General features: G+C 46.9%; 1 protein-coding gene across 1 annotated transcript; it reads left to right on the top strand.

Moving 5' to 3' along the window:
- Positions 1-28,367: 28,367 nt before the first annotated feature.
- On the top strand, positions 28,368-143,662 carry SH3PXD2A (SH3 and PX domains 2A). Its single transcript, XM_061556481.1, is given in 15 exon segments — positions 28,368-29,709; positions 46,074-46,154; positions 56,941-57,016; positions 78,143-78,219; positions 84,264-84,355; positions 91,051-91,079; positions 102,103-102,228; positions 118,795-118,911; positions 120,655-120,738; positions 124,548-124,665; positions 125,584-125,891; positions 127,260-127,327; positions 136,229-136,354; positions 138,873-140,270; positions 140,272-143,662. Coding segments are annotated over 15 exon segments (3,579 nt in total). The 5' UTR covers positions 28,368-29,634; the 3' UTR covers positions 141,076-143,662.
- Positions 143,663-144,179: the final 517 nt, after the last annotated feature.

The raw sequence follows: 144,179 nt of genomic DNA, 5'->3' as shown, positions 1-144,179 counted from the left end.
AGCGGTACAGTTGGGTGCGCTGCGCGGGTTGCTCATTGAATTTTCGGATGTCTTCAGTAAACATAAGTATGACATTGGGTGCACGGACCTGCTACGCCACCACATTGAAACGGGCGATGCGGCACCGGTCAGGCAAAATCCCTTCCGACTGAGTCCTGCTGAGAAGGAACATGTTCAGTCGGCAGTTAACGATATGCTAGAAGCCGACATTATTTCGCCTTCCTCCAGTCCTTGGGGAGCACCTATTGTGCTCGTTAAAAAGCAGGACGGGTCCCTGCGATTTTGCGTCGATTTCCGTCGCCTGAATAAGATCTCTGTGGCCGACGCGTATCCGCTCCCCAGGATGGACGAGTCTCTCGACGCATTGTCTGGTGCGCGATACTTTTCGACTCTTGATTTATTATCCGGATTCTGGCAGTTGCCACTCGACGAAGAGTCTAAGCCTAAGACCGCATTTCGGACTCCAGGGGGCCTGTTTCAGTTTAACCGGTTACCCATGGGACTTCACTCCTCTCCGGCGACGTTTCAGCGTCTTATGGAATTGGTTTTGTCGGGCTTGCAGTGGGATACGTGCCTCATTTACCTTGACGATGTCATTGTTTTCGGTAAAACGTTTGAAGAACACCTCCAGCGATTGAGGGGGGTGTTCTTGCGAATGCGATCGGCTAAATTAAAGTTTAAACCGGCCAAATGCCACCTTTTTCGTAAATCCGTGAGGTACTTGGGTCACATTGTCGACTCTTCGGGGATTTCTACCGATCCTGCGAAGACGGACTGTGTCAGTTCGTGGCCAACGCCCACGTCAGTGTCAGACGTACGCAGTTTCATCGGTTTTGCTTCGTATTATCGCCGATTCGTTGAGCACTTTGCCACCATTGCAAAACCCTTGCACGCTCTAACGGCGAAAGGAGTGAAGTTCCGATGGGGACCGGAGGAGGAGGCTGCATTCTGCTCCCTCCGGGACGCCTTGGTTAGGGCCCCACCCTTGCGCTATCCGGACTTCGCGAGTCCCTTCTTGCTAGACACGGACGCTAGCAACACGGGCATTGGGGGAGTGCTGTCCCAAGTCGTTGGAGGGGTCGAACGAGTGGTCGCCTATGGTAGCAGGGTGTTGTCGCCGGCAGAGCAGCGCTACTGCGTCACCCGTCGCGAACTGCTTGCCATTGTTTTTTTTGTACAACAATTCAGGCCATATCTCTATGGTCGTCATTTCACGGTCCGGACGGACCACGCGGCGCTCCAGTATTCATTGCGGGTCGCCCAGCCCTCGGGCCAATTGTCGCGGTGGTTGGAAGTCCTCCAGGACTATCAGTTCACGACTACGTACCGTAAAGGCTTGCGACACACAAATGCCGATGCCCTGTCGCGGTTGTTGCCTTGTCACAAATGTGCGTGCTTATCGGGATCGGCGCGCTGTAAACCGCCGGTTACGGAAGGTAGGGAGGCGTTGGTTGCGGCCGCGAGCACACCAATTGGGGATGGTCCCGCTACCCCTGGGGGTCAGGACTCGCTGCTCTCAATGTCATTGATTGAGTGGGGCCGTCTCCAAATGGCGGACAGCTCCCTGCTGGCATTGCGCCGCAAGACGGGCGGTTCCGAAGGTAACCACGACCGAACTGGCTCCTACGAGCTTAAGCAAGGCCTATTGATGAGATGGGACAGTTTGTCCCGGCGGCATGCGATTGTGGTGCCTGCTGCTGTGAGGGGGAAGGTTGTCTTGGCCGCACACGAACGCCTCTTGCATTTGGGAGTTAACAAAACGCTTGCCCTGCTTCAGCGTGACTATTATTGGCCGGGAATGGGGGGTGACGTGGTGAACATTCTGAAGGGTTGTGTTGAGTGCGCCAGACGGAAACCACCGCCTGTGCCAGCTAATCCACCGCTGCAATCCATCCAGGTCTCGCGCACTAACGAGCTCGTTGCACTCGACATTCTGGGGCCTTTTCCGGTCACGCCTAGGGGTAATAAGTACCTGTTGGTGGGGGTCGAATATTTTACCCGGTGGCCTATGGCGTGGCCACTCGCCAACCAGTCGGCGGCGGCTGTGACGGACGCCTTTGTCCAGGGCTACGTCCTGGACAAGGGGGCTCCCGAACGCTTGCTGACTGACCAAGGGAAGAATTTTTCGAGTAAATTACTGCAAGAGGTGTGCGACCTGTTGGGTACCAAGAAGGTGCGTACCTCCCCGTACCACCCGCAGACGGACGGGATGGTGGAGAGGCTTAACAGGACATTGACTTCTATGTTGTGTCAGCAGGTGTGTGAGGCGCATGTTGATTGGGACCTGCAGGTCCCTGGGGTCCTCGCCGCGTATAGAATGGCCCCCCATGCAGCTACGGGATTTTCCCCGTTTTATCTGATGTACGGTCGGGAAGCCGACCCGCCCATGGAAACGCAGCTGGGTCTGTCCGCACCACGAGCAAATTCGAAATTGGCAGAGCATATTAAATTTAATATTCATAAGCTGACAGAGGCAAGGGAGGCCGCACGGCTTAATTCACGGGCTCGCCAATTGCAAACGAGCGGTTGCGGGCACGGAAGGTGTCCGTGCACAATTGGGAACCAGGTGACAGGGCCTGGCTGCATTGCCCGCAGGCACCTTTGGCTACGTCGCCTAAATTGTTGAAGCCGTGGCGGGGACCCGTGGAGGTCGTGCGGGTTGCACGCCCCCAGTGCGTTCAGATAAAATGGGGAAAACGCCGTTGGTACGTCCACCCCTCCCGACTGAAACCGTTCTCGCCTCCGTATGGCCTCCCCTTGTGTCATGAGGGCCGAGCATGTGACGTGACCAGCGATCCTGAGGGGGAATTGTCTTTGCCTGCTCCTCACATGTCTCCGCCTGATCCGCTCCCAGGTGTCTCGGAACTGACAGCTGCCGACCACCGGCGGCCGGATCTTGAGCAGCCGGAGCCACCGGACGGTCGCCAACGTCCCGTCCCATACGACGGACCGGCCAGACGGACTCGCGCTAGGTCGCGCTACTTTGTGTGACCTGCCACGTGAGGAGTCGAGGCAGCCGGAGCGCCTCGGCACTGCGTTTAGTCACAGAGACACTTGGCGTGTTCGGTTTCCGGTGTTCGCTTTTATTGTGTTCGTTTTCCGGTGTTCGCTTTTATTGTGTTGTTCGTCGGGCTGTATATTGCTTCATATTTAAGTGTTGTGTTGTTGTTGTTGTGTTACGGGGCACACTGAGAGGTTGAGTTTCTTTGTTACTGCATTGACGTTAGGTTGTGTTGTTGGTTAACAGCCGGGCCGGCTGCAAGCTATGTGGGAGGGGGTGATGTAGAGGTGATACGCGCTGGGATTAGAGATCGTATGCCAGCGCGTAATGATTGGCTGTGTAGGTGGTGACGTGCGCTGACGGTGGAGGATCAGGGGTCAGCGCGGGGTCGTGGGTTACGGGGTACTGATTGGCTGTGGACGGGTGACGTGCTGAGAGGGAGTGATCGGGTGGCAGCGCGGTGTGATTGGTGGAGGAGTGTTAACACGCGCTGGGGAAAACGGATCGTAGAGAGAGTGCGTCGTGATTGGTTCATTAAGGAGCGATGCTCACGTTGAAGTACGCATCAGCTCCGCCTCTCGTGAGCAGGGGCTATAAAAGGGGATGCACACAGGCGTGAGGGCAGTGTGTAACCAGCGAAGAATGAAGACGGGGATGAAGACCTAGGGCCCTGCGGTACCTAGTCCCGCTGTCCTAACGGGACCGGGACTCTGTGTAACCCAGAGGCGAGTGTAGTGTGTGTAGCCATAGGCGTAAGGTCTACACGAGCCGAATGCAGTGTATTGTGTAGCCAGGGACATAGGGTCTACACGAGTCGAGTGTATTGTGTAGCCAGGGACATAGGGTCTACACGAGTCGAGTGTATTGTGTAGCCAGGGACATAGGGTCTACACGAGTCGAGTGTATTGTGTAGCCAGAGGCGTAGGGTCTACACGAGTGAAGGGTATCGTGTGTAGCCAGAGGCCTAGAGTTTACACGAGAGTAGTGGAGTGTGAAGTCGGAAGAAAGGAGACTACACGTTGTATTTTGATACGCAAAGATTTAATAAAAGTGTGTTCCCGTCAAGAAGTTCCTGCCGTCAATTCCCATACTTCATCTGTACACCTGATGAACAAGTCGAGTATTCGACGACTGACGTCTACATTTTGAACAATGGAACGGTAGTACAATGTAGTAATAGGTTTTTACCCTTTCAACTGGTACACAACTGACACCTTTATACAAGGCATCATGTTTGCAATAACCACAACACAAGCAGTCAAAATGCAAACAAAAAGAAACAAAACAATAAAAATCACGAAGTTTCGGAGGCAACACAAGTCTCCGTCATCAGGTGGGACCGTCACAGTCGTGATTTTTATTGTTTTATTTTTATTAATTTCGATTTTTACCTACGTGACTTTACCGAAAGAACTAAGATTATGAATCCTTGCGGTCACGAAAGCTTCAAATCTAGAAAAAAAACAACAACTCTGATGATGATAATGATATGCACTGTCCTTGAAGTTGATTTGTCCACACCCGAGACAGCTTTTCTTAGAGCCTAGTCTCCATTGGTGTTGCATTTTGACTGCTTGTGTTGTGGTTATTGCAAACATGATGCCTTGTATAAAGGTGTCAGTTGTGTACCAGTTGAAAGGGTTAAAACCTATTACTATATTTTGCCACTGGTAAAGGAGATGTCTAATAGGGTAGTACAATGGTTCCTGGCTATGGGTAACATCGGCGCCGAGTGATACCTGAACCGGTCCATCCCCGCTCCCCCACCTCCGTGGTGAAGTATGACCAAAGAACTCCAATACTAAGGCTTACGTTTTTAAGTACTACGAAAGACTCACTTTGCAATTGCAAATCGTACTTTACACTGCAAGGCCCTGAAAACAACTCAAAAAATTATTCATTGACAAATGAACCACGTTTTTTATTAACCCACAAAATGTTTTATTTTAGCACATATTGAGAGCATATGTTGCTACGCAGAAAAAAACACTAAATAATCCACCTCGACTCCATAATAAAGCCACCATCCTGCCCATATTTCATTATTTTGAGACCATCTACCACCTAGCTTCTGAATATACCTTAAAACGTCTCATTTCGTTATACCGCTCTGCTCTCCATTGTCTTCTTGACACTCCCTATAGAACTCACACTTGCAACCTGTACATGAAGTAAAGTAACTCAACCCGTAACGTTAACTCAACACGTACATTAACTCAACCCGTAGATTAACTCAACCCGTACATTAACTCACCCTGTACATTAACTCAAATATGTCCCCCCACCCCCTGGATATCTTAAGAGACCACCACTACGACGTCTTCATCCTTAAGGTCCTCTTTAACAAATCCGCCAATTAACCAATAGGGCCACTCTGTTCAAATAGCCTCAGAAATGCCTCCTTATTACTACTAAATATTCCGTTTGCTAAAACTGTGTTCACAAAAAGTCGTTACGAATTGCTGCTCCACGTTTCTGGAATATCCTTCACCCCCCCCCCCAAGTTATGTCCTTATTACATCAAAACACAGCGCTTACTTACACATGTACCTAAGGTTTTTCTGGCCCATCTTGCTCCCACAGGTTTGCACTGACTGTTTCGATTTGCGTGCGTTTATGTCGTTGTTAGACTAAAATATGGAGCGTTACTTGCACTAGTACCTAACCTTTTTCCGGAATCTCTTGCTCTCGTATTACTTTTTTTTACCGTGTTCTGAGTCACATGTGTTTCGTTTAAGACCTTTAAATACCTCATTTGTTACGGACCCTGTACTCGTACTCTGCATTATTGAGGTATTTTATTTTTCTACCAAAAAAAATGTGGTGTTAGATCGCATAAATTTAGACGTGTCATTAAACCCGCCGCCACCCGACACAGCCAAATGGTAAGGTTCGTCACGTAAACAAAACGTGCCAATTAGTTACAATTTCAGCACACCGGTGTGTTGGAGAGTACACCCAAAACATTTACAATTTGAGTACGATGTTTCACTGGTGATTGCAACCAGCTTCATCAGACGATAACCAGAATCTTTTTTTGTTGTTGCTGAACCCACGGCACCACCGATCTCCCAAGCAATGTGGCCGGGCAATTGGCTAAACGGGATCATCATATAAACGTATTTATATTAAAATAATGTCATTAAATTGAGCGTATAACTGCAATGAGAAGAATATAAATTAATGACAGTATCGAGGCAAGGACCCATTATCTTAAATGAGCTGTTTTGTGTGTGAATCCAAAACTTTACTGCAAATCATTAGCATGTGACTGGGTGCGAAACGAACCTGTTTTTTCACCGGCAATTGTGTTAGATTTACCGGTTGGCCAATTTGCTCTGCTTTTAGCTGCTCCCCGTGGTATTGGTGCCGTCTCTTGCCTGAAATGCTGTATTTGTGTGTGCAGTTTGGCGGTGGTGTCAGCCCGGCTTTGTGGCTTCGTGCTCAAGTGCCAAGCTCCACAAAGATCTGGTAGAGTGGAATATTGGTCGTAAAGGCCTTTAAGCTAAGAGTGTGTTTTTTTTCTCCCATTAGTGACCAAGCAAACACCGAGGCTAAAACAAGTATCACCACTTCATCATTAATAATACTGTCTCGTCACAGGCTACTGTGTCAGGTCAGTTTCCATATTCATAGTGGACAAAGAGCAGAAAAGGTAACTTCAACTATAAGTCTAAGCACGCCTACGACCAAATCACCCCTAAACCTCCCTGATCTTAGTCAGATATCGGACGCTAAGCAGCGTTTAAACCTGGTTAATACTAGAATGGGAGACCACCACACGGCTTTCCATGTGTTGTCGGCATGGGGCTGCAAGATGCGTACTTATTTATGTCTGTTGAACTTTCGAACTGTACGTAGCCCATCGTGCTGATTGGAGGTGCGATCCGTACGCTTGGCCAGGCGATGGTAGTTGCTGAGTGTCACCCCCTCGTATAACGTGTCGTGGGATTTCTCCTGCTTCTCTGTTTTACTCCCGAATGACGCTAATTGGAAATGGCCAAACCCTTTATGACAAATAGACTTGAGACTCGGCGAGGATTATTTTGGCACCATTCTTATTATTGCGCATAAGTCAATCCACCTGTGTGACTTCTTTCTCTTTCTGAAGATGGACCATTTTCTAAAACATCAGCCAAATAAATGTTTTTTTTTCTATTCCTTCATAATTCACGAGGCAGTTTTCATGGCGAACAAAGCGTTGCCATTTGCACCTTTGCACTATTGCCGATGGCAGCTCCTTATGCTGTTGCTCATTAACCATAGACTCACTTAATTTGAAATGCAGTAATAAGAGTGTGGTATTAATGTGGGTCAAGTGCCTTTTTAATGGGCCATGTTAAAAAAAATATATACATCTTTACGTTTAATAATTTTCATATTTATTTTCGGTCTCCGAAAAAAAACTCAAAAGCGCAGATTAGACTCAAGTTTCCACTTTTCCGTGCCTTGTTACACGAGCCCATTTCACTTCGGAATGCTGTGGGCAAGTGGGCCCTCTGTGATAATGTTTAGGGAAAATGGTATCGGGGATAACGCTGCCTCATCGAGCTTGATTGTGTGGCGATCCATCTCGTGTAGTACACACGCGGCGGCGGTAAACCCTTTTTAATGACAGCTGCTGCCTAATAGCCCCTTCTCATGTCCAGGATTTTCCAAGATAACCTTACTCTGTTTTACCACTTAATTAAGCGTGTTATTATTATTATATCAGGCTGTCTTTTAATTTGCACCGGTAACATAATGCGGGCACTTTAAGCGTTCGGCCCTTTGTGCTAATGAGCCAGATGTTTCTGGGCCGCAATCAATACTCCACTGCCCCGAGTGTTGGTCTCGTTCGTATTATTGTACAAAAAGTATGATGGTATGAGGGGGCGAACGAGATATTCCTATGCTGACGTCGACTGCCGTGCTCTGGACGAGTTCCAGGTGAAATTTGTCAACCCCGGGGCTGTTGATTGGAAATCCCGTACAGCAATGCCCTCTACCGAGAACAAATGAGCATTGCATACAAATGTCAACGGTGCCTCTTGAGGAATTGGGAGGTGTCTGTGTGTGTTAGACGTTGCTATTTATATAAAATGTCGTCATTTGTGAAATGGGTACTCTCATCATTTTGATCGGTGATATACATGTACAGCCAATTTTTTTTCAATCCGCTGCTGGATGAGGACTTTCACCACGCCATACGTGAGGGCCATTTGGCCATACTTCACCACGCTGGTCAGTGCAGATGCTTATAAGCACAGTAAATTAATTAGTTTTGCTGAACTGCCCTCTGATGTCCACTACGTCATCTTGCGACACAAGCCGTTTTGGCAACCTGTTTGTACTTGGTGGTTAACCCATCCAAGCACTCTCCAGGCTCAAGCCTGCTTAGCTTCTGAGATCTGGCTAGGTAGAGCGCTCTCCGATTGATTTCATCATAGGCTGGATCAGTAAAATTAATTATAATCGTTATCGAGTGAACATGCTGGAGCTCCCGAGCTCAGAGGTTAAATGTGAGCTCGTGCTTACGGCATTATATATCTCTATGCAGAGTTACACACCAGCCAACAATATTACATTTAGGGATGTAATGATTCGTACACTGCTCGACTTTGGACCGGTGTTTCTACGAATTGTCACGATTCATGGTCGCAGTAACAATTGAATGATTTATGTTTTTCAACATTGCGGTGAATGTAGTGACCTCTAGTGGTGCAGAGGTCACATACACCCATGGCATAATACAAGTATAGTTCTGTATATATAAATAACAAAATAATGTACAGACCTTTCAATCCAATACTGGATGAAAGTCTGCAAGTGGCGTGTCAATCATAGAGGGTGTTTGACCATACTTCACCCAGATAGTCAGTGCGGATTTGTTAAGAGTGGGAGGGGACAGGACCGGGTCACATTTCTCACCACTGATGCTTTTCCAAGGCCAAGAATAAAACTCCAGTCACTGGGTTCATTACGCAATGAACTAACAACTCGAATGCGGATGTAAAACATTGATTCTTAGTACACGTGGTTCAAAGCGTGCAAATGAGCTTAAAATGGATTGTACATCTATGCATTTTTAGATCATTAATGAAAACGCAGCTTGTAGACAGGGATTCAATGATATACCATGTTGCAATGGCCTATTATCTTGTCTTATTTGGGTGCCATGGTTTGGCTAATTGGCATTGACACACAGCATCATATATCCTTTGCAAGGGACACTTAGAATACAATTTGTGTTTATATGACATCCAAAGTGCACCCTTTATCCCAAGACTCTACAAAGCAGTGGGGGAATCATGGACGTCCAAGGGAAAGGTGATGGCGAAATAAATGTGTTTAATAGACAGAAAGAGACAGTCATAGAAAAAAAGAAGGGGGGGGGGGGATGATCGTGCCCTTGGACTTGATCAGCGGCAGGGAGCTGACGGCACTTTTGTCAGGAAAAAGGGCATTCCACACCATGGTGGCAACAGATGGAAAACGGAAACTAAAATAATCGCTCAACTGCAACTATGGTTAGGCCGAAAACCATAAAACGCATCATCGACGAGTGCGCCATCCACGCATACCCTGACGGCGGTATCGCTGCAATCCATACAGCGCCTCGTGCCACATTGAATTGGTCGGAGGACCTTAACATTCAACTATGACATCATCGATACAAACTGTTGCTTCCCCACCCGCCCCATCCTATGGAAAGAAGATGCAGACAAGGAAAAGCCACGGAATCCAGTTTGACTGGAACATCAAGGCAACCTTCATGTGGGAATATTATGATTATCATCATCAGAATCACACGTGAAATGTTGTCCTTGGTATGTGTGACTTACGTAGATATATAAAGAACAAATCCTGGTTTACAGATTGCATTTAATAAGCCCTCACCCGTTCCAATACGCGCAGTATAATATTGATAATAATTTACATTGCTTTTTTCTTCTTGGTTCTTTCGGTAAAGTCAAGTAGAAGGAAAATAATAAAATAATAAAAATAAAACATAATCAAATAATTCTCACTGACGTTTCGGCCACAACGAGAAGGCAGAGTTCTGCCTTCTCGACATACCTGTTCTCCACCTGAAGACGGCTGCTTGCGTTGTGGCCGAAACGTCGTGAGAATTATTTTATCATGTTTTATTTTTATTATTTTATTATTTTCCTTCTACGTGACTATACCGAAAGAACCAAGAAGATGAATCCGTGCAGTCACGAAAGCTTTAAATCGAAATTACATTGCTGTGTCAATTCACTGCGAGATGAAGGCCACCCGGTGCAACGTCAGTCATGGGGGCTGTTCAGCCACACATACTTCACCATTCTGGTCAGTGCAGGATTGTGAAGAGTGGGCTAAACTACTTTTGCCACGAAGGAGAATAAAACTCAGGTCACCACGATCACAGTGCAGTCTGTCAACCAACGCACTGACCCTTAACACACATATATTAAATGTACCGCTAATGAAAGCGATTTAAGACAAGCTATTCCTTAATTGTGAGAGGGGTGAAACTTGCAATGTCACTATGGGTCTACGTATCAATACAGATTTAGTTCAAAGAACAAATTAAAACAGATGTGCTTTAACACGGGCTTTTGGAGCTTAAACGTATACCGGCTCTCATTCCACCTCCCACCTCTCGTAAGCTTCTTACCTGACTGAAGCATGTGGCAGACAATCTGCCCTCTGTGTTTAGCCCTATGAGCTCACTGATGGCCAATTGAGCATGCGAACTTGGTGAGAGGGTGTTTGTTAGCCAAGCCAAGGATTTTCTGATGATGAAAGGGCTCCAATTTCACGTGAACCACTAACCCGAATTTTTCACACAGTATTCTTCAAGTCTCATTTATTTCCATAAATGTGGGTTTCTTAAAAAAAAAAAGTGGGTTTCTTGACAAAAAATGTGGGTTTCTTAAAAAAGATTCCTACACGTGTGCAAACCATTTACTCTATAGCCGTAACTTGCTCTTTTCAGATAAAAAAAATATTTTCACTTGGTCAATTAACTATTTCCTACATATTTGTTGGACGTTACCAGCTGAGCGGGACTAGGACTTATTTAGATGGAGGGAGAGAGGAAAAATAAGTAGCACCTGTAATGTGTACATACATTTTTGTCAGTCTACTGCTGGATGAGGGCCTCCCCACGACGGACGAGTCATGAGGTTATTTGACCATACCTTGACCCTGCTTGGCAGAGCGGGTTTATGAAGGACACGGGCGATGGTGTGGGAGTCGCATAGATGTTGGAACATTGTAAAGTACGGCAATGTCGTTTTCTGCACTTCCGTCTGCTGACAACTTAACACAACAGCAGCAGGAGCCTACAGCACCTGATTTAATAATAATTCAATTGTATATAGCGTCATTCATGCGAATTGCATCCCACAACGCCGTACATTCATTATATATGGGGGCAAATCCTATTTATAGCAAATACCAAGCAAAGGAAAACCCTCGGAAGATAAAAATGAATGAACAAATGAAGAATTGGGACGAAAATAAAAAAGGGCACAAACAACAACAAAAAGTGATCACAACGGAGAAAGTAATTCATTTAAATTTCGATGTAAAGCTTTCGTGACTGCAGAGATTCATCTTCTTGGTTCTTTCGGTAAAGTCACGGAGAAGGGAAAGAATAAAATAATAAAAAATAAACATAATAAAATAATTCTCACGATGTTTCGGCCACAACGCAAGCAGCCGTCCTCAGGTGAAGAACAGGTCTGTCTTGAGACGCTGTCTTTCCGACAGACCTGTTCTTCACCTGAGGACGGCTGCTTGCGTTGTGGCCGAAACGTCGTGAGAATTATTTTATTATGTTTTATTTTTATTATTTTATTATTTCCCTTCTCCGTGACTTCACCGAAAGAGCCAAGAAGATAATTCATTTAAGTGGCGGCTCAACCCCACCTATCTTCTGAGAACTGACGAGACCGTGCACATTCCGGGTGATTTGGTAACAGGAAAGGAGCACAACGTGGCATTAAACAACAGCAAACATTCCCCACCCCACACCCCACAATGCCTATTATGCACATCACGATGGTACGGAATTCTTGCTTATTAAGAGTCAGGTAGGCAGTGTTACTGGCTGTAAAACGCCACAAAAAGCCCCTTTCTTCACACTGGCCCCTCGGTGAAGGAAATGCTGAGATTGCGCAACAACAAAAAAGTGCGTAACATTGTCCTGTGTCAGATGTGTTTTCCATTCGCCGGGTTTAATTTATACTGGAAAAATATTTATACCGTGAAGCAGCCTTTAAGAAATCCCTGGTCACCTAGGTTCTGGCGCGGAACACAATCGGAACGTCTCGCACGAAAGAGGGTAATACTATACGCCACGTGTGAGCAATTGTTCAGTGTAGAGCTTGGCAAAATTACCTTTCGAAATAATTATTCTGCGCACGGAAATTAAAATTTTTTATTTATTGTACATTGCTCATTACATTGAACATGCGACAGACGTGTACGAATATAATAGGCAATTGTGAAATTGCAGGGACAGAGTTTTCCTAAAACAAGGTTCTTGAAATTCAATGAACCTTTCCTGGCGATTCAAACGTGGCATGAGAAACTCTTTGGTTCTTTCGGTAAAGTCACGTCGATATAAAAAATAAAATAAATGTAATCACGACGTTGCGGGCGCAACACAAGCGTCTGTCATCAAGTGGGACAACCACAGCAAGAAAACAATTGCTGAAGTGGGCACAAGGGCTGCTGTAACAAGAGGCTATGAGAGGTTGTCCCACGTGATGACGGACGCTTGTGTTGCGCCCGAAACGTCGTGATTAAATTAATTGTATTTTTCTACCCACGTGACTTTACCGACCGCGGCTGCTGCGCAGTCGACACGTGACCTCCGTGAATGACAGACGACAACTCTTATGTACGTGCGATTGGAGGCCAATGGACCAAGCCTATTTAACAACAAATACTTAAAATGCTCTTCAATAATAATTGATTAACAGAAAGATAATACTATGAGACCTCCTTTACCAGTGGCAAAATATAGTATTAGGTTTTTACCCTTTAAACTGGTACAAAACTGACTTTGCAAACATGATGCCTTGTATAAAGGTGTCAGTTTTGTACCAGTTTAAAGGGAAAAAACCTAATACTATATTTTGCCACTGGTAAAGGAGGTCTCATGGTGTAAATGCTTACCCCGAGCTCTCAATACTCTGATAGTGCGCTGTTTTTGAGTTGTACGCCTTTTGGCGTCATCTGGTCCAACACCAATGGAGACTAGGCTCTAAGAAAAGCTGTCTCGGGTGTGGACCAATCAACTTCAAGGACAGTGCATATCATTACCATTATAGAGTTATTTCTTTTTGTTTGCATTTTGACTGCTTGTGTTGTAGTTATTGCAAACATGATGCCTTGTATAAAGGTGTCAGTTTTGTACCAGCTTAAAGGGTAAAAACCTAATACTAGAAAGAGAATATATATAATTGGCGATGTTTTGTTCAATGGCCCTTCTTCATAGCGCATGATTCTTCAAGTCAGACTTGTCTCCATTTGTTTACTAGGTTAATGATTGAGAAATCCTCTCTGATTGTGCTGTAGTATTTCACGTCGGTGATGGTAAACAAAAATATAGGGCGCCTTATTTGGTTCCACCGTTGTCGACGGTTATTCCCTTCCGTCCAAGAGAGTTCCCATCTCACTCACAGAGCAAAAGGGCTGCTTGTTTCCTTCGTCAAGTGTGACATCTGGAAGCTTCTCTGATTAGGGTTTGAACCGCTTTAACGATGGGGCATATATAATGTGTTGCTATGGAGATCTGCTTCAAATTACGTCGCAAAATGATAAAATCCCGTCTCGCAAACGTGAGATGGTGATGGGACCACCACGGAGATGGAGCAAAGAGATCGGCTCAAGGATTAGTGCATCGTAAGATCATTAAGGTTGGCGACAAGTTGGGGGAGGCCTTCATCCAGCAGTGGAAAGAACATGTCTGACGATGATGATGATGATGTATCCACAGATGTCCATCTCATTGAAGCTTTTCTTCGTAAACAAACGATTACAGCCCCGTCGCCTCTGTTCTCCCACGTTCTCCACGTAATGGCTCCGCGTCTGTAACAGTTCTATTAGTTAGGCCTCGATTATCAAATGTTTCGCTTTGCACAGTAATCTCGTAGAGAATGTACATATCTAGGCGCAATCAATGAGGGTTGCCCCCCCCCCCCTAAGAATCTAGATACATCCAGCCAACAGCGCTTCACATTTGCATTTGGCACGAGCAGCGCTAATGATTTGTAATGAAGGGGATGAGCGACCATTACTCACTCACGGAGTGCAAGGAAATATATCCAACTGGCACCGTGCCTGTAAAAAGAGCCCGCAAGGTGCGTGCCCATGTGCCTTTGGGTATTATTTTTAATTTGTCTACTCATTTCAAAGGATGAAAATAGAGCGTTTGCCCTTCGGCGCAAGGAGTGTTGTTTTTTTTTTGCGTTAAAATATGCTTTATTCTTGCAGACATTCTATTTGGGGGTTGACGTCAGCTCGTGCGACCGAAATATATGATGTATTAATGTTTGAGCGGTGCCAAGATGGGGAAGAATAAATTACTCTGAGCAAGACGTCAAGCAACTTTTCTCTCTTGTTCTCATTGCGATTCAGAAAAGCGAAACAATGTCATGATATACTTCAGACTCTCGTAAAGAAGAAAAATAGAAAGGCCAATGAAACAGCTACCCCAATGTTCAATTGATCATTAATAGCACGCTCATTTCAGGCCGGGTTGACCTCGGGTAGGTCCTCGAGAGGGCATTCCCTTCATGCCAAGCATTGCGGTGCACAGGAGGTGTGCTGGACTCACTCTCTCTCTGATAACTGTGGACTTTCATAGCTACTCATGACAAGTAAGGAAGGCATCGGCGGGTGTTCATCCCGGGGTCACATTGTTTTTATAATTGTAGGTGATCTGTTCAATGCCCTAATTACCGCGTTGATTTGGTGCACGTGCAGCATTTGCTGTTGAAGTCTGGCACCAAACCTGACGTGCAGAAACCTATCTGCTCAGTTTCAACGTCTCAACGTGATTTTACCTCCTGCCTATATATGTGTGTGTTTTGTGAAAATGGAAATATTTCCATATGCTTTCAGTGTGCGAGTGCAAGAGTCTGTTTCCATTCTGATAATATCATTTTCTGCTACTTGTGCAAAAAATATCAATATGTTGACAAATTGCTTTGAATGATGGTCACGAGGATAGGTTAAATGGGCTGCAGAGGTGGGGCTGTGGAGATTATTTTTCCACTCGATTCCAGCAGAGGGCCCTGCGATGAGGCCCTGGGGCAGAGGTCGCAACCGGGTACCCGATACCCGTACCCTACCCGATACCCGGCTACCCGTACCCGGCCGGGTACGGGTAGCCGTTTGCGACCCTGGTGCGGCTGGGTACGGGTACGGGTAGGCCGTGAGTTACTGGTGAGTAGCCGTTTGTCACTCATTTCGGGTAGGGTACGGGTACGGGTAGGGAACGGCTACCCGTACCCGGGTACGGGTACCCATTTGCGACCCTGGTGCGGTCGGGTACGGGTAAGGAATCAAAACCCGTTTGCGACCTCTGCCCTGGGGTTAAAAGACCTTGTCATCTAATCCTCATGACGGTTGAGCGTCAAGGAGCGGGTAAGGCGGGTTATGAAAGATAACTTTGGATACCAAACCGGGCTTCTTTAGTCTACGTAATCGTGGCAAGAATAGTGTGAATCCAATTCAACAATGCAAAGAGTGTGTGTGGACATTTTTATTTGAGTAGGAGTGTTGTGCTGGCCAAGTAACTTCAAGTTGCTGGTGTATGTAAAAAAAGAATGAAGATGAATTACACCGTTAAATCCTGTAAAGTATAGAAAATCACGTTAGATTACTTTTTGTGTCATCGCTAAAACCTCCCATGAAATCCCAGCGTCCAAGAGAAATCCGCAGAGATTTTTTTTTGAGCCAGCATTACGAAAGATGATGATTCTATAGACCGTATTGCTTGGCGCACAAACAATGTTGTCCACTCTAACCTGAGTGATTAGTGTGATTACAATCGGTATCGCCACAGTCCCAGTACGATCAGTGAAATGACCACGAACACCTCTAGACAATTTGCATTGAGAGTTAGGGAAAATAGCTCAGCTGAGAATCGCACCCTTTTGCAAATCGTTTGTCTGCAACAGCCACTACTGGTGTCGTACAATGTTATTTGTGTTGTGTTTCATAGTACCGTCCTGATTATACTCTATCTGTAATTTGATAGAATCCATGACGCGTGGCTTACTCTTCACATAAAATGTATTCACTGAGACACAAATACATTTATTCGGCCAAATATAAAGGTCACGTTTCATTTATAATGCGTTTGGTATTAAACATAACTGTTTTGGAAGTGCACTAAAAGGTGAGCTGGAATATTGTACTGTATAAAGTATTGGTACAACAAGTCCACGCGTCTCTGTTCTGTATCAACAATATAGAATAAAACAAACTCAATAAAAAAATATACTGCTCCCTGCAGAACCGTAGCAGCTTTGGGACTTAATTCAGAAAAAAAAACAGATCTCGCACACAAAGAATAACAATCCTCTTTCCACCATCATACAGTGCAAATGTTTTCTAGATTTTTGTTCTGCTTTAGAGTTCTGGTCATTGTGGAGCAACTATTAATTATATATGTCGTGCAGGCAGTGCAATTGCACCAGGGCTCACGGGCCATAGGGGCCAAGGCGCTGGGGTCACTTTCCCCCTCCACATTTAGAATCAACATCACGCGTTGAGAGTATTTTGGCTGCTATACATTTCCACGCGATGATAAGCCACTTCGTTGAGCTATCATTTGTGGCAGCCAGGCCGTCTCTGACAAGGAGCTATGTGGCTCAGTGGGCCTTAGCTGGTTAAATAAAATAAAAATGCGTAAAAATAGAACATGGGGCCTCAAAGCATCCCTTCTACCAGGGCCCATGCTAATCACGCTGTGCCCACCGATCTATAGGCAATGTACATTCACATGAAAGTAGAGTTTGCATTGAGAGTGGAGAGCGAGAGGGAAGGGTGGAGGGAGCTTAAAGAGTGGAGAGGGACATTTGGGTGGCGCTGTTGGAACACGCTTTGCTGTTACAGTATTGTAATGGAACTCTTCACTTGCGTGCGTGCGTGTTTGTATTGTCTCTCTTGCGGTGCACTACTGCCAGAGCTTCAATAAATTAATTAAAACCGTATATGGAAGGGCGCGTGTCTGTGTTGGATTGAGATGCTCCCACACGTAGAGGCATGGCAGCCCTCCCGTGTTTATGAGAACGAGAGTAACTCTGTACTCAAGTTGTATGGAAATTCAATTCTGTGAGCACTTTGACGAAAGTTGGTTGTACTTTTCAGGCAGCCCGTCCACCACCCTGATGGCTAGAACTACCTTCCTCTCTTACCTATATAACCTCTTACCACGGCATTTCTCTCCCACTTCAGCAAAAAAAAAATTTTGCTGTGATTTTCCCACCTGATGATGATTGCTTGTGTTGCAATCGAAACGTCGTGATTGAATTTATTTTATACCTACGTGACTTGACCGAAAGAACCAAAGAGTATGCAAAGCTCGTGTAGTGATTGTAAAATTATCACTTAATAATGCCCTTTCTCAATAATGTACAATGATGTATGTTGAACTTCATTACCACCGTACGTTGCCAACCGTGTGCTAATCGGAGGTGTTTGGAAGGGCAACAAACTAAAGACAAGACGCGGTTCTAGAGTAAAGAGTTTTCAATCTAGATTTTAAAGTGCAATAGCTCCCAGTGTCTTCCTCATGTCGGATTAGCGTGATTAGCACGCGCTGCTGTTGCAGGCCTTCCGATGTCGCGTGGGTCATGGGGGGTCGTTTCCCCATACTTCACCACGCTGGTCAGTGTGGGGTGGTGAAGTTTGATGGGATGGTGGGCAAACCTGGACCCGTTCAAGCAGAGCAGGCCCAGCCACTAAGCGACCCTTGCAATTGCAAAGGGCCCCGTGGCCAGCAGAGGGCCCCCTAGAGTCACTGCTAGCTCGTGGGTGAAAACAATCAAACATCAAAGGGGCCTCCAACCAAATTTTGCTTAGGGCCCCCAAAGGTCTAGGGCCGGTTCTGCGTTCAACTATTACCCCGCCACCGATGCTATGACGAAAGTTGCGCATCGAAGGAACCACCGAAGTTCCAGCCGCGGTTGCGAATCGAACTCTGCGCGCTGCGTTTGACAACGCGGTCCGCTTAGGGGCCGTCCATAAATGACGTCACGCACCTAGGGGAAGGGGGGGGGTCAGACATTTGTGACGATGTGTGACGAGGAGGGGGGGGGGGGTTTGAGAAATGTGACGTCACATCAAAATGCTCAACTTTAAATAAATATAGACAGCACGTTCTACTTAATTAAATAGGCGTTTTTATAAATGTTTTCTACGACAACATCAGAGTGCAGCGGCACATTAAATACGCACTATAATGGCAATAGTTTAAAGCGATTTGAAGCATGTTTTATTTTCAAAATGATTTTTTTTTTTGGGGGGGGGTGCAGAGCTTTGTGACGTCATATTTGAGGGGGGGTCTGACTTTTTGTGACGAAGGGGGGGGGGGGCGTCAAAAATCGTCCAAAATCGCGTGACGTCATTTATGGACGGCCCCTCATAACCACTGGGGTCCACCTCTCCACGCTTAAGCAAGCGAGAAACGTCCACAAAGTAAACGTTGCTTCAACCGGCACTGAAACAACAAAAAACAATCCCTTCGTCCAGGAAAGCTTCAGCGAGTCTCAAGTCTCGTTTCACAGGAGTGTCCTGCATTTAAAAGGCTTGGCCGACGCGATTACTTTGCAACCCACAGTGAAGTTGGGCGCGGGGTGGGGGGGCTGATCAACATAAGTTCCTCAGGCGCATGGCAACAGTGGACAATGGTGCCTGGACTGTACTGCGATGTGCTGATGAGTTCTAATAACAAGAGAACTACTATACAGTTTCCTCGTCCTGCTGCTGGTCGGTGGCCATCACAGGGCTGTGTGGAGAATGTGTGCGTGCAAGAGCGATGTCATCTTGACGTGCAAAGGATGGCAGGATTCCTGTTAGGTTTTTAAATCCTTTATATTAAGTTCACTTGCTTGCTTGCTTGTGCGCTTACGACCGTGCAAATCTTTCGGTCGTTTTTTAACCCACTTCCCGTGATCCAATCGAGCTGACATTTTGCACACAGACTCGTTGTGCGTGACAATTTATTTTCGTGAAATTTTTTCCCCAAAATTTTACACTTTTTAGGAAAAAAAAATTATATTTAATTACCAATTGCTTAATGGTGGCAGGCAATCATCTAACCCATAGGTGGCAGCCATCTCAAGCCAGAGGACGAGAGGACTCTAGCCGCCACACATATAAAGGATTTATAGTGAAAAACTTTGTTTTTACGGGTTATTTTTTTGCTAATTAAGACACCTTTTTGAGTATGTATTGTCCGTTAATGTGTGGCATGTGGGAGGAAAGCGGGGTGTCTGAAGAAACCCCACAATGCATTGCTAGATTTTCCTCCCCTGGCTACAGCCCAAGTCTCCTTATTCAGTAGTAGTAGGTTTTTACCCTTTAAACTGGTACAAAACTGACACCTTTATACAAGGCATCATGTTTGCAATAACCACAACACAAGCAGTCAAATGCAAACAAAAAGAAACAACTCTGATAATGATATGCACTGTCCTTGAAGTTGATTGGTCCACACCCGAGACAGCTTTCCTTAGAGCCTAGTCTCCATTGGTGTTCGACCAGATGGCGCCAAAAGGCATAACACTCAAAAACAGCGCACTATCAGAGTATTGAGAGCTCGGGGTAAGCATTTACACTATGAGACCTCCTTTACCAGTGGCAAAATATAGTAGTTGGTTTTTACCCTTTAAACTGGTACAAAACTGCCACCTTTATACAAGGCATCATGTTTGCCTCCTTATTCCTTATTATCTCCTTATTCAATTACTCGCCAGGCCCTAGCCTGCTTAGCTTTGGAGAACCAACAACATTAGGACCATTCTTGTGTATTTGTTCACAAGGCGATGAGCTGAATGGTGTTTTATAAGTACATTACCGTATAACGAGAACGCGGAAGGAGTTCCCAGAGCTACATTTACCGTGGTAAATGTCTCATCCGTAATTGTCAGAAGGAACTAAAGTATGTGTCCGTGACTCATTCTTGTACCACCGTGTTTTGATATTCCGCTGGCTGTCGGCGGAGGAGAAAATATGCGCTGTTGTTAAATTTAATTACGCGGTCTTGTTCATTAGTGACAAAGGCGTGATTGAGCAAGAAGGCGGGAGTGAAGCCCGGTATTCAATTACTGCCGTACTTTCAAAAGGCACAAATACATGAGAAAGGTAAACCCGGCGTGCCTTTCACACTTCGCACGGCCTCACGAGGGCACCCAGTGTGGCCTGACAAGTCAGGCGTTCGAGTGATCTCTGACCCGGCACAGGTCACATCCTTCACCAACACGCACAGACCAACGTGGTGAAGTATGATGCAAATAAACAATCCCCGTGACTGATGAGGCACAGGGAAGCCTTCCTCCATTCACCCAGCAGTAGATTGGCTGTACATTATTATAATCTAGCAAGGTGATGTATGGTAAAAAAAAACAATGACCGACACAGTATTAGCAGGCTTTAGTCCAGCGATGGATTGGCTAAATGGCTGAAATTTTACAATTTAAATCACTTCTTATCTTCAAATATATTAAGGAACCAAGGCGCATATCTCTCAGTGACAAACGAAGGGGCTGGTTGCCTGGGCTACTAGGTGGACTATATTCTCAGAGCTCCTAAGAATAGCGATATGTAAATGCATGCTCCAATAAGCAAGGGCTCTGGGAATGCAGTGGAGTGATGACTGGCATCCGTAGTGCACGGTGTTGGGTGACTGGACCGGCCAGTGGCCACATTGGTCCCAGATGCACAAAAATAGCCGCGTGATTAGAATGCAGGGCATTCTGCAGAGCCTAATAAAACTAGACATCCGCCAGGAATGGACATAAACATAATAATGCAATAAAGTGTCGAAAATGACGTATGCCTGTGTAAAAACACCCAGTTATATGGGGGGGGGGGGGGGTCGGGGGGTGTAGCGTGGAGTCAAGAGAGGGCAATGATTAGCACACGAGGCTTGAAATCCCAAAGTCTCCGGTTCGAACTCTTTGGTTTTTTCGGTAAAGTCACGTAGGTAAAACATTAAAATATATTAAATCACGACGTTTCGAGTGCTTTCGCTAAGTTGTCCCCACTTGAAGAAGGACGCTTGTGTCGCGCCCGAAACGTCGTGATTTAATTTATTTAAATTTTTTTACCTACGTGACTTTACCGAAAAATAGAAAGAGTATGTTTTCCTTGCAGCCACAAAAACTTCAAATCTAGAATCGCCGGTTCGACTCCATCTTTCTAAATGGAAGTTGAAACAATGGGGGCAAGTTTCACAACCACGAGTGGTGGGGTAAAGTGTGGGTTGCGGCCACCTCTAGCAACACGTCTGGTCAACTTGCAAGGGGACAACAAAACATATATTCATCTTCTTGGTTCTTTCAGTAAAGTCACGTAGAAGGGAAGTAATAAAATAATAAAAATAAAACATAAAGCGTGGTCAGACGCTGTCTCCCCGACAGACCTGGTTTTCACCTGAGGACGGCTGCTTGCGTTGTGGCCGAAACGTCGTGAGAATTATTTTATTATGTTTTATTTTTATTATTTTATTACTTCCCTTCTACGTGACTTTACCGAAAGAACCAAGAAGATGAATCCCTGCAGTCACGAAAGCTTTAAATCGAAAAATATATATATATTCTCGAGTTCGCCGTCTTACGGTCTTAGTCGAAGTGATTTCCGCCAGGAATGGCGCGAGCGAGCAATTACACGGGATCGTATGATTCATGCCCGTGGGCGTGTTTTGTTTGCCTCTGATGAGCAACACTTCTGTTCCTAGAACAAACTAAACAATCTCCCATCGCGAAACATCGGGACATCATGTCGCGAACAAGACGCGGTGCAACTGGAATGAAACACATCGGAGAGCTGTGCATCCACCGTGGCTTGCTTAACAGCAGAGGGCAGTGGTGCCAAAACGATGGCTTGTGCGCAAACTTTCAAAGATATATGTATCCATGCGCAGCTCAATTCTCATTGGTCGACTTGGTGCTGGGAGTTACACGATAACCTTTCAAAAGCAACGTCAATTATATTAAATGCCAACTTTGTGAAAGCTTTTCCTGCCAAAACAATTAAGTCCCGCGAGAATTACTTGTATTATACGGGCTTCCATCCTGGCTTTATATGAGAAACCACAACGAGAGGTTGCATTAATGTGCATAACAACACGAGCCCGTGGCTTTTTATGTCAATCATAAGTGAGCCTTACAAGCAAGCTTGCACCCACCGCAACACACGTAACACATAAACAGTCCTGTAGTGTAGGACACTCCACACCACCCTCCTTGTGCTCAAGGATCAGATAGTTATCCCTTCTAAATTCGTAGGCTAAAGTAACAAAACAAATCGAGGCTTTTTATTTAACCATTTGATAACTCAAAATGCCAGGATGGTCTCGTTTATGGAGTGATGCGTGTTGCCATGTTTGATTTTTTTTTGTACTGTTTCTGTTTATTTGGAAACGTGACTTTGACCCCTTGGTTGGTCTCCAAAATGACGATGGGAAAAAAACCCCACAAAGAAATTGGAACAATGAAGCAAAATTAAAATAAAGTGCAATAAAGCCCAAATAGAAATCACAACAAAGACGCACACATCCGCCTCGCGGGAGAAATGTAAAATAATCTACATACTGCACACACGTAAATCAATATTAAACGCATACATAAAACATGCTGCTTACACTTTTTAACACTGGTAGCAATTTAACGATGGGCGTCACAGGATGTCCTGATGCAGGGAGTGGGAAGAGGTCAGAGCTGCAGACAATGCAAGATAAGACAAACCAGATCGTGCTGTTACTCGTGTTCAGCGTTTAACATTCGGTTGAAGTTTGTTTAGCATTACAACCGTATCGTGCCCCACAACTCCCCTCCTTTAGAGAACCTCACTCTACAGGGTGGCAAATAGATGTGGACGAAGGAGCTCGGAGCGGCTAAATGAAAAGGGCTGACAGAAGACAGAGGTGGAGATGGAAGGATGCGCTACTGACGCGCGGACTGTTTCCCAAGGCCGGCGAACGTTATTATAATGAGCGGCCCGAGCAGATACATCCTCCAAGTAACTTCTATATTAAGATGAAGCCTACTCTCAGTGTCCCAGTGCAAATTGTGCTGGCAGAAATGTGCCAGCTTTGAACATTTTCTGTTGATAGGGACACCCAAAAATACCAGCCCCCTTTGCACCTAACCACAATAAGTGTCCTGCGTGTGGCGTTGCCAGCAGATTTCTGCAGATCTTGGTGTTTCAGCTGTCGTGAGTTCTTAGTTGTCATCCAAGTGTCACCCAGTTAAGTCAACTGTTGATTATCTGGGGTAATAGTAGGGAGGAATGATCCGGATTAAACAAAAAAAACCACGCGGATAATCCAAAACGTGAAAATGAGGATGTAAAAAACATTTTGTTTACCGACGTAAGATGGGAGTGAAGACGTTGAATGTTCCATCGTTTGTGTTGCTCCTTAAAGTAAATTGGCATTCTTGCCGACATTTGTGGCCACGTGGGTACTTAGTGATTGACCGTCGACGAGTGAGAGGCAGCTCAGGACAGAACAAGCCTGCGCGTTCAAGGCGCAAATTAACACGGTTATGATCGCACAAATCTGCCCGTGGATATTCGAGTATTAACTGTATTGCAGTTCAGCAATAGCGTGTAGCACAAACTGTGATTAAGAAATACAGAAATGTCAAGCTTTTCCCTAATGTTTGTACAGCAAATGGATTGATACGTGCCTTGGTTGACCAGCGGTAATTCCCATCTTGTGTTTGGCACATAGCGCGAGAGCCAGCATCTCCTCTCACCAACAGCCGACATGGTGAAGTGTGTTCGACGAAGTGCTATGGGTCACGTTGTAACAATGAGAATGTGGTCAATAATCGTGGCTTAATTTCAGCCGGAGCCGTCCAGGGTTGATCTCCGGGGGAATAAAAAAAAAATTCCTCGCCCGAAAAAATATTCCACGAGAAATGAAGTCCCCACCCCACCCCACAAGAAATACAGTTCATGTGCATGGGACAACAGTGCCACATATACGGACTAGAATTGAAATATAGCACGGCGTATGATGTAATACCCCATATATTATATTTCATGGTATCATGTGTATGACGGTGGTGAAGCCAGCGCTGTTGCATGGGGCCGAGTGCTGGGGCACAAGAAAGAGGTAGGACCGAGCTATGGCAGTCACAGAGGTGAGGATGTTGCTGTTTGATGTTTGGGGTTTAACAAGGAAGGACAGGGGGGTGAGAAATGAACAAGTGAGAGGAAGACTCAAGGTGGTAGATATCACGGAGAAGATGAGAGAGAGAAAAAAAGGCTGTGGGTGTGGTTCGGTCATGTGGAGAGACAGCAGGAAAATTATGTGGGTTCATTAGGTGCAAGTGATGCAAGTGGAAGGAAAGAGATCAAGATGAAGGCAGAAGAAGAGGTGTGGGGGGGGGAGGCGATGTGGTGCGATCGGACACGGTGGCCCGAGGAGAGGAAAGAGAGATGGCACAGGGCAGGGCAGCGTGGAGAAGGTTGGCAAGGACAACGGACACTCCCACATGAGTGTGACAAACGCGTGGAAGAAGAAGAAGTAGACTGTGTATTGCCATCGTCACCATGAGCCATGATCTATGCACTGCTGGATGGGGGACTTTTGAAGTCGTCGCCATCTCTCACGGTCCAGCAATACAACAAGTACATATAGTAGGCCTACCGTATACAAGATAATCATTTCGTATACAGTACTGTAATTATATATGCAGCCTAGATAGTCCCATCGGTGAGCTTTTCCGGCAGGCAAGGCTGCGTTGGCTCGGTCATGTAGCATGCATGCCCAGCCACCGCATGCCTAAACAGCTTTTGTTCGGCCAGATCGAGGGGGCTAAACGGGCGCGGCACGGGCTAGAGAAGAGATGGAGTGATGTGGTACAGGAGGATGTGGAACTGAGTGGACTTGCCGATGACTGGTACCAGCGGTGTCAAGATCGGCCTCTGTGGAGGAGGCTCGTGAAAGACGCTACTGGGCAGTTGGAGGCAGTCGCCCTCCAACAACAACGGAGGGCGGAGGAGCGACGCTCACAACAACGAGCGGAGCGTCGGGTGGCTAAAGCACAGCAAGTTGGCACAGTAGGGGGCACAGGTGGTGCATCAGCCAGTCGTCTCAGTCAGTTGACCCGTGGCACCTGCTGGGTCTGTCCCGTGACCTCCTGCCAGCGGGGGTTCAACACTTCACGTGGCCTCAAGGTGCACATGGCCTGGCACAAGCGTCGTGGTGACGTCACCACCACTTAGTGGCGAATGGCGGTTGTTGCAGTACTGTACTATTCATTCAAATAGCATTGCTGTGCAGTTCTGTGCAGCACGCATTTTTGCCTCTTCCCTTCAGCCATCCTCGATCCGAGGTTTGGCCGCACCATGGGCAATATTTCGCCACTGACTTCTGTCTTCTGCTATCCTCGCTGTCTGTTCCAGCGTGAGCCTCGGCTATGCTTTGACGTGATCTTTCCGTGTCTTCCTGGCGCACGTGAACCGGGTATTGTGCCTTGCATCATCTGTATTTTCACCCAAACAATTGTTGTTTCTCATGACATGACCATAGTAGGCTCGCTTTCTCCACAACCCATTCATTTGTTTTCTTTTCAGTCCACGATACACGGAGTGCCTCGTCGTTCTCCTTGATTGTCCAACTTTCACAAGCGTACGTAAGCAACTGGCCACGCAAGGGCTGGCAGAAGTGTCATCTTCGTTTGGAACGAAGATGCTGTGACTCTTCCAAATTGTCTTCAGGGATGACCCCAATCGCCTGGCCCTTTTAACTCAGTTTTCGCTCGAATTCCTTTTGAACACTTCGCATCCCCAGCGATAACCGATCCAAGATACGGAAAGGTGTCCACTTGCTGCAGCTGGATGCTCCATCGCTGCCCCCATCAACTGCCCATCACTTTGGGCTTGTCCACATTGACGAGGAGGTTAAACTCGCAACTGACACGATCTAAGCGATCTGTCAACTGCTGCAGTTCCACCTCGGAACCGACAAGCAAAATGATGTCATCGGCATACCGAAGATTTTTGACTCATCACCCTCGGATCTGAATTCCTCCGAAGAATCCATCAAGCGTCTCTCTCATTACCAGCACGCATACATGAGACAATTGAGGTATATATATATAGTCTATACTACGTGCTCTACTTAACGTAAACATATTATCCAAGCTTAAACATTTAACACGCATGCACATCAGAATCTCTATTTATGCTGGAGGAATCCGATGAGCTATGAACTTTTTGACAGATGTTGGGGCGGGTCAGCAAGTTACATCGGAGGTGCCGCAGAAGGACAACAAACTAAACGCAAACATCAGTTCTCAAGAAATGACAGCGCCACACGAGATAATAACAATGAAAACGATGAAACTAAGCGTATTTTCGATGTTAATTTGCAGTACACCACCCAGTGCAGTGCACTACATATCAAATTCAACATTCTTTACATCACCCACATGATCACCGTCTCACACCTCACGAGTCACTTACATTCACAATCATAGAGCTCACACGCTCACACATATCACACAAACCCCAAATTGCTCTGCCACTCACTGTGACAATCAGCCACACTCACTCACCCACAACTATCATCACTGCCGCACGCCACTCACGCCGCTTATACGCCCACACACTCGCACACATCGTATCACACCCGATGCACGTGTCACTCCTCCTGTCACCCGCACTCACTCACGTCGGCCGCACTTACACAACTGACACGATCAACGGTTTCATATCTCACACACACACACATCACACGACTCACAAAACACGCACACACTGGCACAATCGCACACTCAGATTACATCTCGCACACCCTCGCATTACACACGTACACACTCAGATCACACCACCCCAACCCCCATCACACACACACACGTTACACATCAAGACAAAGCCCCCCCCCTGTGTCGCCTTTAACAAAACTGTCGCATGGCTGTCAACCCACACGGATTACCCCGTATTCTTGTACAGAGGGAAATTGAGTTTTCAGGTCCATACGACGTACAGCCGTTTCACTACGGGCAACATTTAGTTTGTGTCTATTTGTTTGCGTTTCTCCCTTGTGATGGGACTTTGCAGGATGAACGTTGAGATTTATAACGGCACGGGGTGACCAATACGGTCTGAATTGATCTGTACTAAGATGGGCACTAAGGGGTTGACAGGTTTGGTGTCGGGGCGAGTGCTGTCAGCGAGCACCTATTGAAGGCAGGCAGGGCACACGAGGGAGGGGGTGGGTGGCCAGCACCGCGCAAGGCCGCCTTTGTCTCCCCAGTGGAGATGGTACGCGCAGGCACCGGGTACTCATTTGAGGCTGAGCCGAACTCGGGGAGGCCCAGGACCGGTTCAGATAATCGTCACTGGGTGTTGGTCGTGAGCGGGAGTCGAACTACACAGACACACACACACAACCACACAGACACACAACCACACACACACACAACAACACACACACAACCACGCACACACAACCACACAAACACACACACAACCACACAGACACACAACCACACACACACACAACCACACACACACACAACCACACACACACACACAACCACACACAACCACACACACAACCACACACACACACAACCACACACACACACAACCACACACAACCACACACACAACCACACACACACACAACCACACGCACACACACAACCACACGCACACACAACCACGCAACCACACACACCACACGCACACACACAACCACACACAACCACACACACAACCACGCACACACACAACCACACGCACACACACAACCACACACAACCACACGTACACACACATCCACACACAACCACACACACACACAACCGCACACAACCACAACCACACACAACCACACGCACACACCACACGCACACACACAACCACACACAACCACACACACACAACCACACACACACACAACCACACGCACACACAACCACACACACTCACAACCACACACACAACCACACACACGCACACACTCTCGCCATCAGCTGTGGTTGATGTTTCCGGAGAGACGGGGCAGTGCGCGTGCGCCGAGAGTGCGCAGGGCGGAGCGCTCGGGTCGCGTCCGCGCTCCTATGCGCCCCCCCTCCCCTCTCTCTCTCCTCCTCCTCCTCTCTCCTCCTCCTCTCTCCTCATCCTCATCACCTCCTTCCTCCTGTGGCCGGCCGCTCAAGGCTTCTCCCTAACCCAGCGCTTCTCCACCATCCAGGGGCTTTGCTCTCTCGGTCTCTCCCACTCTCGCATCTTCCTGCTCGCCCGCTCTTCTTCCCGACCCAGCGCGCTCCCACCCCTCCTCCTCCACCTCCTCCTCCTGCTGCTCCTCCTGCTTCACATCATCAGCATCCTCACGCTTCTCTCGCCTCTGCTCGCCCTCTCTTCTTCTCCACCCAGCGTTCTCCCCTTACCCCCACCCCTCCTCCTCTGGCGTTATCATCATCTTGACCACCACCATCATCGCCGTAGTAAGCTGCTCTTTGGTAATGTCTACAACCACGCACACGGCAGAGTCGCTGCGTCTCTTCGCTAGCTGTAGGCTTCGTGCTGCGAGCTAGCTCTGCTATCTAGACAGATCTCGTGTACAGCCACAGTCTCTATCCTTTCGATCTGCCTCAGCTCTCTGTGTTGCTCTGTTGCGGGATAGCCCTGCAGTTGATTTTATTTCACTATTTTTGTTTTGTTTATTTCTTCTCGTCGAGTTCGCCCCGGTGTCTTCCTCCTCGTCTTCCTCTCCCTCCCCCTCCTCCTGTCTTTCTCTTCCGCCGCTCCCCAAGAGAGATTACCTTCAGCCATCTCCATTAGGGACTGGAGACACTGCTTACTACTACACACAGGCCCAGTGGGGACACGCACGTACACACAGGTCACACACACACGGACACGCCGCATACACAATCGATCATACACAGTTGTTACACCACACGCTCACACTGTGCGAGTCTATTCATCGCGCACCTATGATGGACAGATGCCACGGCGTCTACTTAACGTGGGTGTCCAAGCGTAGCCGATTAGGTTAACGTCACAGAGGAGTAGACATACGCACGTACGCACGTGTACACGTGCACAGCAGCAGCAGCCCCTGATGCGTGCGTGCACTCCACGTGCACTTGCGCTGACAGGACGCACGCGTGCACATGTTGGAGAACGCACACACTCGCACGTCTTGCGATGTGAGCACACCAGCGCAACCTGATAGGTAAACATAGCCAGGAATAGCACCGAATAGGTTACGGCAACATTTGGCTGGTCAGTAGTATACCTTGCATTTATGCCGCGTTAATTAAACTTTTTTTTTGGGGGGGTGGGGGGGAGGTACACGTTTATTTATTTGTTATTTTGACCCGAAATATTTGATCGGGGGGGTGAGTGCATAAAAAAAAGCTCAATCACAGCACGCGACTGTTGGCAAGATGATGCCACGGAGGACGTTAGAAGATGTGAAAGTTGAAGATGTGGAAAAGAGGAGATCACCCAGCAAGCACTATGTACGTATATGTCACGTGGCAACCTCACCCTGCACCGCTCTTCACAATGCATCATCCACGATTCTCCCTCCGGCAGTCTCGACCGCCGATGTACAAACTCAACCGCACACAAACAGATCAAAACAAACACACTCCCGACAATGCGCGCACTACGCCTATCTAAGTCCGTACAAACACAAACACACACATAGGTAGTAGACCGTAAACGCGCAAACACAACGTGCATGCCTCTATTTCCTATACACCAACACACGTAGAACGGAATGCGTATACGAGTGGGCATGCATGCACACATCTGTATAACTGCATTGATACAAATGGCACACACGCGTACACGCGTGGTGAAACATATTGCATGTGTTGGAGGGGATATGCGTCGTAAACCTTAAATCCGGTTACTGTCAACATCCTATCACGCGTTTCAATACAATGCGTGTACAACACACGTGTACTCCGAAACGCACTCACGACCTCGTATTGAACGACACGCGTATGATTGCAATCATGAGCACTTGCATCCGCTGATGTATGGGACTTGCACTCTCTCATGGCTGAAACAATGCGTGCTTGATTCATTGATTGGTGTTTTGGGAATTGGTAAAGCTTTGTCGCGGCTGTCAGATTGTGAGGCTCGCATGTTGTGTGTTCACCCGTGTTTGTGAAGTGTATGTTATACATCATGTGTGTGTGGAGTGTGTGTTATACATCATGTGTTTGTGGAGTGTATGTTATACATCATGTGTATATGGAGTGTGTGTTATACATCATGTGTTTGTGCAGTGTATGTCATACATCATGTGTTCTGTAGTGTATGTTATACATGTGTTTGTGGAGTGTATGTTATACACCGTGTGTTTGTGGAGTGTGTGTCGCGGCTGCTTGTAATGGAGCAAATTGGCTCTGCTACACCAGTTTCCATCCTTGTATTATGCCCATTGCAGAAGAGTGCCACGGTGATTCATCCTAAAGTCTCGCGTGGCCAGTTGCATACAATTCCCAATCACTGCGTGTATCTCCCCTTTACATTGCAAACCAAGTGAAGACAACTTTAATGCGTTTCATGCGACCCACCCCTGAACCGTTCTGGGCAAACACTGTCCCGTACTGCTGCGTGTATCTTGTGTAGAACCACATGTACAGCCCGATGTTCAATGCAGCTTCAAACAAAACTTGCGGTGCTTTGCTAAAATCCCAAAACGCCAAGCGACCAGCAACAAACAGCACGATGTAAGGCCTCTCAGTGTGGTTGTTGAACACAGCGTGGTGGTGAACACGGCGTGGTGATTGGTGAACACATCGTGGTGGCTACACGCTGTGGGGGATGACCCCGAGTCCTCAACATGGTTAGAGGAATCGATGCGTGGATGCTGAATTGACGGTATTCCCACGCCTCGCGACTCGTTATCGGTTATGTGACCATACTTCACCACGCTGCCGCATCTACTCGTCTGTGCTCCTCTTGTTGTAGAAGGGGAGCATGGACGTTGGTGCATAGTACAGCACAATACTTGATTTTGCTACACGGCCCTCAGCTGTCCACCACGAATCGCCCCGCGCACCACATGGGAGCACATTTGAATCGGAATCGTTATTTCTGCTGGAGGAATCCGATGACCTATAAAGCACTTTTTCACAGATGTGTCCCGTAGGGGCGGGTCAGAAAGTTACACCCATCCGAGTACTATTGAGGCTCAAACTTGCTTAGCCGCCGAGGTCTGACAAGACCAGGCACATGCTGGTTGATTTGGTCACAGGCAAAGTATGAATGCACACACCTTCAATTTTTATTCTATAGTATTTTTTTTTAAACAGAGTAGCTTTCAAGTCTCCTGGAACGGGCGTCACTATCCGCGTGTTTCATATTCAGGAGTGATGCAATTAAACACCACGCGCGTTCAGTTACCGTATTAGCATCCGCATTCACGTGAAAATTGCCATGTTCGGTGAGAGAAAATAAGCTCAACTTGTCACAAAGGTGCAGTGTAGAGAACAAAAATAGAGTAAAAATGCATCGCTGTTGGCTCCCGCATGGCTTATGAAGCTATTCATTCATTCACTCAGTAGTAAACAACTGTACCACCGAAAATAAACGCAAGACTTGCATTGCCAAGGGAATAGAGTGGGGGGGCTTTTTTTATTCCCTCCCTTTATGGTACTGTATGTATCGTACAAATAGCTTTCGTATTGTTCACAGTCACGGAACGTAAACAGCGGACGGTTTTTTTTCGGCAGCTCCTGTTTCTCAAATGTCCTTCAAGAGTACAAGACATGCGCCTTCATGTATGTGTGTTACAGGGCGGGATGAATGTTAGAGCTTACCACGCACGACACGTTGGCTCTCTGTCTCTCTCCTGTTCACTGCGGTTACAAACAGACAGAAGGCAGCAGGCAATGTCTTTCAATGCGGTATCTCCGGTTTCTTTCTATGCAATTGTTGCTGAGATGAATCCCAGATAGTCCGCATACTTTTTAGCGGTCAATGCCTGGCCGCTATTTTCGGAGAGAATTTCATCTTCCCCGCAAGACTTAAACCGCCGCACCGATTGAGCGAGACGCTGCTACAGTGGCGTGCATTGTTACCGCCTGGCAGTGGCTGTAAATCTCAAGACTTGGGATGACGTACAGAGATGAGCTTTCCTGACTAAAGTAAAATAAAATATAAACCCACACCGTTAATTTTAGTTAACGACCGTGCATTTTTTTTATACGTCGTTCGTTTCCTCTCTCTTGATTAAACATGACTTTGGGAGAATTAAAACTCTCAATTTATTCCACGAGCAGGAAGACATGCAATTTGAAAAGGCATTCCTTCTCAATTACGCTGGCTGCAACACGTCCGAATGTGTGTCTTTTCGCGTAATTGGGAGGATTACTTTCAGAACTGCAACAAATTTCGCGGTCCGTGCCCAACGTTTTTGGATTGCCCCCATGAATTCAAAGCCACCGTACACCTCTTACCGGCCCACATAGCCTCCTCGCGCTGGGCAAATGAAGAGTAAACACACACTTAATAAAATGGTTTAATTTTGTATAAAACACTTTACGGTTATGGGTACGCATACCCTCCCTCGTAAAATTGTAAACGCCTTCATAACCGAGCTGACTGCACCAAGCGAACGTGATTTTTCACGTCCGTGGATGTTGCTGAATGTGTGCTGCTAATTGGAGGATGATTAGCTGTGATTGCCTTCGCCAGCTTTAAGGATTTAGCTTTTCATACAACCACGGTCAACGCAAAGTACCGATACGTACACTGTTATATGTGGGTAAGATGTCAAAATGAACTTCATGGGGAAAGGTTAGATTGGGTGCATACGATACACGTGTAAATCTGTTTCACTATAGCACTGTTTAAACATTTATTCTGTGATGGGTTATTGCCAAGCAAGCTAGTCCGAATCCTTGTCCAACAAGGTAATACATTCTTCACGTACATAATTTGGTTCGAGGGAAGATTACGCTGCCTTGAATCAAATAAACAGAGGGTGATAACATCAGTAAATAATAAAAGCGAGTAACCCTGCACGTGTAGGAATACATTTATTACAAATGCTTGCTTCAAGAAAGAGGAGATGGTCACGAAGTTTACAGTTTCTTGCTGTGGTGCAGCTACCCTGTTTGTCGTGGCCAGTGTGTGGCCTTGTAAGAGTCGTTCTCTTCATTTTGGCATTCACGGTTTTGATGGCTGACGAGACACTGGACAAGTTAGGCAGCTGCGAACACAAGTCATATGTGCAGTAACGGTGACAGCAAACCACAACGTAGTGTTACCCCCCCCCCCCAGACTGAAACATCAAGGCACGCGTTACACCGTGACACACAACAACCTGTGTACGTGTGTTGTGTATTCTCCCTTGCCCCATAATGCCGTGCACAGCCAGAACCAATGCGTTAAGGCACTAACAATTGGAGTGGCGTCCACTGTGGTAGATGGAGATAGCCCAGCACCCACGGCTCCGTCTCGAACGGCGAACGCTCAAAACCTGCGCGTCCCCTACCTCTAATCCGGACTCGCACCGCCACAGACGACTGCGCACCGGCAGGATAAGAAACGCGGCGCGCTGTTTATCGCTCAGAACAGCGTTTGTGTTCGAAACCGCGTTTGCGCTCCCTTCGCCTGCCTGCCTAGCCTGCTGGCTTACTTGCTTGCAACACTGCCTCATTAAAGGTGTTGAATGTAACGGAATTATTTCACCCCATCCCCCCCCCCCCTTTCCGCCGTCTCCGTCCGCCTGCATTGCCACCCATTCCAGGGAAGTCTGGGCCGGAGAATGCGCAGAGGTGTTTGGACGGTGAAAAGGGCGATTGGCTCGTCGCGTTTGTCGCACGTGCCGCCTTTCAAAGGTGGAGAGATTGTTTCAAGAACGAGCGCAATGAATTGTTGTCGGGCCACGCATCAGACCAAACGATCGATACATACCCTTGCTTCGCTCAATCTCATGCTATGCACCAACAGAATGCTTTTCGGTTGGGACGCCACACACTTTCAGGATATGAGACACTCCGCTTGCGATGACAACCTAGCCGTTGCCGCACCTATTTCTTACAACCTTGCTGGAGATGAATCAACGTGTGGGCAAAGTTCATTTCGCAAGTGCAAATTTATTTCCCTTCATTAGACTTGTGTTGTTATTGCAAACCTAACATCTTTCCATGCCACCTTCAGTTTTAATCATACGTAGGCTGCAGGGATGTTAATTAACGCTCGTAACACATGTAATGATTTTCAAGCATAAGACTTCATGGATATATTTCCATCCATGTGCAGTACGTTGCATCACTAGAGACGCTGCCATTCACTGCAGTGAGAATTGATTCTTGCCTGAAAACGCGACCCTCAATCAGGACCATCAAATGTGTGGGGAGTGCATTGTTCAGCTCCTAATTGACTGGGTTTTTTTTTGCAAATGGTAATAAAACCAATGACAGTACAACATTTATACGACATGTACAAACGTATGTAATGCTCAGCTCTTTGATGCTAGTCGTTGCGGTAATATGACCGTACTCCATGCTGGTCAGAGTGAGGTTGTTGAAGTTGGAGGGAGGACAAAGACGAGTTGATATATCACCCGCAGCTGACAGCCACGGCCAGGGATCAAACCCAGGATTGCCAAATTCATAGGCACATCGGGCTAACCACTGCGCAGACACCAGTCCACCCAGTACACAAATACCGAGTTTAAAATACCGTTCGAGTAGCGTGTTTTGTATGAGAGTCATGCGCACAAAGCGCGTCAGAAATTGCGTTTGCATTCGCAGCGTGCCTCCAGTCTCTTTAAGATTACAGAGAGGGCCTTTAAACATGTGCCACAAAAGACATCGGTTGGGCGCGTGGCAGGCGGCACCCACGCGCTAATGCCCCCCCCCCGCCACCTCCAGCTGCTCGTCACTTCAGTGCCACTTTCTGGATAGCCGCCACCTGTTGAGGGGGGCCCAGACAAACACTCTGCCGCCACTGCCGCGTCTCCTTTCACTCGTGTGACCACCACCCCCCACCACCACCAACCCACCGCCGCTTGTGCATGGCTGACCTCACCCTGCGTGGATTTTGACAACTGCCGCTGGGCGAGTGGCGTGTGGCATGCGTGATTGTGGCAGGCACGTGTGTGTGTGTGTGCGTGTGCGAGAGAGGGTACGCGCGCGTGTGTGTGTGCGTGCGTGCGCATGAACGGCGGTGTAGTGGTTTGTGCAGTGGTTGGAGCTTTGCGCCGTGAACCCGGTGACCCGAGTTTGATTTTGCGTTCACGACCAACAACAACGGAACATTTTTTTAACTGATCCCGGGCTTCTCCTAGGTCGACTCAGCCTAAAATTAGTACCTTGTGCGTGAACAGTCGGCAATGGGGAGATAAAGGTGGCCGGGTGTGGTGCTGATCGTGTTGGCCTTTATTAGGTGCTCACTCGCGGCACTCGCCCCAACAGTCTGTGAAGGCTATTGGGGGGATCTTTGTCTTTGTGTGCAGATGCGCAGTCACTTGGCTGTGCCCATCAATGTCCTTCAGCCGTGTTGACGCATCTTTTGTGTGCCTGTGCCTTAAATGCTGCTTTCCAACTAAGGTTACAAGCCCTTATGTCAGCTCTGTCTGTCCCTCCGTTCATAGTAGTGGGCAGGCTGATGCACTGTTACTCTCAGGAAACAAATATCCGATATGGATGAATCTGGAGTGTAAAGTTTTGTTGTTGTTGTTGTTTGGAGCTTACTGTATTGAAACATGTCCAAAGCTTTTCCCAAAACTTGGAAGCACAAATCAGAGCAAACATCACGTCAGCATTTGCCACTTTGCCAATGTTTTTTGCTCTGTGAGCTACCTATTGGTTTCCGTGCTGCTAATCCAATACTTTCAAAAACAAACGTGTGTCGGAGAGCGTTACGTAGCCATGCCAGTGTGTGACTTTTCCTAATTTGCTCACTTTGGCTGGTTCTGTTTGGCAACACTCTGCAAAAATCAGTAATTGTCATTAGTGCAGTTCTTAGACAATATCATGGCTGCGTTTTCTAAATCATCCTAATAATACATAATACCAGTCATCAAAAAACATTTTAAAAAGTTAATTCTCATTAGGCCCCATGGTGTTAAGTGTAGTCTGCAGTCCTTATTAACTCTTTCTCTTGTCCCTCTTTTTACGTGCTATAAACAGCGCTATTACCAGAAACGTCACTTATATTTTATTTTTATTTTAATGTCACAGTGTTATTGATGAATGTGTTGAGTTCATTTGTGAAAATAATACATATGGGGTGTAATTTTGGAGGTGATTATCTATAATTTCGTAAAATATGGTTTATTTGTGGAAAAGGTCAAGAGTTTAACACACCCATGAAAATGAACTCACCATACGCAGCATGGATGAAAACATCGGTTCGTTTTGAGTGCGTCCGACAAATGCTTTCATAATCACAGTCCTAATTGGTTTACACACTGTACCCAAGTACAAAGCCACTTCGTGATAACGGTCATGATTACCCATTTATTTAAAGTGTCTGAAATGTACGTCCAAAATTGCAGAATTATGCAAGTAGGTTTCTCGCAATAACAGGGAGAGGGAAAAAAACACGTGTATGTGTTTTGTTGGTAGGGAATGACATACCGAGAAACTGCGGATTAAAAATCTTATTTTTTTCCAACATTGTAAATTAAGTGCCAAATCACAACCTTCCGTATATGGCTGGCCATTTCGTACAAGAACGTTGTCCTGAAAATGAAATAAATCGACCTTCTTTACGCATCTCCACAAACAGATACTATATTTTTAGTCTTATCAGCATATTGATTTTGTGGACTTGTTATCCATACCTATTTGCTTAACCACAAAAATCCCAGACTTGCAGTCCTCGAATTGCTTTAGCAAAATGCTTTTGATGAGCATAAATGAAGAAGGATAATATGCTGAGTGCATTTTTATTTAATGCGGAGATGGAGAATCATCATCATCACCATCACCGTCACGATCCATGGGCAGATAGCCCGTAGCAGTCCACTGCACGTTTCGTAATTTCCACGTTCCTGTGTCTTGTGCCAATATGCTCAAGTAGTGCCACATCCGTCTGGCACCAATCTCTTCTCATGTCATCATCAAGCCATTCTCTCTTAGGTCTTGATGAAGGACGGAGGTGGATTCATTATTACACAGAATTATAATTTTTTTATCATTATTATTGCTTACCTTAGGAAAGTCCTCACTAAGCCGAATGACTCTTTTCAAGATGGTCCTGTCCGGTTTGATGGATATTAATCCCGATTGAGTTCATTTGCAGATAATGTTGTGTTCATTGCCATGTACGGCCAATACACGTTACATTGCATGTTTCCTTTTTAAATCCTTTATATTAAGTTCACTTGCTTGCGCGCTTACGACCGTGCAAATCTTTCGGTCGTTTTTTAACCCACTTCTTGTGATCCAATCGAGCTGACATTTTGCACACAGACTCGTTGTGCGTGACAATTTATTTTCATGAAATTTTTTTCCCAAAATTTTCCACTTTTTAGGAAAAAAAAATTATATTTAATTACCAATTGCTTAATGGTAGCAGGCAATCATCTGACCCATAGGTGGCAGCCATCTCAAGCCAGAGGACGAGAGGACTCTAGCCGCCCGTTTCAAAGACCAATGTGGGCTGGGTTGTGGCCCATTGAACACGTACTGTAATTTATTGTCTTGCTCTTTGTAAGAAACCGATGCCACGCATATAAAGGATTTATAGTGAAAAACTTTGTTTTTACGGGTTAATTTTTTTAGCTATAGGAGGCGAACGATACAAAAAAAAGGTGCAGAACGACACAAACGGCATACAGAAATCTGCCCGAGTCGAGTATCGAACCCAGACCCTTTTTGCCGTGAGCCACAAGTGTTACCATTGCGACACCCTGCCACAAATGGTCCACAAGGAAGCATAAAGTAATTTTTACATCTGTTGATGATGCCTGCTTTTATCTAAATTGTGTGTGCGGGTTAATATTGGTTGGCTAGAGAATATTAGTATTCTTGGAGAGTAGTGCATAGCGCTTCCAGCGGTGGTCTGTACGTATGTTGTAGATCTGTCTGAATCAAGGATAAATACTTTTTAATATATATTGTAATAGTCCGCTATTTGTGTTGTGTGTGCAGGTTAATATCGGTTGGCTAGTGAATATTAGTATGCTTAGAGAGTACTGCATAGCACTTCCAGCGGTTGTCTGTTTTTACATTGTACTTCTTGTCTAGTACCAGGGTTTGCTGGTTGGCCTCATTTTTTGCCACGATCTGTCCCAGCTCCCCCCCCCCCCCCTCAGATAATAAATTGCATGTACTTTATCAACAAGCCTGCCTTGCTTTGAGAAGACATTAAGCCTGCTATCTTACCCGATTCCTTGTGGACGTTTTTTTTTCCTTCTTACCAATAGTAGGTCATCATCATGTGTTGTGTCATGACATCATTTGCCAAGAAATATTTCCTGAAGCGAGCAAACTCCCACGGTGCGAGGTGGGTCAGGACTATTGCGTAAAAAAGTTGCGTGCAGCCTAACATATCTGTGGAAATGAACAAGGGGTGAGGCGTGGAGGGAATTAGACATGCAGGGCGAGAGAGATGGCGTTGCATTGTGTCGGGGTGCGGGTGGCTTCCAGATGGACGTGGTTTGTTCGACGCCACTTTATCAATCGACCGCTGGATGAAAGCTTCCCCCACACCCTGTCAGTGATGGGGGCTGCTTGACTATACTTCACCACGCTGGCCAAACCAGGTTGGTGAACGAGGGGGGAGGATGCAGATGAATACTGCACGAGTAAAAAACAAATCATCACATTCGTCTTCAACACTGTCGTATAACAGAGAAGAAAACATAGTTGTCCAATGGTTCAGGAAATGGGCCTTCTTCAGGGCAGCAAAGAGAGGACAGCAAGGTTGACCGGCTTTACAATTGAGAACGTGCACATTACACCGTGGGTCTCTGAGAAGACACGGGGACATTCAAGTAAGTTGACAAGCGAATGACTTTTGAATTGACACACTACGCTCCTGGAGCGTGGATTTGCACAGCGCCCAAATGCAACGACATCCCAAGACGCTGCCGGAAACAGTGGGCACAAGAAACGTGTGCCCGTACATCGACGTCGAGTATCGAACGACACCCTTGGAGAGCCAATGCGTGGACATATAGACCAATCTGAAGTAAAGTAAAGTAATCGCATCTGATTGTAGAACTGCGTCACGCAGGGAGTAAAACACAAATTACTAGTGCAGTGCCTCGCCGTCGTTTTGAAGATGGATATTGGGCACAGTATTTCGAGTGAACCTCTGGACTCTGTGGGCATTGAGTGTTTACACTGCTCACAGACCCCACCTTGTCATATCACTGGCATGTTAACATAAAGCAGGTTCAGGGACATTCTCACGCTTCAACCATTTAAACAGATAAAAACGGAAACTACTATAACTGTTTTTATTTGACCAGGTAAGGCCCACTGAGCTACATAGCTCTTTTTCAGAAGCGATCTGGCTATTACAAATGAGAGCTCAACAAAGTGGCTTATCATCATGTGGACATTCCTAGCAGCCAAATACTCATGAGTGCACGCTGATTCTAATGTGGAGTGAAACAAATCCACGCGACCACGGGGAGAGAGACACACAAACTCCAAATACACAGGCCTCAGGGTCGGGATCGAACCCACGACCTATTGCATTCCAGGCAAGGCAGTTAACATCTGGACACCACGGCACCCCAAAAGGGTAAAAGGTACAGCCCTGCAATTGCTTGCTCACTCCACTGCTGGCGGAAGGGCCGCCACTAGAGAGAGGGAATGAAGAGGCCCTCTCGAGGGGATTTTGGCTGACTCGTCTATCCTGGACGGACGTTTTTACAAGAGGTTAGGAGTAACCACGTTTCACCCCACTCCATGCGACCTAGCGAGTCACTGTGGTGTGCCCATTTATTCTGCTGGGTTGACGGAGGGAGTGGTGAATAGGGGGCGGGGGGGGGGGGGTTCAGAAACATGCACCATTATTTGACCGCCCAGTTGGGAGGTCGAATTGAACGGATGACCTCTGGATTTCAAATCCAGTGTGTTAACCATTACACCACGGCTACATCGCCGATCAGCATAAATAGATACGTTCATTTGTAAACGTCCATTTTTAGTTAACTGTAAATCACAGTAACATTGTGACTTGGGCTCCTTTAAAAATACACACACGGAGTGACCTGATTAAAATATCCTGCAGACTGACAGTTTGTTAAAAACAGCCATACTTGAACCTTGCTATGAAGGACAGAATGAGAATAACATATAACAACGGACGGCTCGCGAGCACACTCGATGGTACATTTTCGGTCCAAATTTATCGCTCCGTTGCTTTCCAAAGTTGGGAAATTTAGCATTTCATTCGGAACGGCTGAGTGTTCGGACAGCAAAATGGGCAGCAGTAAAAATCCTTCATGGAGAAATACTTTCCGTGCGTACACGTGGCAGAGTTATTGTTAGGTCACTCGCTCGCTGCTGCTGCTGCTACTGACGCAAACCACTTGGCTGAAGACTGTGATCACTTCAACATGCGGTGGTAACGATTTCTCTTCGTGCCCTTTGCATTGCACTGCCAATTCAGAGAGCGTGCAGGCTACTCGAGTGCGCACGTATTGATGGCAATTATGCAGGGAAGCGTGATTTTAAGCGGACGGACGGGCGGGCGCACGTCTGCAAGTCTGAGGGCCCGTCTGATGAGGAGTACGACATACATACAGTCCCGCTATACTCGAAGTATGGGCCAGTATTGTAGTTTGCAGTGACATGACGTTTTCCTTTTCTGAGTGGGTTGCAGCTCTGTGTAAATTAGGGTGTAAGAGGGCACTTGCACCTGGTTCTTTGACAGCTCAATCAGGGTTTTTTGAAGCTACATAGTTGGCTTCTGGATAGATGTATTATTTCTAATATATGCATTTTAAGAAATGTAATATATTCTGTCAGTCAGTCTGACATGTCGCGGCATTGGAGTCCTGTATTTTGTTGTCGTACGGAGTTTAGTGAGGGATCAGTCTGATCGGAAAGAACCAAGGACCTCGGCATTGATGATGAGCTATGCATGACGAGGGACCTTTGACCAAAGTGGAAAAAAACATGACCGTACATTCTCACCATTTCCTAAATGTTGTGCTTTGAGAGTTGAAAATAGTTTTTGCGATATTCACAAAATAACGCGTCACAAATTTAGTCTTTTTGGGGGGACCTTCTACGGATAAATCTTAGTTGCGACTGTATTTTATGATGAAATGTCAACGCTCAGTATACCTTTAGCTTTGACATCGGTCTCCCGTCCCATTGCGATCACTGTCAAAACAAGGTTCTCCTATCTCAGTAATGGTAGTCCATAAAATAACTTTGAGGTCCTCATTTAGATGGCCATTCTTTACACCAGAGACCCATTTGTGATTCCCCTGTCTTTGCATCCCCAAATAAACAATACACTCGAATGGAGCATATGTCTCACAGAATGTGCATTTAGCAATAATCTGTAGCCATCTCTGGCATCACCGGTATCCCTGTGTGGATGTTAGGTGGCTCCAAAGCATTTATCTATCGCTGGAAAGATTTTCAATCTGGTCTTGACAGTCAAATGTTAATGAACAGACACATGCAGCCGTATTGTAAATCCACTGCTGGATGAAGGCTTCCTCACACTGCGTGTTGCGGGGGTTATTTCACCATACTCTACGAGTCAATGTGGCTGTGTGAAGTTGGGGGAAATTAATGTGGGGCCATATGGAGTACAGTACAACATTGGATTTTTCTGCACTATCCGCACCCTATAAGAACCCGTTCACGCATGGCGGTCGTCCATCCGCGCACTATCCAGGCTCAACCCCTCTTAGCTCCTGAGATGTGACAAAAATTGGGTGCATTCCTGGTGATTCATCATGGGACATCCTTTGCCAGTACCAAAATATGATAATCGTTTTTTCCCCTTTTTTCTGGCAACAAAACAGGTGTTAAGATGTTAAAACACCAGTTTTCAGTTTGGTGTTTTAAAATCTTAACACCTGTTTTGTTGCCAGAAAAAGGGGAAAAACTTATTATCATACTTTGGTGATTCGTTTAGACTAATGGTAATAAAACAATTGAATGTCGGTAGACAGAAAAGCCTCACTGAGTCTCAGCACGGCGATGGCCAGTTTGACCTACTCCACTCATCGGTGTTTGTCTTCGTGCGAGAGGAGTGTGGAGTATCTGGAGAACACCCATCACACATACGGTGTGGGGGGGTGTGTGAGTGGGATGCTGCTGCTACGGCACACGGGACTTGCAATCCAGGCGCACACCTTTCACCTCTTTACGCAACAAGGGGGACAACACTCCAAAGGTCCACGCAGCTGGATGGATTCACGATGACATTTCAGAGTTTTTTGACAAGCATCAACAGCTCTGGTCAATCCCCCCCCCACTCAAGCCAGCGTCACCAGTCATTGGCTGCCGCTCCGTTGCTATTCTTGACCATCGTCGTCCGTCAGATCGACGAATCTCCGGCCCAAGCCCACTTACTTTTCTTCATATGTTGGAGATCGTGCATATGCGCGTTCTCTAATGCACGCGTTCCTCTCTCTTGTCTCTCATTGTAATTCCACGCGTGCATGTTTCCTCGTCACATTATAACAACGCGAAAACGTAAGTCAGCATTTGTGGTTGAATGTTAATAATCTGTTTTTGCAAAATAACGCCGTGTATAAAACATTGGGCAAGTCTTGGGCATTTGCAAACGGGACGTGAGAGAGATGCGTAGTGCTTATGCCATTGACTTAAATTGGAGATTTAAAAAAAATCAATCTGACAATTGTGCTCGGCACAGACGCACACTGCCCCGCACACATCACTCATGTTGATTGGTCAACGGGCGCCGCAAGAAACCAAATTTCACTCGTGTCAGTCATTGGCTTCGTTCTTGGATAAATATCTTTTCGTTGGTTCACGAATGTGCGCGGTCTAATACGGGAGCTTGGAAATTACGAGGTGCACTGTGGAGCTCTTGGACAAGGGTGAAGGATGGTTGTAGATCATCGGCTACTGTATAGAAATGTGTGCACCACTTTATTGATTTTTATTTGGGGAGATGAGCCTTATTGCTAACACCTTGCAAAGGGAATATCCTAATCTCGTAATGCCACTCTCCACCTTCGCTCGCTCGCTCACTCTATCCTCTGCCACTATTCAATTTGGCGACTTTGATTTATAATCCTGAGGACAATTAGTTATTCAACACTGCAGTCTATAGACCATTGCCAGAGTCCATCTGTTCACCTTAATGCCGTGAAGGTTTTTTTTTTCTCTCGACAGCTGCCAGTGTGTGAGCAAAGCCCGCTATTTTTTTTGTTCAATACAAGTTATAATTGCTCGCCTAAGCAGTTAGTGAAGGAAGAGAGCAACCTTGGGTCTTATCACATGTTGTTCAGAATGATGTCCGACGTTTTACTTCACGTGCTCGGAGCTTCTTCATTTGAGTTCTTGAAGAAGCTCCGATCACGGTGAGCGAAATGTCGGATATATTTTAGCCGGCACGGAAACACATCGGAGAGGTATAGCGCATAAAACTGCGAAAACCTACGCTTGTGCTCTAGTCAGCTGAAAATGTGTGTTGGCCAAAAAAGAGAATTACACAAAATAAATGTAAATAATCTCATTCAGCATTTGTTTATTATGGCCTTCTTATTAATCCAGATTAAAATATTGCACTGTCAACACTATTCTATTGAGGCCGAGGCCATACATTATTCCATTATAAATATAAAGCTTAAATTAGTTATTTGGCAGTGGAGAAATGTTGGTGATGCACGGTCGTGCTTGTGTGAAACATTTGCTCAACATTTAAATAGCCGGCGCTTGCAAAGCCTCAATTATATAGTAAGCCTCGCTGTGCGAAGAAACACAACACACAACTTTTCTCACATCTTCCACAACCCCCTCGCCCGCAACCAACTCTGCCACCGCCCCCCACACAAAGCATCGCATAGGGCCCATGAGATGTGTCGAAATGCCAGCGGTGACAACGGTAGCAGCTGCTTGGAACACGTGCTACGGACAACACATGCTTGGTCACGTGGGTCCCTCCGCACTGCTCATAGAAAGGGGGCTGCCTGTATCCCTGGTTGAAGCGGTGGGCTCACTCGTGGCCGAGATGAGCGTGGGGCTTGCACGCTGATCTTCGGTCGAGTGCCTCCAGAGTTTTTTAATATTCTTCTCCCGTAGTGCAAAGGCGAATATTATTCACCTCTGCTCTGGCTCCGGGGTAAGTCACACGCAGCGTATATGTTGTCGGATGGTCGTAGAATTTCACTTTTATTTCATATCAGGGGAGCCGGTGGATGGATAAAGTAAGATAGTGAATGGTGCGGCAAAGCAATGTATGAGTGGGTTAGGAAATAACGAGTACACTTATTGAATTTATATTGAATGCATGTTTTTATGTTCAACTTTGTTCGCACCGCACGTAGCGAACCGTATTAATCGGAGGTGCAAACTTATGAGTTTATATTTGAGATCAATATCTTTTTAAAAAAATATGATTTTTCTTACTTTTGTGGATGTTGAATTGTGAAATAGCTAATGCACAGCTTCATGTGGACTAGAATAAGCAAAGTTATTTTTCGAAGTTCACATGTTCCTATCGCTTACAGGCTAAATATATGTTATACTTTGGATCCAATGTAAATAATCTTAGTCTTGTCCAATTTAAAAAAAAAAATTCAACAATCGCTGGTTGAATTTCCCAAATCTGATTATTATTTATTATTGATGGGGCAGGGGACAGGGGTACATATGCATTTGTAATGTCATCCAATACCCACCTCGTTGTGTATAGGGCACATCTTCAACATTGTTGTTTGTGGTTTGGCAGGAACCCAGCACTAACAAACAAGACGAGGCATACATGTGGGTGCTTGTTACCAAATTGCATTTCAAAGTAGCTGTCTGGTAGCAGAGGGGCATTCTAAACCGGGAGGGGGGCTTTTTGTTGTCCGTCTCGGCTCGCACACACTCCGCGATCGTGGTCTCTCTCCAGGACGTTGCCGTTCTTCGTCTGAGTTGTGGGCAGGATTTCTGGGAAGTTTGCTTTGTCGGGCCAACTCGGACGTCTGTGGCCTACGACAGGCTCACTGTGAGATATTGATCCCCCCGCCGCCCGTGGAACGGTGGCGCAGTGGTTAGCGCGCCGTGCTATAAACCCAGCAATCTTGAGTTTTGTTCCCGGCCACATTGGCTGACATTTGTTTGCGTATCACATCTGGACCTGGTTGAAATGGTTCTAGGTATCATAGCCCCCGCACCCCCCCTGCTCCATACCATTACTACTTCACTGATCCACACTGAACAGGGTGGTGAAGTATGGCCAACAACCCGCACGACAGACACTGTGCGGCCTTTATTTGTAAATTCAACTTGTAATTTAACCCAAGACGCTGCCTGCATGTGTTGTTCTCCATCTCCTGGTCAAATAAAAAAATAAATCTAAATCTGCTAATTCAGTTTAAGGCGCCAAGGCATTGGCCAACTAAAATAAACCTCCGAATCATTTCCACCAAAAAATGTTTGGCAGCCGCCCTGCTTGGCAATAATTGGTCTCGTGAAGGTCAGCATTGCTCGTTCTGTAGCTGCTGGCCCATGAGGTTTGCCACGTTGCCGTCGTTTTTGTTTATTTGCTTTAAGGAACAACAACAACAACAAAGTACATGGGGCTATTTGCTGGGGGAGGGGGGAGGTGTAGCAATGTTTTTTCAGGCGGAATGTTTTGGATAAACTGTTGAAATGTGCAGGTTTTTTAAAAATATCTATTTTATCTATGTGTGCGCAAGTGTTATCTTTCCTGACATCGTGCAATGCACCCTATGCTGTCTTTCCAGGTGTACATCATCAGTGTCTCGTGGTCAGACGGAAGTTCGCAGGCCATCTTCAGGCGCTACAGCAAGTTCTTTGACCTCCAGGTACACCGAGCATTGACGGACGATCAGCTCAAGTTTTTACCCGCAGTCGTTTCTCTGCGGCCCTTTTTTATGCGCTGGGCCTATATAAGGAATTGACGGTCTTTGAAACTGTTTAAAATCCAAATCCAATTGGCGTCCTGAAATAAATGTCTGGATAAGCGCCCCTTAGCTTGACAAAAGGAGTGAAGCGTTAGGCTCCCTCCCCGTTCGACAAGAATACCATTATGAAGCATTTTTTTTGCATTTCATCACGCGCGAGAATTCTACCCGTGCAATGCCTTATGTCTTCGTCTGTCTTGTTCAATGCGAGCAACTTGAGTTATATTTATATGGTCATATGCAATGTTTGTCACGCACTCATGCTCTCTGGTAAAAAGTAATAATAATTTAACAACGCAGCAAGTATATCCATTTGACATGTGGCATATAAACTCATGCACATTTGACATTTTGCGAGCAGTTTTAGATCTCTTTATTTTTTTATTGGAAACACGCATTCTGCAAGCACGGCTTACGCCTCGAAACGCATGGCCCGCTTCTCGGCTGTCGATCCATTTATCACACGGCCTGGCTCGGAGGCAACCGCACGTGTCTCTGAGAGCAAGGGTTAGCAGCTCAAGGCTTGTCTCTTTAAACCCCAATCCCAGCTCCCGGCGCGGCTGCTGTGCGGGAGGAAGGGCGTGATAGAGGGCAACCACTCCTCATTAGGTCGGCTGTCCCGTATGCTTAGGGGAGCTGAACGGGTCTCTTGCCGTGTCTCGCTAGAGAATGCCATCGGGTGCTGCTGGTACAGGCCTGCAATCGCTCGCTCACCCCACTGCTGGTCGAAGGGTCTTCACTGGAGGGAGCTCTACGGAGCCCCTGTAAAGGGCATTTAGGCCTACTCTTCCGCACTGGCAAGACGATCTTGCAAGAGCTGGGAGTACCCGACACGTAACCCCACCGCACGTGACCTGCCAATCGACTAACCGTGCTGAATCCATTCACACTGCCGCTGGGGGGGGGGGGGGGGTATTCAAGAAACGTGCGCCACTGTTTCAACTCCCGTGCCGAGAGACGGATGCGGCAGACTTATGGATTGCAAGGGCAGTGTTCTGAGCGTTACAGCTCGACAGAAACCCTGGTGTGGGTGCCCTTTGGACTTAGACTCGCACGGTAAGTAATATTCCCTAATATCCGAAGAGCTGTAGCAAACAACGTGATGTGCATTGTAGTGGACCTACCGCCCAGCCCATATTGCGAATACAGTTGTGGGGGGGGGGACCCCTCCCTCCATAAAGACTACCCAAGAGAGCAGAAAATATTTGTTTTTAAGGCTAAGCTGCTCTTTATGTGCAACTCCTCTAATGTAACCGTTCTAGGAAATGGGGAAATGTGCCTTTAATAGAAAGATTGTTCATCAAAATAAACTGACGTGTGCGAGACGCCGCCGGGGGAAATAAATGCTCTGCGATTGCAGTCGTTTTAAATCTGTGAATTAGAATTATAATCCTTGTCTTTGCCCACAATCTGATGGCATGGCTCTCTTGGCCATGTATTAGGCTGTGGTCATGCACAGAGAGGCTTCACGAATTTAAATCGTATTGTTTTTGTATTTTAGGTTTAATAGGGCCCTCTAAGATGAGAGAACGTTGCTTTTCATTACACTTATTAGGCACTGGACATAATCGGGTTAGTGGATATGTCTATGGAGCCATTCATCCAGAAGTGGGTTGACACTTTTTTTAGCTTTGCATGAGCATACAAAATCTGTACTTTGTGTGTCTGCAATACGGACTGGGCCATTCTGAGCTAGTGTTTGTCAGACTTGTGCAGTTCACCATCAAATTATGTGGCTTTTTCACTTCTTAAGCTGCGAGCGGTTAAAACAATCGGCTTCATAAGGTGTGCAAGGCTGAATTTGCATACGTATAAAAACAACGATGGGAAATCGCGATCGTGCGGATCGTGGCACCCTTTTTTAGAGGTTTGGTTTCTTTCCTTTAACCATGTGAGAACTCAAGAGACCGGGATTTGCCACGGTGACCTGGGGCACTATTCTGTTGGAGAGGGGGGGGCGGAGATGATTGCTGAGCATAATCCCAATTGGGTAAAATAATGTTGTGAGGAATGGAGTTGAGAATCACCGGCCTGGTCCTACTCGATTCACTGCACATGTCACGGTCTTCCTCGCCGACAGCGGGCAGTGGGCGACAGCCGACAGACAGCCTGCGCCCTGAACTTTAATTCTCTTATCAAGTCTGGCGCCGTGATGATTTGCAGCTCCTGCGCCGGTTGTTAACGCGGGCCACTTGGCAGTTGGTTGCCCAACGACCCAGACCCGTTCGCAACAACCGTAATGAAGTGCGCGCTATCAAAAAAAAAGTCGACGCCCCGCTCTCTATTTACTCGGCGATTAAACGCGCCGAGAAGGGCGAATCACGCGGGGGGACCCATGTGGTTATGGCAGCCCCCTTTGCAGAGGTCGCAAACGGGTTTTGATTCCTTACCCGTACCCGTACCCGGGCGCACCAGGGTCTCAAATGGGTACCCGTACCCAGCCGGGTACGGATACCCGTTCCCTACCCGTACCCTACCCGAAATGAGTGACAAACGGTTACTCACCAGTGACTCACGGCCTACCCGTACCCGTACCCGGCCGCACCAGGGTCGCAAACGGGTACCCGTACCCGTACCTGGCCGGGTACGGGTAGCCGGGTATCGGGTAGGGTACGGGTATCGGGTACCCGGTTGCGACCTCTGCCCCTTTGTGGCTTGTGCCACCGCTGCCGCTCAGCTGTTGCCGTCTGGGGGTCTGCTTTCGGGGGGGGGGGGCGGGGGGCGGGCAGCGATGATCTGCAGCAGCTGCCCAGTGTAGATTCGACCACGATTTGTCTGTGCCAAGGGGAGCGGTGTCAAGTGTCTTGTTTTACATTTAGGGGAGGGCAGGCTAAACAGACGGGCAGATGGCTGTTTGTGTTATTGTTATCTTCGCGCAGAAACAAAAGTAGGGCCAGATAAGTTTCACAGCCAGGGCGACATTTGATCACACTCAGACTTTTGCCGTTGGAAACATGTTCGTTGCCGGAAAGGGTGAATCTGAATTTTTTTTTTCGTCATTGAAAAAAACAACAACGAAGTTTACGTCTTCTCATGAGGCGGTGAAGCTTTTGGGTGGCTCAGAAATCATGGCGCTGAGCTTGGCACCGACGAACCGCGCACCCCGACCAAAATCAATGCCTTCGGGGTGATTTGGTCACCCGGTACTCCTATCGAGCCCAGACTTGTATAAGAACGGAACACAGTTATCTGGAGGGACTGTCTGGAGAACCCTCCAGTGGAAGACCCTTCCGCCAGCAGTGGCTTGAGTGAGCACAACTGCAGTTCTGCACCTTTGCCAGCGCCGTTGCAGCAAAGTCTAGTAATTACAAGTTGCCTTATCACTCTAGACGGGCAACACTTATACAAGGAAACCCTAGCTCAACAAGGACTGCACCTTGGCCTCTGAATCATCTAGGGGATAGGAGGTCAGATGGGTGAAATATTTAATGTTCAGCTTGGTCTTTCTCGTAGAGCATTGTCAGATATTTAGTCGCTTGATTTACGGCTCAGCGTTTGTTTCCTAACAGGCTTCCACAAACATTGCACTGCAAACTTTCTCAAATGGGTTGACCTATTTTTAATGGACATTTGTGATTTGCAGCAGGTTAAAGATATCCAATGAAATGGGTGTGGGGGAAGGGGCAGCTTTGATTTTTTTATGGTATATAAAACATGAAATGCTCTTGTGAAAAAGAAAAAAGGGCATTTTAACGAAGTGATTGCTTTAAAAAATTTTAACAAACACACATCTCATGCATTTCACGACCTTTAAAGCTCCTTCATCTGTGTTTTGGACGGATAGGTTCTGTTGCTGTTGAAAATACTTTTTTTTTGCGAAATTCACGGGCAGCTATGAGCAGTTAGTAGAGCCATGAAGGCTACTAGAAAGTGATGATGCATTCTGGCAGTCCTAGTCGATATATTTGTCATTGCCTTGTCACCTCTTAAATCAGTGATTCTCATGAGTTAGCGAGCAAGAATTATATTCTGCTTGTGCTATCTGCTCGTGCCTTAAATTGCATATGTAATACTCGTTCAGCTTATCTTTGTACATTTCACATTTTTCTGTGCTGGGTGCGGTTAATGTAAAGGGAAAGCTGCACACTGCATGTCATAGGTCGCAACCGGGTACCCGATACCTGTACCCTACCCGTACCCGGCCGGGTACGGGTACGGGTACCCGTTTGCGACTCTGGTGCGGCCGGGTACGGGTAGACCGTGAGTCACTGGTGAGTCACCGTTTGTCACTCATTTCCCAACGTCTTGTCTCTTCTCACAATTCAAGTTCCTAGAATCAACCCACCCGCGCCTGCAACATGGCTTCATCCCAGAGGTCGCAATCAGGTACCCGATACCCGTACCCTTGCCGTACCCGGCCGGGTACGGGTAGGGTACGGGTACGGCCGGGTACGGGTACCCGTTTGCGACCCTGGTGCGGCCGGGTACGGGTAAGGAATCAAAACCCGTTTGCGACCTCTGCTGCACGTTAATCAAGACGGTGGGTGAAGCGCTTTACGCATTTTGGAATATTTGTCCCACGAGTCTATGACTTTGCTCACGGGCCTTTGACAATCCACTGCCGGATGAAGGCACCTCCACGTCGTCTCGCTCATTGGGGTTGGTTGACCATACTTCACCACTTTGGTCAGTGCGGGTTGGTGAGGGGGGTGCCCAGCAATGGTTCCTATACCCAGTCACCACTGGCGGTAGCAAGGGCCAGCGGTTTCACTAAGGTCGCCCGGCTCATGGTGGAGTGAGTACGCTAACCACTGCGCCACCGCTCAACCACAAAATTGTTCCCTTTGTCATGATGCACCTCGTGCATATTAACAAAAAAACGATTCCATCTTGGTCGACTTGTAATGGGAAATTGGGATTGTTATTTGGTCGCTTTGAATGTAATTGCTTTTTACACTATATTACCGGAAGCACTGTTCTATGTTTACACTTTATACCCCTCTGTTTATTGTTTATTGTTGAGGAACGCTTCATTTCATTCAGAAGTTTTACGATGTTGTTTTGACCGTTCAGTTTGCCGTTCTGCTTTGCGACCCAGGGACTCCCTTGAAAAGCAGACATATGGTCTCTGTGAACTCTCACCTGGTTTCAATTTGTTTTGAAGTCCTCACAAACTTCCAGAATTTGTGGCCGGTTGGGTGAGAAGAGAGAGCGCTGCACATCACACATTGTAGCCCACCAGAGGTATTGCTTGAAAAAAAACACAACGAGGAGTATAAGCCATCTGCAGTTCTGCACAGTGGTTATAGCAACGGTTCATGCACGGTGCAATTAACTGGCATCCTGAGTTTGATTCTTAGCCAGGGAAAACGTCAAATAGTGGGTGATATCTGAACCGGTCCTGGGCCAACCCCCTCTACACCAACCCGGATTAACCATCCGGCAGTGGTTTAACATTTAAAAATTTCACGAGACATCACACCATTGAGCTGCTGTTTGTGTGTACAAGCTCGGCAATATATTCTGAGCACACATTTGTCAGACATGTTGCAGTTCACTGTTCATTTCACCAGCGTTCTCACTTAATTGGCTGCACTCAGTTAAACGACGCGAGTAAGGAGAGAAGCCAACATGCTGGCCACGAAACTGAAATAATACCTTTGGCTCTATCAGCCACTACAACAGATGACACAAGTTTTGAGCAAGAGAGAGAGTTAAAAAAAATCTTCTTTCCATTTTCGTTCCTCAAGGACCTCTGTGAAATCTGCGAAAAGCAGCAGAAAATATCTCTCGCACGTCCTTTAGTTTATCAACAGAATCGTTCACAGACTCTTAACTGGGCCTCGTGGTGAGAAGCTGGCAGCGTGGGGGGGGGGACAGGAGGGCATGTGGCCATGATTGCTCCCAGATGGATGGTTTTACTCCCCACCTGAAGCTGCTTTCCGGATGTCGAGCTAAATTTAGCACAATCCCCAACTCCACGTGGCATCAGTGTGTGTGTGTGTGGCTAGCTGGAGGGTCGGCGGGTGGTGGTGGTGGTAGTGGTGGCGGTGATGGAGGTGGCGGTGGGGTGGTTGCTTTTCTTCTCGATGTTATTTGTTATTTTTCACTCTTCGCCTTCTGCTCTGAACGTGAATGTGGCACGACGGGAGAGCTGTCCGTGGGGGCCTTGACTTTGATCTCAAACCCAGGTCCTAGAGCTCCTAAGGCTGAGGCCTTCATCTCTGGACTCGTCACACTCTTGACTTCAGAATGGTTTTCAAGCAAATATAAGCAGAAGTCTGTTCTGCGTCTCCACGTATATAAATATGAATGTTTCCTAGTCCCACCAGCCGATCTCGAGTTGTCACCTGGTTAAACAAGCTAATGTTGAAAACTTTCAAATACTGTATTTCTAAATCAATATTAACCCAGCAGAATTTGTTATCCAAGCGAGGTCTGGACCGGTTTCCATCTTCTGGGAGTTTCTATACAGGGACGTTTGGGCGTATTCTTGACCACAGCACAGCGCTGCCACATCCACTGCCCACTGCGATGCACGTTGACCTGATCGTGCTTTTGAAAACTCTGGTTCGTGATTCCTTAGTTTGATTGCTTCACAAACCCTGCGATCGCCAACTATGAAATCGGTCAATCTTGCCTCCCTTTCTTTCTGTTCTGAAGAAGGGTTATGTTCTCAAACATCAGCCTACCCGCCACCCCCTCCGTTTCACCTGTCCATACTCACCAGCTTGGTGAAGTATGGTCAAAGAACTGCTCATGTTCAACGAAGTTGTAGAGGATGCCTACACGTAATAGTGAATTCCCACACAGCCGTAAATGGTAGTCATCATTATTATTTCGATTGAAAGCTTTCGTGACTGCAGGGATTCATCTTCTTGGTTCTTTCGGTAAAGTCACGTAGAAGGGAAATAATAAAATAATACAAATAAAACATAATAAAATACAATTCTCACGACGTTTCGGCCACAACGCAAGCAGCTGTTGTGGCCGAAACGTCGTGAGAATTGTATTTTATTATGTCAGCATTCATCTAACTTAGCAATAATAATAATAATGATCTTCTTGGTTATTTCGGTAAAGTCACGTAGAAGGGAAATAATAAAATAATAATAAAAATACAATTCTCACGACGTTTCGGCCACAACGCAACAGCCGTTGTGGCCGAAACGTCGTGAGAATTGTATTTTATTATGTTTACATTTTATTATTTTATTATTTCCCTTCTACGTGACTTTACCGAAATAACCAAGAAGATCATTATTATTATTGCTAAGTTAGATGAATGCCGAGTGCAGTCTCCCCACTGCTTGTTGTTGCTTTACAGGCACCTTTTCGTAGAGGCTCGCACTAATGAAAAGCTTGATTCACGTTCACTGCAGAGATTTTCCTCATCGTGCACCGAGACGTAATTCTTCCTCCCCCTGCGCTTCACGACGACCCCACTCTGATCCGTTGCCTCTCGAGGCATTTCCAGTGCAACATTCGCAACGTCGCACGTCAATACTGTCCTGTGTACGGACATGATCGTCAAGGAGCATGAACCCATCACGCCAACTCCGGTCGTCCTCTCATCTCTTTGGAACTGCTTTTTGTGTTTAGTTTCTTGTCCTTCACCCACATCAACGATTATCACGGTTTGCTACGTATTGTGTGAAAGAAGTTCAACACACAGCCGCGTGTAGTAGAGTGCTGTGCTGCACATGTTCGTGCTAGCAGACATCGCAAGTGGACTTTGTCCGCTTTAAGTTTCAGAAAAACACAAAGACGTCTAAAAAGCACTCGGCCTTTGTGCATTATGCAAAAGCCACCAATAGTTCCTGAAGAACTGCATTATGGTCCTCTGTTGTCTTAGGTCACCATCAACATACATTTTAGTGAATGTAACCTACTGACTGGCAAGGCTGAGTGATATGTAAATGTTTGTGGTGTTGTTTGAAACTTGCGGGTTCTTTTTATCATTGTTTGCGTTCTACCAGCGTTAAAATTGGAATCCACGGGAGGTGAGTTATGTGGTTCGCTGATGATGGGGATCATACATTTTCAAAAGCAGTCACTGACTCGCAACAACTTGCAATCATAAGTGACAGAGTTAATTTCGGGTAAAATCAATAAAAACGGGGTATGCCGTTAGCATAAAAATGAGATGTGATAGAGTAAATCTGAGATCAGATTTAGAATCAGCACCCTGAAATTAGTCTAAAACAGCTGCAAAAGTCCAGGCCAGAAAAAAATGTTTTTTTTTGTTGACCAGTGTTATCTACACAATTTTGCAATGTGGATAGGGGCTTTAATCCAGCAGTGGATTGACAGGAGCTAAATGATAATACTTGTGTATGTTTTACTAATCATAGGTTATGTATATGTACGCTAAATTATAGCTCTCCATCCTTTGTAAAATGTAATTAGTGTTTACATGTCAAACAGGCATATATATGTATTGAATGCGCATGGGTGGGTGCGTATCGTGTAATTGTAATGGAAGCCATGTGAAACGAGGAATGTCTGGGGAAAACCCAACCTCCTGAAACAATGTCAACATCCAGAAGAAGGGAAAGTCACTCATGATACACGCTTGAAACCTGGGCGCGTGAAAGTACAAACTCTATTTACAATATATGCAAAATATGTTACAATGATATGCCAGTGTAGCATTAGCATATCATTTACGGTGCAATGAGAGTATGATAATTGGTTCTTTACCCTTCTATCTGGCAACAAAACTGACACCTTTTTGCAAGGAGTCATGTTTGCATAGACCGCAATACCTGCAGTCATAAATACAAACAAAAGACATAACTCTGATAATGTGCACTGTCCTTGAAGTTGATTGGTCCACACCCGAGACAGCTTTCCTTCGAGCCTAGTCTCATATGGGTTGGACCAGATGACGTGGTCAATTGTTCGCCTTTTGGCGTCATCTGGTCCAACCCATATGAGACTAGGCTCGAAGGAAAGCTGTCTCGGGTGTGGACCAATCAACTTCAAGGACAGTGCACATTATCAGAGTTATGTCTTTTGTTTGTATTTATGACTGCAGGTATTGCGGTCTATGCAAACATGACTCCTTGCAAAAAGGTGTCAGTTTTGTTGCCAGATAGAAGGGTAAAGAACCAATTATCATATTTTTACTGGCAAATGAGGTCCCCATAGTGGTGCAATGAGAGCTTTTGAAAGTTGCCTAATAAGTGCAAATTAGAACTTTAAATATTTAGGCTAATGGGATGAATCAAAGTACGCAAACAATGCAAAATATTCATAATTTTTATGCGTTCATGATATATGCATTGACAACCGTCGGTTATTAATGATGCATGAAAACCATGCTACCTCTAGATTCACGGGACAGACAAACCTGTAACAAACACAAAACAGAGATGGTGAGAAACAATACGAAATGAGGCGGTAACAACCTCCCCAAATATAGATCTTTAGTTCATCTCTGGTGGATTAAGCGAACAATTGACCACGCTTCCTTAATTAAGCCCCACCCGCTCGCCCCCCCCCCATTCACAACTTATTGCTACCACACCTCACTGGCAATTCACAGCCATCAACGTGCTTCTCCACCGAGCGGACCGAGTGGTTTGTCGCGCGGGCTTCAGAAGTTTGGCGGCGTCGTCGGCTGCCCGAGGAGGGTTTTTCGCAAACGCCCGCCACCGGCTCCCGACGACGCAGCAAACGGGACGAGGATAGTGGCAAGAGCCCCTCCTCCCCCTTATTTGTATGCCTCGCGCCGCAACGCCGCGTTGACATTTGGAGCATATAGCGCCGGCAATGCAAGCATGATGGATTACACGCGGTTCAATAAACGCTCAGGGGCCTGTATTAAAAGCTCAATCTTGTACCTTGGAGTCACTTTCTAATGAAATGGGGGAGGGCATGGCCGGTTTATATTTATATGTTACTCATGACGGCTATCGGCCAAAACGCTGACTTTTCCCCTCGTCCTGCTCGCTGGACGCTTTCGATATAGCAATCACCCACGCTATGTTTACTGATGCTATGTTGTATGTATTAATAATGTATGTGCTCTAATGTAGTCGTGTAATTATTCACGCAATACTGCAGACCCCCTCCCCTTCCCCTGGCGGTGTGATGAAGGGAAGTTCTACAAATCAGGCAACCTGACAGTCGCAATTTCAAAATCATCCTCAATATATACGTGTGTGGTGGTGTCATATTGAAGGTAATTACGTATAGATTTGAAAAATGCGGCGGCTTAATTGTAGAATGTGTCAGTGGTTTGACACGCATAACAACTAAATGCACCATCACCTCCCAGATTGGATTTTTTTGTTTAAGTCCATTTGCCTGAGTACGTCCCACACCGGCGTATTTAGAGGATTTCCCCCTTATCAACAAAAGCGTCCCCCGTGGAAGAGTAGGCCAAATATTCCCTCTGGAGGGGCACCCGAGAGTTCCCTCTGGTGGAGGTCCTTTCCGCCAGCAGTGGAGCGAGAAAGCAATTGCAGGGTTGCACCTCTACCCTTTACCGGCAATTATTAAACGTCGGCAGACATCTGATAAACCAAAAAAAGATTTGCAAAACATTACAAAGGGGAACCATACTCTTTGGTTATTTTGGTAAATTCACGTAAGTAGAAAAGTTAAAATAAAATAAAAAATAATAATATATCACGACGTTTTGATCGCAACACAAGCGGTCGTCCTCAGGCGGAAAAAATCAAGACACAAAGGGGAAGATCCAGCTCTTGTTGATTTTTTTTTTTCTTGCCTTTCACAGATGCAGCTGTTGGACAAGTTTCCAGTGGAGGGAGGGCAGAGAGACCCCAAGCTGAGGACAATCCCCTTCTTGCCAGGTGGGTCCAATATGAATTTCACCACAGACCCATGTGGCCACGCGGCTTTCCAGAGTAGTCACGAAAGATGGGTCCAACTTTCTCTATTGCCAAGGCGTTTTTGTTTGTTTGTAGAAACAGCAGCGGAATATTACAAAGGGCTTCATCGTTATAAATCTTTACCGAGGACAACATCACTGGAATATTTTTCAGGTTGGTCCTGCTGAGACTTTAGGCAGCTAGTGACACCAAATCACTGTGCGCGCTTGCAGAAGTGATTCGGTGAATCGTAACGATTCATGGATTCGGTGAATTTTTATCGTCTCGTTTCTGTTGTTTCTCAGTTGGCTGCATTTCGCTTGTTCAGTTTTGTTAATTCCTCGCGCCTCAATTGAACCTGCGCATTTGCATACACTTTTTTTCATGAATTGCAAATATTGGTTTGGTGCACCCGCAGTCCGATGGATGTGCGTTGGACTTCTTTCACACCATACGTAGCCAACCGTGCTAATCGGAGGTGCGACGGGCGTACAGCGGTTGTAAAGATCGACGAAGCGATGCAGTGTGACGTTCCAATCAGGGTTCTTCTTCAGACAATTCCTCCTCGGGTACTTGTTTGCAACTGGGAGGAAACCGGAGTTCTGTTTGAGAAACCCATGTGCTCGAGGAGAAGTGTGATAAGTATGAGGAGACGTAAGATGAGGAGTAAGAGAGAGAGAAGTATGAGAAGTAAGAATTATTTTATTATATTTTTTTATTTTTATTATTTCCCTTCTACGTGACTTTACCGAAAGAACCAAGAAGAAGAAGCTCAACCCCGTAGATTGGTCACTCGTCTTGTGGCTTGCGTGCTTTGTGCAAGAGGCGACTCGCTGTGAGTGGATGCTTCAATGTATTGCCGACCACCAAATCAAATCTAGAAGGACCACCAAAAGCACCGTGAATATTCCCATCCTCGCCGGGTCTTAGACGCTGCGCGGTATTGAGCCCGGCTTGGCACGGACGTGACGAACGCGTCGACTCGTCGAATCTCAAGTTCACGGTTGTGATGCTCAATCGAGCATTGCTTTTGTTTGTGTTACAGTTGACGTGCTGTGGATCATATGTATTGTATATAACGAGTTCACTGCATTCCTCTGGCCACTAGAGACTGCGACGTTCACCGCAGTAAAAAAACAAAGTGTTGTTTGTATCATGGGTGGGAAAAACCCGATTTTTCCAGCGGCAGGCATCGGGTTTTTTCTTTAATACAATTAAACCCGATTTCGGGGAGTTAAAACCTGGTTTAATGAATACGAAACTCTGATCCGAGGCTTAGGCTGCTTCCTCGTCGGTGCTGCTATTGTATTCGGGGGGGGGGGGGGGGGGGGGGGCCGTCGGGCACGGGGTAGTCGTAGAATGCGGGCAGGTTGATCTTGATGAACACGAGCTTCTCCACAATTGTGGGCGCCAATGAGTTCCTTAGCTTGGAATGGATTAAGCCCATCGTTGAGAAGTGCGGTTCTGCAATTAGAACCAATTAAACCGGATTTCTCCCAATCTCAGATGATCGGGTTTAATATAAAGACAATTAAACCCGATTGTAAAAAACCCGACTGTGCCAACCTTGGTTTGTATCAATTCGCGACTCAGAATCGCGACAATTTCGTTGGCTCCTCATGGGGGAGAGAATAGTTAGAGTGCTATCCGTAGCCACTTGGATTGAAGACTGCGAGTAAAAATACATCAGGGGTTCAGATGACCAGATGGCAGCACAACAGCGTCTTCTTGAATCTACCTGTGCAGACTTTAGAGCGTTACCCTATGTGTGCTTGGGTTTTCTGTGGGGACTTGGGCTTCTTCCCACATGAAGCCAAATGTGGAGAACTGGAATTGTCCAAATATCCCAAAGCATGGCACTCTTGAAAAAGAGTCTTGAGTCTGAGCATGGCTTTCGTGGATAAAGGACATGGTTATTATTATTATTAAATATATAACGGCTTGCTTCCATTCCTGTAGTGATTCATGAGGCTTTCGGTGAAATACACAATTTTTAAAACATCCCAATACATTACAGATTTTAAGTGGCCTACCACAGCTCTTTTGGGAGCAGGGATTGGAAACCTAAGCTGGTAATGCCACCAATGGTATGTGCCTACTTGAATGAGATTGTGCGAGGCACCTGCGCAAATAAAAGCCACCTTTGCTCGTAAGCACCGCTGAGACTCTAACATTTGGGCTACGATTTGGTCTACAAAGCTGCACATGGTGCTATTTAGCACATATCCATCTTGTGAGGTATATAAACCCCATACTGCGGGTGGTGGGGCAGTAGTTGGCTCGCTGCGTTGTGAACTCAATGACCAAAGTTCAATTCCTGGCCACGGCTAACACCAGGGGCGAATGATGTCTGAACCGCGGCCCCGGTCTCACCCACCGGCCTTGACAAGTCCTTCGTACTGGCCAGCGACGTTCAGTATTCCAAACGTTCCTCATCGTCCATCTGGCTTTGGGAGGTCTTCATACAGCAGTAGAGTGTATGTATGTATGTTGAACTTCTTTCATGCCGTACATCGCCAACCGTGATAATCGGAGGTGCGGGGGAAAGGCAACGAACTAAACACAAAAAGCAGTTAAGAAGAAATGAGTTTTCAATCTGGAATTAAAAGTGCATAGCTCCCAGTGGCTTCCTAATATCGGAAGGCAGAACGTTCCAGACGGCCGCATAAGCGCATCCGAAAGCGCGCGATGCGGTGACGGTCTTTGTTCGACGGCCTGCCGAAATCCGCTGCTGCGATGATGACCCGGAGTTTGCATGATGGTTTATGTTCCTTCAAAAAGGCCTGTAGATAAAATAAAACGAAATACTTGATATGCCGCAGTGGTTATTGCAATTGCGCTACGAACCTGGTGACCGGAGTTAAATCCCAGCAACGGCTGACATCAGTGGCGTGTGAAGTCTGAAACCGGTTTTGGGACGCCCATGTTACCAACCCTCACTGACTAGCACAGTGGAGTCTGACCAAGCAACCCATATGACCGGCACGGCCGTGGGGAGGCCTTAATCCAGCAGCAGATAGGCGAAAGGGATGTAAATGATTAATTATTTTCGATACTGTACTCTGTAATAGTCTCTGTACCCTATTGATTTTGTAAGTGGCTTTTCCTAAAAAAAATGCTACCGGAAATGAGAGAATAATCAATATCAACACATGCAATATCACAATAGACTTTATCATGCACGCTAGAGTCAACATTGATATTTTTGGGGGGTTTCATTCCACTGCTACTGTGCAATATATCGCAAAGTACAAATTGTATTACAGAAGTAGAGCGAGACCTTGTGGAGCGGTTTGGTGGTCAAAGCTGTACACATACAACAATTCGATGCCGCAGTTGCAATTATCTTTTCTCTTAGATTCAAATAAACAATGATCGCTCCGCGCCATACACGCTCAAATTGCACTTCCAGATGTATACGATGGGGGCGGGCGGGTGGGTGGAAAACAAATTATTACCCTTCCAGAGATTTCATACGGTTTGTTTGCAGACCTTATGAAATCATTTTATTGCTCGTGCCAGTCGGCGCTGGCTGTTTCAGAACCCGCTTTACTCCCATTCTTTCCGCCGACAGCAAGCCATAAAGGCTATTGGTCTGGGGGTAACAGTGTCAATAGAGATTTACCGATAAGTACACAGTTATTACATTTGACAAAGGGGGGGGGGGCGGTGGGCGGGCAATCTCTCCACTACCTCTCTCTTTTCAGATGGGCCCTTCACATATTAATTTGGCATACCTGCCTTGATCAGAGCCAAAAAGGCTGTCGGGATTTTGGCAAGGGCTGACATCTCTTTGAGATGAGACAAATGAGTGTTCTGCTTCCAAGTTCAACCCCCCTGGTGTGTGGTTACTCCTGCACCCAAACATTGCCCGTGGCTTGAGCCTCACTGAAACTCTATTTACTCAGATGGTTCTGGGGCACGATATTAAAGCTTCTGTTTGTGGATATAAATGCTCAGTGGATAATCTGGGGCAATTTTTTGTTTGTTTGTTGTGATTAATGCCTTTAAGATGCCCGCAGTATCAAAGCGAAGGAATAAACTGTCTTTTTAAGTCTGCGTGAGACAAAAGTCTTAGAACCTTTGTTGAACACTTAAAACATAAGGCTTGAGCTTGCACGATAATTTATTTTGGCAAAGTGCACCATTGTGGATGACTGTTCATGTTTACAATCGTCTGATGGTGGCGCTTGGGGCGGTTGGGGGTTGGCGATGTTTTGAGTGGATAGCTCTTGGCTGATCATAATGTTGATGAGGATATAACAATACAATTATTTTTAGACATTTCCTGATCCACTGCTGGATGAAGGCTTCAACATGTCACGTGGGTCTTGGGGCTTATTTGACCATACTTCACCACGCTGGTCAGTTTGTGTTGCTGAAACAAGGGCGGTGGTGGTGGGCGGGGGGGGTATGGAGGCCCAGGACTGCTTGAGGTATCACTTGCTACTGATTTTAGCTTGGGACAGGAATTGAACTTTGGTGTCACTGGGGTTTATAGCACGGTGTGCTGATCACTGTGCCAACACCCCTCGGTCTAATGTTTAAGGCATTCAATATCTCATCGTGTCAGATGTCAAACTTATTCAGTTCCAAGCCGAACAACTTGAAACATAATCTCAAGGAGATCATCTTCATGACGTTTCAACACAACCATGCGTAATCTCCATGGCATGCTATGAACATGAATTCGTACTCGGGGTGTAATGATGCAATGTTTACAATCGATTAGAATTGATTCTTGTGCTAGCGAGATATGATATACGTGTATTGAATTGTAAATGTAATAATAATTGTGTTTTTCCTTCATATACATTCTGTCTTTATTTATTTAACTAAAAAAAAGGAATTTATTTTTGAGTTGAATCGTAGCAATAAACATCCCAAGGGGACACATTCTGTACAGAACTAGTAAATTAAATATATATCTGCATAGCTGTTTGTCAATCATTTTCTGGATCAAGTCCTCCCCATGCAGTATTGGTCATATGGGTCATACTTCCCCACGCTGGTGCAGAGGAGTAGGACCGGTTTAAGTTCTCCCTCGCCACTGACTATTAACCGCAGCTAGGAATCGAACCTCAGTCGCCAGGTTCATATCGTGCATTGCGTCCACCACTGCGCCATCATGCCACCCAACAGATCTTGCAGGTACCAATAATTTTGCCTTATTATCGAAGTCAACAAAAGGTTTTTTTTGGAGGGGGGCGGGGGCGGGGTGGTGAGGGAAATAACAGCGGGCATTTTTTTACGTATCAGGAGGTATTTCAGGAGAAGCAAAGCGCCAGGAATTTTAGAGCAACTTGCTAGCTAGCCGAGCAGAGGGGTGAGCGGACACTGAACGGGGGCGCGTTTGGCCGGCTCCTGCGCAAGTGCTCAAAAAAAGCTGTCGTTGACAAACAAACCAAAAAATAGACATCGTTTTTCCTTCGCCGGAATGGCGAAACTTTATATCGGTCTCTTGGTTCCGTCTCGCTCGGAAGGGTCTTGAGCCTTTTCTGGGCAACTTGTGCACCGGGGGCCCTCAAAGCCAGCTCCCCCCGGCGGGTTGGTGGTTTATTAGGCGGCACATTCATGTTAATCATTTGGACGTCTATTGTTATATACATATTGAGGTGGACATTTCCTCCAGTTCTTAAATTGCGAGGCTTCAGGCCCTCACTGAATTTAAAGTATGGATTTTCTTTTTTTCAATTACAAAAGCTTATTAATGTTGGGGCGGTAGAGAAGGTTGGTACCCGTTCTGTTTTTTTTAAATGAATGAGGTTATTATCTACATCCTTGATGTATTGCAGTTTTATCTCTCCCTGTGCCAGGAAGCTTTCACAGTTATGGCCTATCGTGCTGCTGTGCATATGCGCGAGTCTCATCCGGCCTCTCGCAATGCACGGACGGTGTAACATTTTAATGGCGATAATTTAAAACAATTCCAACGAGGATGGTGTTGCGAAAGTGTCGTGTGCCTCACAGTGGGCTGCTGGATAGTTCACTTAATTCCATATTTGCAAAGCTTTCGTCATTATCAGCTTTTATTATTCACTGCTGGATGAAGGCCTCCCTCACGATTGCTTTCGTCATCCCTCGCGAATGCAACATTCCATCCACCTCCTCCGCAAGGTCTGATCCGATTGCTCCATCTCCGGGGTGGTTGTCCTTCTTGAGCATTATCTTTCATTTGCCTGCCACTCTACTGCCAGTTTGAACCATCAGCCAGCATGCTTTTTTGCAACTTGTCGTGCCCAAACCCGCCTACTTTCTTAACAGTCAATATGTTGTTTCCTGCCAGAGCCCACTGACTTTTATTAACACTTTATGATGTCCCTAACGTGTGTTTGTTCTCTGGTCAATGTGCCCATCTGTCTGTCTCAACTTTTATAAAGGGGGGTGTGGTGGTGACTCAGGGGTTCCCACACTGCTTTTCGAATTGGACCACCTGAGTTTGATCCCTAGCCACGTTTAACATTCGCGGCGAACACGATATCTGATTTAGTTCATCGGTCGCCTCCTTTCACCAACTCGTGCTAAGAAAGGCAATAGTGAAGTATGTTCTAACAACTCCCATGACTGAAAAATAACGTACTTTATCCCCATCAGCATTATCATCATCACAATCCATGATTTGTCCACTGTTGGATGAAGTCTTTGCCAAGCTGTCACGATCAGTAAACGTTAATAAACATGCTAAATGGCACAATTTGTAACAAAAAAAATTCATGAAAGTGAGATTTTTTGGGAAATTGTTACAATGGTTAAACTAGGACCATAATCTTGTCTCTTCTGGGCAAGTACTTTGCATTGCTGGCTAAGAAAAGCTAACGAGGTGAGCCTGTGAGTCACGTAAATATGTACGGTACCTAATGGTAGCGATGGAGTACTATAAAAACCATTGCCTGAAACGTGGCCAATCTTTTATATGACAGGCTGCTCTTGCGCAGGTGGACTTCTGTGTTGTTGTTGTTCGCTTTAATGTTGTGTTTTGCTTTAATTCCATAGTTGTGTGTCTGAGTGCTTTGTGAGCATTGGCGTCACGAGAACTTTTTTGCAGTTATCAGTGCACCAGCTTGTGTAAGTGTCCCCAGGAGGTGACTCACACAGAAATGCTTCTGAAGGAATTTAAATAGCCCCTCTATATACAGTACGCACAAGGGGCAAGCCGTTTTTTTGTGCCCTGCAAACTGAGTTTGTCACACGTCAGTCAAACCAAGAAATATTTTTTTAACCGCGAATAAGCCAAATTAAGTGAACACAACTTGAATATGCTGGAGTGTGTGTGTGTGAGTGTGTACAGCCATTGGCTAACGACGCCAAGACTATCAACTCAGTACGCTTGAGAAGCCGCTTTCATCACGGGTAGCTGCCCTCATTCAAACCCATGTTCTTCGCAGTGCCGGCTCAGTGCCTACATTATATTCCTCCCGGAGTCAATCGGCCACCTCGAGACCTGGTCCTCCCACAGTGCCACTGCCAGCTTTTATAGCAACAATATACAACGGGTACGTGTGACTTAATAATGAAATTGTGTTAGGGTTCATCTTCTTGGTTCTTTCGGTAAAAGGGAAGTAATAAAATAAGAAATAATTCTCACGACGTTTCGGCCACAACACAAGCAGCCGTCCTCACCTGAGGAGCCGTCCTCACCTGAGGTCCTCACCTGAGGACGGCTCCTTGCGTTGTGGCCGAAACGTCATGAGAATTGTTTTATTATGTTTTATTTTTATTATTTTATTACTTCCCTTCTACGTGACTTTACCAAAAGAACCAAGAAGATGAATCCCTGCAGTCACGAAAGCTTTAAATCGAAAAATGTGTTTGGGTTTTTGAAGTAGATAATTGGACCACGTAACGGACACCGAAGTACTGCTGGTTTTTCGAAGGAGCAGAAGTCGACTGCTTAAATGTTTCATTTGATTACGCTTTATATTAAAATTGCAAAGAATGCATCGCATAGAATGCCAGCTGTCACTCTTGCGATAGCAGCGCCAGGAGTGGCCGCGTATCCTTGAGCCCGGCTCGCTGGTCGGGATCGAGTCTGTCGGCTTCAAGGGTATCGTGTTCCCCCCCCCTGAGTGTGTGACGCGCCATCACTGTTGGGGTGGCAGTAAAACAATTTTTTTATTGTGGGAATTTAAAATTCCATTACCGGTATACGGGCAAAAAAAAAGGTACGCATAATAAAACTTGCTTCCAAAAGGCTGTACTTGGGCATTACTTTAAATTGGCAATTCAGCCGCCGTCAAGAGTTTTATACGCAAAGATAAATTATTGATGGTTTGTACAGGTGTTTTAGTCTACTGAGCACGTGTGACTACCACTGTGATGGAGGAAGTATGTCCGTCAGTTTATTACGTCAGTCCACTGCTGGATGAGGTTCCTCCCAATCCCGTGTGGGGCCTGGGTTGTTATTTGACCACGTTGGTCAGTGTGGGTTGGTAACGGTGGCGAACACAGATGTGGGACCATAGACGTACAGTACAGCGAGGGATTTCACTGCACTGCCCTCTGCTGCTGTCCACCACGTAACACAGCCCGACTGCAGCCTACAACAACCTGACGTGCGTGGCAGTCACCCATCCAAGCCAGTGCTGTCCAGGCTCAATCCGGATTAACTTCCCAGACGTGACGAGATCAGGCCATTCCAGGTGATTTGGTCACACGATAGGCGTACGCTTACCCAACATATAAAAGGCAGGTGATGCATATACACTGGCCTGAAACCAGTGCCGGAGGAAGCTCGTGCGGGGCCTGTAGCATTTGTTATAAAGGGGCCCTAAATAAAAAAAACACGTAAATATTAAAACACATGCATTTTTAACTTGCATATGAAAGTAATTGTATTTTATCATTTGCTACACAGCCAGATAATACGACAAATCGCTAACCTTAAACACCCAGTCGTTTATAAAAGTTGAAGGCAGTATAGTACTATGGTAATAGAGCAAGTGCAGAATCCCTGAATCGGAATTGATAGCTTCAAAGCATTTAGCGCGGGGCCCTTGAAAGTGTGGGGCCCGTAGCATATGCAGATACTTTTGCTCCATTACCCTGATTGAATAGTTTATTGCGATGCATCATGTTGCTGCTGCTGTTATTGTTGTTGCTGTGTGAGATGGCATCACAGCGTGCGTGCGAGGTGTGGTCAGAACGTGGTGGTATCGCCCAGCGTGGTAGAGGATCGTATGCGTTGGACGTGCTGATGTTGTGTAATTTTGAGGAAGTGCTTTTCCTTGAGGTCAATGCTGCTGAATCGTCAGTGTGTGACTCGGGTTTCTCCCCCCGCCCCCCTCAACTCCGGCTTTTATGTAATGTGGCTCGCAGCCAGGAAAGCCTCCTGTATAACGAACGCACGCACACCGACCGTTCATTCCTCCGCCCGGCCTGTCATTGTGGCGGTGGTGCCGCCGATCCCAACAGGATGCGTAACGATTTCGTACAAAACGAAAATGGCCCACGCGGCGCGCTCAAATTCGAAGATCGTCTGTCTCCACGAGCCCCACACAAGGCAGAGTCTTACCGGCGAGATTGAGCGGCACGGGAACATCAGTATTCAGGACGCGGAGTAGGGGACCGTATTTTGCGCTTTAAAGTTGTTTTTTTGAGGGGAAGGTGCATTTCAATATCTGCTTTGCCGTGTAATTTTTTGAAATAAAATTTTATCACCGTCAGTCATTACGTTGCGTTCTCCGAGCTCGCACCTTTTGTTCGATAACAATTGTTGTTCTCACGAAAAAAGAATCGTAATGAAAGCGTCACAGTTCACGCGGTGTCTGTGACCCTTGAGATGGGAACCACCGCCTTACACCTCGTTAGCGTGCTTCAGTTTGGTCTCCTCGCATAGGTCAATTCCCGCTGAATGATAAGCCTATAAATCCATAGCGAGCGTGTTTTAAATAACACACACATGCACGCGCACTTTTCCGGGGAGTGCATTGATTCTCAATCGATGACACCGAAGCTTTCGTCAATTGCCTATAATTTGTTGTTTGCAATTGTCCGTATGCTTAACCAGAATTATAACATGTAAACGCATGTAAAAAGGTAAAGGTGCAGCCCTGCAAGTTCTTGGTCACGTCATTGCTAGAGGAAAAGCCTCAAATATTGGGGGGCGGGGTGGTGGGGGGCCCTATAGGAGGGTATTTTGGTCTACACTCGCAAGCTGGCTAGTCGTATTGGAAGCGGAGGGACTCCCCAGACTTTATCCCACCACACACGACCCACCGATTGAGTCGAGCTGCTCTGCACAAAGTTACACAGCTGGGAGAACAGAGGCCCGGGAGGGGGGGAGGGGTTTAAGAAACTTTGCATCCTCGCTTCAACTGCCTCGCCTGGAGATCGAAACCGGTGACCATTGCGCCAACCGTCATACACCAGCAGCGCGTACACCTCACTGTAACACAAATATGTGTTTAAAAAAGATACTGTGCAAGCACGTGCATGATATATTTCGGGTGTACATTTTCCCTGAAGGGCACGACTTTTTAGCAAAATTGACATGTGCTCTCGTTTATCATGGGGCGCACACGCACGCGGTCATCTGTGCTGACGGCGCCTGCGAAATGTGGCCAAGCGTGGGGCATGCTGTATGAAATTATGCTATTAATACAAATGCACAGCATGGATCTCGAGGCCATCTGTCGCGCGACGATAGGTCGGTAACAAGGCTTACTGTCTGCGTGCCTGCGTGCTTGCTCGCATGCATGGGCAAGCTGTTGAGCTCTTGGGCTCGCGGACTCGTGCACAAGTCCGCGATTGGCTGCGTCGACCTCTTAATTGCGCCACGGTCGCGAGATGTTAACTACCTCGCCTGGTGTACAGGAAGTCGTGGGTTCGATCCCAACCCTGATTGCCTGTTGTATATTTGGAGTTTGCATGTCTCTCCCCGTGCTTGCGTAGAATTTTTCTCCGGGTCCTCCTGTTTTTCCCTCCACATTTAGAATCAACGTGCATTTAGAGTATTTGACTGCTATGGATTTCCGCATGATAAGCCACTTAGTTGAGTGATCATTTGAGGCCCAGGTCGCTTCTGAAAAATAGCTATATATCTCAGTGGGCCTTAACCTGGTAAAATGAAAATAGTTTCTAGTGTAGTTTGAGCTGTTAACCTCTTGGGCTCTCGAACTCATGCATGTGTCCACAGTTGGTTGTGTCTGACCCTCTTAATTGGCTTGCACTAAGCCATTGGACATGGAGCCCACGTGCGCACGACACGTGCAGCGGCGTGGCATCGCACGTGCCACGTGCAGACGATACGTGCCACGTGCGCACGACACGTGCCACGTGCGCACGACACGTGCAGCGGCGTGGCATCGCACGTGCCACGTGTGCACGACACGTGCCACGTGCGGACGACACGTGCCACGTGCGGACGACACGTGCAGCGGCGTGGCATCGCACATGCACCTCGGCGACGCTTCGCTCCGTCGCGCGGAGAAGCGTTCCCGCGCGCTGAGTCCGAACGCCGCGAGCGTCTTTAGCGAAGAGGAGGTGAGGATGAAGATAAAGGAGCACTGTTAGACCTTAGTCGACTGTGTTACCATGCAGCTGCCGAATGGATTCATTTTGGTAAACAGCAAAGCCTGCGTGTCTGTTGCCAAAATTGACGCTCGTCGTTTAAAAATCATTTAATGTTTAAAGGACCCTTCTTTTAACATCAAAGTTGCCGAAGGTAATTAAATGCGTCATCGGTTGCGATTGCAGCCTGTTAAAATAATTCATCAAGTGAATTCCTTTTGATGTTTACTCGGCCACGCTCTAAAGCGTGTTACCCCGGGTAGCATATCTCAATTACAAAATTATTTTAATGTTTTTTTTCTTAACAATGTCAAAGTGTGGAGAATCTGTTGGAATGTGTCTCAGTTTGCTTAATTGACTAGATTATCTGTGCATAATGAGGCGCTTTCTTTTTGCCTTTAACTTCGACATGAAGTGGGCAGCAGATTGGGCCACGTCTTTATTATTCTTTGGATCTTTCGGTAAAGTCACGTAGATAGGTTCAAAGAAAATAACAAAAAACTACGACGTTTTGATTGCAACACAAGCGATCATCATCAGGAAAAGGGGGTTAGCCTCTAAAGGCAAACTGTTTATAAAGGTTTGAAATGGGCGGGGTAGCTAATGTTAATGTAAGTGATGGTAGTAGTGGGCAGTGATGGTTCCGGTGGTGGGCTTCCACCAATTAAAGGGCTGCCAGGTCTAAAATGGAAACATTATCGCCAGTTATGACTTAAACTGGTTGATAAGGTCCTTCCAGTGATTGCTGAGTTCATATCCATCTTCTCGGTTGAAATTGTGTCGATGTCTGTATATATGGATGGCTTCATGAACGAGTCTTTGTTGATGGCCAGTGAGTTTGCAAAGTACCTTCGTCTTAGAGAAATAATTTTCATAATTGGCGATAATGTTTACATTTTAGACCTGGCAGCCCTTTAATTGGTGGAAGCCCACCACCGGGACCATCACTGCCCACTACTACCATCACCACTAGCAGTAGCCCTTTATTGGTAGAAGCCCACCACCAGCACCATCACTACCCACGACTACCATCACCTCTAGCAGCAACCTCCACCATCAACAGTGTGAGTGTGTAAAGCGAGGTTCGATCATTACTTGCTAATGACACTTGGGCTACGCCCATTTGAAACCTCTATAAACAGTTTGCCTTTAGAGGCTAACCCCCTGTTCCTGATGACGACTGCTTGTGTTGCGATCGAAACGTCGTCGTTTTGTGTTATTTTCTTTGAACCTTTCTACGTGACTTTACCGAAAGACCCAAAGAATATGAATTCCTGCAGTCACGAAAGCTTTAAGTCAAGATTCAGGTCTTTATTACTCTACAAACAACAAAAGCCCTGTCCATTGAGCGGCGTGCATCGACAAAAGAACAAACTACGTGCTTAAACGTTTCTGCTTCATTTTGGATTAAATTGCACCCTCTACTTAAAACAAAATATTTAAGATAAAAATCACGACTAGACTTCTTCAAATAAATTCGAGCAAAAGAAGACCAAATCCGATTTTCCGTGCGAACACAAATTTGGCCCTCTGTGCTTATGAATTGCTTTCAAAATTCATTGTCTTTCTGCTTCTTGGTGGTAAAGATGACTCTGCCATGTGTGTGTGTATGTGCACATAGACCAACAGCTTATTACACAAAGGCCACCTCGCCTCTCCCGTCGGTTCACGTAGATCGCTGTCATATTCACATTAACATTTTATTTTCGCTCCGACGCTCGCCACTGGCCGAGGTGTGTTGCGCATAGAGAGCCCCCCGTAGGGCACGTGTGCAAGCAAATTAAAGAGGGCTCCAGTGGCAAAGAAACAACACGGAGACAGGGACGTGACAAGCCAAGCATTGGGGATCAAGACCGCTATCCTTTCCATAACGGCCACGCTCGTGCTGCCACTGTTTACAGTTCCCATAATTGCTTGATAGGTAAACAGTACGCCACGGTGGCGAGATGTTAACTACCTCGCCTGGTATGCAGGAAGTCGTGGGTTCGATCCAGACTCTGACAGCTGCTCTATATTTGCAGTTTGCATGTTCTTCTAGTGGTCACGTGGATTTTTCTCCGGGTCCTCTGGTTTTTCCCTCCACATTTACAAATGTGCGTTTTGGAGTATTTGGCTGCTATACATTTCCACATGATAAGCCACTTCATGGAGCTATAATTTGTGGCCAGATTGCTTCTTTAAAAGAGCTATATAGCTCAGCGGGCCTGACCTGGTAAAATAAAAATAGTTTAGTTTTAGTAAAGGCGCAGGCCTGCAATGGCTGGCTCACGCTACTGCTGGTGGACAGGCCTCCTGAGATTGGGAGTTTTATAGTGTGCCTCTAGAGGGTGTTTGGCCTATTTTTCCACGCTCAATGGACGTTTTGGAAGAGTTGGGAGTGCCCACACTTGACCCCACCATACGTGACCTGCCGACCAATGAACTGCGGTGTACACATTCATACCGCTGGGTGAACAGAGGCGGTTCGCACATCACTCACTGTCGTGATGCGTACCTATCAATCGTTTTATGGTTACGAATTTGTTTATTTTACGAATTAAACCTAGAAATGGCTGTTATTGTGCACCTCACGTCATATTTTATTTTCGTGAACACAAATATGTCTGGACAGGCCGTAATAAATCACTGGTTACCCGACGGCCCGTGAAGCCATTAGCTGTATTCAACATTTCTATTTGAAGTATTTCCATGGCCAACATTAGTTCCATTTTGCATCCAATAGAACATGGTTTTCACCTGAGCACGGCTGCTTGCGTTGTGGCCGAAACGTCGTGAGAATAATTTTATTATGTTTTATTTTTATTATTTTATTACTTCCCTTCTACGTGACTTTACCGAAAGAACCAAGAAGATGGTCTAATGCAATCAACCGTTGTTAATTATGCTGGGGGTGGAGCAGTCGTAGTGGTAAGCGCGCTATGCTGTGAACCCCGGCGACCCGAGTTTGATTACCGGCCATGGCTAATGGTCAGTGGAGAGTGAAGTATGATTTGTTCCTGGCTCCACCTTGACCAACCCACATTCACCAGAGTGGTGAAGTATGGTCAAACAACCCCTGTGAACGACACAGCATATGGAGGACCTTCATCGTGCAGTGGATTGACAACGGGCTGAACATGATTATTATTGTATTAAACAGATGGTATTTACCAGGTAGTTTTCGCTTTCATTTACCTTTGTCAATCCACTGCTGGATGAAGGCCTACCCTTGCCTTGTCGGCCATGGGGATTGTTTGTTCATACTTCACCATGCTGGCCAGTGTCGGTTGGGGAAGTGATGGGGACCCATGACTGGTTCAGAAGCATCACGCGCCAGTGATGTTCGCCATTGGTGGGAATCTAACTCAGGTGGGCAGGTTTTATAAATGCAGTGCACTCACCACTGGTTCACCACTGCACCCGCTAATTGAGAATGACAAATCCAACGGACAATATCCACCACGCTGGAAACACATGGATTGATGGGGGTGCCATACGCAAGCTAGTGACAGACTTCAAACCGTTAAGAAAAGTAAGGGGTGCTCGGGCAGAGAAACGTTTGCTAGAAGGGATCACGGTCTAAGGTAAACAAATAATAACAACAACAACAACGACGGAGCAGCAGCCACGGAGTGGGATGCATCCAACAGGACGTCGAGCGTGGAGCTGTAGCTTCTGCACATGTGCGCAGTGGATCATTGCGGCGCAGGATCATTGCTGGAGATGGTGGCGGCTTGTCGAGATTATTCTTGCGGCAGCGGATCGCCCATAGCTGCCGACGACGGTGGAGTTTGCGGCCTCTGAGAATGCGGTTGAAATTCCGGTCTCCGTCGTAATACATTTTACTTGCCGAACGGCCCCTTTCGCACTTGTTGCAAGAGCAGACTGTTGCCTACGAGCAGCCAAGTCGACCTTAATCAAATTAAATAATATGCACCACTGAAAGGACATTAGATGGATGCTCTCTATATTATAGCTCCGTTGAGCTGGCTTGGCATTCCAAAAATCCCCCAGGCGTGCCAAGTTAATAAATGCCCCTGCGGAGGTGCCGGTGCCATTTCCAGCCTCGTTCCTTCCGTTAAGGTTTGTTTATTGGTTTGGAAGTGACGTCCGTCCCGCGAATTTCGCCCGCCGTCTTCAAGGCCTCGTTTGTGCCGCCGTGTCATCGCTCGTTTGCTCGCTTGGCCGTTCGCCAGCCGCTAAGTTCAACTCAATTCGCGCAGCGGTCTCTTTGAGTTAGTGTCGGGCTCGTGGAATATATTCACGCGTTGCTATTGTGCTTAACTTCGTTCGGGTTTGGCATTCAGCGGGTGCCCGTGCCGTCTGTTGCATTTTTATCACGGTTGCCGTTTCGTGTACTTGAGTGCCCACCTGCCCATTGGTTGTCTCCGTGCAGCCGGCAGACGTTGTGGTAATTCATTGATCATCTTCTTGGCTCTTTCGGTAAAGTCACGTAGAAGGGAAATAATACATTAATAAAAATAAAGCATTTATTATTTTATTATTTCCCTTCTACGTGACTTTACCGAAAGAACCAAGAAGATGAATCCCTGCAGTCACGAAAGCTTTAAATCGAAATTTAATTAATTATCGTCGTAGGCCTATGAGCAAATCGCCCAGAATATGCCTGTTCTCTTTAGACCCGTGGAAGCGCAGCAGAAGTGAGCCTGCATAGTCCTTAGATGGTCACCAACCGTGCACATGCAGCTTGTCATGCAGGATTGGACTTGCCTATGTGGTGGGCAGTAAAGGGCAATGCAGCTGAATCCATTGTTGTACTGTACATCTATGCATCCGCGTCGGATGCCGCCCGCCAGTGTAGGGAAGTATGGTGAAATAATCCTCACGAGCCGCACAGGCATGGGGAGATCTCCATGCAGCAGCGAATTGCCTAAAGGGCTGTACGTGTGCATACGCGGTACATCGTCGCAGACTTTATTTCACCAGGTGAGAACCCATTTCTTTTGCAAGGGTCCCCTGAGCCGAGGCATTCTAGCTGTCCATTGCTACACACTCAGGTCATGTAGTGCATCCAGTTTTTATCTCTCCACTGCTGGATGATGACCTCCTCCTACACCTGTGTGTATGTATCTTGAACTTTTTTCGCACCATACGTAGCCAATCGCGCGAATCGGAGGTGCGGGGGAAGGACAACAAACTAAACAAAAACAAGCACTTCTAAAGAAAGGAATTTTAAATCTAGATTTAATAGTGCATCAGCTCCAGTGACTTCCCAATATCGGATGGAAGAGCGTTCCAGACGGTCGCAGGAGCGCATCTGAAAGTTCGAGTCGTGAGTGATGTTTGACCATACTTCACCACGATGAAGTTGATGAATGTGGGGTTGTGAATGCGGAATAACAATGAATAGGATATTGCTGCGGTATTCCTCTTCTTGCTCACAACGCTGACTACACCTGTCTTAGGTGCGTGGCGGTGAAGCTTCCAAGTGCAGTACGAGACTCGTCTCTGCTCGAATTCAAAGATCTCACGAGATCGAGAGCATTCGGGGTGATTTGGACAGAGTCTTGACATTCACATTGACCATCGGAGTTAAACACACCGATTGTAGAATGCAGTACAATTCAATGCAGTCATAGTGTTAGGAATATAAAAAATTGCTGCGCGTTAACAAAGAATGCATTCACATCGTCGCTGGAATGCTGCTTGGCCTGGGAATGGCGAGGAGCCCATTACAATGGAGTCACTCTTGCGGTATGTCTCCGAGTACAGTGCTGCGTTAAAAATTCTAGTGACAGCATGAATGAAATGTTGGAATGTAAATATGAAATAGGCTGTGTGTTCATTCTTCGCACAGAGAGAACCCGTAATTGCGATTCATTTTCTTGGAATAATTTTCTGAAATTCCGTCAGTGGCGTGTACAATTACTTGAATAAAATAGCTGCAACAATAGGAGGGGGGGGCTAAAGCGTAATTTAAATTAGGCAAGCGCTATTTGAGCTGATATTTACAAGGTGAGAGCTGAAATGGTTTGCGAATGCTCACATCAACCGTCAAAACTTTCAAAATAAGTGCTGGTTCATGGCCAGTCTGCGTCAAGTCAAGTTTCAATTTTCTCTCGTAATATGAATAAAATGATTATAATTTAAGTGTGCATTTCTAAATTAAAATTTCAGCACAGGCTTATATAACGGACACAAGTGGAGGGAATTCATTCGGTTCCATCCATTATAGAAGTTGATGGAAGGGATAGAATGAATATGGGCTTAGATACACACATGCATTTGGTTACGTAATCAATATGTTTTCCACAGATCTAAACATTTTCTTTGTCAGTTAATAAAAATAATTGTAACATACGAACAAAAATCCAACCATCGTTGCAGTTCAGTGGACATAATACAGCAATATGCAGCGTGCTTCAAATTTTTTTAACACTTTACACGGGCCAATTGTTTTAAATTGAAAATGAACGGATAACACACTGTAACATGATAACAAGTGTAATGTTAATAGCTTCAAAAAGTCAAAGAGTCTCCACTTGTTCGCCATCATTGTCAACGCGTGCCTGGAATATTTTCCAGGTGGTCTCCAGAGCCAGGACCCAGGAGGCACAATTCTCGTGGTATTGCTGCAAATCCTCAAAAGCGTTAACATTTTTGTTTCTATTTAAAGCTTTCGTGACTGCAGGGATTCATATTATTGGTTCTTTCGGTAAAGTCACGTAGAAGGGAAATACTAAAAAAAAAAAGTAAAAATAATTTTATTTTATTTTATTATTTCCCTTCTACGTGACTTTACCGAAAGAACCAAGAACATTTTTGTTTCTATTGAAACAAAAGTGGCACATCGGGCCACGCAACTACCAGCGTCTGTCTTTCCGCAGACAGAGGCAATGACTGTTGTGGGCCGCTGCCCTGATTCTGACCTCCCCATTGTGGGCCACAAGCCATCCCATTCCCAGGGCACCTTGCTCAATAGAGGAAGGGGGGGTGGGGGCGCTCTGGTAAAAAAACGATTTACACCGAACCATTTGTGAGATTGGGCAGAGGATAGCAGATGGGCCGGCTTCCTCCAGAAAAGCCTGAGAGACAACCCTTTCTGCATCACCTCCGGGGAGCCCTCGTGTGTGTGTGTGTGTGCGTGGTGGGGAGTGGCGGTGCGCCGGTTAGCGCTACACTGCGCTACGAAACTGGCGACCAGAGTTCGATTTCCGCTCACGGCCAAAATCAGTGACGATTATCTGAACCGGTCCTGGGGCCTCCCCTAAGTCGACTCGGCCTCAAATGAGTACCTGGTGTGTATAAACATCGCCGATAGGGAGACAAAGGCGGCTGGGCGTGGTGCTGGACACCCACCCCATCGTGTGGTACTCTGGTCTTCATAGGTGCTCGCTAACAGCGTTTGCCCCAAAAGTCTGTTGAGGCTATACGGGGGATCTTGTCTTTGTTTTTTTGCGAGGGGTAAAACTGCCCGTACTTTAACTTTTGCATCTCTGTCCGAGTTGTTGCTTGTTTCGCGTCACCAACAACAGTCGCTTGTTAGAATGCAAGAGCCGTACCGGGAGTTTACTTTCAAAGGAAGCGGATCGCTTCAAATCGCACGGCATTCAAAACACAAAATCACGGTTGCTGAGCACGGGGCCCACGTTGGCACGAGATGAAGGTGTAAATAGATAAGACTTTTGCCGCGTTACGTCTATTGATTTGTTGAGCGGAGTTGTGAAGAACTGAGCGTTAGATATCATGAGATGGAAATTCCAAGATCGAGCCTTGCGAGGGCACGTGGCAGCAAGAGAAGCGCTGTGACCCGCAGAGTGGTGGTGGTCGTGTGCACGCTCGTTGAACTTCTTTCGCACCGCACGTAGCCAACCCAGCTAATCGGAGGTGCGAGCACGGTGTAGCTGAGACGGAACAGTAGGCTGCACCGAGCCTGCAACGTTCATGGAGAAACGACTGCAGAAATCAAATGCATGCAATGGAATATATGCATGTGCTGCGCCTCTGATCAGCACGGTCGGATACATACGGTGCCGTACATACGTATGAACATTGAAATGTTGCTTCATTACAATCATATAACTCGCGAGCCTCTCTACCGTTCAAGTCCCAGAGGGGTCGGTCGACTTCAAACACAGCGCGCAACTTCTTCCAGTCGTTTGAATGTGAAGTCTCTCGGGTGTCACTCCAAGGGAGGCTGCCATGCGAAAAAAATGTGACACGCTAAACAGGAGTGACCCCCCCAAGGAATTGTGTTTGTAGTTAACAAGCCCAGAGCTCGCTCTAAACCATCGCCTTAACAATGTGTCGTATGGTCGGGGTTAGGGCAAGGGTTAGCCTTGCAAAAGGATTACAGCACACGAGTGTCTAATACATGGGTGCGCTCGCAACGGAGTGACTGATGTTAATTATAATGATGTTCTAAGAGAGCTGGAAAGCTGAATCGTGGCACAAATATATCTAAGTCTATGCCTTCGTAGCCGAGTCTCTGCTTATCTCATCAAGTCGAGGAATATAATTGTATCTATGTATGAGAAAATTGCAATTCGGGCCCAAAACGATTACAACCTAGAGGTTGATTTCTTTTACTCGTAGGGCAGAGTAAGCCTAAATGTCTGATCTACTTCAAAGTCTCATTCTAATATTATAAAGCTACACAATGTCCATCATCAGTGAAACAGGTAATTTACCTCCCATGGAATGTGATGCTAAAGCCAATATAAAGTTGGAAAATCCATCTAACAGTTACTCCTACCCAAACAGTCGATTATTTTTTACGTGTAATCCTTTTAAGATGGAATTAATGGTGTTTTTAGTTGTTAGCAGACCTATGGAAATATCTATCTCCAGATCTGCATAATAATTCGCAAATTTGTGTCCATATATAAAAAAAAACATATGCCGACAACACTGTGTGGCCTGAAATAAAAAAATAAAATAGGCGGTGTTTTTTTGTTGCAATTACCCTTTTTTATAGCACATCCTATGAAGAAGCTATGGAGAAGGGACATTGCCTGAAATGCTGCCTATTAGTATCATGTTTTTCTTTCTTTCTTTCAAGGCCACAGAGTTCTTGACAAATGTGTTGAGCTGCTTTGCTCATTGTATTTGTGCACTACTGCCCAACGCAGCATCACCAACTCATTTTATTCACGTACATATATTTGTTCTAAAATTCATTGTATTTGTGCACTACTGCCCAACGCAGCATCACTAACTCATTTTATTCACGTACATATGTTTGTTCTAAAATTCATCTGAGACTGCGTCTCCAATTTCAATACATGGCAATTCATTTAAAGGCTTCTGATCTGTATTTTATGTAAATGAGGTCTCAATTACAAAATAATACAATACCCCTTGGTTTATTATTGAGCTCATTCGGCCTACCAACTGAGGCACTGCTTATGCACTCTTCCATTTAAAATCGCACTGCCTGTGTAAAAGTGTAACTCAAGCTTACCTCGAATTATACAACAGATAGGCATGTGTCATCGGGGAGAGGTATTTGCTGGGGTAGCGTTGGGGGAGATGACTGGGAGAGGCCGTTGAATCTCAGTGGGCTTCTGACCAATGTTGAACGTGGCCCTTGATGTCTGGAATTGTTTAAGGCGGAGCGGGAGCACGGAGAGTATCTCACTGCTGTGCTGTCCTTCGCAGGGAAAATCCTGTTTCGGAGGAGTCACATCCGCGATGTGGCAGTCAAGAGGCTGAAGCCCATCAACGAGTATTGCAGGGTAAGTGACGACATTTGAAATGCATGAATGCAGCTTCTGCAGTGCATCCACACACATGTACAACAAAGACAAAGATCCCCCGTATAGGCTTAACAGACTGTTGGGGCAAGTTGCTATTAGCGAGCACCTATGAAGGCCGGAACGGTACACGAGGGGGTGGGTGGCCAGTACCACGCCCGACCGCCTTTGTCTCCCCAGTGGCGACGTTTACACACTGCAGCAGATACTCATTTGAGGCTGAGTCGATCTAGGGGATGCCCATGACCGGTTCAGATAATCGTCACTCGTGTTGGCCATGAGCGGGAATCGAACCCAGGTCGCCGGGTTCATAGCGCAGCGCGCTAACCGCTACACTACCGCTTCTCACATCCACACACATACACGTTTCCACCCACACGCACATCTACTTTTCCATTGTATGTATATATGCGGATTCTGCACACATAAGTGGCCTTCGTGTTTTAAAACAAATTTCTGACAGTTAGTCAGCCATAACTTACAGTATATATGATTACTAGGAATGTAATGAGTCTAGACCTGGGCTGTCCGATTGTTTAAGTACTGTAATCGACTACTTTATGTGGTGGGTTGCGGTTGCAGTGTGTTTTTTTTTGTGGTGGTGGATTATTGGGGTGGGTTGTGGTGGTCGTGGTGGTTGTGCTGTGATCATCTGTGGTCGAGGTGGTAACAAAAATAGGTCTTGTGCTAGAGGACACAAAATTAACCAGAATATTAATTAAATCATGTACAGTACATGTATAAAAAACAAAGAATAACAGATTTTTCAATCTATGTTCAACCCTGAATCACCTGCATGGGACTGGTGGATCGTCACACCCTGGATGGCTTTAGCACCGAATAGTTACGTGAAGGTATCTTACGTCATCGAAATAGGTCTCCCTGCAAAAGTGACATTCGCTGTGGGGATGGAGTTCGTGCAATCAGCTCGCGTGCGGAAGCTAGAGGGATTATTGCATCGAGACTTGTGGAAGCCATCATCCAGCAGTGGCTAGATCGTGGCTGCTGCTGCTGACGATAATGATGCGAAAATGATCTGCAAAAATTAGCAATTACAACGCCTAGATCCAACTGTCTATGGAAAAATGCAATTATTGAAGGTGACCAGAGTTCATATGGTGCTAGCAACTCGTTGACAAAAATGTAGGCAGACCACAGTAACATTCCAGCTTGGGTAATAATGCTGAGGGTTGTGAACTAGAATTTTACACATTTTGTTTGGGTCTAATGGAGACTGTCAGCTCCCTTTGTCGCAATGCTAATGGGTAAATCCGAGAAGCTTGCCTGTAATAGAGCAGTACGTTCAAATAAACGGTTTGAGCATTATAATTATACTATTCAAATTTCAGCGTGGCATGAATTGAAGATTACGGCCTGTAGAGTGATTTAGCATACTTCAGTTCACTTGTTATTAACAATGCCCACCCATCCCTATGGCAATGGCATCTTTGTAATAATTGAGCTAAGTTTTATCAACCCATGCTTACCACTGGAAAATTCAGAAGGGAAAAAAAAAACCTAATAATAGTTTTCTTTGTGTTTAAAGTTAGTGCCATTTGGTAGCATGTTGTTAACTTTATTAGCTGTGTTATTAACAGACCTATGAAAATGGTTTTGATGGTGTCAAATAAACATCCAAACCAATTATACCCGCATTGCATGGCTGCCCTGGTGTCGCGGTTAGCGCACTGGACTTGCAATCCGGAGGTCGCCAGTTCGATCTCCCGGGCACGGCGATTGAAACAACGGTGCAAGTTTCTAAACCCCTCCTCCACCCCCCCAACTTCTGTCTACCCAGTAGTATAAACGGGTTCCACCATAGTGGATCGGGAAGGTGGTGCGTTCAGATTCAAGTTATTTGTTTGGCCACAGTGAGAACTCAAGAGACCAGGATAGAGGAGTCGCACTGGCAAGAGTGCCTCTGACCCTGGGTCACCAAAACTGTTGTAAAATCAGAACAACAAAAAACAAACACTGGCTAATGTGGGGGATGTCGTGTTGGTGGGGTAAAGCGTGAGTATTCCCACCTCTTCCAAGGATAGGCCAAAATAATATCTGGAGGGCCTCTCTGGAGCTCCTGCGAGTGGAGTCCCTACCGTCAGCAGCAGCATGAGCACGAAATTGCGGGGCTGCTCTTTTACCTGCATGGGATTTATGCCCTTATGATCATTAAATATAAATTGTTCAGCGGTTTTGTTTTTGTGTGTGTATGTGTGGCGCTTGGTTATCATGTGCAGAATTCTTCGAGTCTGCCCGTAGGGTGATATTTGATTTGCATTTGGCTTTTTACGTTGTATCTTTCATGTTTTGCTAATTGCTCTCAGCATTTTTTAATAGCTGGGGGAAAACACTGAAAAGTGTGGAATTGCATAGTTGCATGATGGAAGAAATGCTGAAAAATATCCAGAAATCTTAAAACTCAACCCAACTCGGCTGGGCTGCCTTTTACCAAAGGTCAGTCGGCATTTCTGGTTTAACCTTTTGTGACACAGCTGATGGAATTACATTTCAGCTACGTGGCGGCCATAGTATAATTAAATATTTACGCGTTTGCACGGTGACAACCATAGCAACATTAACATTATTATTATTATCATTCGAGCCCCCAAAGTGATTGTCTCTCGATGGGGTAGCTGGCGACTTGGAGTGTTTTTTTTTGCAGCCCTGCTGGGGGCTTATACATTTTTAGAGCAAAGTAAAATAAATTCGGAACAATATTTTTACACTGGGGGGGTGAGAGCTCGCACAGAATTCAAGGAAGATGAATGCGGATCGGGTTGTTACTCGTGCTGTTTAACATTTTCATTTGTTTAAAATGTATCTTGACTGTGTCATGCCCCCCCACCTTGTAAGTTTAAATAAGCTCCCTCCCCTTAACCAAGGTGATGCTACACGGTTGCTTTCTAGTCGACATCACAATTTTGCCTGCACGTCAGGACACATTTTAATTGCATGCTCTCAACTGTTCCGCAGCGTAGGTTACAAATGTCAATCCTTCACGAGGCTGTGTTGATGGTAAATTTCTGGTGGGTGGTTTGCGGGTCCCTCGGGGTCATTGGCAGCATTGGAAATTGATCTCAGGAAAGCTGGGTTTAGAATATATCCACACAGAGTGTATAATATATTCGCTGCAGTATAGCGGCCATCCTACCATGTGCATATATTCACGAAGGGATGTAAGGACATTCTCACACAAATCTAAGGCTGTGTTTATTTAGATCGCGTTCTCTACTACTAATATATAATTCACTGCTGTATGAAGAAGGCCTCCCCCACAATCTGCATGTCATACTTGACCACACTTTGTCACGCTGGTCAGCGTGGATCGGTGAATTTTGGGCGACGTGGCATCAAGACCGGTTCAGATATCGCTCGCTACTGATATTAACTGGTGCTGGAAAGCAAACTCAGGTTACCGGGTTCGTGGTGCGACGCTAAATTTACTTGTACCGCTGCTTACTAGCATGATGATGCAATAAAATTGACGCAATGGGTTAATATATTTAACTAAAATTTCGAAGAAATCCGTGCGAGTCGGTGTGTACAATTAATATCCAATTTTCAGATGAGATATTTGTACTACTTATTATATATATTTGTGTATGTGTGATCATGAAAATGAGCTTCATGCCTTTGTTAATGATCGACTTAATAACGTTTTGTTCCAGCTGCGAGCTACCCAGCTGTGCGTCAGTGTTATTGTCACGTTGGCGGAAAATAAACACGCGTCGTGGAGATTGGAAGTTGCCTTTTGTTGTTGAGCCCAGAGCTACAAACAGCCGATTTGTTGGCATGAACACATCCTTTCACAGCAGTTGTCTCCGCTCTGTAAACCCTGCGAGCCTTGACGCCTCGTGAGTGTGGTTGATTTCTATATTTGGTTACATCATCTCTGTTCGACCTTGTGATGCAAATGAATTTAGACATTTGAAGGTTGTAGGTACACTTTAGTTTTTTGCGTGATTTTCTGCTCAAAAGAGCATTGAGGTATTGCTCATCGCTTGTATGCAGCCCTGAGCCAGCGGTGGACAATCCACATTCCTGTGGCGGGGGCAAGTCTATCCAAAGAACAACCGCTGCTGACTTTCCCACAAAGAAGTACTAATTTTTTTTTATCAACTCCGGAGGGATGATGGCCCAGCTTAACCCCCGACCAGGAGTTGAACTCGTCAGTTTTTCCACTGCGAGCCCCTGAACCGGCTGTAGGTGGGGAGGAAGCTTCCTAATGTCGCTGCAATATCGCCCGCCCGTGTATTTCTGGTTCTCAGTTTGTCTCCGGCTTTCACGTCTCACTCCATTGTCCCAGTGCAGCTTCGTCATTCTCCCAAACAGCACAGCATGCAGCCTGTGCATTTATCTTATCTGTTGGATGTGACCGGAGATGATGAGAAAATGTGCTGGAATGTTGCCTTCGGATGGGATCGAGGTGGGGGTTTGTTATTGTGCTGCGTAGTCGAGTGTCAGCCTTGTGTAAGAGCTTGCACTGATTACACTGTGTAACCAAAAAAATGTTGTTCCTGGGTAGTAAGTGTTATTTCCTAATTGCTTATGCCTCAAAAGTACAGAAAATGGCTATTATTCCCCACGAACTTTGTTTTGTGACCAGGACAGTGATATTTAGAAATGTACCTATTTTCAATGAGAAAACGTGGTGTGCATTTGTGTCTTGCATTCATGTAAAGTCTTGCTCACAAAAGCAAAGTTTGTCGGGGATAATATCAATTTTCTCTACTCTTTAGGCATAAACAATAAAAAAATAACACTTAGTACCCAGGAACAAAAATTGTGTTTCATGCTTCTAAACGTTGCCCATTGTGTTGGGCCCACTTTACCTTGTGCATTGCGATTAATAATTCACGTCAGACCGATATTTAACACTTTCCGCCTAAGGCTGCATGCAGGCTGACATCGTTAATGCATTATCTCTGCCCGCAACGAGGGAGCACTTCTATGACGCTCGTGGCGATTGAGGTCGTGGGGACTTTACCCGTTTGATGTCCGGATTTTCCAAAACTTGGAGACACACATATCAGAGCAACAAGGACTCTCTGGAAGTACCGCTAATTTTCCTCTTGACAGTTGACCATCGTCAGATCGAGAACTCCGGGGCCTTCTCGTGTGCAGTGAGTATGGCCGTTGATCATACTTCGCCACGCTAGTTCTGTAAGAATTGAAGGGAGCACATTTATTCCCGCAGAGTTACCCGCCTGATATGGGTGCCCCTATCCAGTCGAGCTACTCAGGTCTACAAGGCAGTCGAGTCTCTCCACCTCAAACTAGAGGACGTCCACCAAGAAGATGGAGTAGGTCCTTGGTGGATTATGACATCACAGGATCACGGGAGGAGGTAGCGGATTGAGGAGGCCTTCATGCAGCGGTGGAATAACCATGGTGATGATGATGCTGCTGGTAGTGCAGTGGTTATCACGCTGCACTACGAACCCGGCCACCTGAGTTCGATTCTCGCTCACGGCCAACACCAGTGACGATTATTTGAACCTCCCCTGGCCGCCTTTGTCTCCCATTGGGGAGACAAAGGCGGCCAAGCGTGGTGCTGGCCACCCACCCCCTCGTGTGCCATGCCGGCCTTCACAGGTGCTTGCTAACAGCACTTTGCCCCAAAGAGTTTGTTAAGGTTATACGTGGGATCTTTGTCTTTGATTCTGCTGGTGCTTCAACAGGATGGGGTACCAAGGTGGTGAGATGTTAGCTACCTCGCCTGGTATACAGGAGGTCGTGGGTTAGATCCCGACCCTAACACCTGCTGTATATTTCGACTTTGCATGTTCTCTCCGTGGTGTCATTTTTTTCCGGGTCTTCTGGTTTTCCCTCCACATTTAGAAACATGCGTTTAGAGTATTTGTCTGCTATAAATTTCCACTTGACAAGCCACTTCGTTGAGTAAAGATTTGTGGCGAGATCGCTTCCGATAAACAGCTATGTAGCTCAATGGACCTTACCTGGGAAAATGAAAGGGAGTTTATTTTAGTTTTAGGATACAAGTCAACGTCTGTTTGTCCCCACAGGCTCTGGTGCGATTGCCTGCCCACATCTCGCAATGCCCCGACGTGCTCAACTTCTTCGAGACCAAGCCCGAAGACCTCAATCCACAGCGAGGGTAAAAACGAGCGTGTGTGTGCCCTCGCGTCCTGTGGGGAGTGATAGTGTAGCGGTTAGCGCGCTGCGCTACGAACCCGGCGACCCGAGTTCGATTCCGCTCGTGACCAACATCGGTGACGATTATCTGAACCGGTCATGGGCCTCCCCTAGGTCGACTCAGCCACAAATGAGTACCTGGTGTGGCTTGTAAACATCGGCACTGGGGAGACAAAGGCGTTTGGGCGTGATATTGGCCACCCACTTCCTCGTGTGCCGTGCCGGCCTTCTTAGGTGCTCGCTAACAGCACTTGCCCCAATATCCTGTTCAGGCTATATGGGCGATCCTTTTCTTTGCCCTCGCATCCACGCCAATCCTAATTCCCAAAGCCGTCAGCTCGGGTTTAAAATGACCGACCGTAGCCGCCAGCTCTCCACCGCGTGCGCCCGCAGTTACCGGGCGAGTTGTTGGTAACGGTTGATTTGGCAAAACAAAAGAGGGAGAGAGAGAGAGAGTGTGCGAAATTTGTCTTATTTTTTTTGCGGGTGAATCGAAAAAACTTCGTGGCAACTTTATGACACTTGAAAGCGTCGGTCGTGTATCGCAAATTGCGTTTGTGTTTGTTCCAAGCAAAATATTCATTCCAACCCATCATGATAGTCCTCCAGTCGTGCACTTGCTCGTTTCCATCGCGATTGCGCAAAGAGAACTGTAATGGTAAGAGAATAAAAGGCGCAGCCCTGCAGCTGCTCGCTCACGCCACTGCTGGCAGAAGGGCCTCCAATAGGAGTAGCTCTAGAGAACACCTCGAGTATATTTTTGGCCTACTCTTCCACACCACACACGAACTGCGCTGTGCCCATACTCTTTGGTTTTTCGGTAAAGTCACGTAGATTAAAAAAGAAAACAACTAAATTAAATCACGACGTTTCGGAGGCAACACAAGCCTCCGTCTTCAGGTGGAACCGTCACAGCAGAATTACTGTGCCCATTTACGCTGTCGGGTGGACAGAGGCGGGGAGATTTGAGAACCTCATGACACTCTTTCAACCGCTGAGCCAGGATATCCAATTGAAGCCCAGCCCAGTGTGCGAACCTTTGCGCCACCGCAGCATCCACGAGAAATGGAAACACTTAAAATTGCTGCGACATCCCTCGCGTGTGTGCGCGCCGGCTATGCGGAGCGGTGGGACAGTGGTTAGCACGCTACGCTACGAACCCATCGAACCCGGGTTCGATTCCCGCACGCAGCCCAACGTCGGTGACGGATATCTGACCGGCTTCTGGGCCTCCCCTAGGTGGACTCGGCCTTACATGAGTACCTGGTGTGGGTGTGTGGTGCTGGCCACCCACCCCTGTGCGTGCCGTGGCAGCCTTAATAGGTGCCCGCTAACAGCACGCAAAGGGCCTCTATGGGGGGGAGGGGGGTGAGATCTTTGTCTTCGTGTGCCGGCTATTTTCGAAACGAGGAGAGTTTTGGGCCATGTTTTGGTGTTTGGCGGATATGTTTTTTTTTACTGTGGAGGAAAACTGGGACAATAACCTTCAAGTGGCCATCACCGTCCCCAGAGACTGACTTTGCTAAACAGTGCGATCCTGTTACGACGGAAATGTTCGTTTTACTCCGCTCCAGGCCGAGGCTGTGGATTTCCGTTCGCTGGGAGAGGGGTGGGTGGTTGCTCTCGCACTCAAGAGTGTAACGTTTACACCCGCACGCGTTTTGCTTCGTGGCATCGGGGTTGCGCGAGGAGGAATATCGACAACTCAACCCCATTCCTTGAAGTTTTCTAGAAACGCAACTAATGAAGTGTGTTTCCTGCATTGGCGCCCATGGTGTGTGACGTAGTCTCCAACTGTCACGCAGTCAATCTCTCACTGGCATCCTTATCTCTCTTCTACGACGGCCAATTGCTTGAAACGTCGACCGTTATATATGTGTCCCTCTTCATGGGCAGTGTTGTTGTTGACGGACGTGTTGAGATTTTGTTGATATTGTAGAAACGCTTAGGGTGCAGTTTCCCCGTGTGTCCCTGCAGTGATGTCTTCTTCTCTGCACTACAAGCGAGCCTTGACGTTTTAAACTGACCACTGTCTGGTTTTTTTTTAATGGGGTTCTCCTAAGCAGCTGGGCTTAAACTGGTTAATTAGTGTTTTTCTAATTAAAGAGGTCCCTGGAGTGTCGAGCGCACCCTGGCGTCAACTGCTCGCATCTGGACCACACGCCGCCATTTTTTTGCAGTCAATCCACTGCTGGATGAGGGTCTCCCCATGCAGTGCTGGTGTTGCAGGGGTTGTTCGTCCATACTTCACCACGCTGGTCACTGCGGGTCAGTGCGTTAATGAAGGGATGCAGTCTTAGATGTCCAGTGGTGGCCGTTGGGTAAATTCGGTGTATTGGTGGGGCACCACAGACTGCACTGGAAGGTGGGGAGGGAGAGGAAGGAGGGCGATAGAGGAGGATGCAGTTTGTAATCTTTATAAGAAGCAGATAAGTATTGTTTACAGTGTCCTGTACCTTTTTCAGTGTAGCGCCTGGCCCCACCGGACCCTAATGACAAGCCGTCGCCGTAGTGATGAAGTATAGTACAACAACGAATGTCCACCACTTAGACCCACGGCCCCATATAACAACCAGCTTGTGCTTGGAGATCATTCGTTTAAGCACCATCCAGGCACTATACAGGCCTCAGTTAGCTGCTCAGCTTCTCTGCTTAGATCCAAAGAGATGGGGTGGTGGTATTCAGGGTGACTTGGGCTTAGACATCGCTGGTAACGCGACTCTGCTATTTTGGATTGGAGTTTTCGCGAAGGAGATGTCTTCTTGAGACGGGCGCTCGGAACTGTTTGGAATCCCTCCATCAGGAGAGTGTGTTTAGAAGTCTTCTTACAATGAGGCCTCAAGCAAAGCAGCCATTTATTTTTAAACGCACCGTTTAAGCAAGCCCCCCTGTTTTGTGTTGTGCCAGATGTGCAGCAGCGTCGGCGTGACGGCCCAGGTGCCGCCCCCCCCCCCTTGTGCACGGCTTGTTTCCTCTTCGTTTAAACCGTCGTTCAAATCTCAACCTGGATTTATTGGCACAATACACGGAGCCAGACGAAGGCCCGATTGCCGCCTCTGGCTGTGCAATTTTAGAGCGCGGTTTTTTTCTCTCTCTCTCTCTCTCTCTTTCCGGAGGAACTGGCGCTGGTGGCTTCAGACGGCACAGGCCAGTGGCACAAAACCCATTAAAACCTTCCGAATGTTTGACGTCTCCATCGTCCTTCCGTGAAATGGGTTTGTGTTTGGCTTTGTGATGGATTTCATAGAAAAGGGGGAAGGGCGGAGGGGGGTGGAATTGTAATTTTTTTTGACATTCGACGTTGCCGTTTTCCGGAATTGGTTGCGATACGTCAATACAATTCACTTATGGAGTTTTATGGGGTGCGCTTACAGTTGAAATGCCATAACGCGTCCAGCTGGTTTGCTCTCAATATATATCCGTTATGCACAATGTATACAGTGTATACATGCACGCGTGTAGATGTAATTTGCCGTTGTCGATTAAAACAAAAAACATTTAGATAATTGTGACGGAGGATTTCGCCAATTAATTAGCGTTGCGTTTCAAAAAAAAACCCACTTTCGTGTATCGTACGCATCCAACATAATCTAATAAAGCAACCGGAGATTTATTAACCATTTTCTATCAAGCTCGCCGTTACGCTGTAACCTTCCCCATTAGGTTCACGTATTGTTGCCTGTCAACTGCCCCGAAAAGCCGACACACATAACACAGCGCCATGCCCACGCGTAGGCTGCAGCGCCACCTGGTGGCTGGGGGCTGACATTAAAGACACGGCACACAAATCGTGACGTGAAATCGTGGCGATGTGTCACATCTTTAAATCATATACGTGCACACAATACTCTTATTCTATATTGCATTATTCATCACGGTCAGCTATGATGGAGGCCTACACAATCCGACACCATCCCTCACAGGGTGGTGACGCGGCCCAGCGGTAGTACTTTGAAGAAGTTTGCGGCCAGCCTGGCTATTACATTGCAATTCTACTGCACGCCATTTGCCTCACAGTGAACTTTAAAGATATTCTTAGGTTTTTTCGGTAAAGTCACGTAGGTAAAAAATTAAAATTAATAAAAGTGAAATAAAAAATAAAATAAAAATAAAAATCACGACGTTAAAAACTCGAACAGATAAGTGGAATTCCTCCCCGTAGAGGGCATTAATTCTAGATTTGAAGCTTTCGTGACTGCAAGGATTCATATTCTTAGGTTTTTTCGGTAAAGTCACGTAGGTAAAATTTTTTTATTAAAATTAATAAAAGTCAAATAAAAATAAATAACGTCGTGATTTTTATTTTACTTTTATTAATTAAAATTTTTTACCTACGTGACTTTACCGAAAAAACCTAAGAATATGAATCCTTGCAGTCACGAAAGCTTCAAATCTAGAACTTTAAAGATGCCCTGACAAGAGTGTACCCTGCGTCAGGGTCCAAAATCGAAAATCCCTCGCCAAATTACAGTACTCTAAATCTTGCAGATTAGACTGTCCTGGTCCCTGGAGTTCTCACCTCCGGATAAACCAAACGCGCTTGAAACTTGCACTCGTGTCCCTGTGATGCGGCAATCCATCTGACGTCTGCTCGTGAGCCGGCCACGTCGCTCCATCTCTGCTACGGTCATCTTTTTGGAGGGCGTGTCGTGTGCTCCCGCCTTTGGCTGCCATTCCTTCACTAGTCTCATCCGTCATCCCTCTCTAACGAATGTGTCCTGCCCAGGCTGGCTAACTGCCGTTGATTTGCAATTGTTCTCCTAAAACCCCGTGTTGCCGTCAGTTTAATTCAGAACACGCATCTCTTCACGCTTGCTCTTTTTGGCACATTTATTTAGCGTGCGTTTAACTCTCGATATCGGTGCTCAGGATTTTGTTCCATGCGTCATAGTGGGAAGTATACAGTGAGAATTATTTTATTATGTTTTATTTTTATTATTTTATTATTTCCCCTTCTACGCGACTTTACCGAAAGAACCAAGAAGATGAATCCCTGCAGTCACGAAAGCTTTAAATCGAAAAGTATACAGGCATTAACACTTCGGCATATATTGATATATGAATTGCTCTTCAGACAAACACTTCTCAAAATAAATTTGGTGTTCTGTCCACGACAGGACTAAACAACACACATTTGCCTTGGCACAAAAAGAAAGACTTGCTTCTTAATAACTCGAGTACGTTACTCGTATGGTTAACACTTCGCTCGTTTAAGTCGGTGTCATGTTAATGAACGAAGCGTTTAAATTGAAACGCTTTGGCCATTACAAATTTTATGTTTCAGTTTACCGTGACCTTATGAGTGTGTCTGTGCTCCATTTAGGATGGCGCACGGAATAATGCACGTGTGTGGGTTGCGTTCCCTGAAAATGCATTTCATTAGTTGGTTGATTGACCATAACAAACAAAAAAACCCGATCGCACATTTCACACATCACTGGTGACTGCCGATTCCAATCGCTTCACAATGCGATCTCGCGTCGCGTTATTTGTATGTCCAGTAGGGGGCACTTTGTGCCTTTGGCGTCTCGGAGGGAGGGTGGGCACGGTGGTAACACAGCAAGAAAGTCCTGGGTTCGATTCCCGACTCGGACGCTTTCCTATGCGGCGTTTGTATGTTCCCCTCCCCCCCCCCCCCGGTTCTGCGTGGGTTTCCACTGGTTTCCTCCAAGAGCTAAACCCCCCCCCCCCCCCCCCCCATAAAATGTAACTTATATTCATAATACAAGTTTTTTTGGGTTAGATCACGTAAGTCCATATTCTTGGTTCTTTCGGTAAAGTCACATAGATAGAATTTTTTTTTTATTAAAATAAAAGCAAGAAAAAGCGGTCTTCATCACACAAGCGGACTTCATCAGGCGGAGAGAAAAAGAGGGGGCAAGCCTCCAAATGCAACTGCTTATAAGGGCTTTCAAAGCGAGCAAAGCTGTGTGGGGTAGATGCGATGGCGTCACTTGTGCTCTTCGTGCGCGAAATGGAGGTGGGGGCTTAATGCATATCAATGACTATGGGTATCCATTAGCCGTTTGATTTATTTATATGGTAATCAACATAGATTATGCATGTGTATTCTGCACACCCAATATTATTGTGTTTCCTGTCGATTGTGTGTACTAAAGTAGCCGGGTGGTGGCGAGTTTGTCGACACATTTATCTATTTATGAGATCTAATCCTTAAAAAACCTGTATTATGGATGATATTGGTCTCGTAAGCTTCCTACGTGTTAAAGTAACTGATATTGTCTTATTGGTTCTTTCGGTAAAGTCACGTAGAATGGAAATAATAAAATAATAATAAAACATAATAAAATAATAAAAATAAAACATGATAAAATAAAATAATTATTTTATTATGTTTGAATTTTATTATTTCCCTTCTACGTGACTTTACCGTAAGAACCAAGAATATGAATCCCTGCAGTCACGAAAGCTTTAAATCGAAATTTAACTGATATTGGCTGAACATCCCAATGCTGAATTCATCATTTGGGATTGCACAGGACCTTCTGTGAAAATCTTGGCAGGATTCCTCCTGAAAGCCAGTCTTGAGACTCGGTTGAGGCTATCCTGGCTAACAAACATAGTTACAATGACGTGACGATGTGAATGGACCGCAGCTAATCTTGCTTGTGTTGTGTGGTTTGTTTCTTCTTCCAGGGAGAATGATAAGAAGAGAAATTCCCAAGGTAATCGACTTTTAAAAATTATGTATTTGTATAATTGTTGCGGTGCTTTTGCGTGTCAGGTAATGTGTGAATGGTTTTCGTTGGTGGGAAACAGATGGCTGTGTTTTTATTTCCATGAGTAGGCAGTGCTGCAGTTGCGCCTTGAGTTCGATTCCCAGTCGTGGTGAGCATCAGTGGTGCCGCGGTGGTGAGATGTTAACTCCCTCGCCTGGTATGTGGGAGGTCGTCGGTTCGATTCCGACCCTGACGCATGTACGCTTGGAGTTTGCATGTTCTGCCCGTGGTCACGTGGATTTTTCTTTGTGTCCTCCGGTTTTTCCCTCCACATTGAGAAATATGCTTTTAGAGTATTTTGCTGCTAAAACTGATGTCCACGTGGTAAGCCACTACGTTGGGTTACCATATGTGGCCAGGTTGCTTCTGAAAAAATGGTAGGCAGCCTAGTGGGCCTTACCTGGTAAAATAAATAAAAAAGTACTGTAGTGTACATCTTCTTGGTTCTTTCGGTAAAGTCACGTAGAAGGGAAGTAATAAAATAATAAAACATAATAAAATAATTCTCACGTTTCGGCCACAACGCAAGCAGCCGTCATCAGGTGACTTTACCGAAAGAACCAAGAAGATGAATCCCTGCAGTCACGAAAGCTTTATACTGTAGTGTAGTTTTATAGTTTTTTTACTGGACCCGGGTGCCCTCCTTATCCAACCTGCACTGATCAGCGCGGTCAAGTATTTTGAAAAAAAAAACCCATGACCAAAAGGCATTGGTTGGTCTTCATCCAGCAGCGCATTCACAAAGTGCTGTACATTATATATCAATGTAAGCAGCGTAACATTTTCTATTTGTAAGGTGGCTTTCATTCTGTGCATGTCACTTAGTCACTGAGACCATCGGTTTCATATCCAGAGAAGAGAACGAGCAAAAATTCTATATCGGGAAATGGAAAATCACATTGTGAAAGTAAACCCACTTCGTGAGACACCAATATCTATGTTTGTGTTTACATAATCAGAATTCAGGCTGCCCACTGCCGATGTTATTATAGCTCTCTAAACGTTCCCTCCGGTCTTCGTTTACCAAATATAGCCGCGTGCAAAACAGAAATCCCACACGCTGCCACCATCATCATCGCGACGTGTCTCGGGGAAACGCGGCTGGCAGCGTGAAAGCGCTGCAGCAGTGGCGGGTTTGACTTCCGGCACTGCCGTGACGTCACGGTGGCACTCGCCATGCGGCATTGAACGAATTGCATCACAGAGCGCCCGAGGAACGATCCTAATTTTCCATAGTAGAGGTTTTTTGTGGACACATTAAATACGCACTACAATGACAATAGTTTAAAAGCGATTTGAAGCATGTTTGATTTTTTTTTGGGGGGGGGGGGGGGGGGGGCAGAGCTTTGTGACGTCATATTTGAGGGGGGGGTCTGACTTTTTGTGACGCCGTGTGACGAGGGGGGTGGTCAGAAATCGTCCATAATCGTGTGACGTCATTTATGGACGGCCCCTTAGGCCCACTGAGCTATACAGCTCTTTTTCAGAAGCGACCTGGCCACAAATGATAACTCGTGGACATTATCACCTGGACATTTAAACCAGCCAAACACTTTAAATGCACGTTGATTCTAAATGTGGAGGGAAAACCGGATGCCGCGCATAATTCACGCGACCAAACTCTAAATATACAGGTGTCAAGGTCGGGATCGAACCCATATCCTCCTGTACACCAGGCGAGGTAATTAATATCTCACCATCACTGTTTCAACTGCCACGCTGAGAGATTGAATGCAACCTTTGTTCTAACCATTACACGGTGTCAACATATGTAGTATATGATAATAACAATACATTCATAATAATACAATAACAATGATTAATATTTTACAGCCCTTGATCAATATACTGCTGGATAAAGGCCTCCTCATGTCACGTCAGTCATGGGGAGGCATGGTTGACTACGTACGGTGCAGAAGAAAATCAACATAGGTACATGGAAGTTGTTTGACCTTCCTTCACCACCTTGGTTGTTGTGAGATGACCAAGATTCAAAAATCAGGACCAGTTGCTGCTGATGTTAACGCTGGCCAGGAAATCAGCCTCGGGTTGCTAGCTTCATAATAGTACAGTAAACGAACCACTCAAGTAAAAAAAAAATTGTTCAACCATGAATCTTCAAGAGGGACCACATTAAGTGTAATTGTCAAGAGTGACCTGGGTCACCATATTGAAGATAGCAAGCAGAGACATTAGAACAAAAATGTACCACTACTCCACTGTGCTGGCAGTCATAAAATATATTTTAAATATCTGACAAATATTACGTTAGGCATATTAGGAAGCCGTTTTCCACATATGCTCGAAAAAAAGTGGAATAATCCAGTCGTGTTAGCGTTAACTATACACATGCAATCATGAGTACTGTGTAACACCCCAGTTGGTCCATATGTAATTTTAATATGCTGTGTATCCTGTGTAGCAGGGAGCGGTAGTGCAGTGTCTTCTTGGTTCTTTCGGTAAAGTCACGTAGAATGGAAATAATAAAATAATAAAAATAAAACATAATAAAATTATTCTCACGACGTTTCGGCCACAACGCAAGCAGCCGTCCTCAGGTGAAGAACAGGTCTGTCGAGAAGAACAGGTCTGTCGAGAAGACAGACCTGTTCTGCACCTGAGGACGGCTGCTTGCGTTGTGGCCGAAACGTCGTGAGAATTATTTTATTATGTTTTATTTTTATTATTTTATTATTTCCATTCTACGTGACTTTACCGAAAGAACCAAGAAGATGAATCCCTGCAGTCACGAAAGCTTTAAATCGAAAGGTAGTGCAGTGGTTAGTGCACTGAGCTACAAACTCGGTGTCCTGACTTCGATTTCTGCTCACTGCCAACATTGGTGTTGGATATTTGAACCAGTTCTGGGCCTCCCCGATGTTGACGCAGCTTTAAATGAGTAACTGCTGCTGTGTGTAGACATCAGCACTGGGGAGATAAAGGTGGCTTGTGTTAATGCTGGCCACCCACTCTCTCGTGTGTCGTGTTGCCCTTCATATGTGCTCGCTAACAGCACTTGCCCCAACAGTCTCTTAAAGGCTGGACGGGGGATCTTTGTCTTCGTACTTCATGCACGTGAAGCGTGCTCCGATTAGCCTGTTTACAAATCAAAAATCAATCACTGAGCATGAGGAAGAATTGAGGGATGGTTGCAGGCGGTCACGACCTAAAAGGGCATTGACTGGATATACGCTATTATCGCATTGCAGGCCATCATTGGCCATGTCCACATTGCTCAATACTTTGTTTATAGTGTTCATGCTCTCACGGATTTTGCTGTCAGCATGACGGGTTCGCGTGCAGCTAATGTCAAGTGCACCACCGCGAGGCTACGATTCGTATTCATATTAAACGTTGTCGGGCACATTTAACGAATGCGCCTCAAATCGAATCCGTAGGGTGGTGCCGCGTGAAGCGCCCCTCGATAGATTGAGAAAGTTGCGCGGCGATTAATGCGCCTCGTTTAATACGAGTCTATAATGCCTCCCTCCCTTCCCCGTACCTCTCAGCCACGTGTATTATTCATAGTTTGGCCCGTGTTTATTGTCGGGGCCTAATGTGGCACGCATTGATTTTTCTCTGATGTTGCCATAAACCTGCCACTTCGCGCAAGCAAGAAGTAAAAAATGAGCAATGGACCGTTTTTTTTGCTTTGAAAGCCGCACATTGAATCCATTCAACTTCCTTCGGTCACCTCCGACAGAGCATTGTGGAAACTCAAGTACAGCTTTGGCTATGCATTTCGGCTTCGTTAAAAAAAATCCCTGTAGTATTCCTCGCGCATGTGCGGCAGGATTGTGCGGAACATTTGAAAGTGTGTACGGAAAGCGTTGTTGAAGCACTGTGCGTACGGCCGATGTTACTGTAACACAAGTTGGGCCCCTTTCGCGTCATCTCCGCTTGCCCTCCTCCTCTTGTGTTTCACGCGAGGGGCCTCGTGCTCATCACACTCGTGGCTCGTGTGCACCGAGAACAAGGAGTAAGAGAAAACACACAAACCCTCGTGTAACAGCACAGGCGTTGTGCGTGTTGTTACACAGCATACACGTCCGTGTCCATCACGTAACTTGTATATTTGAAGAAGCGCTGCCAGATTTTAAAGCCACTCATCTCCAAAGATGAGTGGCTTTTAAAATCTTAAACGTGTTTAGAGTCTTTAGTTTTGCATTTTTGCAGATGGAAATCATAAGATATTTTCAATTTTATTGCCGTTTTGTGTCTCCTATTGAGTCTTCACTGCCACAGCGAAACACTGAACAAGCCCTGGTTGTGTCCTTCTAATGAACGGTCAATTTCGAGTTGACGCATTCACATTTAAGTCCCATTTCCTTTATGCTGTATGAGTGGGATCCATCCCGGGGCAATGGTGTCACGCTTGAAAATCAATGTGCGCATAATGGCTCAGCATGTGTTCCCAATTTGAGAAGACCTTTTTATCTCCAAGGCCTGCCCTCGAGATAACATTCCAGAGCCCTCTGCTATAGGACTCGGTGTCTCTCGCTGTAATTACCAAGAACCAGATAGAGATTCCTTTGTGATTGTTGAAATTAATTGGCGTTATATCATTTGCACCGCTGCATTGCTGGCGGAAGATTATGCATTGGCGCTTTTATTTATATTTTAATGAAAATGCGTTTTGTTCATCGTCCACATAATAAATTAGTATAATGTATTCGCTTGTGGATTAAGCGATTCGCGAGCAAACTATTTAAATCATTTGTGGTGGCTGTCACACGGACACATTTTCTCATTAACCGCACGTCGGCTCGTGAAGTTTCATCTCGTGAAGTCTGAGGCTCAAGTTCAGCGAACGCGAGCAAACTTATAATTGGCAATATTGTAACGCGCGTCAACTTTTGCCGCTCCACATGAGACATTTACCACAATCAGTCAAGCGGAGTGCATTCATTACAGCCGCCCACGGCATTGGCATCAAGAGCAATAAACCACATCTCTTCTCTATCTGGGCCGGGCAGGCAGCTTGGGGCAGAAGGTTAATGTTTTTTTTGTTGCCCGTGTAAACATGTGCCTGCCAGTGCAGCTTCAAACTAACCGAGACGCTTGTGGCCCCAGCTGCCCGTGTCGTCTGACGCTCTTTTGGCCCCCGTGGGCGGTTGTTTGCCAGAGTCAATACGGCGAACTGTCCTTGCCTATCTCCTGCACTCAGCGATTCCGCATGACCCCGGGAGCATTGCTATTTATACCGGTCATGTGGAAGGCATACACCACCAAACCAAGCCCCTCTCCCATCGCATTTATCTGCCTTCGCGAGAGTGTTTCTGTAATTATCTGCCGTCGCTGTGTTTTGCTTCGGAGCAAATTCGTCGTTAAATAGCGGATGTTCACTATCGGCTTTGACGGTTCGCAGCTTCATCCGTGAATCGCCACTGTGACGGCAGAAGTGGATAATTCTCTGGACCGCATTCCCGCAGCAGGAGATTTCAAATTGACGTGTTGATGCACGTCTGTCAAGGACGTCACGGCGCTCAAACATTACCGCCCAGCAGAGGCAAGACGGTCGCTGTACCTTGTCGTCATCGCCTGAACAGGCGTCGGTGCACGCTATAGTCCAGAGTGCCGTGTGTGCGTGGTGTTGGGTGCACGCAGAGCAGATTTCCATTGGACCCAAGTGATTACATATCACTCAGTCAAGCAGCTGTTTACATGCCCCGAATTCTTCACAAAGTAATTATTTAGTTTCGTCATCGTTGTCGTCGTCGTCGTCAGCAGCTGGGTGAAGGCAATCCATCCATAAGCTGCCCCCATCTGCCACGATCCTACGACGTAATAGTCAGTTGTGTTTTGCAGCACAACGTGCCCCAGTGCAGCGGTCAATCCACTGCTGGATGAAGGTTTTCCCAAGCCGTCGCCATCTCTCACGGTCTCCCGACGTAACAATCCATCTACGCGAAGCACACGAGCTGATTTCATCGCTCCGTCTCCATGCTGGAAGGACCCTCGACATTTTTCCTCCTTTGGTCGGCACTGGTGGCACTTTGTCGTTAGTCTCGTCTCACGGCCATCATCTCTTTCCCGTGACGTGCACCCCCAAGTCGACTTGATTTTCTCCAACAATCAACGACATCTCCAACTTATTTTGTTCTCTCATCCGCGTTTTCCTCCCTTCAACCTGCTCACGTAATTACAAGCATGCACCTCTCAGTGCTCATCTGCGTACCTTTCAGCTTCTGATCAGTTCCTCTGTTAACATCCACGGATTTGTGATCCCGTACGTCGTGGCGGTTAATGTGCATTCATCGCACGGAATTTGCACAGGACGTTTGTTGAACTTCTTTCGTAACCGTACATAGCCAACCGCGCTAATCGGAGGTGCGGGAATAGCAAACGCTATATATTCCTCGGCTGTGCATACGTACGTGCGTATCTAAATCGTGCAAGGGCTGGGAAAAACCGTCTCTCGTTGATGCGTGCGGTGTCGGAATCTGCTGTCTCGACTGGCTTCGTTTCCCCCCCCCCCGTCCCCGAATCCATCACCGGGCGCCGGTCCCTCGACCGCCGAGCAATTTGCCACTTAAATTTCGATTTAAAGCTTTCGTGACTGCAGGGATTCATCTTCTTGGTTCTTTCGGTAAAGTCACGTAGAAGGGAAGTAATAAAATAATAAAAATAAAACATAATAAAATAACGTAATAATATAATTATTTTATTATGTTTTATTTCTACGTGACTTTACCGAAAGAACCCAGAAGACGAATTTTCCACTTGCGAGCATTTCGCGCTATCGCCGGAGCCACTTTGCTCACGACGCCACGGCGCTACGAGGGGGAAGACATTAAAATCGTCCCTGTCCGTCCGGCTGGCCGCACGCGAGGACTTTGCACGCATAAACCCCTGAACCCCGTGCAGGCAAGTTCGTCTCGGCGAGCTTGCGTCAAAGCTAAATTTGAAAAATTAACCCGTAAAAACAAAGTTTTTCACTATAAATCCTTTATATGCTTGATTAGCGTTGACCCGTTTTACCACTTTCAAGAACCTGGCGGCTTCAATGTAACTGCTCTATAAATAGTCTCCACTGTACAGCGTGGGGCAGGGATTTCATGCCATGTGGTTAGTCAACATTTGCGTCATCATGAAACGGGCGGCTAGAGTCCTCTCGTCCTCTGGCTTGAGATTGCTGCCACCTATGGGTCAGATGATTGTCTGCCACCATTAAGCAATTGGTAATTAAATATTTACATTTTTTCCCCTACACAGTGTAAAATTTTGGGAAAAAAATTTCACGAAAATTAATTGTCACGCACAACGAGTCTGTGTGCAAAATGTCAGCTCGATTGGATCACGGGAAGTGGGTTAAAAAACGACTGAAAGATTTGCACGGTCGTAAGCAAGCAAGCAAGTGAACTTAATATAAAGGATTTAAAAAGGGCGCTGCTTTTTTCGAATCGCTGACTACCCCCACCCACCACTCCGAACCGCTTGCCAAGAGCAGTCTTCCAAATGTTACAGCGACAGCGTTTGGTTGGCGGAGGGTCAAAAAGGCGAGATTGCAAATGCAGAACCAACTCCTGCTCTCTGTCCGACCACCGCCAGCCAAGTTTTTTTTCGTTTCTCGTTGCCTCTCTGTCTCTTTCTTTCTCTCTATCTCTCTCTCTCTGGCTGTCTCTCTGTCTCTCTCTATCTCTCTCTGTCTCTCTCTCTCTCTCGCTGTCCACGAATCGCATGCAAGGCATCAACAAAATGTGGCCGTTTTTTTTATTTCGCGTTTTGAACAAGACGGAAACAACAGCAAATTCAGCCCGAAACGCTGCCAGGGTGGAAGCCTCCTGCCCTCTGGCTTCATCTCTCACATCCATCGGGCGTCATCGACGGAGATCGCCGTTTTGTTTCGGCTTTGTTCCACGCGTCCGCGAAAGGAAAAGTTAAAAACCGTTTTTCGAAGCGCGCATCGCCAAACTTCAATTACGCCAAAATCACCCACAGCTGCTTGCGCGCATCGATTATAGCTGACAGTGATTATTAACACGTGCAACAACTGAGTTTCAAACCAAACACTGCGAGGAATAAACGTTGGCTTTGCTTCGTTGCGGAGTGCTCCGGTAAAAACCCACGAGCGTGCACCACGGCGCAAAGGGGGCTGGGTGGAGGAAAAAAAAAAACACTCCTCGTCGTTTTTCCTTGTGTCTCGACCGAGCAGCGGCAGCAATGCGCCCGTGGGGGCTCCCCGGCACTTAGCGAGCACCCCAAGTGCGGGCTGCGTAAGTCCGCCGGCGTCACTCGACCCAAAAAAAACCGAAGTGGGCCGACCGAGCTCCGCCTACCCAGTCTCTCCCCCCACCACTCCTCCTCCCAGCCGCTCTCCCTCTCGAGCAGCACGATCCCACCGCACTCAATCCGGGCCATGTGATCGAATCACAACAATTGTGCTTTACCGTGGAGCAAGCACCCCCCCCCCCCCTCCTCCTCCGACTTAGCGGCTCATCCGCGCTCCGTCTCTGCTGCCATGTGGCAGCCGGCAGAGACTCCGACGGTCGCTCATCTGCGCTGCCCCCGCGAGGCGTCTGCTCTTGGCCAGCGCACCCGAGTGGGATTTTACTTTGCCCAAAGCAAGCAAGAGTGAGAGCGAGCGAGCGTTGCGAGCAAGCGGGCGAGCAAGCACCGGTCGGCCCGGAACTTTGCGAAGGTTCCTCCCATCCCACACCCCCCCCCCACGTGCACACCGCTCGAGATGAAAGGCTCTACGGTCGTCGGGTGCAAGGCTGTCATCGCCGTTTTGCCGGACGGAAAGGTGATACGGTGACCGTGACGGACTGGCCGGGGCATTGTTCAGGAGCTACTGAGCCGTCGGGAGTGTCACCTTTCGGAGGACGGGTGGAAAGAGACGACAAGGGGAGGGGCTGCGAACGGCAGCGGTGCCAAACATCGGACTGCTTGTGATGCTTGGCTCAAGCGGCGCGCTGCGGAGGAGGAGGAGAGCGAGAGGGAGCGAGGAGCTGTTTGTCCTCGCCCGACAGGAAAACTCTCGCGCCGATTGAAGATCGCGCGCGCTCCGTGGCAAAATCAGGGGAATCGCTCGCGAGAGGATGCCCTCGCCCCCCAACACGTGGCAAAACCATCGGAAGAGGGCTTTGGTTGCCCACGTGGCCGCTTGCCCGTCGGGATGGCTGTTTCTCTTCCTTTGAGCCGAGGAGCCAACGTGTTGCCCCTCAGCGTGGGTTGGAGAAATAAACAATTGCAGAAAGAAAGAAAATCTTGCGAGGGCAGGGCAGGAGGGGGGGCTTAAGGATGGACTGTGTTGATAGTCATGTTGCAATGTGGGTCACTGAGCCTGGCTGGGAGCACTATAGTCATTGGGAGGTCGACATGTGCTTTTTTTGTTGAAGCTAAGTCAGACGAGTGATTTGCGGATCGTTTTGAGCACGAGTGTTTTTTCATCTGCACTGTAATTTTTTACAGGGGATTATGATGAATCGGTAAAGATTACTTTATTGAAATGGGTATTTTAATAAATAAATAAAGTATACGTGTGTTTTACACACATTCAATATTATTCGTCTCATTTAATGCAAAATGTGTTTTTTTTATATGTGATTTTTTTAAATTACTTTGGCATGTTTTACATTTTCGAATGGCTTAATGCCTTTAGAAAGGTTTAGCTTACTGTTGGAATGCTGCCAAGCCATTAGGAGTGACCACTGTAATTGATACGGGTGACGTGGTAAAATAAATGATAGGCTAATTCAGCTGTAAAATAGCCGGTACTAGTAATGGCTTTTAGAAACGTGGTATAGCACAGCAAGAGATTCATCTTTACAAGAGTACACACAGCCCGTGTCCTGTGCGTGTCATACAAATCCAAACATTTAATACGTAAAGCTCAGCAGATTAAGCAGAGATTACGGGATTAGAGTAGAGCAAATAAGAATAATTGTGTGCAGTGGGGAACACAATAATATTATTTTTAAAAAGGACAAATAACGGACTTTGTAACATACACATGCTTCGTGAAAATGGTAGCCAGTTACTAGGAAATGGGAATGAATGAACTTCATGAAAACATTATTCAGCTTTGTGATGGATTCTCTGGAGGAGGAAGACAAGATGAAAGATGGCTGGAGGAGGAGGGAGGGGATGTGTCTCTCCTTGTGGCCCCTGAGCCTCATAGCTGGGCAAGCAGAATAGCTGGAGACTCGCGAGGAGAGGGTGTAGCGTGTTTGCCGGGAACACTCGCAAGCGCATCGATTGGGGAGAAAAAAAAATAAACAGAGACATTGGAGGGTTGAAATACCAAACATTGTGTTGTGTGGGAGCGCGGATAGCGACCACCACTTGACGTGACTTGATGCATCCCAGTGAAGTAAGACATTCAATGCGCGTGAATAAGTAACACGGACGTGAGGCTTCGTGGCTTAAACAAAAATATAATAATGGAAAACTAAATGAACATTAATTGTTCAACAAAAGAAATGCTGATTAGCCAGACGAAAAATAAATCGGCAAGAATAATTTCGCAGAGAAATTTCGCAGAGAAATTATCTTGATTGAAAACATCATTTGATGTTTCACGTGTTCTCAAGGACGGAGTTGTATCACTGCAAGCTTCCTAGGATTTGCCATCGTTTTTTCGTCGGAAAAGTGAACTGCGAAGGAAAAACCGCGTTACTGTTTGGCGTTCACCAATAAAAGCCAACGCTCGCATCGTTTCACCCTCATATCAGAGACAATATATATCTTTTCAGTCGTCGTGACAATCGTCAAAAAGAGAACCCTTGGACAAAATAAAGAAGAACTTATTCACCGCACGCCTGAAACCCGGCCGGTTCACGCGATTAACCCGGCCGAGGGCGGTGGCCCTCCGCTTCAACCTGAGCACGATCGGCGCGGCGGCGGCGCCCGCCACACGCCCCCGGTCGCCGCTCGTACGCCCGCCGGCTCCGTGACGCCCGTGCGGCCGCTCGCGTGCCGGCCATGGCGTCGCGCTGGCTCACGGCGTGTCTGACCCCCCCGGCAGACGGGGACACGGAGGGCGACGCGGACGACATGTGCGTGGCGGTGGCCGACTACGAGCGGCAGCAGGGCGGCGAGATCAGCCTGCGCGCGGGCCAGCCCGTCGAGGTCATCGAGAAGAGCGAGACCGGTGAGTCCTTCGTGCCACGGCCGGCGGAGGGGAGGGGAAGAGGCGTCGTGGTGGTTACTCCCTTGTCACGGGCACTTTTAACCCTTTCCCATTCCGATGACGTCCGTGTACGTCATTGTTTTTTTTCCGATTCCGTTCCGATGACGTACACTCAAATTAAATAACTTTATCGGTACCGAGGCTCCCGCAAGGCCACGTGGGAGGGCATGCCACAGTTTGGCGTCAGCTATACAGTGCAGTCGTGTCCGTTACAGTTCTCTGCGGTGAGTGCAATGTCTTTTAAAAACGACGGCGCTTCGCATCTCTAAATAAAATTCACGCTGAACCACTTGTGCGTTCCGAAATTCAGCGATGAACGGGACCCACCCTGCAAGTTGCACATGTCTTGGAATGGGAAAGAGTTAATTGCAGTGCAGTTGATGCGGGGAACGAAAGTGAAATTGATATGATATCAAGCACATCCTCACGTGACATGCATGGGGATAAAGCGAAGGGACATTTTTTATGGAAGCACTTTTTGTGGACATACGTACAGATGGCCTTGCCACCCAGGTGCGTACTTAGATCCAGCTTCTGCTGGATCTAATATTAATTCAGTTTCGTTACTTTTTGCGGCATCGTCGGATGTTTGTATGTTGTGTCTTCCGGTGAGAGTGCCATTTCCTGTGGTTGCATCATTCCCTGTTCACAAATTTATAATTTAAAAAATGTGGTCATGGTTGTGTTTAAATTGAGGCTGGTGAAACGAGAATTGGTTGTGCTCCAGATGATGGGTTCAAGGTCCTGAGCTGGATCCTGAAGTACGTTGAGCAACTTTTTGAAAGGCGTTTTGTCGTTCGGCGTATAACCTGAGAACCAAAACAAAGATGCGCAACGTACAAAAAAATCAGGGCAATAAAAATTGTCCACTCCAGAAATGTAACTTGGTGATTCGAGTGAGTGTGACCCGTCTAAACATTTAAAGGAGTGTATATTTAAATGCTGCATCATCATCATATTCATCATTCATGAATTCATTCATTTACATTCCTTTGCTGGTTGAAGGCCTCTACACGCTGTGTTTGTCGTGATATTTTTCTTTTGAAGTTTTCATTATCATCATCAAAGCAATAATGTCAATTTTTCTTTTTGAACCTCGTGTGTACAAGGCTGCCTACCTCTGTGCAGGGCCCACGGAGCGATGCGATGGTGCCAAAGGTGCCGATAGAGTTTTTTATTTTATTTATTTTCACAGGCAACGCTTCCGCTGGGTGTAGAGACTTCTTTATAAGAGAGTCCTGTTTTAACTTTTAAAACTAAACTTACAAACTATTTTCATTTTACCAGGTAAGGCCCACTGAGCTGTTTTTCAAAAGCAACTTGGCCACAAATGATTGCCCAATGAAGTGGCTTATCATGTGGAGATTTATATCAGCCAAATACTCTAAACGCACATTTCTAAATTTTGAAGGAAAAAAACGGAGGACCCGAATGAAAGTCTACGGGACCACGGGGGAGAACATGCAAACTCCAAACATACATTCTAGATTTGACACACGTAAGCGGTTGTGCTTTCGCTACGTTGTCCCCACCTGTAGCAGGACGCTTGTGTTGCGCCTGAAACGTCGTGATTTAATTTATTAGTTTTAATTTACTTTATTTTATTTTTTACCTACGTGACTTTACCGAAAAAACCAAAGAGTATCCAAACATACACCCCACGACCTGCTGCATACCAGGCGAGAAAGTTAAAATCTCGTCACAGCGGCCAGTTCGTTTAATTCGTATGTTCACTTGTAGGAGGAAACCATCGTGCCCAGAAAAATGTCATATATTTGAGAGGAGAACAAACAGATGCACATATGGTTCATAAACCTGCTTGCTGTACTGCCTTCACCGTAGTAGTTAATTGGGATTGTGGTTTGCAGAGCAGAATGTTTTAAGGTGCTGTGTCCTGGAAGATTAATGGAATGTCTAATTGTAACTTAACACTGCAGGGTCGACCAGACAAGATGTCCACTTTAACAGATTGCTTTAAGAGTAAATAATTTAATAACCTCGAAGGAATACAAACATTCCTATTGGGCAGCAACGCTTGGGATATTTCAGGAATTTCTCCTTTTCTCTGGATACTGTAATAAAAAAAAGTAAAGGTGCAGCTTTGCGATTTCTAACTCATGCCAATGCTGTTGATAGGCAGCTCTAGAGAAGGGCCCCTTCTAAAGGGTAGATGGCCTACTCTTCTACGCTGGCTAAACCAATTACCGTACCACCGCGCGTGACCTTCCAATCATTGAACAGTGGCTGTACCCTTTATACTCCGCTGGGTGGACAGAGGTGGTGGGGTGACTTCACCAACTTACACCATTGTGTCAACCGCCACCTCGGGAAATCGAACCAACGACCTCTGGATTCGGTGTGCTAACCCCCGGTTGCGCCGGGGCTGAATCCACCGGGTATGCGAGCACATTGTAAACATACCGGTACGCGTTTATTTTTATAAGAGCACCCACCCACTCACTATGCCCAATGCCTTTTGACAATGGTCACAGCACGCCACAAAACCCTGCGCGCACGTTCAATCACGCGCGGTGCAGCGTCCACACTCGCGCCCGAACGGGCGTCACGTTTATTGGATGCGACGCAGACCCGTTCGGAAACATTACATAAAAGGAGGGAATGGGAAGCTTGGGAAAATGTACCAGTAATAAAAAATCTGCACAGCCAAGAAATGAGACGAATTCAAACGAAGCAAGCTGGAAGCAGCTGGAAGCATCTCACTGGTCTCGTCATCTCTCGGAAGCTGAGTTGGGCCCGGGCCCTTGTCGTGTGTGGGTTTCATAAAAACAAAACAAATAATCCTGCAAGGTTGTTACCCGCAGTGTTATTTAATGCCACGAGCAATAACCTTGCGAATGGTACCAGCTTGCCTGTTGCCAAATCATTCCTGAATGCGCCAGCTCTCGTCAGAATCTCGGATGCTAAGAAGGCTTTGGGCCTAAGCATTTCGTGGATGCACAGATAGGTTGACCTAGAGCTCCGCAGTGCTGCACAGCAGCGGTGCAACGAAATGTCCTCTACTCCTGTCTCCCACGTCTGTGCTCCTCGCTTTCACCCATCCGCACTGGTCAGCGTGGTGAAGTACGGTCCGATAAATCCCACGAACGTGGCGGCCCTCATCCTGGGCTGCGCAGGTGCATCGCTGCTTAACTGCTACAGAGGCATCCTCCCCTCCGCACCGCAGCTCATCCAGTGCTGGGGAAGAGGTACGGGAGGGTGCAATGTCGTGCTTGCGCCGCTGCTGGCCACCAAAGGCCTTCCTCCACGAGAGAGGGGGGGAGCTCTTTAGAGGCTCTCCAACAGGAGCTCTAGGGAGCCCCCTCTCCGGGGGTATTTCGGCCGAATGTTCCGCGTTAGTCGGACGGCTTGGAAAAGCGGGGGTGGGGTAGGAGGAGGAGAGAACGGGGGTACCCAAAATTTACAACGCTGCGCGCAATTTGCCGATCGATTAACTGCGCAGGTAATCCATTGATACGGCCGAGGTAAATGGACCGAGGGTTATTTAAGAAACTTGTCGATTGCTTCAACTGCCGCCCCGGGAGGTCGGGAACACGGTGACCTTTGCATCGTAATCCAGCGCGGTGTAAGCGGTACGCCATGGCATCACCCTCAGACGAGGCGTTAAACTGGAGCCTCTTGTCAAAGTCGGACATTAAGTATCCCCTTGCAGCCCGTGACGAAGAACAGCGCTGTCTCGCGCGAGGACAATAACAGCGTCGGGATTTAGCAGCAAAAAAAAAATCTCGAAGATCCGCGGTCGTTTTTCAAAAAGTGTCACGTTTCTCCCGGCGGTGGGTCCCGACGTTGCTGCGTGCTTCGCCGTGGATGTCTTCCCGTCGTGAGTAGTGGGTGCAGAAACTTAACAAAGATAGCGGACTAACGTCGTCGTGCGGGTGCGGGCAGGGCAGGCCGGGGTGCGGTGCAGCTCGGATGGGACAGTTCGTGTTTTCTTAGTCAGAAGAGAGTTTTTGTTGGGGTTTTTTTTTTCTGGGGGGGGGGGGGGGCGGGAGAGAGAGAAAAAAAGCGAATAAAACATTCCGGAGGGCAGCAAAAACCCGACGAAAGAGCTGACAGAGACAAATGCTCTGGGAGTGTTTCCCCCACTAAACCCTTCACCCCTCTTATTGTTTATCGGACCCGGCCTGATTGTATTTATTTCTCTATGATTCTGCTTGAGCAAGTACATTTTCCCTCCCGGCCTGCTGTAAACGCCTCTATCGAAGCAAATGGACGAGTGTTTTTATAGCTTTATGATACTCTGCAGGAAACCATAAAGCTTCCAAGTGCCCTCCGCAGCCTTCACTTGGACTGAGCGTAATCCCCATTTGCGGGTTTCTTTCTGAGGACATTTGGGTGTCTCAATTTCCAGAGCATTTAAGCCAAACAAAGACGTTGAAATCCAGCAATCGTGATGAATGCCACTTACTTCGAGTGCAAGGTCTTGTCTTCTTGGTTCTTTCGGTAAAGTCATGTAGAAGGGAAATAATAAAATAATAAAAATAAAACATAAAATAATTCTCACGACGTTTCGGCCACAACGCAAGCAGCCGTCCTCAGGTGAAGACCAGGTCTGTCGGGGAGACAGCGTCTGAATGTCTCCCCGACAGACCTGGTCTTCACGTGAGGACGGCTGCTTGCGTTGTGGCCGAAACGTCGTGAGAATTATTTTATTATGTTTTATTTTTATTATTTTATTATTTCCCTTCTACGTGACTTTACCGAAAGAGCCAAGAAGATGAATCCCTGCAGTCACGAAAGAAGCTTTACATCGAAATGCAAGGCCTCGCTCGTCGCCACCCGTCGACTTGCGGGAAATCTGGCCGCGCGAGTTCACCCGCCGCGCGTTGTTCGGCTCCATTGCCCGACGTTTCGCTCCGACGGGGAGCTCTCCTCGAGGGCGTGGAGCAAAACGTCGGACATCGTTCCGAACGACACGAGGCCTCAGCCCAAAAACGTCATCGCGCAGAGGGGCTCGTCAAAAAACGCTCTCCTCCTCTTATGCTGACATTGGATTCTGCGAGTTGGCCCGGGAGATGGCTGCGTTGCCGAATGTTTTTCACCTTCTCGTTTGTGTCGTGGGGGTTCTCCACTTTCCTCCCACATGAAGCCCAAACTCTCATTCATGCCCTTTGGTGAAACATTCTCCACCGTTGGACCCCTCCTGTAAAGTTGTCTTGAAATCCAGTGGGGCCTTTCTGGGTGAATTATTGACATTTCACTATTATTGTTGTTGTTGTTAAATTACCTTTCCAATGTGTACAACAGAAGAGCGTTAAAAGTAATACACGTGTTAAAATCCCTTGAAAAAAACACAGCGTTTTATAAAAATAACACTGTCGTGGCATACTCCATATTCTACGCGCTTTCAGTTTTCAGCCGAGGTGTGTGTTAAACTGTGCGCTCTAATGAGTGGACAGGCGAGTTTGAGCACGTCAGCCTGATCCTCTTAAGGGTGTTAAATTAAACAATGTAATTGAAGGGCGCGAGGTAATAGCAGTGAGAGCCACACCTGCACAGGCATGCGAACCAAGCTTATATATTGCCCTTTTTGCGCAGAGCACGCTGTCGAGGATAACATTATTTATTATTTTAAAAAACCTCGATTGAACTTTTCTCGTGTTACAGTATTCTTCGCCTCCATCGACCGTATTCATTTGTTGAAATAAGTCCGTCGTTCCGCTCATAGTTAAGTCGTACTAGGACGAACAACAAACAAAATACCAGCACGAAAAAAATAAATCCCGTCTCCAAATTGCAAGTTTTTGCTTTTTGAGATTTACGTGTGACCTGACCCTGGAGAGTGGGCAGTGACTTTTAATGGTTGGTTGTGACTGCTCGCAAGAGACCCCTATGGGCGGACAGCTGAATTACGACACATTTCAAAACCGCGTTGCTGCATTGACTCATCGAAATGTCATCGCCGTCACACGGACCACAGGTGCATTTGCAAATGCGCTTGTCCTCAGTTCTGTTTTTAAGCGGAGAACCGGACATAGCACAAAGACGATGCCCTCTTTGTTGTGCAACGTAGCCTTTCCTGTGCGCGTGCCCGCGATGGCGAGACGGAGCCAAGCCTCTCACATGTTTATTGATATTTTTACTGATGTGTTTACACGATCCTATGGTGTACACACATCCCTTGCCTCGTACCACCACGGTATGGCCATAGAATAAACAACCGTGACTGGAAAAAATCAACAAATGCGCATCATGGGACTTCCATTCGGATCATTACTTGCCAATTAATGCTCCCTCGTTTAGGGCGCGCGGCCAGTGCATTACGGGCGGTCCCATCGGTAATAATTAATAGGATTGCGTCATCGCATCGGCGGTACGTAAATAAAGCATGGCCTCGAATCTCACGGGTAAGTGATACGTTTGACCATTAATGCACATTCCTGCCACGTTGGAAGAATAATGATGGCGCCTTTTATTTACCCACGCAAGCCTCGTTGAGCATCAAGGTGACTATTTTGTGTGTCCTGCTACACTGGAATATTTGGCCTTTTGCTCCAAAGAGTGGATGGCAGGTGATAATAATGTGGAGTACCTGGAGAAAATTCCACACAAATGAGGGGATAACAGCCAAAGATCCGCACTGAATGTCAAGAAGCCATTGCTGCACTGCCATATTCAGGTAACATTGCAGCTCAGGTCTCGAACAACTGACATCCGCATGTGGTCTACGCTGAAAGTACGAGCCTGACTCAACTCTACTTAGCTTCGGAGATCTGGTGCGATTGGGGGCATTCATGGAGATTTGGACAGGGTCTGCACTACACATTACATTTAGATCCGATTAGCACGGTTGGCTACGTATGGTGCGAAAGAAGTTAAATTTAGATTAAAGATTATACAGTCCTTGGCCGTAGTTTAGTCACGCTATATACCTGAATTACTATACGTGCCCCGCTGTAGTTGTGTGGCAATTAGAATAACAAGCGAAGTGGTGCAATAAAATGTGATGGACATATGCTTAGATGAGTAACTTAAATGTATTATGCATAGCAGCAGGTACATGAAGAAAATATATGAGTACTATATCTTGAAAACGTCATGGGAAAACAAGAGACTGGGAGAATTACCGGTGCTTAAAGACGGAGAAGACAGTGAATTTAGTACACATAGAGCATTTTATAAATAAATGCTCTATGTGTCTTCCACCTGCTGTATGGACAACATCGAGACCATAGTTGAATTCATCCCAAACGCCTCTCAACGTGTCTTCTTCCACTGAAGTCACCGTTGCCGTGATTCTGTTTTTGAGGTCATCCAAATTAGTCGCTAATGGTGGCACAAAAACACGGTCTTTTGTGCCACCGTGCTCTTTGACATTGGCGGATCAATGCCAAAACGCCGTTGAAACGCACGCTGCACCGCAATTACGGATTCAGTCTTGCTGAACTGCAGAATGACCCGATTTTTCCATAACGCGGTGTTCTTCAGGAACCCAACTACCGCATACCAGACTGTATGCACGGAAAATGAATACACGTGCTGCATTGCCTGGATAGACATTTCCTCATTGCAAGTCTTGCAATGGAGCAAATTCCTGGTGATGCCCTGAAAGCATTTGCGGGAGTGCATTTTTCCCATTTGATCTCATGGAAAATAATTCAGTCTGGGAATGTAATTCCGATGCAGAGCCGATTAATACCACCCCCCGCTACTGCAGTAGCAAGGGAAACATTTTAATAAAAATAAACGTAATACGTTTTGACTGTACAGTGTAGTATATGGAATTTATATACGGAGCATTGACTCTTCCCATAGTAAGTTTTGTGTTCATTTTGCAGAGATGCCCCAGGGGAAATCCTAAGGAGCTTTGCACAATATAGGGCACTGGTGGATTCTTTATGTCTATTTGTACGTGAAAGTGCAGTTTTGTTTTATTGTATGGAAGCTTCATGTGAGTTTAACTTATGTCTTCCTTGGAGAGGACTTCGTCCAGCAGTAGATAGATCATGGCTGATGGTGATGATGATGAAGTTTCATTGGAAGCATACGAGCATACTGTATGGTTTTTGTGACCAAATCCCAGGCGTTTTAATGATACGTTGATCCAACAATTAACATTGATTCTTAAAGCTCATGATCGGTGCATTGAATCGTGGGTGTGTACGACTCAATGTTTTTTTGCTTTGTACGTTGCATGAAAAGGGTTTGGGTTACTCTCTCCATTCGCCAGAGGTGGCTATACTCAGCCCAGTGTTGACAAAGAAAATCGATTCTAGAACCAGCCTGCAACTCTTGAATTCTAACACCCCTCAACATAACCCTGGTTGTGCCCAATCTCATATGAGCTTGGATGCCAAGAATGGTTGAGCCCGCTTAATATTAGTCTTTGGTTTTGGTCTCCGCCTCCTATACGCGGTGGGTTTCCTCTGGTTTCCTCCCACACGAAGCCAAATACTCAATAATTATATTGGCCAAACATCCCCATGCAGAAAGGACCCTCTTTAGAAAGAGTTTTTGAAATTCAGTCAGGCTTTTCCTGTGAAATAAATTATGTTATTTTAAACAGTTGCCATTTTGGGTATACTGTAATTCAAACTGTCATTGTTTTTTTGTTAATGGCTAAAACACACACTAATCGGAGATGGCACTGCAATAACGCTGCGAGCACAGTCCCTCGTGGATCAATTACATGAGCCGTTTATTTATTCTGTCATTTTAATGTTGCTGTTCTTTCAATCCCTTAAATGTGTGTTTTTGCGCTTTATATGTGACTACCGGCCCCCAGCAGCTCAATAATTAGGTTCTCAGACAGAAAGTGCAACCGTTGTACAGCAGAGAGCAAACGTGACAAGAAGTGCGAATCCTCAAGGGCCAATGATCCGGACCTAACCTCGGCTCTCCACGTGAAAATCTCGTAAACCGCCTTCAGGAGCGTTCGCAGGTCATCAAAGTCTTGTGGCGGGGTAAAGTGTCGGTACTCCCATCATTCTCCACAATGTCAGGCCAGTGTGGGAGAGTGCAACATATCCTCTGGAGGGGCTTTCTGGTGGAGGCCATTTCCTCAACAGTGGCATGAGCAAGCAATTGCAGGGCTGCACCTTTGCCTCTTTGTTACTTGTAAATAGTCAAGCTCCAAGACCTCACCTTTCACTTCTCTGTCAAACAGTTAACAATAACGAGAACCAACTTAAATAAAATAAAAATGTATTGTCTTAGCCGGTTCACAGCAGCGCTCAGAACATATGTTTAAGGTTATTATGAACAACAGCCATGCCCTCGTTAAGTTGGCTATAAATTACACGTAATTATGCAGTCAGACTAACTAATCTTTCTGGTATGGGGGCAATACTTTATTAAGGGCACTTTAATGTGGACTTAAAGCTTTCGTAACTGCAGGAATTCATATTCTTTGGGTCTTTCGGTAAAGTCACGTAGATCGGTTCAAAGAAAATAACAAAAAACTACGATGTTTCGATCGCAACACTAGCGGTCGTCATCATTCCTCCTGATGACGATCGCTTGTGTTGCGATCGAAACTTCGTAGTTTTTTTGTTATTTTCTTTGAACCTAACTACGTGACTTTACCGAAAGACCCAAATAATATTTAAATGTGGAGTTTAGGAATATAGATATATTCACTAAGTGATTTTGTAAATATACTATAATTGTCAACATGTAAACATCTTCATTTTGATATCCGCTTTGCAATAATTGCTTACCTTGTGTTGTAGCATGCAATATTATTCATCATAATGCCATTTCGTCATCCAGGAAAGCAAAACTGAGTCTCAAGGCTGATTGTCAGGAGGGTCCCACATTGGGATGTTTTATCAGTTCCATTTGAGTGAGTTGTATTCATGTTGGAGGAAACTGGAGTTTCCACAGAAAATCACCGGTGCTCGTACGAGCGGACAAGCACTCGAACGGTCTCTGTGAAACCCACTTGACCATTCTGACCATTCACTGCCCACATTTAGGCCCGATGTATTTGCGAGTGTCACCAACCCATAACACTCGATCACGTGATCAAAACGTGGACGTGGGGCAATGATATAATTTCAGTGAGACGGATTGTAGCATCGCTGGACCGTGATGGATGGCAATGGTACACGGAGGCCTTCATCCAGCAGTAGAGAGACAATAGCTACTCATGTTGACGAACATGGTCATGCACATTTGATCCAACTTTCCGTTGACTTGACAGCAAGGGTTTGTAGATCACCGACTCTTGCAAATGATCATGGCATGAATGTACAGCCCTTTTTTTACCAATTAGGCAAAACTCCAGATAAAAATCATTCGTAAATGCCATGGATATTGCTCTCCAGATTAACAATCATTACTAAATGTAATAAACATTTCTCTCCAGCAGCATATTATGGGACTCCTTACAGTAACTTTGAAGAGCGACATTTCTCCTCTGCGTAAAGTTTGGAGGGAGTTCTCAATACAATATTCAACATGTAAAAGCTAATAAACTTAGACAGACTATTTATTGACAAATGCTTTGAGAGATTCCATGTTAGTTTTCATTCCTTGCGGGTTTTATTTCATATGTGGAAAGTATTGGGCCCCAAGGGTTATACGGCGTGTCAAGGCTGCTTCTGTTGTTTGCCGCGGCTTCTGCTGCTGGTTGTTCGCAGCAATATCTCAACGCGTTCTGGCAGTAATACTACGCTTTGGTGCAAAACTGCCAACGGAGGGTCACATGAACAAATAATTGGTTCAAAATAAACTTGACGATCACGGCGACGACTCGGTGTCACCAAATTGCCGCTCGAAACGATGTAAATCATTCTGGCTCATGTTCCGACAGCCTTCGCTGGAACTGAACCTGCTGTCTGCAGACTCCAAGTGCGTCACGGCTATTCCGTGAAATCTATGTAAGATTGTCGGCTTGGCAGCAGATCGTGGAGATGTAAGCACATGAGTTTTTGTTCCCCTTGTCTTTCCACCTGGGTCCAATTGACCAGTCTGCCACCCACCTGAGTGAAGCTTGCCAAGATCAAAAACACTCTCACTTATTTATTTTTAAAAAACGCTTTTTGATCTTTTTTGCTTTCATAGGGTCCCCCCCCCCCCCGTGTCTCTTAAAATGAGTGCCACACGTGGAATGGTGTTTGAGAGCAATCTTCCAGATTTGTAAGTGTGGAAATACGTAAGTCTCGCTGTACCATCGCTAAGTTGTATCGAAATAAAAAATAATTGAAAACACACTCATTCATGGGATTGGCCTAGTATCGGCCTCCAAAGCAGAGACAGGAAAGTGCGACTTTCCTGGATAAATAAAGGACAGTGCTGTGTGTGTGTGTGGTGTTTCTGCCCCCCACCTCCCCACAGTGCAAATGACCTTCACCAATCTGCACTGACCAGTGTGGTGAATTCTAGATTTGAAGCTTTCGTGACTGCACATATTCTTAGGGTTTTTTTACGTGACTTTACCGAAAAAACCTAAGAACAGTGTGGTGAAGTATGGTCAAAAATAACATGACATGGGGAGGCCTTAATCCAGTAGTGGATTAACAAAGGGCTGTACGTATTTTTATATTATTGTTATTATTTAAATGTCAATAAGACAAACACTGCTTATAAATAATGTTTTGTATTGCTTATTATAACATTATTCATCTTTAAGTATGTTATTTCCAGAAATTCATCTGAATGCAAATGCACGGTGTAAGATGGTACACAATAAACATGATTTATACATTATCAACATTCCTGTCAACTTTAAAACCATGACATTCTTACATAGCATCGTGTCTCACGTGATTCTTTAAAAGGACATGCTTTTTAAATGGCAACTGGTAAACGACTGAAATATATTGCTATACAACAGCCCATTGTGTGTTGTTGCTTACATAGGGATTTGAGACCATCAGCCCTCAAGCACCTGCTAGATTCTGTCATTAAGAGACATCTGTTAGAACTTAAAACCATCTCCCTTTAAAGAACAGGTGAAAAGTTAAAACCATACGCAATAAATCCTTGACTCACAGCAGAGCTGTTTTGCCACTGCAAATATTGTGCACATGATGGTATTGTTTAATTCCTATTGTGGTATTGATAGCTATAATTGCATAGTCTTCATTGTACGTGTGTATGTACTGCCCTTTGTCGTGCGATACAATGCCATACAATGCATTCTTGCAGCGTTTAAACAAATACGTCTGCTACAAATGGTAAAGGAATTCTGCTGGTATTTGCTGAATAATCCAGTTGGAATTTTGAAGTGAGATTTAGTAATTGTTTGGGAACGTTTGGTTTTGAAATTACAGTACGATTGGCAGGTTTGCTAGTTGGTTTCGTTGGATTTACAACATGCGTGTGCATGAATGATGTGATGCTATCCCACATGCATTTGTCTTCAGAAATATTTAATCAGCAACACAGATCGCCCAAGGGGCAGCTTACGAGGGGGGGAAATACGTTTGCATAATTGTAAACACGGCCGTCGGGTTTTTTTCTTCAAGTTGTTGCCTCTCCAAGTTTGGGGGGAAACCTTTTGATTCAACTTGGCCAGCTTACCTTTGGGGTAAATCCCAAATAGCCACATTTTAAACCCTAATTTGGTTCAGACTGGATGGTCTTGATGAGGGTTATAGTGCGCGCATTTGTTTGGCGTGAACGAGTGGACAGAACTCACGAGTTTAACGCCCTTCGCTTTCGCTGGAAAGCGTAAATAAAATCACAGAATAATACAGCGCAGGCCCCTTCACCCCTGAAGGCCTCATTGCCATGATAGCACGACCCTAAATAATAGTAAAACTACAACATTGCCGTCAGTCTCACAGCTTGCGCCATAGTATTATTATTTTTACTGCCTTGTAACTCAACGGTCGAAAAAAATCCCGCGCGTTTAATGGTGCGTTACAAGTCGTGTTTAAGAGCAAGCTTTGCTTAAGATTTAATATTTAGAGATCCATTAACAAAAGAAAAATCACAAGCCCAAGTGGTAAATTGTGTTGTCATATATCCTATTAAAATAGCTTGTTAAGCAAAGTTTTCATTCGTTATGCGCCTCCAGCATGTCCGCGACATGGGTTGAGATTCAACGGAACAATCGATTTTGTTGGTGTCTCATTTGTTCCCTTTCGTTTGTATTCTTCGTATTTTGCGGTCTTATTTTCACGAAAAAGTTCACGCTATTAGCCTCAAAGAATCGTCGGCATTTACTGTGAATATGCTGCGCTTAAATTGTAAGTAATCGATGACTGCAGTAAAACAGTCGATTTGCTTTCAGTGTCCTATTCTGCATACATCAACCCTGCAGCAGCCAAGAACACCCGTTGTTAGGCTCAACCCTGCTTCGCTTCCGAGACCAGAATCAGAGTCCTGATATGGATGGGGAGGAATCCGATGAGCTATGAATCTCTTTTATCACAGACGTCCAGTAGGGACGGCTCAGCAAGTTGCACAAACAACAAACGATACCAAAAAAAAGACACAAGAGCAAGATAGAGAAAGTGTAAAGCAATTTGGCTCACTACATAATTAAAGTGATGAGACTGGCCGCATTTCTGAGTGATTCGGTCGTTGAAATATGCACAGAATTGCATCAGAAATGCATCGGCGGTGAGGCACAAATGTGCTTGTTATGGAGTATTTTAGTTGCAGGGGTTCAGGCTCTGCTGCTGCTGCTCCACACAAGAAGCGGCTCTTTGTGCTTCGCGTGGCTCCCAGCAGTGCATTTAGCAGCGCTGTTGGGGGGGGGGGGGGTGCGCCGCTGGCTCCGTTGGTAGCGTACACACAGCGCCGGGATTGTGGAGAGAGTCGGTCATGTGACGACGCTTCCAGCTTCAAGGGATGCATGCAGTCTGGCGAGAGTTTTGTGGTCGCCTCGGTTGATGAGCGTTCCCAAACGCTGGCAGGGCGTCATACTTTCCTTTATTCCAAAAGAGTTTGAGGAGGGGCAGATGGGGGGGGGGGGATGTTTTCACACATACACAGCAGCACGTGTGTGTGTGTGTGTACACAGCATGGGCGAGCATTGAATATGCCTCGTACAGGTTGATAACACGATGTAACACCATTTTTGTTCTTGGGTAGTAAGTGTTATTTTCTTAATTGCTTATGCTTCAAAAGTGCAGAAAATGACTATTATTCCCCCACAAACTTTGCTTTTGTGACCAGGACAGTGATATTTTGAAATGTACCTATTTTCAATGAGAAAACGTGGTGTGCAGTTGTGTCATTCCTTCACGTAAAGTCCTGGTCACAAAAGCAAAGTTTGTGGGGAATAATAGCCATTTTCTGTACTTTTGAGGCATAAGCAATTATAAAATAACACTACCCAGTAACATTTTTTTTGTTACGCAGTGTTATATTCCGTTACAGTTCTACATGGGATAGTGCATTCGTTGCTTGGTGATTCTGACTGTAAGTGCTTTTAGTGTTTCCCATCTCATCATTGCCGTCGTCATCAACTGTGATCCATCCACTGCTGGATCAATGCCTCGCCCAGCCAATGCCATCCTCCATGCGTCTGCTACAATGCCACAATCTGTCTCGCTTATACATACAAGCTGAGTTAATCACTCCACAACAGTTCAATAGTGGTGGTGAGGTCCTACTTTCATATTTATTTTCTGTTTTACTTTACACAGTTGTGTTGTTTTGAAGTGTTTTTGTGTTATTCGCTGCCTCGTGATTTACACCGCACCTCTGATTAGCACGGTTCGTTACGTTTTGTGTGAAAGACGTTCACCAAACATACAGCATTCATATAGTTTCTTTCGACCTGATGATTGTGTTTTGTTTGCTGGCTACATACGGTGCGCAAAGAAGTTCAACACACGCACACACGCAGCAAATTGTTTTTAAACCTTCAAGCAGCCAGCCACCTTTTCAACGGACCTTCACAATCGCTCTCACCGATGGTTTGAGTCGCGTAATGTTGTTTTCTCTCTTAAGAATTCGTGGCCGTCTCGCTCAACGTGTCCCTCCCACATTAAAGGGGGCAGTGATTTATGGAAGCCTCAACCTGGACATGTTTAGCCATGCTCAGCAAGCAAGAACGGCGGAGGGAGGAGCGGGTGGTGGGTTAGGGGGGCGGGGCAGCACCTATGCCGCACTTTGACAATGAATCACTGCCCCCTGCTATAGGCGGGAGAAGCCGGTCTGCTCCGTGCGTTCCACACGTCTGTCGTGTCTGCGCGACCCAAATGTTTGTGGCGTCTTGCTCCCAGGGCCTAAGGTGTCAGACTGGGGTGTGGAGTATTGTGTCTCGAGTCTCGCTGCAGACCTGCGACCAGACGCGATGACGCACTCGAGCAGAGCACAAGTGGGGGCTGCCTTAAGACAGACGACCGCCTCCTCCGTGGGGCTAATCATGGCCTTGTTTATTTTGCCCCCTCTCCTGGGATGCCCTCCAACCTCCCCCCCCACCCCTCAGCGTTTACGTTGGAACGAATCCCAAAGCAAACTCAAGTTAATTGTTTTTATTTTTTATTGTAAATTTTGTGCCGGTTCAGAATTGTTGAAAAATATTGAGTTTTTTTTTTACGTATTGAGTGCACTTTAAAAAAATGTTTTTTATCGTTGCGAAGTACATTCATGGTGATTATGTGTATTTAATATGCTTATGTATAATGGGACATAATGTCAAAATATACGCTCTAGACTTTACGATTTTGTGCCAAGTGATAGCCGTAGACGTTGAGCCAAAAGTGATGGTCAACACGTACAAACAATCATAAAATAATGTTGGGTTCATTGTAAGCATTCTTATTTGCTTGGGAAGAATGGTCGGAACTCAGACACAGACGACAGTAATTTCAGACCTTTGTGTGACTTGTCAGCTGCGTGTAAGTCACCGACACAAATCTCTGGGTGCGCACAGGCCGTAATCAAAGAGTGAAGAGTTCTTGTTTAGCCATTTCACGAGGAATTGGACACTGGGAGATTATCCCATTGTATTGGATGTCCTGTCAATCCTTTTCATGTTCTTCATCAGGTTAATGGTCGTATTTTAATTGGGATTTTTTTGGGGTAAAACATCAGAGATGGCCAAGCGGCTAAGGGGTCTGAGCGCTAATCTGGCACCGCTGAGATCCTGTGTTTGAATGTGGCTTTCAGTTGCTCATGATTAAGATGGGTCTTCTCTTTTTTATGGAGAGTCGATAACCTCAGCCTGATCAACAACGACATCGCACAACAAATAAAGATCATTTACATCTGGTGTTTGACATTTCGGTTTGACTGCCACCTGACACTTCGATAGCAGCAGGGTGTGCGGGGAAAATGCTGTGCCCTTAAAACAAGTTCTAAAAATGTCCCTTTTTTCACTCAGCTCGAATAAATACTGTAATTCTGCACGAGTACATAATTGTACTTTGTACACTTTTTGTGAATTTAAAAAAAAACCTGTTAGATTACACAACATTTGCTAACCGTCGGTATAGGTAGTAATCGCGAAGGAATTTTCATGAAGAATTTCACAAACCTGAGTCATTTTTGGTCACCTTGCTGTTTGCTGGTGAAGCATCGGTGTGCCGTTTTTCTGACGTATGGTCGTGGCTGGCGTGTGCCTGGCATGTGATTTGGCGGGCGTGTCGCTTGGTGGTACAGGCTGGTGGTTCGTGAGCAGCTCTGACGAGCAGGGCTGGGTGCCGGCTTCCTTTCTCGAGCCGCAGAAGGAGACCCAGGACGAGATCGTCGCCAACGGAGGGAGCAAGACGGGAGAAGGTGAGCTTTACTTGAGCGGGATTTTTACAAATCCAGCGCGCGGCGCGTGATGCCCACAGGCGTGGCAAGTTCGGTCTCGGCAGAAGCAGACGCTGTGTTTTCTTTTTTACAGTCGTGGTGTCAATTCGTGACCCTCTGTTTGCAGTCCAGTGCTGGGTGGAGACCTCTGTGTTAGCCGTGGCTGAGAATCTGGCTCGGTTCCCAGGGTTCATGGTGTAGTGCACTAACAATTGCACCACAATTAAATTTAGTGGTATATATATATTCACTTAGTATATGGGGGTTTTAATGTATCACACGACAATGAAGGTGAACTTGATAATTATGTTCTGTACACATGTGATCACCATGTTGAATATTCATAAAATATCAACTTCTCTTTGAAAAATACTATTTAGTATTTTAGATTACATAGCAAATTAAACGTTTAACTTTCTAATATTATTATTTCTAACTGTAAGTCATTGATTATGTTTTCAGTTTGTATAGTTTTTTTTGTCTTGGCCAGTTGTTTTTCGATAATCTCAAATCGTGGTTACGCGTGAACAAAGATGTGCACAGGATGACACAAGTGCGCACATGTGAATACAGATAACCTTTACAATGAGAGCATAAACAACTGATTTTTGTTGCGTTATATTTTATCCTGAGAATTCTGCGCTGGTGTTGGCGCAAAACTAATGACATTAAGTGTGTGGGGTTTGTTTTTATGGCACGCAAGGCTTTCTCGACCAATATTATGATTCATAATACATTTTTAGGTCAAATCGCTGGAGCAAAATGTGTTTCGGAGAACCCTCCTCCGCCCAACACAGCCAATTGATGAAAGTTGTCACGTGAAAAAATAAAGTGGCCAATGTGTGACTGCTTCAGCAGCACCACCGGTCGTGTCGGAGGGCGATCCGCAACGTTTAACAATCGGGCGCGGGCGTTTCGCCGCTACAGTCGTCACAACAGCCATCATCAGGCAGTTCAACCCCGATGAAGCTTGCAGAGCTGAATGGAGCTCAAAATAACTCGCAAACAAACACCTCGTCGTGAAAGACCCAACGCAGGAGATGCCTGGGTTTGATCGTCCACGAAACTCGCGGTCCACCCTAAACTGACTGCATCCATACGAACCATGGCGGCTGATGCGGATAGCTGATGCACAAATGGAAACTTCAAAACTCTCCAGTGTGCGACTGTGGTCATCCAGAACAGAGCGTACAACCTGTAACGACGCAACGCCCGAGCCACCAACTCGAAGGAGAGATCACGGTGATACACTCCGCTGCTGGTGATGCGGCTGTCTGACTAGACCGCTTGAATGTGAAAGACGAAGAAGATGACCGGGCAGTTGCCGGCCTACATTGTGTTGTTTGCTCTGATCAACCTTCACACATCAAATTGTGCTTCACTGCTGTGAATGTTGCTCGCCTAATTATTCACGTCGCTGATGCTTGATCACAAAGCCCCTGCACCCCCCCCCCCCACACGCACCCCGCACTTGCTTGGTCGCAGTCGGGCACACCCCACCCACCACGCGTTGATTGAATCTGCCCAGCAGACCGCCCACGTCTTTCTCCCGTTCCTCACCAAAACCTCGCGGATGTTCCCTTTTCCCTCTCCTCTCTCACCCACACGCCCTCCCCTCCCACCACGCATCACGGGTCTGCCCCCACCCCCCTTGCCTCCCCCACCCATCCATGACCCCTCCTTGTCTCCTCCTCCTCGATCCCTGACACCTCCTCGCGCGGTCAGTGGCTAAGCGGCGAAAGCCCCACTTGAAGAGGCTGGATCGGCGCTGGACCCTAGGGGGCTTCACGAACCGGCACCAGAGCAGAGGTGCGCCTCCTGCTATCCCCCCCCCCCCCCCCCCCCCCCGTCGATTTGCATGCTTCTAATCAAACGTCTCGTGCTGGCGGTCTGCTTCTTCCACCCCCACCCCCTGTAGTTGAGCCTGTGTGCAGGAATTTTGATGGGCAAACCCTAACAAGAGATAAGATGTTGACGTTCGAAATGTATCGCTATAGGAGGATACCGCGTCCGAACTGGAGCCAAAAGAGTGACCAACGTAGAAGTTAGACAAAAAGTTGCGCGTGGAAACAGGCAACCTGATGTTGCAGGCAGGGATGAGAAGGAAACTGGCACTTTTTGGGCACACGTGTACGGATGGACAACAGTAGGAAAAGCAAAAGTGAGTTGTTGTTTGTAAAAATGTAAGGAACCGGAAAGAGAGGAGGAAGACCTCGCCGAGAATGGCTTGACGACGGCATAAGAGAGTTCGGTGCCAGAAAGAAGTGCGCACTGCTTGATGATATTGGCACAAGACAGAGAAAAGTGGAAACAAATGACGAAGTGTGCGATGGCCACCTACGGCAATCTGCCCATGGATTGTGGTGTTGATGATGATGATGAAGGAATCTTGGTTTCCCGCACAATCATTGTTCTTCCCAGGACAAATCTTCGTTCCGCCCCAGTCAACATTGGTTGCCCTGCCTCTGATTTTTCTTTTTTTATCACCAAATTAGGGTTTGGGTGAGATGCTAAATTTGCTCAAACGAAGTGAGGACCAAACAGCTTGCGTGAAGAAGTGTATGGCTCCAGGAAGCCACTGCGAGCTATGCACTTTTAAATATAATGGAAAACTAATTTCTTTAGAACTGCTTTTTTGTGTCTCGTTTGTTCTTCCCCCGCACCTCCAATTAGCGCGGTTCTCTACGTACCGTGGGAAAGAGGTTCAACATACATACATACACGACGGCGAACTAAACAAAGATTTCATAAATAAGTTCCTGGGGAAGTGAATATTCAGGGGTGGAACAAATGTGCTTTGACGCCGGCTTGCCTTGTGCGTGCGTGTTCACGACGAGGGCGCTTGTGCATTGAGGTGTAGCCGACTGAAGCCCAGTGAGCGATGATCAAAGCCCTGCGATTGGGCCCCTGGTGCTGATCAAAGCTCTGATGTGTGAGTCTTTGTTTTCATCGTCCATTGGCTGCTCTAGTACTCGCTCGTGCTGTGGAGCGATTCACCACCCGCCCCCCGTCGCCCCCCGCCCCGCCCGGCGAGTGGATGAATTGTCACGATGTTTTCGCTGCAATATGGTGGCAAGCGTAGCGGCCTCCAGTGCCTGCAGCGGTCAGATTAACCCATTGCAACACGTGCAAATATCTAACAGTATTTTGCGATTGCACGCGCAGCGCTGGCGTACGAATCGCGAGCTCGAGAGAGCGGGGTGCTCACCGACGCGTCATTACACACCCCCAGTTGAACTTGGCGCCTGCTGCGTGACCGCACGAGCAATGTGCGCGTCTACGTTGAACTTCTTTCGCGCCGTACGTAGCCAACCGCGCTCATCGGGGTTCGATCGGTGGCCGTAAAGAGACGACGGCTTCGCCCTTCATTTCCTCTCTCGATCGGTCTGAAAACCGACACCCGATTGTTCCCTCGTTAGCCGAGGCAATCCCGTGATGAAGATGGGGGGGGGGGGGTTACTGTCCCCCTCACCCCGGCAGAGGATCGCCTCGTTTATTGGAAGTTACGCGTGGCGACCCTCGCGCGATTAAGAGTGAAAACGATTTCAAGTGAGCGAAACCAAAGAACTTTGCCTCCTTCGAAATTAATTTGCGAAAAAAACGCCTCGCAGTCGTAGGTCGTCGATTCTATCGTTAACGAAGTCATTTGTTTGGCGACGCTGCTTTGGCAGCGGTAGACAAACTAGCACAAATAAACAGAGGCCTTCAATGCGCTCGTCAAAGACACTTGGGCCTCCAAAGAGAAAGGGAATAATAGGCGACGTTCGGAGAAATGGCCCTTCTTCACAGTGCATAGAGAGGCCAGAGAGGGGTAGAGATGTTAAAGGTCACGTGACACCATTGCATGCAACGTATACCGATTTGAAAAGGGTTGATTATTACACGTGCCATTTAGTGATTGTATCATGGTTGAAAAATGGATATTAATCGATAAATCTGCATGTCTTTTCACCCATACTATACGATGGGTATTCACAAAGTGCCATCTCGCGACTTTGAATACAGTTGTTGGCTTCATGATATGAAAAATAAGAATAGGTTTTACACTTTCTGGCAAGAAAACAGGGGTTAAGATGTTTTGATGTTTTATTGCCAGAAAGGGTAAAACCTTTTCTAAATTTTAATACTTTGATACTCGGAATAAGGTCCCTCGACTTCATGATACTTGGTGCACCACGAGGGTGTGTCTTTCAAAAGCCAGTCACGTGAATGTGCGGTGGTAGTCATTTCCTGTCAACATACAAGAGCAGTTCGTGGAAATTCCACATTCCTATCGCGGAAAGCAAGTCTACCCATAGAATGACCATAATCGAATGAAATATGCTTAGTTAACTCCTCAACGGGATTTGAGCTTCACAACCTTCTGACCGCAAGCCACGCGCTTTACCCAAGGTGCCACATCAGGTTTTTGAGATATCAAATATTGCATTTTCAATAAAAACTGCAGAAGAAAAATATTAAATAAATTTGGATATCTACATAAAATGATATTATAAACACACTATCCTAAAAATACAGCACCATATTTTAACACTAAAGCAGTCACTGACTCGCAACAACTTGCAATCATAAGTGACAGAGTTAATTTTGGGTAAAATCAATGAAAATGGGGTATGCCGATAGCATAAAAATGAGATGTGATAGAGCAAATCTGAGATCAGATTTGGAATCAGCACCCTGAAATTAGTATAAAACAGCTGCAAAAGTCCAGGCCAGAAAAAATAAATGTTTGTTGTTGACCAGTGTTATCAGTCACAATCCATCCGCGACTGGACGAAGGCCTCCCAAAGCCATCATCATCTCGAATAGTCTTGTAATACAACGATCCATTTGGCTTCTGCCCACAAAACAGATTTTTACTAACATGAGAATTGAGAGAAGTGAAAACGTACTCTATTGAAAAAAAACCAGTCGTAAGTTTGAGTATTCACGAGCTGAAAAATTGCATCTTTATATGGAAACAAACCGCATAACCCTCCGTTGTTGATAAAGGCGTCAAGCCTTTTATTTCCTCGACCCCCTCAATGTATAAAGTTAACAACGCTACGCAGAAACAGTTACTGCACGCAAGGGATTACAAATGCTGTGACACCCCTGTTTAAGTGCTGTTTTGTCAAGTCGTGGGTAAGGATGCGGTGTTTTGTTTTTTTAGTTTGGGCCTCATTGAATTTCCTGCATGCGCATTTCTTTTCCTGTCGCCAGCCTTTGGACGCAAAGTTACTGCCAATAAAATAACGCCCGGAAATTCAATTCCGGGTTTTTTTTTCTCCTTTTTCTTGGCTCGGTTACCCGCTCGTGTGACATTTGGCGAATGGTAGAAGAATATAAGAAAAAATCGGAAATGTTTTCCAACAAAATTATTTAATATATCGTACGATACCGTTATTCGGATTTATGCGCGTGCATTTTTTTCATTTAAAGAAATATTCAAGACAATTACTACAATGATGGCCATTATTTTTTGTTTGTAAATCACTTCCAATGGAAATTCAAAAGCCAAATCGTTCACTTGGGCAGCTTGAGCGAGGGTTAGGGAAACTTTTGCCCTCCTGTGAAACATCACGTGGCTCGTCGACCCTAACACCGGCGTCTCCTCCTCCGATTGTTCACTCGCGCAGAAGAGCGGTGCCTGGCAGTGCAGTCGTACACAGCGCAAGACAAGGATGAGATCAGCTTTGAGAAGGGAGCCACCCTAGACGTCCTCCAGCAGGACACCGAGGGCTGGTGGCTCGTCAGGTGAGGACGTAAAGCCACCGCCTGTGTCTGTGCGTGCGTGCGTGTGTGCAGCGGGGAGCGGTCGCGTAGTGGTTAGCGCACTGCGCTACCAACCCCGGCGACCTGAGTTCAATTCCCGCTCACGAGCAGCAACAGTGGTGAATATTTGAACCGGTCCTCGGCCTCCCCTAGGTCGACTCAACCTCAAATGAGTACCTGTTAAGGTGTGTAAACATCGCCACGCGGGAGACAAAAGTGGTCGGGTATGGTGCTGGCCACCCACCCCCTCGTGTGCCGTTCCAGTCTTCATAGGTGCTCGCGAACAGCGCTTGCCCCAACAGTCTGTTCAGATCTTTGTCTTTTGTGGACTACGCTATTGACGATCAGTTCAGTTTGGCTTTCAGTTTATAACACAAATAATGTGCAGCCTTTCTAAAATCCACTGCTGGATGAAGGGATGAAGGCCTCCCCATTGCCTTGCCAGTCAGTGGGGTTGTTTTACTATACTTCACCACGCTGGTCAGAGCATAACAGCGCAGTGCAGTATAGCCATCATTATTTTTCACATTGTTATCGCACAGTGCTTCGGTGTTCGTTAATGCTTGGACCACCAAAGGCACGGTGTTTGAAATCCCTATTCGGCCCACGCGAAGGAACGCATTGGTCCCCCCCCCACCCTTGGTCAGCAACCAAAACAACGAGAAGAGGCATTTTTTTCGCATTCGGTAAGCAACTCAAATATTTCAAGAGCCCCCCCAATGCACGTGAATACGAGACGGTGCTTCTTAATAAACAACGCGTCACGAAGCCAGTCCTTGGAAGAGGCGCACGCGGCTCGGGAGCCACGGGTTTTCCCGACCCCACCCCTCCCCCCCCTTGCTCTGAGCCATCGAGCACACGGACCGACTGACCTGTCGCCACCCAAACTCTCGCGAGCAGACACCAGGGCCGGCAGGGCTGGGCGCCAGCCTCGTGCCTCCAGAAGGTCCCGGAGGAGCCGGCCACCCGCCGCAAGACCACCTTCCACCCGGTGGAGATCATCAGCACCATGATGGAAGTCAGCAACCTGCCCGGGCGCCAGGCCTCTCCGGGCAAGGAGCCGCCGCCCGCTAAGGAGGGGAGCCCCAAGCCGACGCCGGCGCCCAAGCCGACCGCCAAGTGCGCCGAGCCGGCGGGCTGCGGCACCGAGAAACGCGCCCCCGGGTCTCCCGCCGTAGCAAGAATCGCCCCGCAGAGGCCTGCCACAGGTCAGATTACCGCCCCCCCCTCCTCCTCCTTTGCTGCTGCGTCGGCTTGCCCCTTGCTCAAGTAGGGGTGCCACCGTGGGCGAGATGTCAACTCCCTCGCCGGGTATGCAGGAGGTCGTGGGTTTCGATCCCGACCCTGATGCCTACTGTATATTTGGAGTTTGCATGTTCTACCCGTGGTCACGTGGGTTTTTCTCCGGGTCAACAGCACGCGTTTAGAGTATTTTTCCGCGATAGATTTCCACATGATAAGCCACTTCGTTGAAATATAATTTGTGTTCAGGTCACTTCTCAAAAAGAGCTATATAGCTTAGTGGGCCTTGGTGAAATTAAAAATAGTTTCGTTTAATTGTACTTGTTTGTGCTACGCCTTGCTACTAGGTTTGCCAGCTGTCCTGTTTTTTCTGTACTCTTCCCCGCGTATATCAGCGGATGTATGTATGTTGAACCTCTTTCGCACCGTACGTAGCGAACCTTCCTAATCGGAGGTGCGCGATAAGATAAGATGAGGCATGCCGCAAAAGCTGTGCAAGAATTCCTGCTGTTTTCGGTGCTAATTAGTGGGTGAGGTGTCACAGGAAGTGGTCTCCCAGTCGCCCTTTCATCCACAGCTTTCCACGGATCAAAGAAAAAAGTGGGTGACCAGAAAGTTGTGGCATAGCCATCCTATTACCCGCATACGACTGCTTGATAATAGAAATAATTAACGCGGATAATAGGTACCTTGCCCACATCAACACAGATAAGAGGAGCTTCACTGTACATGTATTTGAGTTGAACTGCACGTGCCGGCGCTGTGGGGGGTCACATGTTCGTCTGCTGCCAGAAAACTCGGCTCCAGGGCGCTTGCGTAAACTCGCTTTGTTTCTTATTTTTTTCCTCCTCCCCCCTTTTGGCTGATCTTAGTTTTTTAAATTTACGGATGCAAAAGCCAACGCTGCAGTCGTGACGTTTCGCATCACGCCACTGCCCTGCGTGTGTTTGCGCGTGTCTTGGGAGCGGTAGTGCAGCGGTTAGCGGGCTGCGCTACGAACCCGTCGACCCGAGTTCGATTCACGTTAACGGGGCCAACACCAGTGACAATTTTCGTGAATTGGTCCTGCCCTCCCCAAGATCGACTCAGCCTCAAATTAGTAGTGTGTAATCATCGCCGCTGGGGAGACAAAGGCGGCCGGGTGTGATGCTGGCCACCCACCCCCTGGTGTATCTTGCTGGCCTCGCCAAAAGCACTTTCCCCGACAGTCTGTTGAGGCTGTACGGAGGGGCGGGAATCTTTGTCTTGTGTTGGATTTGAAGCAAAGTGTGCCTCTGCTGCGATGCGTTCACCGGTGTAATTTTTGTGTTTTTTCTCCCGCTTGTGTTTTTCAGGCTCTCCTGAGCTGTACAAGTCCGTTTCCCCAAAACGCGATGCCAGTTTGGTGAGTGTAGACTTGCAGGTTCGTTCTCTGTCCTTCATTTCATCTCGAGGCAACTCTCCGCTGCATTTTGGGTCTCTTGCGTTGCCTGCGCTTCACTCGTTCGTGTGGTTGTCTAATTAGGCGGAGCGTCTGAACGTATTCCAGAGACGTTTACCGTTTCGTGCGTCTCGCTGTCAGTTTGTTAGATGTAAGGGAATTCATCGGGACGTTTATTTGCGTTGCATTTGCTCGTAAACAACGTCGATTCAAGCCTCCCCGAATCTGTAAAACAACTGGGACATCTCCATAATAAATGTTGTGGCTTGGCTCTCCAACACACCGGTGTGCTGTACTAGTAACGAATTAGCATGTTCTGCTTACGTGAAAACCTTACATTTCCCTTCAAATGTATAACTTACTCAAGAGTTTATGTGGCAACTACAACGTCTTCTGTTATTGTACTGATGTATCGTAGCTTCCGGCCACAATACTCAGTCGTTTTGTACGTAAGAAAGAAATATTAGCAATGCTCGCTGTGTTCCAGTAGTTTAGAACAAACAAAGAAGGAAATCAAAGGGGCCTTCATAGGTGCAAAGGGACAATTCTGTGTTATTTATTTTGTATATGGCCAGACCCCTATTTGTGGCTTTATTTATGAATGGGCGTATCTGGGCCGTCATACCATCGGGCAGTCGCCTATCTTGTAAAACAAAGTATTGGAGATACTGCGTTTGCAGTGGTGCACAAGCACATGTAACAACAAAAAACTCAACACAGTCTTCAACAACACTGTGGCCTTAATAAGATAAGTATATAATAAGCAACGTTTATAAGAAAGCCCCTTCTTCATAGAGATAACGTATATATAGACAGAGATAGAGCGAATACGTGGATCAGAGTTGGAGTGTGTGCTTTACAGCGTGGTGATTCACTCGATCTTTCTGGCTTGAAACGTCTCCGATTATATATTTTTCTTTTTACGACCACAGCGTTATTGACGAAGGTGTGGAGTTGATTGTCATCATAACTCCCAAGCAGTTACGACGACTTAAGATGTCCTGCATCGGCCTTCTAAACAGCCATGAAAGTGAAGCGTTACCCCTTCATCTTCCCGTCACGTAGCAAGGATCAGTGTCTTCTTATTGTTCTCCTCATTAGCACTTTGATAGATACATAGATAGCCTCCTTGTTGCGTCAGTTTTGTCATCTGGTGCGGAGGCCTGGACATTGCGTCAGGCTGATTTTGATCGGCTGCGGTCCTTCCACACGCGAGGCCAAAGATGCCCTCTTGGCATCCGATGGTTCGACTTCGTCGGAAACGTCACCGTTGCATCTGCGACCGGTCTCCTAGCGATCCAGGGCTTAGCTCGAGAGGGGAGGACGGCTGTCGCCTCTTCGGACACGTCGCCCCGTATTGATGCGCACACTCCAGCAAACTGCGCTCACTTCAGTTGGCGGCCGGCGTTCGAAGTGAGGACCGCGACTCCTCTCAAAGGGATGCCATCACCCCCGTGGTCGCCCCACCCCCCGTGTTCCGTGGATAAAACAAATCACTGGAGACAGCAAGTGCATGGCAGCAAGAGGAGTCGATGCAAACGCTGTCGCAAGAGGTCGCACATTTGGCGCAACGGTCCCTCAACTGACTATGCCTCATCTTCTTGGTACTTTCGGTAAAGTCACGCAGAAGGGAAATAATGAAATAATAAAAATAAAACATAATACAATAATTCTCCCGACGTTTCGGCCACAACGCAATTCAGACGCTGTCTTTACGACAGACCTGTTCTTCACCTGAGGACGGCTGCTTGCGTTGTGGCCGAAACGTCGTGAGAATTATTTTATTATGTTTTATTTAGATTTTTGTATTATTTCCCTTCTACGTGACTTTACCGAAAGAACCAAGAAGATGAATCCCTGCAGTCACGAAAGCTTTAAATCGAAATTTGACTATGCCTCGTGAATGAACGAACAGGTCGTAGGACAAATGGAAATTAGGGACATCGTATTGCCTGTCGAGAAGAGCTCGTGGGTTTGGGCAGTGCACGTCGCTTTTAAGGGACGATGTCAGACGGTCCAGATTGACGACAGCCGAAGGAGGGGGCGCGCCCGAGAGGACGGCCACTGTGGAGGTCTCGCGATGAGTTTGTGCAAGAGCTGCATCGGTTGTCGCATCGTGCGACCGTAAACGATGTTGGCGGCTTGGGGAAGTCCGTCATTCATCCAGCAGTGGATAAGCCATGGCGGATGATGATGGTGGTGGTGGTGGTGGTTATGATGATCAGGACTCCATTGGGGCTGCATGTTTCTTTTTCCAGGGCAGCGCACCAGAGTAACATCATTTACACATTTTGCAGTGTGTGTTCGAAGGCCCCGCAGTATAAGGCAACAAAGGCAGTTTCATATTGTTCACATCCCTCAAGGCCACAACGGTAGTCCACTAGGCCCCTTAACTCTGCTGCCAGACCCCAATAAACTCCGAGAACCCTTTAAAACCATCACGACGGCACTCTCGCTCTCGACATACCTGCCCCGCATCGTTACTTTCCGGAGGAAGGATTTCAGCCACTGGGGGGACCCCGTGGGATCTGCTTCCTCGAGTGGAAATCGCTCTAACCGCTCGGCTCTCCAGTCGGCCGATATAGCCTCCTTTTGTTACTATACGCCAACAATCTCGGCAAAACCGTACGCAGATCCATTGAGTAACACATCACACCCTCCTGCCCACCGATTTTCATCATCCTGAGCAATGTTCTCTCCACCGCTGAATGAAGGTGTCTGCATAACCGTTCGCCATCTCGCAGTGGTGTCACAATGCAACTGCCTCGCCAGCTCCTGCAGCCAAGCTGATTTCATGGCTCCGCCTCCGTTATCGGACGTCCTCTGTGACGTGTCCCCTCCTTTGCCTGCCACCCCAACACTAGTCTCGACCACCGGCCACCATCCGTTGTTGCGTCGCGTGCCCCCCGAGAACCACTTGGCTTACTTAACCGTCAACACGATGTCTTTAACTTGCGCTCGTTCTCCAACCCACGTGGTTCCCCTTCCTGTTTGTCAGCCTTTAGATCCGAGCACACACCTCTCCATCTTTCCTTTGCGTGACTCCACACAGATTTGAATGCACAACAAATGCCCCGAGAATAACTCGCTCAAAAGTTTGGGCTGTATTGGTTGCCCCTTTTAATTGTTGTTGCTGTTGTTGTTGTTGTTGTTGCTGTTAGCTGCCTTTTGTGCCACCCAGGTGAACTCTAGATTTGAGAACAATCATTGCATTAAGTGCGTTTTGGTTGGGCCTTCATGGAGCTTGGCCTGGCAGCCTTGTCATTAAAACGCAGTTTATCCCCAAAGGTGTTCCTGCTGGTGTTGGCATTTTGTGCAATCGGTATACACGGTTCCCTTTGTTTCATGAAACGCCGTGTGTGCGTGTGTGTGTGCACGCGCGTACGTCCACACTTAATTTTAACCAGATGTGGCCTCACAATTACAGCGGCTGCTGCGTTCACGTTTTAACCAGTTTGACTCCTTTTTTGCAAAGTGTACATTTTTTATCGAATGCGTTCAACTTTAGTTCTCCTCGCAGCTGGTTTAGTATCTGTGGGGGTTTTTTTGTGTCTGTGTAACACAATTCCACGTGACATCATGTGTTTTTGACGTTTTGCTAAATTAAAACTGCCTCGTTTTTTTTCAAGCGAATATATAATAACCGGCCAGGGGGGCTCAGTGATTGAGTGAGCTGCTCTAAGTTGGAAGATTGTGGCTGGTTTGGGGTTAAACTCAGCCCACCGTTCCTCCTGGTTCGATAGAATGAGTACGAAACTAAACCATTTTTTTTATTTTAAATGGTAAAGCCCACTGAGCTATTATCTCTTTTTCAGAAGTGACCTGGCCATAAATGATAGCCCAATGAAGTGGCTTATCACGTGGAAATTTATAGCAGCCAAATACTCTGAACGCACGTTCTCACGATTTTCGTTTGGAAGTCAACAGTGGCTGTCCTTAGCATGGACTCTCCCTTGCCATAGGAACATGGAATTTCCACCACTGGCTCAGAGTTGTTAAAGGGTGATGAGCAATCGCTTCGATGCTCATTTAAACAAGAAGTCGAATTCACTTTTCTTGAAGCAGATACACATTTAATACCGTTTGTGAAAACCCACTGTCGTTTTCTAACGTCTTTTCCCCCCCCAGCGCACACTTTCTGGGCGTCATTTCTCTGTAACTCGAGCCGTGTATCCCAGACGGACGTTTTTTCCCATGGCTTGCTCTAAAGCCTTCCTGATGACGATGATGATATTCCTTGGCTCGAATCCCGCCCAACCACTGCATTGAGGCGGTACAAGGAAACGGCTGTTTACATAGCGGCTCCGCAGTGAAGCGCACGCGCGCCCCCCCCGCTCCTTTCCCGGCTTCCGCCGTCCCGTGCACAACTGCGATCGGGCACAAAACGGCGCTCTCCGCCGCTGCGCAAGGCTTGGCGAGTAAATTAAATAAATAACCAGGGGGGGGGGGTGGGGGGGCATATTTCCTTTGGGGCGTCCTTCCCCGGCCCGCCGCCGTTGTTGCGGAGAGGCTATCGCCGTCACAGAGGGGTGTCGAGTTGCAAGGAGGCGGACTAAAATAAGGACTCGCGGTCGGGCTACAATAGCGCGACTGCGTCGAGCCGCGCCGATGTGGAGAGCCTGTCTGGGAGGCGCCGAGAACGATTATGCCTCGATCACCGTGAGTAGCCGCGAGCTCCCGCTCTCTGCCCGTTGCGGGGAAATGTGTTTTGTACGAGAGGCCGAGGAGAGCCGTCTCGGGAACGGGGAATGGACGAGCGAGCGCACACGCTCACGGTTAGCGCGGTCGGCTACGTAGGCACGGTGTGCGCGAAGAAAGTTCAGCGTGCAAACTGCGGCTCGCTCGCCTCTCCCCCTGTGTACAGTATTGTTATTCTTACCGCTCGGCTTCTCTGCACTTGACTTCTGTTGCGTGTGTTTTGTGCTTAAAAGACGTGAGGTTGTCACCAGCGTAAAGTTACTTGCGTGCGAATTGTCGAGCTTCTGTGTCCCCGAAGTTGTGTTGCCCACCGCTCTGTACGGTTTCGTTAAATTACTGCGGTGAACTCCTCGGAGCGTTGGAGGCAAGGAGAGAGAAGGGTTAAATTTGCGCTCAAGGTGAGGTTCTGCTTTAGATCAATGTTGCTTGATGTTTTGCTTTTGGAAAGAATTCCTCTGATGTTTTTTTTTTAGGCTGTAAACTTTCTCTTTAGCATTCTTATCTCTGTCTTTCTGCCCTGCGGTGTACCAAATAATGTTTCCACTCTCACTCTGCTTTACATTCTTTCACAAACATTTTCCCTTGCACCGCTGTCTCTCTGCTGTCGAAGGCATTGTTGCAAGGGAGTTTAGTCTGGGGAATACAGAGACTGGTTTTGATTGAATAAAGTTTCTCAGCCAAAAAATTTGGCTGTTTTACTTTCGATGTGCATGCTAAGGATCACGCTGAGAGACAGAGAAAGGGGAATGCGTGGATCGGAAAACGTTCACAAGTTATGGACGTCATATTGACTTGTCACGAAAAGTGAGTGCTCTTGGTCAGGACACAGCTCAGAGAGATGATGGAAGAGACTGGTGATGGGGTGGCAGCCACAGGAAGGGAATTTGCCCGAGAAGAAGGATCGTGGCATTCCAAGAAGGTGTGAGATCACAGCGGCGTAGGGGCGGCCTCCATCCATTTGGTGGCTAGATCAGGGCCAGAGGTCGCAAACGGGTTTTGATTCCTTACCCGTACCCGGCCGCACCAGGGTCGCAAATGGGTACCCGTACCCGGCCGGGTATGGGTACCCGTATGCTACCCGTACCGTACCCGAAATGAGTGACAAACGGTTACTCACCAGTGACTCACGGTCTACCCGTACCTGTACCCAGCCGCACCAGGGTCGCAAACGGGTACCCGTACGGGTACGGGTAGCCGGGTATCGGGTAAGGTACAGGTATCGGGTACCCGGTTGCGACCTCTGATCAGGGCTGATGGTGGTGGTGGTGACTTTGATACCGTTAGGGTGGTGGTGGTATTATTGTTCAAAGAGGAAGCCACAAGGGCCGACTGTAGGAGTGGAGTAACACAGTGCTCCAACAATCGCAGTGTGTATATAACTTTGAGCTCATATAAAGATAGATCCTCTTTGATATAAATCTTACAAATGGTTTGTTTTGAGAACGCCGTGACTGTTTCTGTAAACAGTGTTACAGTTACAATTTATATTTCAAAATATTCGTATTATCTCTGCGCTGTGTACGTTAGCAGCTTAGTGCTGTTCGCAAGTACAGTGGCAGGTTTATTTTTGGGATCTCCACCCCCTTGGTAACTTTCGTGTGTGTGTGTATAAAAACGTTGTGTGTGTGTATAAGTCTTATGAGGAGCGGTGGCGCATTGGTTAGCACGCTGCGCTACGAACCCGGTGACCCGAGTTAAATTCCTGCTCACGGCCAACACCAGTGATGGTTTTCTGAACCGGTTGTGGGCCCTCCCATAGGTCGACTCAGCCTCAAAGGAGTACCTGGTGCAGTGTGTAAACATCACCGCTCGGGAGACTTAGGTGGTCGGCCGTGATGCTGGCCACCCACCCCCTCGTGTACCTTGCTGGGCTTCATGGGTGCTCACTAATAGCACTCTCCCCAAAAGTCTGTTCAGGCTAAAGGGAGAGCATTGTGTTTGTGTGAGGCTTAATGTGTGTACCTTGTATGGGCCTCTCCTAGGAATGACCGTCTGGTGTAGTGTGACAACACTGAGGGAGACAAAGGTGGCCAGGAGTTTATGGAGTGAGCTTTACGGTTGCAGTGCAGTATTTTTAAACAAAATCTAAATTGAAAGGGGTGAAATATTGCAAACCTGCAGTCAGCACGTGGACTTAAAACAAAGATGAACGCACGCGTCGTCTGCAATTTTGGACGGGCATCTGTTTTACTCCAGCGACTAGGCTGACTAAACTTAAAGAATAATAGTTTGTGTACTTTCACAAATATCCATGGCACTCTGAACCAATGGCAGTTAATTGTGAATCACGCCGACTCGTAACTTGGGGTTATTTTTACACCGTTGGTTAACCTGGTGTAAAAAAAGTCAGCGGCAGCCTTGTAAATTAAGGTAGCCGGGGAGTGCTTGTGGCCTGTGTGTGCACATTTCCACGTGTGTGTTTACCAGAGGTCGCAATCGGGTACCCGATACCCGTACCCTACCCGATACCCAGCTACCCGTACCCGGCCGGGTACGGGCACCTGTTTGCGACCCTGGTGCGGCCGGGTACGGGTACGGGTAGACCGTGAGTCACTGGTGAGTCACCGTTTGTCACTCATTTCCCAACGTCTTGTCTATTCTCACAATTCAAGTTCCTAGAATCAACCCACCCGCGCCTGCAATATGGCTTCATCCCAGAGGTCGCAATCAGGTACCCGATACCCGTACCCTACCCGTACCCGGCCGGGTAGGGTATGGGTACGGCCAGGTACGGGTACTCGTTTGCGACCCTGGTGCGGCCGGGTACGGGTACGGGTAAGGAATCAAAACCCGTTTGCGACCTCTGGTGTTTACATAGTGTTTACATAGCATTTCCGCGTAGTGTGTTTACATCGTGGCAAGCTGTTTAGTTCACTGCATTATGACTACGAACACGAGTTCCTGGCCGGGATTCATTTCAGCCAGAAGACCGCCCGGAAAATACATCCGCACCCGGCACACCACATCCATTATACCTTTGGCTATGTCTGTTGCTAGTGGTCAGGGTCCCCGCCTGCTTCCTGTCTACCAGCGAGCTGTAAAATATTCAGTGAGAAATAAAGATCTGTGGTTCGATTTCAAACCTTGCATGTCACAAGTAGCATTTGGAGTCTGCTCCTACCCTAGGTGCTCTTCTAAGTCAGCTCCGCCTAATATAAGTGCCCATTATAGCATTACCAACATCAGCACATGGTTTTATCACTAGCTACGTAACGAAGCGTCGATTCACCAATCAAAATCGACTCTTATGCGCGTGACGCGTGTGTTTCAAAGCTGATCGTGATGTATTCAAATAATATTACATTTAGCCCGATGGACCACACAGAACTTCACGGAAAGCAGTGCAACCATAATGCAAAAACTAAAATTAGACAAAACAATCGATTCTTGAATACGAATCGCAAACCTCAATCATAACAATCCATTGAATCACATGGGTGCGCAGTGGTGATGAATCATTGCATGCCGATTTAACAGCACACAGCTCACCCGGTCGGGCATGGCACCGACCTCGTACACTTTCCACTCTCTTTTGCGCCATTCTGACCTTAATAGGCGCTCGCTAACAGCACCATTTGCCTCAACAGTCTGTAACCATGCATGGTTATTTTCTGGTTCGCCTTCCATCTGTGTTGGCGTGTGTGTGATGCGCGCACGCGTGCCAAAAGCACCGCTGTGTTTCTATGGTGCCTGTGTATGTATAAGTATGTGTCCAGTGTGTGTATTTACCGTATGATTGGGGCCTTAATAGGTTCTCGCTAACCGCACTTCCTGCAAGCCGTCTGGTTGAGACTATACGGGGGATCTTTGTCTTTGTATGTGTGGGGGACGGTGGCGTGGTAGGGAGCGACACTGCCCTACAAACCTGGTGAGTTGAGTTCCATTCCCGGAAATTACTGGCATAAGTGGCAAAAATCTGAACTCCTCCTAGGGCTACTCAGCCGAAAATAAGTACCCGGTGCATTGTGCAAACATCAGCACTGGGAAGACAAAGGGGGCCAAGCGTGGTTATGGCCACAACAACACCCCCCCCCCCCCCTCGCGAGGCGTTCCGGCCTTCATAAGTGTTTAGCTCAGAGCACTTGCCCCTTGCAGTCTGCTGGGGGGTGGGAGGGGGGGTGTTTCGTCTTTGTGTGTGGGATTTTTTTTATTTTTTGACATTCCCTCGTGTGACCGTACTTGCAGGCCAGAGGGCTGCAGCTGCCCAAGCCTCCGGCACCGCCCCCGGTGGAAATGGAGTATTACACCATCGCCGAATTCCAGACGACCATTGCCGACGGCATCAGTTTCCGTGCCGGCCAGCGCGTCGAGGTGAGGGCCGCCCATCGTCACCACCACCACCATCATCGGCCTTGGTCAGTCCACTGCTGGACGAAAGTCCTCCCCAATACGCCGCCATCTGCCGCGATCCTGCGATGTAACAATGCACCCAACACCTGCACACGGGCGCTTACAATCGCTCCGTCTCCTGGGTGGATGTGCTCTGGGACGCGTTCCATTCCTTGGCTGCCACTCCATTATTATTCTTGACCGTTGGCCATCATTCTTCCTTGCGATGTGTCCTGCCCAGGCCCACTTACTTTTATTAACGGTTTCTTATTCTTCAGATTTTTTTACGCTACTAACTCGTTTTCTCATGAACGTGTTCCTCTTTCTATCTGTTGGTGGAATCCCACGCATGCACATCGCCACGCTTTCTTTGCACACGTTTTGGTTTTTGTTCGCCCGTGACGTCAAAACGAACACCAACCAAGGGTGAAGCGGTGGCGCAGTGGTTAGCGCAACTGAATTGATCAGTGGCGAAAGAACCGACTCCCACTTTTTCTTTCGTCGAACGGGCAGTTGATCAGCAACGTTAACGTATTCACGTTGGTGAGTGAGCCAGTCGATGGCTTTGGGGGGGGGGGGGGGGTAGTCTCATGGTGAATATCTCAAATGCTGCCGGTGAAGGATCGAAGTGTGCAGCGTGTAGGCCCGTGGTTTGAGGTTGGTGACCGCAGTCACACTGTGGGCTCACCAGCTCACACACTGACCGGTATGGTGACCTTTGGTCAAACGGCCCTGGCAAGCGATATGCTGTGGGGAGGGCCTTTAATCCAGCGGCGGATCGACAACGGACTGAAACAACATTGAATGTAATGCGCATGATCAACCTGCTATGTTGCACTCATATCGGTGCATTTACATTCGACGTTTCTTGTTCACCGGGAACAATTTGGTGGCTGTAATTGCTTCCGTGCGAATTAATTACGGCATTTTCGGTTTATCTCTCGACTTTTAGATATGATAATTTAATCTGAAGCCAATATGCAATATCTTATTCTCGTCAACATCAGCACATGGTATTTAAAGTCAGATTCATATCACACGCACCACACTTTAGTGGCTTCCTACATAAACAACAGGACGATTGTGTAAACAAAGGAAATCTTACCAATTATATCAGTCCAAAACACTACTCTGTTTCGTGAAGGGTTTTTTTTGTTTGGAATGAGAAGATGCCAGTTATCATTTGCTTACATCTACGAAGTTGCAAAGAGCACGGGAGTGTTTTGTTATTGCTCCCACTTTATCTGAGCCACTGCTCGGTTTATCAAGATTAATTCAGGACATATTTCCTGCCCGCCGAAAACAGACCACCGCGCGCTTGTTTGGAGTCTGCGCAGCAAAAAAAAAAAAAACCACGCCCTCGATGTTTTCTTGTCACGACCGGGGGATTTGCGCAGTGCACCCTTCGAGGTCCTCCGCAGGCCAAGTCGATGACACGCGCTGCCGACATAACGGTCACGGAGAGGGGCTTGGCGCACACACGTACGTCCTTGTTTTGCCGTGCCACTTGAAATTGCGCCTTCCTGACCTTGGGCCAACTCGCGCGAGAATGGAGGGAAGTGTCGTGGCTCACAGTCCACCAAACCCATTCTTCCCATTCCTGCCAGGCCTTCCTTTGCAGCCCAGCCCAGCCCACGTGGCACGGAATAGCCGATTCCCATGACCCTCAGCTGAGGAACTAAAAACGTCAACGCTCACCAATTAGTGAACAAGGGCTCCTGTGTTAATCCTGCGATGGAAGCACTCAGTGACATGTTTCTATCGTTCAGTGGATACTTTGAGAATGATTTGTTATGCTGCATAAAAAAAACTATTTGGTAGCCCAACTTTTAAACGAAAGTGCATTTTCTTTTCCTATTCTGATTTTATTTATTTAAATGTACAATTGCGAAAACATAACAACTGCATAAACGTCCATTGACTACTGTCATAAATACGGGTATCACCGACTTGCATGCATATAATCAAAAAAAATATATACGATGAGAAAAGACATGTACATCGCTATTCATAGACTCTCCCATGGTGTTTTGGTTAGCACACTGGACTTGTCATACAAAGGTCGCCAGTTCGATTGTTGAAATAATGGACACGTATCTTGTGACCTCACTGCAGCGCTTGTGCCAATCTAGGTGCACTTTGAGGCCACGCCAAGTCTTAGGCTCACTGACGGGAGGCCACAATATAGGCCCATTATTTGTCGCTTTAAGAGCATCTGAAAGCTCGCGATGCAGTGACTGTCTTTGTTCAATGGTTAGCCAAAAGCTGTTGTCAGGATGACCGGAGTTCGCGTAATGCTTTATGCCCCTTGACGAGCTCAGCGAGGTATTGCGTTTCATTTGTGACAAGCACCTTCTGTGCAATGAGCGCGCGACCTTATAACCTATTCCTTCGGCACTGGGAAGCCGATGCAGCTCGGCGAGCACCGGTTCTTGCGGTGCCCGTCACTACGCGTCGTCCGTCTGACCTAAGTGCGGGTTGCCCTCTCCCCTGGCGGCAGGTGATCGAGAAGTGCCCGAGCGGCTGGTGGTACGTGCAGATCGGGCGCGACGAGGGCTGGGCGCCGGCGTCCTTCGTGGAGAAGCGGAAGAAGACGAACCTCGTGCGGCGCAACAGCAACATCGCGAGGCCCAAGGTGCCGCCCCCGGCGCCGCCCGCGCAGTCGCGCGGCTCCTCCGGCTCCGACGAGCGCCGGAACTCGGAGGTGGACGGCCGCTCGGGGGCGTCGAGCAGCGTGGGCGGCGCGTCGTCCGAGAGCAACGACAGCGACTCGCACATTTACGACGTTCCCGCCGTCGAGGAGGCGAGCGCCCACTATGAGAATGTGGAGCTGTCGCCGCGCGGCTCGCCGGCTCAGTACCGCGCGGTTCGCGCTAAAGGCGACCGTGCCTCGCCCGGCGCCCAGTCCTCGCCCGTCAAGTCGTCGTGGGCGCGGCCAGGAGACGCGTCGCAGAACTCGCCTCTCGGCTCCAAGTACGCCTCCGCGGTTTCCACCAGCCCCGGTTCGCTGACGAAGCGGCTGAGCTTCCTGACGTCGGCGTCGGGGTCGCGGGACGATCCGAAAGCCGCCACGGTGACCGTGAGCCCCTCCGTCGTCCCTCCGTCTTGCCACGGCGCGCCCAAGTCCCCGCTGGTCATACTCCCCAAGTCATCCGCGGCGGCGACGGCGGCGGCATCGCCGAAGGCGCAAAAGGTGACCGCGAGGCCGAGGCTGGCGAAAGACGACTCCTCGGAGGAGAGCTCCGGGGGTGCTCTCGACGCCGCTGCGGGGCTGGCGTCGGTTTGCCGAGTGGATTCGTTGGAGGAGTCGTCGAGCGACAACGAGAGGCGGGATGTGAGCAGCCCAGTGAAGCCGGCGGTCCGGCCAAAGCCCGCAACGCCGTCGCCTTCTAAGGGCTTCCCGGGCAAGGTGGAAATGTTGGGCCTTCGAAATAGGCTCAAGCCCGTGCACCAGACCTCGTCCGATGGTACGGACATCCCTCCCGACAGGAGGGAGGATAGGCCATCGAACGGGAGCCGGCCGGCGGCCGCGTCAGACTGCCACAGGGGCGTGCGGAGGGTGGCCTCGGCTGAAGCGCAGCTGCCGAACGGAGCTGCGGCGGTAGCGGCGGCGGGCTCCTGGAGGCACGGCGGGCCGGAACTGCGCAGGGCGGACGCTTGCGGCGGCGGCCCCAAGCCGTCAAACCACACTGGGTCGGAGATCTTGACAAAGTCGGAGCTAGGCGCAGGCGCCGGGGAGGTGTACAGGACCATCGCCAGATTTGAGAGCGTCCAGAGGTCTCAGGTGGGCTTTGAGATCGGCGAGGAGGCGGAGGTGATCGAGAAGCGGGACGAGGGCTGGTGGTTCGTGCGGCTCCGCGGCGAGGACGGATGGGTTCCGTCCACGTACCTGGAGCCAGGTTGAGCAGGGGGACAGGGACGCGCTCTTCGAGGGCGCGGCGCGAGGAATGGCCGCGAGCGGCGATGGCGGTCGAGGGGCAAAGCTGGCAAATAACGGCGTCCCGCCAAAACGGCCGCCCCCACCGAAGAGGCCTTCGGTGGGCACGGGGAAGCCGATGGCCGCCGTGAACGCGTCGGTGCAGCCTCAGACGACTCCGGTGAAACTCTCCAATGGCTCCCTGCAGTCGGGACACTTGGGCAGCGCCACCTCGCAGCAGCAGCAGCAGGGACGCGGCGACTCCAAGAGGAGCGCCAACGGGCGCGAGGGCGGCGGGCGGCAGGCGGCGGCGGTGAAACGGAACGAATCGTTTCAGGCAGGCTCGACGTCGCGCCCGTCCGTACAGGTGCGACGCAACGTCTCCTTCAACGGGCCCAAGCCTTGGGGCGGCGCCGGCAAAGCGGAGCAGCTCGCGACGTCGAATGCGGCTGCAGTGGCCGCGGCGGCCGCGGCGGCTGCGGCCGGAGGGGGAGCGGCCAGGCCGTCGTGGAGCCGCGCCAAGTCCGAGGCTGGGGCGGCAGGGGGAAAAAGGCCCGCGGCTCGTGCCATGGCCATCTCGATCTCGAGGCCGGTCGGCAGGCCCGAGGAGGTGTTCGTGGCGATTGCTGATTACGCGGGCGACGAGGAGACGATGGGGCTGCTGGAGGGGTCGTCGCTGGAAGTGATCGAGCGAAATCCGAACGGATGGTGGTACTGCAAGGTGCTGGAAGGGGACGAGGAACGGGAGGGGTGGGTGCCCTCCAACTACTTGGAGAGGAAGAGCTAAGCTGGAGGCTTACAATTTGGGGGGGCACTAACATTGTGGGTCTTTTATTTCTGATTTTGGGGCCTTATTTTAATATTGTTAGATATTGTTTTTTGCTCATTTAAGTTTCGGTAAAACAAAATAATTCCAAATGCATATTACAAGTTAGCAAGAATTCGTTTTCAAAGGCGGCATATTTCTAAGGTTACTTTAGTGTTTATACCACACCAATTCCTTCTATCTCTCGGCGCCTCTTGTCATGCAAAGCATGAGAGACAGAATGAGGAAACGTATGTTCAGGAAACAATCACGTTGCCTGTTAAGCACAATAAGTCGGCTTGGACAGGACACATCCCCTGCAGGTATCTTGAGTGACAGACGAGACTGATGATGGACTGGGAGCCAACGGAGAGAAGGGGCCTGAAAGTGTGTCCACTGCAGAGAGGGAGCGATGAGATCGTTTCACGTGCAGGAGCGAGATGGATCGAGGTATTGCAGAACCATGGAGGTTGGGACAGCATGACTGATGATGACAGTGATGAAATGCATCTCACGGTTTTTTGTAGGGTAAGCACGTGACAGTCGTACAATGCCGGAAGTGAATATAAAAAAAAAATACCAACTGTACTTGAGTGTTTAAAGTTACTTAGTACGTTTGGAATTTGAGATAGCGTTCACTACTTAATTATTGGTGCACATTGCATTTTACGACTAATTGTTTCATTGCATTTTGGCCGCGATATGGGTTCTTTTGCACAGTGGTTGGTGCTACTCATGAATTGAGTCTTTGATATCGTCTGGGTCTAAATTTTGCAATTGAGGAAAATATATTTCGTGTGTATAAACTGATGTAAATTAAATTAGAATGAAGAACTGCTGAAATTGAAATTACAATTTATTTTAATTTATGCAAAAAAATAGCATTACTTTTCTACACAGATAATGTTACTTGAAAAGGTAGCCGAAGTAACATGGTAAAGGTGTTGCATTTGACCTCTCGCTGTCGCAGGAGGTCAGACGTTTGGCGCAACGGTCCTCCGCTGACTGTGCGTGATGAGTAAACGAATTGCATTAAGCTCTCCAGATCTGGAATCTGGTTTCTAAAGTAATTATTTGGCTCATGTTATCGCTTACATTTGGTGGCTGTTCTGCATTCTGTTTCCTCTAAAGAATAAACAGTCGAGGCTTTTTTTTCTGGAATGAAGGTCACTAACGGGTCAGCCACCGCAAGTTCATATTTTTTTTTTCAATTTGTAAAAAAAAAAATGATTTTAATTTCGCCTTGTTGAAATTATAAACTGGGTGGCGTTTTGCAAGCGACGACCACTCAGCATTCCTATGGCAGGGGCCAGCTTCCCACAGGATAATAATTGTTGACAATAATAGTTGTCAAACCACGGGTGACTGAAACTGGACTCGGTTGTCAGCAGTGCTGACTACTGAGGCACCAAATGACCGCCTTGCCATATCCAAACAAACAGCGGGGATAGCACGTGTTCTGTCTTGGAGCAGAGCAGTGCCCAAATGATAAGTGCTTTGATTTATGATTGCCGTTATCCTTGAAGGATTGTTATTATTGTTGTTATAAAGCACAGCATCGCAGGGGTTAAAATCTGAGCTCGTGCAGAAAAAAGCCGCGTGACGTCACTGCTCCACGTGACCAGGGTCTTTTGAGTTCACCCCGTCACCTCCATCCTGTCGCATTGTTATCTGCTTTCTGTATTTTGATACATCTGTTGTGGGGCCAGCGTTCTCCCAGCTCTGGCCACAACAACGACAAAAAAACATGATTGATTGTATGCCTCGAGCACTGAATGTATACATGGCCAATTTGATTAGAGACGGTGATATCCACAGTGAGTTGCAAAGGAACCAAAAAAAAAGGTGGAAACAAACTAAGTGAGAAAAAATAATACAAAAAAACGACGATGTATAGTAAGTGTAAATGTAGCTAAAGCTTTAAGAAAAATCATGATAGGAAACCCACATTGAATGGTTTATTTCCACTTCTTTTTCTGGGTGCATAAAGGTTGCAATGAAATGCAACCAAGAGTGTATTTCAAGGCTCGTATATGTGTAGCATATCTTTATCCCATTGGTGTAATATTGCTCGCCTGTTTTCTTTTCCAAATGTAATACCATTATGTTACTTTAAAGGCATGGTACGAATAGGTTATTCCATATGCTGAAGATGTATGCATTTGCTTTTGAATACCTACGCAAATAGCTTATGTTATACTTTGCAGTCGACACACACCTTTGTAAGAAAAATATAAAATGTATGATACTCGGTGTTTCTTTGTTACTCATAAATGCTTTTTTTTCTCCAATGTATCAGTAAGGTTAGGTGGGCCATTGTTGTGCTGTTAACATGCGATAGTCTTTGAAAACATTGGTAAGTTAAGCATTTTATGATTAATTTAAGTAACAATTTATCAAGCAAGACTTGGAAAGAAATGTTTGGCTGAAGGCCATTATTTTACTGACTAGCCTTATTGATGTTTCTACCTTGGGCAGTTTTTAATATAACGATTACACATTCTCAATGGCAATCAATATTTAATATAAAAAAAAAACAATTCCTTTCAAATGTTAAAAAAACATTTTTTTAATTTGGGGAGGGATATAACCACGGTCATAAAAAGTGGATATATCAAGCCATAAAAATACTATAATTGGGAACCCATGTGGCACTTGGGTAGAATAAGTCAAACATGTAACAGGCCAGCGACCAAAACCTCTGCGTACAAATCTATGTATGCATTCGGCCTAATGTTGCGGCTACTATCACTTAGCAGAGGCTCCGTTGCTCAGTTCCTACATGAAGTACATTTCTTGATTTGGCATTTGAATAAATTGAAATTGAAAAACAATGGGATCTAATTCCAACGCATGTCCGAGGGAACTTCCTTTTGTGGGTGCTACGCTTTGTGTTCAGCCTTGGTTCTCCAGGTGTGATGGCAGGCTGCAGTTCGAGTGATGCAGATTATCCATGTTGGTGGTAACTGAAAGGTTACCACTGACATTTTTAATACATAAATGATGTTGAGCTGGTATAGTAGGTTGAGCTGAAAGGGTAAAAAAACTAATTGATGAGTGATGTCAATCGAGAGTGGAGTGAGAAA

The sequence above is a fragment of the Lethenteron reissneri genome, chromosome 22 (assembly GCF_015708825.2).
Source record: "Lethenteron reissneri isolate LAM-NWPU_2019-01 chromosome 22, ASM1570882v1, whole genome shotgun sequence".
In the NCBI taxonomy this organism is placed as follows: Eukaryota; Metazoa; Chordata; class Hyperoartia; order Petromyzontiformes; family Petromyzontidae; genus Lethenteron; species Lethenteron reissneri.
This window is presented reverse-complemented; position numbering and strand designations above follow the sequence as displayed.